The 144,179-nt window shown below is 34.2% G+C and overlaps 21 protein-coding genes across 21 annotated transcripts in view; 11 read left to right on the plus strand and 10 right to left on the minus strand.

Moving 5' to 3' along the window:
• Positions 1 to 3,696: 3,696 nt before the first annotated feature.
• TRIADDRAFT_57516 (uncharacterized protein) lies at positions 3,697 to 7,254 on the plus strand (the record flags this gene model as incomplete). Its single annotated transcript, XM_002113361.1, has 8 exons — positions 3,697 to 3,792; positions 4,058 to 4,116; positions 4,634 to 4,690; positions 4,944 to 5,106; positions 5,349 to 5,512; positions 5,866 to 6,140; positions 6,471 to 6,549; positions 6,684 to 7,254. The coding sequence occupies 8 exons, from the start codon at positions 3,697 to 3,699 to the stop codon at positions 7,252 to 7,254; spliced, it is 1,464 nt and encodes a 487-aa protein (XP_002113397.1).
• Positions 7,255 to 12,949: 5,695 nt separating this feature from the next.
• On the plus strand, positions 12,950 to 16,657 carry TRIADDRAFT_57517 (uncharacterized protein; the record flags this gene model as incomplete). Its single annotated transcript, XM_002113362.1, has 6 exons — positions 12,950 to 13,329; positions 13,442 to 13,634; positions 13,777 to 13,991; positions 14,357 to 14,600; positions 15,877 to 16,070; positions 16,354 to 16,657. The coding sequence occupies 6 exons, from the start codon at positions 12,950 to 12,952 to the stop codon at positions 16,655 to 16,657; spliced, it is 1,530 nt and encodes a 509-aa protein (XP_002113398.1).
• Positions 16,658 to 18,433: 1,776 nt separating this feature from the next.
• Positions 18,434 to 22,247, minus strand: TRIADDRAFT_57518 (uncharacterized protein; the record flags this gene model as incomplete). The annotated part of the gene is made up of 6 exons (XM_002113725.1): positions 18,434 to 18,749; positions 19,012 to 19,211; positions 19,771 to 20,005; positions 20,130 to 20,305; positions 20,391 to 20,580; positions 21,841 to 22,247. 6 exons carry the CDS (start codon positions 22,245 to 22,247, stop codon positions 18,434 to 18,436), a joined length of 1,524 nt encoding a protein of 507 aa, XP_002113761.1.
• A 6,001-nt stretch (positions 22,248 to 28,248) lies between these two features.
• Positions 28,249 to 32,793, plus strand: TRIADDRAFT_57519 (uncharacterized protein; the record flags this gene model as incomplete). The annotated part of the gene is made up of 2 exons (XM_002113363.1): positions 28,249 to 32,454; positions 32,677 to 32,793. The coding sequence occupies 2 exons, from the start codon at positions 28,249 to 28,251 to the stop codon at positions 32,791 to 32,793; spliced, it is 4,323 nt and encodes a 1,440-aa protein (XP_002113399.1).
• A 1,855-nt stretch (positions 32,794 to 34,648) lies between these two features.
• On the minus strand, positions 34,649 to 35,263 carry TRIADDRAFT_5608 (uncharacterized protein; the record flags this gene model as incomplete). Its single annotated transcript, XM_002113726.1, has 1 exon — positions 34,649 to 35,263. A coding segment is annotated over one exon (615 nt), but the record flags the coding sequence as incomplete, so codon positions are not given.
• A 12,978-nt stretch (positions 35,264 to 48,241) lies between these two features.
• TRIADDRAFT_57522 (uncharacterized protein) lies at positions 48,242 to 48,883 on the plus strand (the record flags this gene model as incomplete). Its single annotated transcript, XM_002113364.1, has 1 exon — positions 48,242 to 48,883. One exon carries the CDS (start codon positions 48,242 to 48,244, stop codon positions 48,881 to 48,883), a length of 642 nt encoding a protein of 213 aa, XP_002113400.1.
• A 938-nt stretch (positions 48,884 to 49,821) lies between these two features.
• On the minus strand, positions 49,822 to 53,841 carry TRIADDRAFT_57523 (uncharacterized protein; the record flags this gene model as incomplete). Its single annotated transcript, XM_002113727.1, has 3 exons — positions 49,822 to 51,612; positions 52,986 to 53,246; positions 53,812 to 53,841. 3 exons carry the CDS (start codon positions 53,839 to 53,841, stop codon positions 49,822 to 49,824), a joined length of 2,082 nt encoding a protein of 693 aa, XP_002113763.1.
• Positions 53,842 to 54,022: 181 nt separating this feature from the next.
• On the plus strand, positions 54,023 to 54,745 carry TRIADDRAFT_57524 (uncharacterized protein; the record flags this gene model as incomplete). The annotated part of the gene is made up of 2 exons (XM_002113365.1): positions 54,023 to 54,409; positions 54,605 to 54,745. The coding sequence occupies 2 exons, from the start codon at positions 54,023 to 54,025 to the stop codon at positions 54,743 to 54,745; spliced, it is 528 nt and encodes a 175-aa protein (XP_002113401.1).
• A 2,229-nt stretch (positions 54,746 to 56,974) lies between these two features.
• On the minus strand, positions 56,975 to 59,062 carry TRIADDRAFT_26585 (uncharacterized protein; the record flags this gene model as incomplete). The annotated part of the gene is made up of 11 exons (XM_002113728.1): positions 56,975 to 57,155; positions 57,254 to 57,351; positions 57,465 to 57,585; positions 57,664 to 57,755; positions 57,823 to 57,872; positions 57,941 to 58,030; positions 58,113 to 58,253; positions 58,386 to 58,473; positions 58,573 to 58,662; positions 58,779 to 58,884; positions 58,950 to 59,062. The coding sequence occupies 11 exons, from the start codon at positions 59,060 to 59,062 to the stop codon at positions 56,975 to 56,977; spliced, it is 1,170 nt and encodes a 389-aa protein (XP_002113764.1).
• A 50-nt stretch (positions 59,063 to 59,112) lies between these two features.
• TRIADDRAFT_57526 (uncharacterized protein) lies at positions 59,113 to 62,026 on the minus strand (the record flags this gene model as incomplete). The annotated part of the gene is made up of 9 exons (XM_002113729.1): positions 59,113 to 59,209; positions 59,287 to 59,342; positions 59,394 to 59,528; positions 59,607 to 59,691; positions 59,787 to 59,815; positions 59,921 to 59,943; positions 60,230 to 60,273; positions 60,389 to 60,431; positions 61,927 to 62,026. 9 exons carry the CDS (start codon positions 62,024 to 62,026, stop codon positions 59,113 to 59,115), a joined length of 612 nt encoding a protein of 203 aa, XP_002113765.1.
• Positions 62,027 to 62,669: 643 nt separating this feature from the next.
• TRIADDRAFT_57527 (uncharacterized protein) lies at positions 62,670 to 65,816 on the plus strand (the record flags this gene model as incomplete). The annotated part of the gene is made up of 6 exons (XM_002113366.1): positions 62,670 to 62,846; positions 63,632 to 63,706; positions 64,817 to 64,902; positions 65,046 to 65,163; positions 65,486 to 65,553; positions 65,666 to 65,816. 6 exons carry the CDS (start codon positions 62,670 to 62,672, stop codon positions 65,814 to 65,816), a joined length of 675 nt encoding a protein of 224 aa, XP_002113402.1.
• A 1,546-nt stretch (positions 65,817 to 67,362) lies between these two features.
• On the minus strand, positions 67,363 to 70,608 carry TRIADDRAFT_57528 (uncharacterized protein; the record flags this gene model as incomplete). The annotated part of the gene is made up of 3 exons (XM_002113730.1): positions 67,363 to 68,004; positions 70,101 to 70,257; positions 70,412 to 70,608. The coding sequence occupies 3 exons, from the start codon at positions 70,606 to 70,608 to the stop codon at positions 67,363 to 67,365; spliced, it is 996 nt and encodes a 331-aa protein (XP_002113766.1).
• Positions 70,609 to 75,298: 4,690 nt separating this feature from the next.
• Positions 75,299 to 78,799, plus strand: TRIADDRAFT_26877 (vamp; the record flags this gene model as incomplete). The annotated part of the gene is made up of 4 exons (XM_002113367.1): positions 75,314 to 75,349; positions 77,077 to 77,155; positions 78,418 to 78,497; positions 78,686 to 78,799. Coding segments are annotated over 4 exons (309 nt in total), but the record flags the coding sequence as incomplete, so codon positions are not given.
• Positions 78,800 to 82,350: 3,551 nt separating this feature from the next.
• TRIADDRAFT_26973 (uncharacterized protein) lies at positions 82,351 to 83,682 on the minus strand (the record flags this gene model as incomplete). The annotated part of the gene is made up of 1 exon (XM_002113731.1): positions 82,351 to 83,682. The coding sequence occupies one exon, from the start codon at positions 83,680 to 83,682 to the stop codon at positions 82,351 to 82,353; it is 1,332 nt and encodes a 443-aa protein (XP_002113767.1).
• Positions 83,683 to 85,484: 1,802 nt separating this feature from the next.
• Positions 85,485 to 87,502, plus strand: TRIADDRAFT_57530 (uncharacterized protein; the record flags this gene model as incomplete). Its single annotated transcript, XM_002113368.1, has 6 exons — positions 85,485 to 85,573; positions 86,227 to 86,311; positions 86,548 to 86,579; positions 86,662 to 86,755; positions 86,922 to 87,052; positions 87,406 to 87,502. The coding sequence occupies 6 exons, from the start codon at positions 85,485 to 85,487 to the stop codon at positions 87,500 to 87,502; spliced, it is 528 nt and encodes a 175-aa protein (XP_002113404.1).
• Positions 87,503 to 89,620: 2,118 nt separating this feature from the next.
• On the minus strand, positions 89,621 to 90,042 carry TRIADDRAFT_7752 (uncharacterized protein; the record flags this gene model as incomplete). Its single annotated transcript, XM_002113732.1, has 2 exons — positions 89,621 to 89,825; positions 89,948 to 90,042. Coding segments are annotated over 2 exons (300 nt in total), but the record flags the coding sequence as incomplete, so codon positions are not given.
• Positions 90,043 to 95,342: 5,300 nt separating this feature from the next.
• TRIADDRAFT_57532 (uncharacterized protein) lies at positions 95,343 to 97,846 on the plus strand (the record flags this gene model as incomplete). The annotated part of the gene is made up of 7 exons (XM_002113369.1): positions 95,343 to 95,498; positions 96,275 to 96,501; positions 96,743 to 96,792; positions 96,947 to 97,052; positions 97,245 to 97,341; positions 97,460 to 97,558; positions 97,709 to 97,846. 7 exons carry the CDS (start codon positions 95,343 to 95,345, stop codon positions 97,844 to 97,846), a joined length of 873 nt encoding a protein of 290 aa, XP_002113405.1.
• A 1,127-nt stretch (positions 97,847 to 98,973) lies between these two features.
• On the minus strand, positions 98,974 to 104,174 carry TRIADDRAFT_57533 (uncharacterized protein; the record flags this gene model as incomplete). Its single annotated transcript, XM_002113733.1, has 6 exons — positions 98,974 to 99,351; positions 99,640 to 100,074; positions 100,231 to 100,551; positions 100,670 to 101,935; positions 102,020 to 102,452; positions 103,198 to 104,174. 6 exons carry the CDS (start codon positions 104,172 to 104,174, stop codon positions 98,974 to 98,976), a joined length of 3,810 nt encoding a protein of 1,269 aa, XP_002113769.1.
• A 25,861-nt stretch (positions 104,175 to 130,035) lies between these two features.
• On the plus strand, positions 130,036 to 131,034 carry TRIADDRAFT_57535 (uncharacterized protein; the record flags this gene model as incomplete). Its single annotated transcript, XM_002113370.1, has 1 exon — positions 130,036 to 131,034. The coding sequence occupies one exon, from the start codon at positions 130,036 to 130,038 to the stop codon at positions 131,032 to 131,034; it is 999 nt and encodes a 332-aa protein (XP_002113406.1).
• Positions 131,035 to 134,112: 3,078 nt separating this feature from the next.
• On the minus strand, positions 134,113 to 138,324 carry TRIADDRAFT_66402 (syntaxin 1.4; the record flags this gene model as incomplete). Its single annotated transcript, XM_002113734.1, has 10 exons — positions 134,113 to 134,241; positions 134,353 to 134,511; positions 134,702 to 134,791; positions 134,973 to 135,046; positions 135,134 to 135,242; positions 135,539 to 135,600; positions 135,722 to 135,796; positions 135,966 to 136,065; positions 136,468 to 136,563; positions 138,295 to 138,324. The coding sequence occupies 10 exons, from the start codon at positions 138,322 to 138,324 to the stop codon at positions 134,113 to 134,115; spliced, it is 924 nt and encodes a 307-aa protein (XP_002113770.1).
• Positions 138,325 to 142,864: 4,540 nt separating this feature from the next.
• TRIADDRAFT_57537 (uncharacterized protein) overlaps positions 142,865 to 144,179 on the plus strand; it is a gene marked incomplete at both ends in the record, with an annotated part of 7,703 nt that continues 6,388 nt past the window's right edge. Inside the window, one exon of the mRNA XM_002113371.1 lies at positions 142,865 to 143,022. Coding sequence (XP_002113407.1) covers positions 142,865 to 143,022 — 158 coding nt within the window. The remainder of the gene's footprint in view (positions 143,023 to 144,179) is intronic.

A 144,179-nucleotide genomic window follows, 5' to 3' on the forward strand; every position in this document is an offset into this window, starting at 1 on the left:
ATCTAAACCCATCATCATTTTTTTTTATAATATCTATTTTACTAATTTTCTTATTACTAATTCAATGTCGATCATCGTTCGACGAAAATCAATCTCATCATCTTGAAAGTATCATCATGTTGCGATTAAATTGAGTCCGTTTGTAGCAGGATAATATACTATATTTATTCATGAATTGAATCTGGTGATTAGTAAGCTGTTGTTAGGCACGGATCCATTTTAAGTTTGTTTTCCTAATTTCCTATGTACTCTCCATATCCATAAGAAACGATTATCAAGAAAAAAGAAATTAGTTCTCAATGATTAATTGTTAGCCTCGCCTTACGGTCACCATTCTGTCAGTACTGTAAATTATTTCAATGTTATATTAGCAACACATGGCTATTCTATCCTTCATGCTAGCTGACAAACCAGAGTGCCATGTTGATTAACAAAAACAACTTACACTTTACGCTTATTCTTACTCTATCACTATTTCGCATTGATAATCCATTTCATTTTCGTCATCTCGATCGATACGGATCGAGTAATCATGGCATATCGATTTTAAGTACTATTTCATTTAATAAGGGCTGATTTACCCTGCAGATTTAATTTTGGGGAGATTTTACGGAGAATACAGCAATAGCAAAAATTTTTCGCCATTCATAAACAGGAATACTGTCGAGATCTCCTTTCATGGTAGGACTAGATGGAATTTACTCCTAATTATGGGCATATACTACCTAAATCCCTTTGATTTCAATAGCTATAACCTACTACGTCCATTTGAGGTATATTCTACCTTTACCCTCCTTTTTCGATTTAAATCGATAGACTATCTAAAACTCTATCTATAGATTGCTTTCATTACTTAACTTACTAGGTACAGAATAGTATCATGGTAAATGTCTTCTACTAGATTCAAATTAACTCAAACATGATTTAAGAGAATTAATCAATTATCTATAATTTTTTGCTTTCCTAAAAGAGAACTTTTCTTTGCTTTTAAATTATTCTAATTCGTTCCTTAAACTGTACGAAATTGAGCACCAGTAGTTAACTTAAGCACGTGTTTTGATAAAATGATAACGTAATGGGATGTTGCAATTTTAATTATTGCAATGGAATCGAGTTATAAATTCCAGGAATTTTCTTTGTAATTGTTTTGACATCTTGTTGTGTGCGTAGTACACCTTTCCAAATAGAACGATGAATCACTGAAAGGTCTATTTTAAACTTGAATGCTGGCGATTGCTGGTTAGCTAAGAATGTAACATAAGATAGAGTAAATTTCAAGTTGTAGTTAGCTTAAAATAAATGACGATAATTGAACATACCTTTAGAGATAGAATGGAAATGTATTATTCTAACCCTACTCGTAAGTTCAAATTACTGGTAACTTTTCGAATTCCTGTCACCCGATTGCAATGAAAAGAAAATGACGATGATATAAGCCCTTAAAGACCAACACTTTTTGATAACCAATCAATCAATACATCTGCCTAGAAATTAGGCAATTCATGTTAACTTAACTTTTACTTAATTAGTAGAAAATTTACTCTCTATGGGAATCTTATGATTTCTTGGTTGAATAGGTTACAATATATTAATCAAATTTTATCATTTTTTAAATTCGCTTTCTGTCAATTCCCTGAATTTATAATTCTTAGCTAAGTATGATCTGTTTATTAAATCCCGATCATCAATCTTTCAAATATCATAAGCTTAAGATCAGCTTTCAATAATAACTCCATCACAGAAGAACAATTTCGTTTTTGCAATTAATCAATACTTTATGTAGTAACGTCAAATTAAGCAATTTTTATTTCATTTTCTCATCACCATCAATCTGAAACTCTTAACTACCGTACCTATGTAATAAGGCATTTTTCTCATTCATCTATTCATCATAAAGTATTGCCATAGTAAAGATAGTCTCTTTTAACAATTTTAATTATTTACAAAAATAACATGCCAATAGAAGCACCAGTCGTTAACGTTTATCTATCTTTTATACTTCCCTATTCTTACTACCTGGCTGGTGAGAATAAGAATTTTTCTTTTATTTATGATATGAGATATTTCACACGAGAGACGAAACAAAAAGTAAACTAGATCCTTATTCATTTATCTACTCTGAATGGCAATATCAATGAAATATGGACGATGTATTTATCGCACATTCTTAACTGAAGTCTAATTTATTGCCCTTAGCCCTTCCTCTGCCTATTTCTTTTTATGCCAACTCAATAAATGAGTATTTACTTGTTTTTTGCTTTATGACATTTATTGCCGGATACCCGAAATACTCGTACAGCTTGTTTAGGAAATAATTTCATCTTTGTTTACCTGGTCCAATCTGTAAAACATTACGATAATTTATCTTTTATAATTTTGGATTGACTGCAATCCAGTAACAATGTGGAATTCTTCTACTTTTTGCAGTTATTTAAATTATCACAATCAATAATGGAATAAGAAAAGATTTTCTTTCTTATCTTAGTTCCCTTTCCTAAATGAATCCACAAATACAAAGATCATTTTACGTCTTACTTTCACTGCTTCATACTAGCCTATTCCAATCAAGTATTAGTATTTAATTCTTTCATAAATTTGTCATATTAACTATCCAAATAGTCGGAACAAAGATTGACAAGGAAAAGATGTTTTCTACGATTTCACTCACCCTTCAAATTAACTATACAACATTGCGACTATCGCTTTTTATTTTATTATTGAATTCCTGATTATTTCAAAAAGAAACCTTAGTTTCTTTAATATTTAATACTTGTCAGCCAAGTGTTAAATAGAAGCTACCTAGAAAAATAGTCTTGTCCTCTTTTTGTGGCATAGTTATCTTTCGTCTCTGTTCAGTGTCGTAATTTTATGCCGGCTTTTGATATTAAAAAAATTTCTGTCCTTTACTATAGTGTCTAACTAGGAATATCTCGATTTTTCTTATTTTACTATGAATATATAAAATTAGCTGGCATTTTCCATAAACTAGTTGACTAACTTGATAACTCTGTATGCTATGGGTATTTTCTATTAATCAAAAACCGAAAAAGTTGCAAGTTGCATATCACAACTTCTTGTCTTTATAATTATAAAGGATGAAGCAATTTAAATAATAAGATTATTTATCTTCTTTATTATCAACTAATCATTCAGAATATCCTAAACATTAATTTTTATACTCGTTACAACAAACTTTAAGACATTAAGGATTCAATTTCGGAAAAATTAACAATTCGTCTATACTCTAGCAATTATAACATAATTCCTACTTTACATGGTCAATATTTTCAAATTATGCAAATTGACCTAGATATTAACTAGTGGAATCTACCATTCTGTAATCATGATTCTAATAATCCATGCGCTATCGCAAATTTTAGAATAAATCGATCTCCTATTGCTCAATTTTTCACCTTTCTTAATTAAAAATGATACTCGAAATCATCTTATCTCACTCGGTACAAAATAATTTAAGTCAAAGTAGAAATAAATTCCTACTGCTTATAATGATTGAAGAATATGAATTCTAAATTTCTTTCTTTTATTTACCTGATAAATTTATTTTAAGCGACCTACTATAAAGCTAATATTTAAAATGTGATCGATCTGATCTAAAATGCTATACTAAATTATACTTATTTAGGTCTTGTATATCTATCTTGCGGCCAACAATATGAATTTACAGGAAATTCAGTCATGCGTTTAGCTATTTTAAATAGACCATGGATTTCAGCTTACGGAAACTTCTTTAGTGCAGCTAAAAAGAATTTAAGCAGAGATATTGGAGAGAGCGTAAGTTAAAATACAGTAGATTAATAATACCTATAACAAGGCAAGGATAGGGTGTCTAGAGACAATAAAAATCTCGGTTAATATCCACGCTAAGATATCATTAATTTCTCATAATTATTTTTTATCCGTTAAGATTACCAATACTGTACTGCTATTAGTAAAACAATCAGAGACATTCAGTACTTATTACTATATCGCTTACTGAAAATTAGCAAGGATTAATTTATGGCTCATATAAAACTTAAATGAATCAATTCGTTTTTAGTTGACAACATTATTTCTTGGAGTTCCTGGAAATCATAAGGTTTCTACATGGGCGATCCGGTAAGTTGAGTCAATTTACTGTATTCTTGCTATACAATTTATTCTCGAATGAAATGACCTCTATCTAGCTGATAATGCATTCAAAAAGAAAAATCTAAGCAATTTTAATCATTAAGTAATCGTCATTTACCGATCTTTAGAGATAGACAGAATATAAAATATCACGGCATTATTGCCTTGCATATACATATAGCGCTACACTTTGTTTCTAATGAAACCGTAATCCAATAGGATATTGCCTACTACCAGTAGTGGATTATTTTCTCTCTGGTTAATTTTTACTATCAGTGCCGCATGAATAAATATGATAGGATAGAGACAAAGAATCATTCAATCCAACCAACATATAATAAAATTTACCAATAGTATTTACGGCATAAACAAGAGAATATATACACAGATAAAGTGGTCATTACAAGTGATTACTACTAAACCTTGAAAGAAATAGAATTATAGATCAAATATCATAACGATAGTATCAGTTCGATCATTTTTTTATTGAATTATCCTATTATAGAACTATAGAATATTGCTATTTGGTTCAAACACCGACTGGAATGAATGAAACTTGCAGGTTAGAATCGAAATAAGCAAAAAAATATACAGATGTGTAACTTGAAATGTGTTGATTAGAATGTTACTATTAATTTAGAGGCACTCAATGATGTAGCTTATAATGAATTTTATCTTACTTCAAAACTAAAATTGATATTTTTAAATTACATTAGTTCAAAATTAAGCGCAAGAGATGTATGGATCGATAGTTCTATTAAAATAAAATGTTAATTAAATCTGTATGAGTGAAATAAATTCTATTCTATTGCTAGATTACTTCCACGGCAAATTGCTGTTTTATCCTATAAAGGCAATACCAGTGAAGGATTTTCTAAACAGAAATTAGTGAATACATGGAATCGAGCCATAGAATATGGTAAAATAGGGCCATTCGAAGTCTATCGTAATGGATCTGAATTTGAGCTTAAAGTGGACGTAAGTAGCAATTTTATGGAAAAAAATTCTTGAAATTTGTCATTCGATAGGTACCGTATTTGAAAGAGTATGGTAAACAATATAAAGTTTTATTTTTTCGTAGCGATGATACTCGTAAATTGAATAATTAAACCATTTGAAACTTGCGTTTATTCGAATAGTAGTAAACCATCTATCTCTAATGTCAATGTCAGGTCGATTAAATAATTATAGTCCATAAATTTCTTCGCAATATGCTTTAGAAACCGATTGGTTTTACCAGCCCATCACCAACTAACGCTTCCGGAAATATTACTCTTCCTACGGTCAGACCATTTCAAAGTGCCATGAGAATTACATCTCAAGTTCTTGGAGGAATATCATTGGCCGGTTGTATTCTAACATTTATAACCTATATTATTTTTAGGTAGGTCTCATTTTACCTTTATTGGATGCTAAAAAATTTTTTATCTGGAGGCATTTCGTCCTTTTGTTAGAGAAGCCCAGCCTAGTATGAAAATACAGTACTTTACCAATCACCCTAAACTAAACATGACAAGCCTGTTTAAAGTATCTAATATTTTTGCAATATTCTTAAAGCCTTTGAGAGTTAAATATATGTAATAGTCTATTAGCACTTACTGCACATAATCTTATTTACTACTAGCTACGTTTAATTTATGTTAAACTTTGACTTTTATGCTATATGTATTTTGCAAGTACAATATAGACTATCGAAGCTAACTGATAAACTTATCCGTTTTTCCAACCTTCAAATAGATCTATCCGTCAAAAAAGAGCAAACCAAATAATTTGTTTCATCTGCATCTCTATTGCTATTTATCAAGTATTTAACTTTTTTGTCCAAACTTCAAATTCGAACGAACCACTTTGCAAAGCTATCGGAATCCTACTCCATTTTACCTTATTATCAGCTATAATGTGGATGACAATATTAGCTTTCCACTTCTACTTTGACTTGATTCGCGTCTATTCTGAAGTAAATCAAATTTCTAACTTCAAATTTATGCTATTTAGTTGTTCAGCTGGATTTGGTAAGTGAATCAATGGAGCCTAATGAAATCCATACCTTTGTGTTTATAGAAGCATTTAATGATGATAATAGTTGACTATACTTAGTAACCTTGTTGCGATCGCAGCTTGTTAGTCTATACTGCGACTTTCATAGAGTCTCTTATCAATTATAATTATTGATTGAAAACTATAATAACTGTTGGTTGAGCATAGGAGATCGGCTAGTTATGAATAAAATAATAATGTAGCGTATATATAGATTTTACGAAAACGAATTTTCTTTTATAAAATTGCTTTTAAAAATTGACCACGGACTAAAAACTGTGATACTATCCTCTATTTTCCTATAGGCATTCCTGGAACTTTGACCATGGTTGGAATAACTCTTGATAGTAGTAACGCATCAGTAATTTATCACACTGGTAGCTTGTAAGTCTCCTTAAGCTTAAATTAACTCTACAATATTCTAATTAACTTATATCGATCATGGAATTGAATAAACTCCATCCGAAAATGTTTCGTCGATGATTTTTTAATATCTTGTTGCCATTTTCTTTGTACAGTTGTTGGCTTACAGATGGCACTTGGGAAACAACCTTATTTCTTATGCCTGTTCTTGTCCTGTCTGGTATTAATTTGATCATCTTTCTAATAATATTTCAATTAATTCGTCGATTATCACGAGAGCGCAATCAAGGCGTTACGTTTGCTCAAGTTATATCACTTATGGCGTTGGTTACAGCATTTGGTTTAGCATGGCTATTCTCGGCAGTTGAATTAGCTAGCGAAGGTGAAGCCAAAGATGTTTTCGGTGGAATATTTATCGTCCTATCACAATTACAAGGTACACTACTGTTTTTCCTGTATTGTGTTGCTAAGAAAGAAGTTCGAAACAAATACTTGGAATTATTCGGTTACGGAAAAATCTCTACCTCCGCATCTGAATTTTCTGGCAAGCACACGATTAAGACTAATATTGGATCTCAATCAGTTGCTCATACGTCGAAAATTACTGATCATAGTGTCGCCTATAATAGTTACTTTGAGTCAAGTAAAGAAATTGACAACCCGGTACCAGCTCAACAAATTACTGCTGTACAAGACCTCGAAAGTCAAAATGCAGTCCAATTTTAAAATGATAGCTATAATAAGTTATGGTGTGTGTATGTCCAAATACTGTCCTGAGTGACTGCAGTTTTCATGATTGATATAAATTCGTGACGATTAAAGTCAATTCCCGATGGCGCACAATGTAGTGGTAGATATAATAGCTCTCTGGTACTGTAACTACTCGAAAAATGGCGCTTTTAATATAATTCCTATCTTCTAATTCGATTCAATATTCTAAATAGATTCACCGCCTAACTGCGATAGTCTATCTATAGAATTATTTACAATTGAAAAATGATAACGATTCGCTATAACCTAAACTATTAAGTATATTAGCTCATCCAATATGATCCTCAAACTACTTATAATAAGTTGATTGAAATTTATGTCAGTAATAATAGAATTTTTGAAGCTTGTTTCTTCTAATATCATCGAGAACTTTCATGCTGGGCTGCTGATTTAAAAAAAAAATTTACATCATATCCGCGTAGTTCTTTATTAATAATCTTGTTATGTTATTGATGATGTAAAATATTTTTGCTCTGGATATTATATGATAGCGCGTATAAAGAAATCTTCGAAACGTATTTATCGATATTAAGAAACTATAAGAGCTTCCGTTTAAGCTAGCAATTCTTAATTTAGTTCAGAAGAATATCGCTCCTTTATAAATTCCGCATTAGATATATTGTAATAGAAGACTAACCTAAGTTTGCTACCAATCATACAGTAGATGATAGCTTTTGTCTTAAAGTAGTTTAAATAATATAGCGTTGATTATTGTGCTCAAACATACCTATAATATTCTACAATAATTACTTAAATATTTACGATTCAACTATCTTTGTCAATACAAAGACAATTTTTCACTCGATGTTGCCGTGAAATGTACAAGTTATGAAACTTTGCTGCTTGACAGTCTATTTTACGTAATAATTAATTCTAAGTGAGCTTCTTTTCGCCCTTATCCCGTTTTATTATTAATGGTATGATAATAGTTACTTTATGCCATATCTGGCACTTTAATTAATATACAGTACATAACATCTACCCTATACCGTACTTCATAAGAATTATTTTTATTCTTTAGCATACCTTTTATTCATCTTAGCCAACTATACAAGTAAATTATAGAGGGAAATAAGTACTAGCAAAGCAGCTACTACTCGAAATTGTGTCATATAAGATTTTTGTTATCTTATTGACATTCTATCATTAGCATAGTTATATTTATTCCTTTCAACTAAATACTGTCAATTGTAATCAACTTCTCTATCTTGCTAGGTGTAGTAAACTATGATATATGAGTAGCTAATTTACAACTTGCTTCCGTTTAACGATCTTGTTGGTCGAATGACTATAATAGTCACATTCCGTATTCGATCCAATGTAACTGTATATTTCCTTCTTTGATATAAGAGGTTCTATAATTTGTTTGATTTACTTTGACAAGCTTTTAACTTTGATCGCTACCTTCATTTTAATTATTATATGCTAACGTTAATATTATGCAATAAATCCTTGACTTGACTAGAAATGATCTAAAAGTTTTAGGAAATGCTGAACATTAAATATTTTCCCTACTTCATTGGTCTTATTCCTTTGAACGATATCGCTGTACATATCTTGTATGCAGTAGTACGCTTTCCTTCGTCAATTGGTTATCCACTTTATCATGCATTACTGCACTAACTATAAAAATATAATAGTATGCAGATATAATCTATGTGTATAGCAAATAACAATTTAGCAAATTAAGGTGTTAGTAAAGATGTCATCGGCATAGTTATTGATGTAAATTTTTTCATAAGATTAAATTCTATACTTGCTTATTTGCATGCCTTATGTCATCTCAATAACATCAGAAGTGCTATTATGCGAATCAGCGAATTTGAAACACATCTAATTTGAATAACGGAAAGACTGATATTAACTAACAATCTGGCTCATGGTTTGCTGTTATTAAGGCTGTGAATTAGTTTTATCCTTTATAAAAACATAGCCTGAAGAGTATTCAGAATGCAGAAGTACTTTTAATTAAATATTGATAAATCTCCTTTTATAACATTAACTTTAATAGATATCGAAGTATTAATTTCCCTTCAAGATAATATTGATGACTATAATAATTAGAGTTTAAAGGTTAGAGCATGCATATGGAATGATTGATACTAAAACTGCAATTTGCATGGCTAAAGTTTTATTTAATAATTGTTAATTACGAAATATTAATTGTTTCATAATGTGGATTCACTGGTACAGTATCGAGTACAAAGTATGTTTCTCGTCACAAGTTATTACTATTGAATGCAATATCCAGTGTGCTATGGAGATATTCAATTAAGGAGAAATGTGGCTTGACTTGGACTGATTTCTTTTCTTTCCAATGTTACACCATGCTCGCCAAGAATAAATTAGAGGGATGGTCTCTCATCCAATGATGACATGATAAATTTATGATAGCTTTGCATAATATCAATAGCCCGCCTAGTTAAATAAGTACTGCGTTATTCATAGAAGGAAGTCCATTTGTTAATCTATTCGTAATAATCAGTTCTGAGTTCTGTTTCTGGGAAAATAAGTAAATAATGAATCATGAATTTAAATTTTTGCATATTACGCTATGTATTAGTTAGTTGTATAGGTTATTAATGAATTTTTTATTAATGCCCGTAAATCAAATGATCAGACACTAATTATATGTTACTTTTATAAATTCTGTAACAGAGATAGCTTTATTTATTCGGTTACACAATGAATAGCTGGGACGTAGCTCACAATTTAGCAAAAGCAAGAGTGCTTTTGATAAGACAGGTACTAATATGATCGATTGAAAGCTATTATCTGCTTATGATTTTGTCTAGAATTAACTTGGTGCAACTTAACAGAGGTTAGAGATTATATGGATTAACGGAAAAGGATACTCGACGTAGTAAGAAATTCAAGAAATTTTACCGCTTATGCCATTTTAAAAATTTAATTATTCATGGGTTGAAATTTTAGGAAATTAATATCATAAATAATTAATTAATGAATAGCGATCAGTTGACAGGTTGAATAACACTTCGTTAGGCAAAATTGAATAAAATGCAATTTTTAGGAAATTTATTATAAATAATTAATGTTAGTGATAATTGGCACCCTGATTAGTGTTTCGTTAAGCCAAGTTCAAACATGGCACTCATACTGCCTCACAGGTCTCAGGATTTTAGTATGATTTTGCCCAATAATTATATATAATTGCATATGAGACATAAGATACAATTGATAGTGACCAAGACATTGTTAATTGTGTAGCAACTGATACATTTTATTCTACTAAGGTACAATAGCATATATTAAGGGAACGTTATGTATTTTTGAATGACGTTTTAGCTTTACAGATGCACTTTGCTGCACCAATATTTGTTTTTATTTGCATACGCTAATGCAACTTTGCTATTATCAAAATGTTTATTAGCTTACCCCTGTACCTGACCTTGTTAGTTAAATAATACGATTTAATTTATTTATTAAAATCAATGATTCTATATAATTTAATTTCTACTGTGATCGCGTCCATGAATTTTACGATTACTATAGGACGTTTGGATCATCAGATCTATAATTCAAGTAATTACACTATAGTTATTACTTTCCATTACTTTAGAATTACCAACACTTAATATTAATTTTACGTTATCCATGGAAAATATTTAAATAAATTCTCCTTCTTTAATCTAATTTTCTTGACCTTTGAAGTTATCCTATTTGTATTAGTTAATGTTATGCCACTGTAAATTATAAATTGATTCATTACGATAGATTCAACCAGTAAAATTTTTGAAGTAACTTCCAAAATGTGGCCATTGACATAGAAAGACTTTCATAAATCTTTTCTCGTATTGGTGTTGGCATCTATAACACTTACCAAATCGTACTGATAGAATTAGAAACATGAGCTGATCACATTTGATCATAGTGTTTTCTCCACGTTTTATTTGTTCATGGAAGAATGTTCTCATGATTCAAAATAACGTCAAAATTTCTCGATTATTACGATATATTTTGTTTCGTATAAAAGAAACTACCATCAGTTGGGCCTGTAAAGATATCTATCACTTTAAGTAAGGTCTAGGTTGATGCTTAATTTATTTAAGGCGTATAAAGTTAATCGTTCCCATCTGTAGCACTCAAAGCAAGATAGAATAAACGGCACGAGGTTAAAAAATGCAAAGTGGAAATTTCAGATCCTTACTTTAATTAATTTTATCGATTCAGTGAACGCCATAATTTATTTTTCAATAGAAAGAATTGGGTAAATTTGTATTCCGGTAAATCACTCGTTATAATTAGTTTTGTCATCATAACATGACTGTACTATTCTCTTCTAACGACGAATTCATTATCTCTAATGATGTTTTCCTAGATTCTGGACGCTGTGAAAATCAATAAGTCTTTCAGTAATTGGTACGGTATACATTCAATTCAATCTCTTTACTGCGGAATTTAACAATAACGCTAACAAACTAGCGTACATCTACCATGAACTAATCTCTGTTCTCTGATGAGATTCTTTCTGTCTGCTTATCTACATCAGTGACGAATAGCAAGATAATTAATACATTTCATCGATACTCTCTTCCATTAATTACCCTCGAAATAATGTTGACGCTAAAAGCAAATAGTATTTACTTTTTGCCTTTAATATTATTATTTTATATTATCTACTTCTATGAATATTTATATTTTGTTATTGATATAATTTCTACCATAGAACTTCCTGAGGCTACTCACCACTACGCATCATCGACGGCAACTACAATATATCTCTATGTCTAATTTCATCTTGATGACAGTGATTGCCTTCATCTACCCGAAATGATGAAAGCATACCGATACTATATCGAATAATACTATTTTTGTAAACCGACTGGATTAGATTAGGGTTATCCAAAGAGTTAGGTGGAATTAAGAATGTCCCAATAATAACGTATGCAAGAAAATAGAAATTTTTTCTGCAAGAATAACACTTTGAAAGGAATAAAAATAGCACGTTGATATTAACAATGATAATGCTGTATTATAAGGTTGAATAAGAATTGATCTGAACCCTTGATTTATTTATGATATTAAAATTTATGATTACGGTAAAAATTAGCCTACTAATTGTTATTCTAACTTGCTATACATGTGATTTATTTACTTTTCTTCAATGTAGCATATTTACTAAATACCACACGGTAACATGCTGCCGTTTAGCATCTAACGTTATTTAATATAAGTTTAATACAGTGACTTACAACGAAACAGCATCCTCTTATAATAGCACCAATCTTTTTCCGTACATAGATCATTTCTTGCAGTACGATGTAGAATTATTTTCGCTTAACCATTTGACAAAAGAAAAATTATTTTCTCCTTGGTTTAATCCATTTTTAGATTGTTAGTGAAATCTTGGCGAGATATTGATTAGCACCTGTTGTTACATCGCGAAACAACTTCAGAACTTTTGCATTAAAACTACATTATTTGGCAAAGAAACACTTTCAATACTGATAATTCGAAAGCATTAATGAATATCCATTAAAACTAACTTATATCTTGAAAAGTTGTTGAAATCGACTTTGGCTTTATCATAACTTATTTTTGGACGGAAAATAATATCTATCCAGGCTTTGATGATATCCATCTTATTAATTTATTAATTGTATCCAAAGGACTATCGTGTGATTAAAAAATGCCGTTAAGTGCGTGTGAAATAGACGCGATTGACAAGCACATAAATCATTTGACTATCAATTCATCATCACTCGATCTAGTACCATTACTCGTCGATAATCAAATTTTGACGTTACAAGATGTTGAACAAATTCAAAAAGAAAAAGATGACAAGGCGAAGGTAACTGTTGTGTTTGATAAACTAAAAGAAAAGGATGCAGAGAAATTTTATAAATTCTGTGACCTTCTGCAATCGTCAAATGATGAAACAGCTGCAAAATACGCTTCAATAATGTTACAAGATGCTTTGAAAGCGAACACTATTAGAGCTAGACGTTCAACTAAAAGAATTAGGAGTCGTGCCAAATCATCCAGTGGCGATGTGAAATCACTCTCTAGGTCTGTACATTTACTTTGTTCAATTCTTGTTTCATAACTATCCAATTAAAATAATCCACTACCACTATTTTAAAATGCTCTAAAATATCATAAACTCTTCTACTGAGACTAGAACTTATGCTAAGATATGCAAAAGCCAGGACTGTAGCGTCTTTGCATGGGGAAATAATCAATCCTATCAACTAGGATCATGCCAATTTGAAAAATTGCGTGTACCAGCAATCAATAAAATATTATCGGATTATAAGCCGATATCCATAGCTGGAGGAACGAGTAACTCCTACTTTGTTAGCTCATCTGGAAAAGTAAATCTTGTATTGGTTTAATGTGATCATTGGTTGATTGATGATAAAAATATTCTCTATTTTAAACACAAGTATGTGAGATTGAACATCAGAAACTAGAAATTAATTCCAATGTTCTTATTCAATTTTATGGGTCGAGTAGCTTTATGAATTGGGCAAATCGATGATTACAAAGCCAGTCTTGAACGACGATTATAGTCATCATCAAAAAATATTAACAACACCACAACCAGTCTTTGGATTTTCCAATGTATTTGTTACTCAAGTTATGGTCCATCATGATGGTGAATACGCCATGGCAATTACTTCCAATGGTCAGCTTTACACTTGGGGCTGTGGTCCATTAGGCAATAATACGTACGTACAACAGTATGTAAATGAATGGGTAAAATTGGCGTTCTATCGAGGATGATTGATTGCTATAGTCAGAATGGATCGATAGTTATTACTTTATTTCGTTAGCAATCCTTCATAGTCTACAGATAGGAGATATTTGAGTCTAAAGAATCACTTTGATTTTTTTATTAACTGTAATTGGGATTGAATTACTATCGATCCAATAATAATAGACGCGTAGTACTGGAAATAGTAGAATTGAGCAATAAAGGAAGGCAGTGCCAATCATAACAAAATATATTAATCGATCAAGCTATATTTTCGTTCGTGGATGATTGAATGCTACATTTGGGTTTGAGACATTGATTATTTTATTCCATTATCAGGACATGTTCAACAGCTCATCCAGTAAAAGCTTTATTAGGTAAAGAAATTATCCAAGCAAGCTGTAGTGTAACGCATTGTGCGGCAGTAACTTCTAAGGGTAAATTGTATACATGGGGAGAAGGCAAATATGGAGGACTTGGTCATCCTGACTGCAAATGCCATATCAAGCCGAAAAAGGTGAAAGCTTTCAAGGACAAAAAAGTGAAGATGGTAGCCTGTGGTGGCACTAATAACTACAATTTTGTAAGTCATTTTACTGTAACAACTTGCTTTTAAACTTTAGAATCGATGCAACAATCTTCTTCATGTCAACGTTACTTATAAAGTTGTCATCAACTCATTCGTCTAAAATATTCCCGAAATAGATACGTTAGCTGCAATATTCCTTGTAAAAGGTGGTTATACCTCCTTCCAGTATTGTATTTTAGCATCCTTTTAGAAATAGTATTCACTATTTCTAATTTTTATCCATGTAGTAGCATTACTTTTGAGTTTTCGATACCAAGAGAAACTTCTTTATAGCATGCTACGAGGTATCACTTGATTTCCCATTATTGAGAATATCATTGATTGTTATTATCGTCGTTATCACCGTTCTGATCAGACGTTATCGGAAATATTCACCACTAAGATGGCACATGGACTGTTCGATGTACCGTTATATCTAGTAGTTTGATGGATGGCAGTTCAGCTACGGTTGTTATACAGTGGAACAGTTCTTCCTATAAGGCGCCACTTGATTCAATCGTCAACGTTATAGTTATTAAATCATATCATCACTCATTATCAACAACATTCACCTCTAAGATTGATATCCAATGATACAAGGTATCGCTTGATTTCCCCTTGTTGAAGTTATCATCGATTGCTGTTATCATGGCTATCAGGAACATTTACTTCAGAGATTGTTCTTGAACATGGTTCAATTAGAGTTGTTATATAATTAATTAATACTTGAAAAGCTCCTTCTACGATAAATCACTTAGGCAATATCCTACTAATAATACATTAATGGCTAAAAAATCCAATTAGAATATTAAAGACAGTATCATATAGTTACGGTCTGTCAAAAGTTAAAGCAGTTCTAGTTTGTTATATTAATGAAAAATAACAATAAGGCAGAATATCACTCTACAGAAAATTTTCTGAAAATACGTCGTTTCTTGATTAAGATTAGGCACTTGCAATTTCCATATTTATGACTGTAGTGATTGATAGCGGATAGAAATATTTCCAATATCGATGGCTTTTCGGCATATTTCCATTGAAAGACTGACGTGTAAAGCAACAATTTGTAAAAGAAATTTTATAAGGAGATGCTTTACCTTCTAGACTGAAAAGTGTATATTTTCTACTTTAACTTCGCGATTATTGTGCTAGCGTAATTGATCAAATGCTTCCTTTACTGACAATTTCTAAGAATGTATTCAACTTTAAGGATTTCTAAGTATCTTATTTTGATTTAGCAATTTCTGATACTAAATATATTCGGCCGACGATCTTCTATTTTTTGTAATAGACGGTAGCAATTACTACAGATGGCCAAGTCTGGACTTGGGGAGACTGTAAATGTGGTAAACTGGGTCGCGATAATGGTCAGTCGACCCATCTTCCAGCCGCCCTCGATTCATTGAACGATAAAAATATCGTTAAAGTTTCATGTAGCTGTGAATGTACCCTTGCATTGAGCAACGATGGAGAATTATTTGCCTGGTAAATCGATATGCTTACTATATTCAAGTTAAAATACAGTAATAGCATGTAGTTATTTTTTTCGTAATATGTCCATCATTATTTTGTAATGATACAGTGTATGTAGCTTTTGATGCTATCGATATTTATCTTCATCATCATGACCAAAGATATCGCCGTCTAAACATAATATATAGTAACATTCTCGTGCATTAAGTAATATTAATTATTATATGTACAGAACTCGTCTGGTCTGTAGTTTACCATTTTAATATTCGTCGTATTTATTGCCATTTGATATTAGGGGCTACGGTGATTTCCTTCATCCAGGCTTCTTTAGAGACGATATCATTCCTTTCCCATATAAAGTGGAAATGTTTAATGATATTAAAGTAGCAGATTTCGCAGTTGGCAGTAGCAACGGCATCATTTGCACAAAGGATGGTAAAGTTTATACTTGGGGTTACAACGATTATGGACAATTAGGTAATGGATTTCGGCAAGATTCTTTATCTCAGTTATGTCCTGTTACCGCTTTGCAGTATTTTAAACTCGATCGTGTGGCATGTGGCTTTTCTCATGTATTTGCTTGGCAACTAAAAGCATAAATGATGGGATCGCATTTAATAACTGTCATTACGTATTTTTAATTAAAAAACCAACGTCTAACAATAAATTACTGATATTGAATAAAGCTGTACCAAGTCAATTTAAAACTTGGATTAATAATGAATATTATTTCTACCTTCTGAAAAATCAAGGCTTTATCTAATTTAAATCAGCTCGAATGTTATTGCATTTAATAAGGATAAATTGATAATTGCAATCAATAGCAGATACAAAACCAAGTCATTTGGGATCATGATAAGCAGCTGAATTTTACCTACATAAGGAAATAATACATAACTCATCAATTTACCCTGAATATTTAACTTAACTGTACCTGCTATACCATCCTTGTAAATAGAGTATGATTATGAATTACTTTTGCATGGCAGTTATAGACTCGTACACTCTATATAGTATGTTAAACCATTGCTTAGTAAAATTAGTATTATCTCAGAATTTACTAATGCTCTAATGTATTATATTTGCTGATGGCAGTTAAACGATAATAAAGCGACTATTATAGATAATAAATGGAACTATCGTCGAATGTAAGATTTCCGATTTCATTCATCAACTTCGGCTTGCAAGTATAACGAATATTGTGCTATAAGAAGATAGAATGGGAGCAAATATCGGTTAATCCTTAAGCATTAAAAAATGATTTTTATCTATCGGATTGATAGAAACCGTTTAACTAATTATAATTATATTTAACTTCTGGTGAAATGAAGGTATCAGCGGCATATTTACGTATACTGTTCAGTATCTTACAGAAATGAGATATCTATCAATGAAATTCACGGTAACTTTTTGTATTTGTATGCAATAACGTACTATTATTTTACTGAAGATGTCATAGATCCCGAGGTAAATATTTATAAGCCTTTTAACAACTTCTAATAATATCAGTAAATCATAAACTAACAAGCTGTACGTGGAATCGAACATTCCTACAACAACTCGGCTTCCCTAATCAAAATGAGAATGAAGCCTACCATCGATACGCAATTAAATTAACATATATTTACTTAAATACATCTAGGGCCATTAAATACTATGAGATAGCTATGTGCTACTGTATAGAAATAATGTTTAACTACAGATAATACTCAACATTAGTAGCCCATGTGCATTTCAGTAACCAGAATGACATCACTAGTTTTATGTAATAGTTTAATACCTGTATTGTAATTAATTTCCTGACACTATCCGTATTTCTCTATATATAACGTATAAGTAATATCGACAAAACATCGATGTAAATGGAGGAAAACTCATTCGGTAATGAATCGATAGTCATCTAATATTTATCATAACAATTAACTACTTATACAACGATATGAGAGAATAATCATCGAAAAAGGTCTTATTACATCAAGCCAATTGTACTTCTATAGGATAAAAAATTAAATTAGCTCAAATATCATGATACTGTTAAATCCTCATCCTGTTGAAATGAATGGCGAGATTGTATCTCATATTAATATAGTATTTTATTTAAAAAATATATAAAAATAGCACCTAATTTTATTAGGAAGGATAAATAAGTCTTCACTAAGTTATAATATTCAGACAGAACTGACATAATATTAACCATCGAAAATCTATAGCAAAGCAAGATTGACTCGAAAAACTATTAAGTACTCGTAGTCCAATGGAAATAACGGAAATGTTGACGATATTAGCTTATCATTTCGATTTGAAGATTAAAAATTATTGGTGAAAGAAGGAACAACAATTGGGATAGTGATTTGTAGCTTCTATTAATTGATCTTTCATTCTTTAATTTGCAATAGTGATGATTTCCAAGCAAAACAGTGACTGAAGCCACAGGATACTTGATTAATATCCTCATCCATTAAAGTATCGACTTGAATTACGTCTGTTGAAGACTTGAGGGTTTTAACTCCTAGTTGTCCGGCGTCATTATTTCCCCAGGCATAAATTTCACCATAAATAGTACATGCTAACCAGTGTAAACTACCAGCTGCAATCGCAATTACTCTTTTATCTTTAAGTACATCCACTATTTTAGGTCTTTCAACAGAGCCTACGATGCCGTGTTGCGAGTGATAATGACTACCATGGCCCCTAATCGATAAATTATAATTATTCAATTTATACTCACAATATAAGTCTTAAGTTACTTTATTTGTAAGCCTACGGTATTCTATATAAAACTGAATATCGCACTTTATGTATATTTGATAATTAAAGTTTTACTCTTCGTAAATCATTAGTTATTTCTAATCATTTATCCAAAATTGAGGGCAAATAAAATACAAAAAAGACGGTCACAATCATCAAGTATTGCATAAGTCCTTAGTAGATTATTCCACTTTCTCTAAATTACCATGAATACAAAGAACCACTCGTAGTCAAAGCCAATGTGAACGCACTACCGCAGATAACTCTATGGACACTTTTATTTAGCAGTCCATCTATGACCCCTGGCAACGTGCAAGGCTTGGTACTATTAATAATTCTCCCTAATTTACCACCAGCGGGATCACCCCATGACCAAACTTTATCATCACTTGTAACGGCAACAGTCTATAATATACGTAAATCAACGCAAATCTACAGTCACACATACGTATACATAAAAATAGCTTTTACTGCAGTACATTGCTAATTGTTGTGTTTACGCTATGTCTTTGATTTGTAATGTTTTCATTAGAGGTTTTAAAGTTTTTTAATTTTACTTACATCGATCAGAATATCTATCATCAAGTAAATTGTTTTAACTATTTTGATCGATCTTGAACAATAAAAACAGTTTAACCGTGCTCTTATATTGCATCTTTGTTATGTTAGAACTAGATTAGCTATTATATACTCTGACTTAAAATTGATTTAAAGTTACGACCCATTCCTGTAAGGTTCAACGGCAAAAATGTCACGCTATACATCAATTATAATTGTGTTATAATTTTGGAGTAATGTAATTGTCTCAACTACCATTCTGTAACAGAGCAATCATACAATTAAGTAAATTAATACGTATAAGCTTGTGTCACCGTAGTCCTTTTTAATATATAAGTTATTGTAAATTAATTATGTTTGATCTTAAATAAGACAGAAAAATTGAAGGTAAAATTATAAAACTCACGTGATTTTGATTTGCAGAACCACAAGCGACGTCAATAACCACTTTATCCGCTAGTGCTTCAACTAAAGTTGGTTCCAAGCAAGTTTTACTATTGCCATGACCTAAGCAACCCAATCCGCCATAACCCCATGTATACAATTTGCCCTGATTGGTTATAGCTGCTCGATGATCTCTACCACAACTAATATTAGTAAAAATTGCGTCTTTTACTGATGTAATCTGCTGTGCCGGTGTTCTATACGTAGAAAATTGTTTAAAAATTCGCAGTTATGATGCATTTTTAAAAAACAATTCGATAGAATAATAACTAATTAATATTAAGATCGATAAATTTATTTATTTTTCCATTATTAACTTACTCTCCCCATGAGTATAACTCTCCTTTTATTGTGATTCCTAATGCAAAATGACCATCAGGGTGAATATCAAGCTTAATTATTGTTAAATGTGATAACCCATTAATTAAGCGTGGCACGTGTAAGTTTTTACTATCATGTTCGTCTTCTTTAAGTTCCACTTGCCCAATTCCATAAACCTATAAATTAGTAGTTTATTATAAATAAATTTATAATGATGGGTAGTTGAAGTAAGGTTAGGTTGATTTCAGTATAATGCGCTACCTTGCCTTCTTGTGATAAGATATAAGTCTTATCATGGCCACCTTTAATCATAATTGGCCTAAGCTTGCTGATAGCCTTGCAGCGAGCTGGAGCTGGATATTCTATATTCTTTGACAATGGTATACCTAATTCTCCAGAATGATTGTTACCCCAAGCAAATACATCAACCATAACATGGGCAAAGTCTGATCTATATTTGTTCGGATATTATAACTAGTTATTGTAATTGTAATATTTAGACTATTTTACTTATCATATGAGTATATGCGAAGTATTAAGCGATAGCATCAATCGGGTTATTCTTTCATACATCAATACTAATTATCTCTTCCGTCGTGGTACGATTACTATATAATTAATATATTTAGGACTGATCTAATAGGCACATCTTTAATGGAGATAAATTGCATGATTGCGCGAGTAGCCATTTATTGTACTAATAAACATCTATGTTTATCAATAAAGTTGACCAATAAACCATTAGGAAACATTAAGAAGTGTGTAATCAGTTATAATTAGCGAAAGATTAAAGATAAAATTCTCGTTTATATTCATTTCTGATGATGTATAAGGGTATAATATGAACAAATAAGTTAATAATTAAAGATTATCGTCAAAAGTGAGGATAAATTCTTATTATATGCCTTTTTGCAACGTGCAAAAGGTATATTTTAAAAGTAAAATCACTTATTTTATCATTACAGTATACTGTTATCACTAGGAGATTAGACGAATTATTCTCATAGGTAAAGATAACGTGTCAATTATTGCGATGGAAAATGGTCATGATTATTCATCTTTTATAATTATAATTACTGCAATGTTGAAGAAGTGTTCTACATGGGTGAAAAATATTAGTGTTCGATATATATATATTTAACAGTACAGTACCAGTTTGAATTGATAGTAAACAACTAGAAGATATCTGATCAAATTTGATGACCCAAATTTATTGCCATCATTCATAAACCGTACAGTACTCATGATGAAAGCTGCAGAAAGTTTCCTCTTTGGTGTAAAAGGTAAGGGTAAACTATTATATTGATTAACTGGTTGGAATGGTAATGGATAGAAGAATTATATACAGTACAAATTACACAATACTCAGTCAGCCAGAAATAATGTTTGTAGTTAATTCGCAAAGATTCGTAGAACAATAAAGAAATCAACCTTAAAAGTAAGAAAGGACTATGATATGATATGGCTTTATGTTTAAAGTACTGATTTTAATTACCGATTCCTATACGATTTTCTCCTATACCCTACGATAAAGAGCATCTTTTATATTTTCGAAATAGATAAAACTGATTGATAGTTATAACTCGAGGAGTAATAATTTGTTTCGATAGGTTATGGTTGACATTGAGAGATTAACGAATAAAAGTAATTTCTATGGGCTGATAGATAATAATGCTGATAAGTTATTTTTAATAAATTGTATAATGCTTACTCTGTATCTTCTAAAATGATTCCATTATTTGGAGGACTAGCCGCAATAACTTGATTCTTTTCATTGATTTCAGTAACTTGATTCTCTTCATTAATTTCAATATCTTGGCACTTATTTTCAGCTTCTTTGCGTAATGTTTGACCCAATGAGACTAAAATTTCTGTATCGCTTAATTCTAAAACTTTGCAAAATCTATAAAACTCTTCATTGCTTTTCTGTTGTAAAATTTGTAAAAATCTGATATTTCTACGTTTCAGATTTCTTTCACGCCTAATCTGTCGCTGATCTATACCTTGCAAGACTTTCTCATTGAGCAGCTTATCTAATAAAGAGGTAATGGATAAATTTTTAATTAAACTTTCATAACTGTCTTCGATAGCTTCTCTTTCGTGATTGCCAATTGTCATGATTCATGTCTTGATGTGTCGGACGGAAAGTTTTGAAAAATATTTAGTTGAATGAAATAAATAAATGACTTTGGTTGCGATCGGAAGCCGAGAACGTTTGCATGTAACACTATGAGACCAAAAGCTCCATGCGGTGTGAAAGACTTTCAAAAAATTGCTAGTATTTCAAATATTGAATCTATTTTTCTGAGTAAGGTGATTCTTTATGTTCTCTAATCTAGGATTACTATAAAAATTAGTTTGAGTGGGTGTACCAAACGATCGTCGGAGAAAATGCTAATGATGCCGTTCCAATAGACTTTAATTAGACTTATCCAGAATAAAATAATAGCTAGTATGAATCAGTTAACATGATTAATTGGCATTAATGCAAACACTGAAAGTCCAGAATAGCAATCTTGATGGATATAGAATGACTGGTGCAGTCGCTGAATCCGAACTAATGCGCCATGTAGGCGTAACCTATGAAATATCTGGTAAATATTTCATTAGCTATCATCGTAATTCAATAGCACGATTAAACTAATATTAATTAGGGTATTGTTCAGGAAATAATTATTATTAAGTCCGACATTAAATTAACATGACATAGTTGATATGTGGAGACAGTTTTAGATATTTCAACATAACATCGGGACATATAGTATAATTAAGTTTCAGAAGATTGAAAGAAAATAGACGAGCTTTAAAATCAGATTATTCATTTTTTTAGACTATAGACCAAATGATGATTGATAACGGTGATATATTTGATAGTGTGTAAAATTTGGAAGAGTGTACTATAACGAGTCTGCTGCCGTGTATAGATTATAGACATCGAGACAAGTTATCTATCATAATGATCAGTATTCATAATATTAGGATAATAATATGAAGATGTGTCCATATTACATAAATTCGATTTATTTTAACTGTATATGGGTAAGTTCATAGGTACTTTTTATCTTCATCTTATTTTAATGTAGAAATCATATTCCTACAGTAAGGAAAGCCACTATGCTTCTATCATGAGTTGAATAGTAAACATCTGGAAAAAAAGGAATGAACGGGAAGTGACGATTAGAATAGTTCGAGCGTGAGAAGAGTAACAACAGACTACGTTATTTCCATTATTTACAATAAATAACAGTCAATAAGAGAACGGCTTAATGCATTGATTATAATTATTATTAGAGCTAAATCGAGTAGAAAAATGTTGGATGGCTATAAACGATATAGTAGGTTACTGCGCTCAATATCAGTCATTTTATTCGAATTATTGCACTTGGGTTCATAAGCCTTCATAGTTTTAAATAGAGAAGTACTGTACATTTTTCAACGTTATCATCATAATTGTTATTTGAATTGCTGATTATATTTACTTATAAACTCAAGTTATATCATTACGGCAAAATTTTCGCCCTATTAAATAATTGTCACGGTACGAACTACCGTAAAGAAATAGCTATCTGAATTAGGTGAATATAATATAGTGATAATATATTACAACTAGTTACTTACAATAGGAATTACTCTAATTATAAATGTGTTACAGTAAATTTAATGTTGTGCTGTAACGTGCACTGAAATGATCTGTGAATGGACATGTTGTAGTCCGACTGTGAAAAATTAGTTAGTAGATGTTCTCACCTAAGTATTTTTATAAGATGACTCATGAATGTTAGCTGCTGTAGATGGGTATATAAGCCCGTCAGATAGTTGAATAAAAGTAGTTCTCAATTGTCTAGTTGAGTTTAACGTAGAATCAAAGGCGTCTAAATTCTTGTGAGGTAGTTAAGGGATACAGAATCCCGGAGATTATAGTAATTGAGAGATTTATTTTACGTTATCCTTGTCACGAAGCTGGTTTGTGACAATAATCGTAATGGACAATCAATTTAATGGTATTATCCAGAAAGAACGAGGTTCCGACTGAATTTTATTGCTTTATTTGAATATTATATCATTCATGATAAGAATGAAGAATTTGATCCATACTTTCATGTTATCTAAATAGTCCTACTGCTTGCTGATGCAAATGTGCAGAGTCAATAAGTGAGGCTACTACTCTAGTCCTCTACCGTGTTGAAATCATAACAAGATTTCCATTCTTCAAAATTTATAACGGGAACATAGCACTAAATGAAATTCTTTGGAACCATTACACGAGCCCGTATATTAATTATAAGGTTATATTTGTTAGTAGGAATTTCGAATAAGCAAATATCTTTTATTTGTTTAGTTACCATTTGAAATCATGATGTATGAACTGTGATATATTATTTCAGTCAGCGAAATGACAGGACGTTAAGCTAGCTATTTATTCATTTCTTCGAATAATCTTTCCGACACAAGAATTTGTGCAATGAGGAGTGCAAGAAGGCTAACGAAGATGATATCATGTACTAATCCATCAGACTGTTGTTATTTTTTGCAAATGAAGCATTGGCGATTATGTCAACACGTTACTTTATTAACTCAATTTGACAGTAGTACTTGGTGTATGTATTATGGTTAAAACTTGAATTTGGCCAATGCTAGGGTTGACTCAATGACCATATTGAGGGTTCAATAGTCCCCATAACATTGGCCTTACTACGCTAAAGCACAGTACCGTATGAATATCATTAAATATAGTAGTAAAATAGGACGCAATCGCGAATTTTTCCAAACTGTATGGAAGCACCATCAAGTCTCCATTCTCTTTTGGTGATCAACAAGCAAAATATCAACATGCTCCAAATTTTACCCTGTCAGATCAAAATTTTTTGCTGACATGGCAAGATGATGAACCAGGTGTCAAAAGCGGAAGTTGGATAAAGCAATCTCCGAGTAGCTCGCTAAATAAAATGCGTATGAAAAGTAGTATTGTAGAAGCATAGTTGTGAATATACTGTACTGTAGTAGTGCCCGGCTATTACCGGGATATACTGTATACAGTATAATGTCTGTTAATTATTAACAAATGGGCACATTATCGTAAACCGTCAGCAAAGCGACGCGAGTTTGTACTAGTCTATACTAATTTGTCCAAAATGGTTTAGGGCTACTGTACATTCTATGATTCTACTATCAACAAGTCCTAAGTAGAGTGTACTTGATCTTGGAGAGGAAGGGTACAATATATAAATTAGTACTGGACTGCAGACCAACTGCAGGGTTTTAGCCAACGATTGCAAGTAAAAGTCAGCCATCACCTTTTGAAATACTGATCCAACGCCATTTTTAGAAATGACCCCAAAATGAAGTTGGATCAGTCATTTCAAAGAGGACTGGACTACTTTTAGTCACTAGAACTTTAATATCAAGAGACCGCCACAAATGGTCACTCAAGCTTGAATAGTAGTCTACAACCAATGCAAGTATGGATTGGATCGTCTACATATCGAATTCTAATGTAGTTGTCCATCGCTGGCTGTAATCCGTTCCATTTCGATTTTGGATCGGTGTCTTTTTGAGCAGTGACGATCTTGTAGGCAGACCATACAGTACACTACAGTATGCTGTGGAGAAAGAGTCTCTCTGTCCAGCTTGTCTGAGGTCATTGTAAAATGTACAGTACTGTACCGACTGTACTGTGGAGAAAGAGTCTGTCTCTCTGTCTAGCTTGTCTGAGGTCATTGTAAAATGTAGAGTACTGTACTGTACAGTACATAGTTCCGTTAAGAATACTGTAGAGTGTACTGTAGAGTGGAGACTCTCCGTGGTCCCAGTGTCGTGGTAGACCGTCCCGGACCAGACCGTCCCGGACTAGATCATGAGGATCGCTAGTGGTAAGGACAAGGGGAAAAAGAATAATAAAGGGAAAAAAGAAGAAGAATAATAGAGAAAATTAGAGTGCTATTCAACAGTTCATTGTAGTGGACGACCTTGCGTACGTAGGCATTTTGAACGCCCTTCTTTGGTGTTTACATTTTTGATCACCTTGCAAATTGGATAGCAATGATGGATTCTTGAAAGATTCAACACGCATGATTGCAAGCGATTATTGATGTACAGGGAAAGACTAAAGGAGAGCACGTATTATCCAAGTGGCAAGATTACTGACTGAATTGGTGTGGATAATTGATGATTTTCCTACTGGATGGCAAGCCATCGAACTTGATCTTGTTACCATTGTTGCAAAGCTTTCGGTTTATGGCAAGAGACTATACAGTAAGGTACAGTACGATCATCTTGCATGTTGGAAAAAGAAAATTTCTAAATGATCATGTCCAATGGATGTAACATAAGTCAGTCGTATGTCTACAACGTAGTATTGAATCGTCTAGTTCACCTTGTTGATGCCATTTCTACATTTCTTGTCTGGAAATGGGTGTACATGGTCTTGGATGTCTTACTTGCTGATTGATCGTTGATTATGGGTGAAGGGTAGTTTGAACAGGAGAGTTTTTTGGGACGAAAACCAACTGCAAATGACAATGTTGTTGTTTTGATCAGGCGCTGAGATCAAGATTGTAAATTCATACCGCCTTTTTCACGACTAATTTTATCATACAGTAAATGATAATACGGTAGATAGTTTCTTCATCCACTACTTCCTGGATTTTTCCACGCCTGGAAAAATTCATACTGATGTAGTCGATACGACTGAATAGAGTCGTTCACACGCAATCAATAGTGAACTCACAACATGAAATTTTACCACCCATTGGATACTAGCGTTGCGTACAATCATGTCAATTTATGATATCGGTAGCGGGATGGATAAATGTATTGCTTGTCTATCTAGCTATTAACCAGTCCACGAAGAATCCGAATAGACGTAGGCAATTGTTATGAGGTACACGCATTGATTGCGTTTACTATCTGTATACGACGAATACATATCCGCGCGGCACTGTAAAAAAGATCGTATGGCGATGGAAAATGAATTAATTAATGAACCGCATCATGGTGTATAATATAGACAGTACGGATATAATTGTACTCTACAGTGTACAATATACACTATTAATTCATTAATTATAGAATAAACTAGTAGAATATATATGCACTTTTCAAAATTGATATCACCCATCGCAGTTGAAGAGTAATGGAAGAGATCATGCCGTTGCAATTTCATTTTCTTGCCTACTACTGAAGAGAAGTGAAGCCTTTTCATACATTCTCCCTGCTATTTTCATGGACTCGTATAAGTTTTGAACTACACAAGTAGAGCATTCCTACGATATACCACGAGGCTGTTAGGAATTTCCTATGTTAAAGATTTACTACTAAGTTATTGGTAGTCCATACTGTGTTTGAACATTTGCCTACTTCTGCGCTCAGGCTGCTAATGAGAGACCATTGAATACTTGTTTTACTTCACATTCAAACTGCAGTAACATTTTTGCTGACATTGATAGATGTTCAATATTTTGACTTATCAACCAACTAGCCCTTACTAGTTACAACTTTATTTGTATCCTATGGATATGGTATCGGTATAGCATCGTCCAATAGTTCTACAACTTCTACCCGTATCACTACTGCAGATCTTGATTTTTCGAATATACAGTAAATTGAAATACAGTACATCCATATCCAAGAATTGCTATATATGCGTAGTATATGTGCGTATACTCCAAGCCTATCGAGTATATTTTCGCAAAGCCTTTTCTGATAATACTGTCACAACTTATTAACAGAGTAAAAGTATTTGATATACTATGCTACCTACGATCAACTACTGTACAACAACTTCACAGTATTGTCATACCGAGTATATATATACAGTATCTAACAGTAACGTGTTTATATCAACCTCCAGATATATTGATGTACGTTAAAATGTGCCATAGCATATTGATGATTGATTACCTGAGTGTATTATAAGAAATTGAAATGGACAAATTGCCTTACTTAAATTAATAAATTTATGTATTGTATTTTTATGACTACAGCTCTGTGGAAGCTTATGCTCCTGTAAATCAACTACGACGATATTTGAATCGCGATATTGGATCACGTTGAAAGGTTATTTCTACGTGATGTATATTTTTGTCCCTGCAATTCTACATACACGGTCAAGTTTGGGATAATGCAATCTCGTAGTCAATCTGATAGTGCTAACGGAACAAATGCCAAGTTAGCTCACAAGGCCAATGTAACTGCTGCTTATGAAATCCAAAAAAATTTGAAATATGATTTCAAAGATTCGTCGTTGCTTCTTACTGCGCTTGGTAAAGACAACAAATTGGATACATCTATAGGATTGCCAGGTCGTTATGGAAATCAACAAATACTAGAGATGATCGGTGATGCCTGGTTGCGCTTTGTGGTTTTATATAAGCTATACGAAATGAAAGAACATACCGATGGATCTGCTAAATCGTTTAATGACGCTACTAAATGGTTGGTCTCTAATGATACTGTCTTACCGGAAATAGGTAAAAGATTAGGTTTAGAAAAATGTATTCGAAATATTACCGATAAAAAAAAATATTTGGCTAATTACACGGAAGCAATCCTCGGCGCTGCTGTTATTGACGATCGTAATTTACATCGATCCTTTCAAGTTGTCGACCGACTCTGGTCCCCATACATCAACACTTATAAGAACAACGATAATAATTGCGATGCAAGACCGCTCTTTGTTAGCCAAGAAATAACGAATCAAAATCAAGCTAATGATGAAAAAACTCATGGTAATGATTTTCATTTACCTGAGCTCATTCCAAATGCCGACTACAATCAAACTGATCACGATTCACAATCAAGCAAGGAGAGCTTTGCAATAGGTAACGATGATAAAAAATGTCCATATACAGCCATGGTTAATCCCGACAACGTTACGGCTACAGTTAAACCGTCAACGGAAGCACATCATTCAAATGAAAGTAATCAATTTGATACGGCTGAGTCTAATACCGTTATAAAAGTCAAGAAAGTTGCAATTAATACGACAGTTGATAGCCACGTTGACGGCCTATCTGTAGCTCAAAGCAAGTTAATTGTGCAGAAGGCATTTAGTAGTTTTTGCAATAGTTTGAGTGTATTCCAAAAGATGGTTTCACAACTCCCAGATATTAATTGTCGACACGGGAGTGCTGGCGATACAATATTAATGAAAATTGTTACGGCAAGTAAATTAAATAATTCTAAAAAACTGGAGAGGATACAATTTTTACTCGATCATGGTGCATCGTGGAACGTGAAAAATAACGAGGGTTTAGACGCTCTCAGTATCTGTCAGAGCAAAAATCCTGATCTTATTCTGCAGTTAAAGCGAAAGGGATTGATTAGTAATGATGGACAAATAAATGATGCAGATAAGCTTAATGATAAAGAGCAAGATAACAAGATTATGCTCAATCGGCATATAGTTGATCCTGATGCTATTAAACATAGCAATCATGTCGCATCTAATGTAACAGTTAATAGCCACACTGAAGGAAAATCGACACCTCAAAGCGATTTAATGGAGCATAAAGCATTTAGCAGTTATTGTAGTAATTTTAATATGTTTAAAAATATTATCACGCAAGTCTCAAATGTTAATTATCGACATGGTAAAGCTGGCGAAACTATATTGATGAAAATTATTACTACAAAAAATCTAGATAATTCTGATAAACTGCAGAGGATACAGCTTTTACGCAATTGTGGTGCGTCGTGGAAATTGAAAAATTTTGAGGGATTAGACGCCCTCAGCATCTGTCAGAGAAAAAATCCTGATCTTATGTCGCTTTTAAAACTAAAAGGATTGATTGGTAATAACGTTCAAGAAGCTCCCACTGAAATCAATAAAAAAGAGGATGGTGTTGTCTCGCCAACCTTCAATCGAAATCAAAAAAATAAAATATGTGAATTATCGGTGGTCAAAAATGACGATCGGGCTATCGATAAAGAGCAGGAAAACATCAATAATCTGTTTTCTAATCATTGCAATAGCTTCTCAAATCTCAAGATGGCAGTTAATCAGGTTAAAGATATTAATTGTAAAAAGAATGACGATGGAGGAGATAACATTTTGATGACTATCCTGAAATGCACAAGGCTTGCTGATGAGAAAAAGATAGAAAGGATCAGATTTCTTCTATCTCGTGGTGCTTCCTGGAAAGCTACAAATAATTCTTCCGTGAATGCAGTGAATGTTGGTTTAAAATATTGTCCACAGTTAATGAATACGTTAATAGAGCAAGGACGAGTAGATCAACATGCGTTAAAGAAATGTAGCCGGCTATTACCTACAAGCTACTCAAATCAAAACACTGTTAAAGATACTAAATTGCCTAAAACTGCAATTGTAAATGATCATATTCAACTAGTCGATCATGCTATTAACGACAACAATAAAGCCCTATTTCCAGAACTTTATCAAGATATTGATCAATTTAAAACTGCAGTCTTAAAATTACCAGATTTGAATTCCACTTGGATTTCAGGTAATACTATATTAATGACAATATTACAAAGTCCCTTTTTAGATAGTCAAGAGAAAATAGAGAAGATAGAAATTCTTGTACAATTGGGAGCTTCTTGGTATGCCACTAATGAGCATGGCAAGAATGCTATCGATGTAGGTTTAAAAGCATGCCCAAAGATATTGGCTAAACTTATCAGAGCGGATTCTGTAAAACAAGATAATATCTTTCAATCGAAAGTTAAAGAAAGGGCAGAACTACTAACACGTACGGGAAAATTTCAAACAGAAAATGCTTTTGATATTAGTCAAAAGGACAATGTTGTAGAATTATCCTGTCGCAAAGATAATACAAACCGAAAACTGTTTACACATTATTGTAAAGGAATGGACCGGTTTAAGGAAATTATAAAGGAATCTAGTAACTTAAATTGTAGAAATGATGGTAAAGTAGGTAACACTGTTCTTATACTAATACTGCTAAATGAAACGATGGACGACGGTGTGAAAGTGGACAGGATAAAATTACTTGTTTCATCCGGCGCGTCATGGTATACTGCCAATAATTGTGGAATGAATGCAATTGATATTGGTTTGCAATCGTGTCCCAAGTTTCTGGCCGACTTAATCGAACAAGGTTTAGTCGGAGAATTATCTGAACATGATACAGATTCCTTAATTGATCAGAGCAGTAATGGAATTACAGTCTCTACTAATCAATCTTACAGTACATCTGACAGTGATGCAAGTGCTAGTACGCCATTAGTGCAGGGTCAAGAAAAAGATGATGCTATGTTGAAGTTAAGTTATTGCAATAGTATCGATAAATTCAGAGATTCTATCCAAAAATTATCTAATATCAATGTTAGAAACTCTGGTAAGTCGGGTGATACTATCCTAATGACCATTCTACAAATTAAAAGACTAGATGAACCATCTAAAATCGAAAGAATAAAGATTCTGCTATCGTCTAAAGCTTCATGGTATGCTACTAATAATCGTGGCCAGAATGCTATTGATCTATGCTTACAGAAATATCCAGATTTGTTAGCGAAGCTAATAAGAATGAAACTCATCAAGCAAGATGACATATTTAAATCTGTTGCTCAAGAAAAAGCTACTATGATTCAGTCTATAATTGGATCTGATCGTAATGGTAAGAGATCCGCGAATATGAAAACATGTCAAAATAGCATCGGCAGGAATGGTAATAGCAAATTTATAGAATTGATATCCAGTACAGAAACTTTGAACGATCCTATTATATTCACGTGTTATTGCGGTAACATGGATAAATTTAAAGATGTAGTGCAGGCAGCTAAGACCCTGGATTGTAGAAATTCAGGCAAGATAGGTAATACTTTACTAATGATGCTATTGCAAAGCAAGAGATTGGATAAAAATTCTAAAATAGAAAGAATAAAGTTAGTGGTATCTTTTGGAGCTTCGTGGTATGCAGTCAATAAACAAGGTCAAAACGCTATTGATATTGGCTTACAGTTATGTCCTGACTTATTAGCCAGTTTAGTCGAACAAGGTCTAGTAAAATACGATAAATCTTATTGTATTAAAGACCACCAAGGAGTAGCCATCGACAATTCTTCAGTTATGCCAGCTTCAGTACCGGACAGAAAGATACCGCCCTATTCGTCTGCTTCTAATGCGCCTTCTATACCAACCTATGGTAGTAATGCTGCTTACCCTTATATCTTTCCATCGTCTACAACACCTGCATTCAATAACAGTTTAGCACCGATAAATCATAATTATATACACTCTGGACTATATCCAAGTCAGGGACTTGTTACAAGTTCCTACATACCTGGTCAGTGGCTTGGAAATAGTCCCTATCCAGATTTAATGCCATTATTTGCTCCGCCAGTACGAAGCAAGACTCAACACCCATCTATACGTCTATAGAATTTGATAAATTGCTTCATAATTAATATTAAGTATCAGTAGATCCTATACATGAATATTATAGACAGTAATTTTTGTGTATAGTATACTGGATAGCAACGCCAATTTTGTGTATTGGGCTAGTAGTATCTTATTATCGATTGATCAGTGCTAACATTAAATATCTAAGAAACCAATTTCTAGGTATACAATGCTCGCACCAAATATAAAGTATTTATCCCGGTCTTTATGTTAGTTTCAACGTTAAATACTGTTATAACTCAAGGCAATATACGTCGTACGTATGCTTTGAAGATATAGCTTTTGAAGTTAGTATGCTGGTGGCGTAATACCGTAGTTTATAATGATATATCAGTGAAAATAAAATGATAGGTATTGTTACATTTGATGTTTAACAGTTTGGGTGGTGGTTCGGTAATTGCGTGATATATTGATTGTCTATAAGGTAACAATAACATAGTTGATTTAAAGGTGAGGGTATTTAAAACATTTCTTAAATTAAAGTAACTAGTGCAAACTCCCGTCGCTTTACTGACGGTTTACGATAATGTGCTCATTTAACATCTTTTACGAGGTTCAGTAACTTTATACCGTACCGTGTAGCAGTGATTATGTGTACTAAATTTGGCCATTGATTAACTTTTGTGTAAGATTGTCTACGATAATCATGTGTAAGAATAGCCATCCAATGTGGTCATCATGTACTTGCAATGGATACTGTTTACAAGTTAGTTATCCTATAGTAATATCGTATTTATGGCTATCATCAGTGTTCCTAGTGTTATTCATGGTTACGTCTTAATTTATGATTATGAAAAATAAAAGAATATAGCCTCAATCAATTGAAAATTTGATGTTATTTCTGGTGCTCCTTATTGAAATAAGTTGTCATTGCTTTGATATTTCCATCATTGGAGAGTGTTATAACGTTAAGCATTTCCTCAGTATCAAAATATGCTATGTACGCGTATGCACAATATTAAATTGCCTATTTCACTCCATACGATAGAAATTGAAAATTCTTTATTTGATATTTTGTATCGAATTGTATAGTCAAGATATTTATTATTGAAATGGACATCTATTTCGGCACCATACGCATATATATATAAAGTACTGATGATAACATGGCTTGATGAGTTAGAATACTATCGGTGGTGCGAGTGTTGATGTGGTTTACAAAAATCATAATTTGGAGTAATTGCAGACCAGTGATGGCGGTCAAAAAATGGTATAATATATTTGCGCAATTATGAACTACAACTGATTGGAACTGACGAAAGCATGACAACATTGCCTTTCTGCAAAGAATTGAACTTAAATTGACTAAGTGGATTGAACATAACAAGAATATCATCACGTCCATTATTGTGTAGTGAGGTAAATTTAATAATCAATCTACCTAGAATAATTTTACTGAAAAAAAGACACAAGAGAAAGTGGCTTTTAACAATATTTGTTATATACTCCCATACGATATATTACATAACATACAATACTGCAGAAGGATGAAAATCTACAATGTCACACAATGATATATAAATTAGTTTAAGTCAAAGGCAGTTTAATATAAAATTTTATTAGACCCTAATTACTCATGATAACTCTACGATAATACCAATAAGAAAGTTTGTATCGGTGTCTTTATTTTACTCCAATTTCTTTTTGAGCAGTTGGTACCATTAAATAGTGTCGAAACAAAAGTTGGCATAGATGTATCATGCATCAAGAATGAAGTCATAGCACAGAATTTGTTGAGAAATGTCAAATAACAATCATAATTATTAGCTAGCTAGTACGTATAGATGATCAATTAGTCATTTTGGACAATTTTGAACGTCCAATACTCGAGCATCAGAGGAATCTTTAAGGAGTCTAGGAAAAATAATTTTCTACAAACTCTTTCAATAAAATTGTCAAGAATTGTGGTAAGAAAAAAGTTATAGCATTACGTTAACCACGGAAATGATAACTTCATATCGTTGGTATTTTGAGGATAGTCAACACAAAACTTCTTTTCGTCGCCCCAAACTTTACTTAAATCTTGAATAATGTGTTTGGAAGCAGCTTGAACCCATTTCGGATCATGTAAATATTGGCAAAGATAACATAGTGATCCGTCACTATCCACTCTCACGACTTTATGCGAAGCCTTCCATTTAAAAAAACTATTATACAAGGTTTTATTCTTAGCCACTTTCTTAATATAAGCAACTAAATCTGGCATCGATTTAAAGTCGAGTGCATTGATGTATGAACCAGGAGGGCTGGTAGCTGGACTGCTATAATTAGCACCACCAATGACGATAGGAACTGTGCCCAGTTTTAAGCCGTTGTGGTAAAATTTTTCAGTGACATAGTCTTTACAGATAAAATTCTCGAAGCTTAAATAAAACTTATGTTCGTGTGAAATTTTATCCCAGCAATCCTTATTTCTACCACAGTTGAATTTACCGCATTTGCCATAGGAATCAATGTCAATCTGTTGAGCCAGTTTTTGAACAAATTGTGTGCGACCTGGATAGCACTGGCTTGAAGCCCAAGCAATTAACTTGGTCTTGCCCTCACTATAATCTTTCTTTGGATCATAATTTTGGGAAAAATTTCCTTGGACAATCTCTGCATAGGGTGCGTATGCCATGCCATCCTTGGCATAGCTGTTGACAACATTAAAGATGCCATTATGGATGGATTTTATAGGTGATCCGGATAATTTTCGCGTTAACACGGGATTTTCTAAATTATGATAAACCCATATTTGACGGGGGGGTTTCTTGCTTGACGGAATGAAGCCTTTGCTTTTCATACTGGGGGCAGAACCGTGAAATACTAAAGCAGCAGCTTGTGAATATTGGCTTTTATCTGAAGTAAAGATACAGGTGACATTGCCACATTTTACTCGGCCATAACGATCATCGGGCCATCTGCCACCGAACCAACCAGTCCAATAAAGAATGATTGGTATTTTCTTGGTTGGTTTTGTAGTAGGTCTTTTGGTGGTTGGTTTTTTCGTCGTAGGTTTATTTGTCGTTGGTTTTTGTGTCGTCGATTTTTTGGCCGGAGGTTTGGGAGTGGTGACCACTTTCTTAGCAGACGATCCCATCGTCGTTGTCGGCTTGATTGTCGTAGTAGCATTTATAGGGCTGGTAGTCTGCGATAGTTTCTCCTTTCTCCCTTTATTACTATGATTACTAAAGCTAGAAATCATTTTATATTCTACAATACCAATTCCTTGAATTTTTATAGCATATAACGTTGCTAAAATGACAATAGCCACTAGACCTAGTACAATCCATAAGCGTTTCCTTGTCGTTGATGTAGTATTATTCATCTTTCATTGAATTGATACAGCTTTGCCGCCGCCTTTACTTTTCAATCTTAATGTTGAAATTGGACACAAACTGCATTGACCAATATGAAAAAAAGGAAGAAATTTGCAATTAAATCGGCTGTCAATTGATGCCACAACACGCAGTACAGCCGTCCAATAACATGCACGCTAATCAACTCTCTCTCTACAGTCGATAATTTCAGCATATAAAAAAAAAAAAATGTTGAAGTTAATCCCTTCAGCGAGATGGATAGGAAGGATCGCTGTTGATGATGGCAATTTCTTTCCAATCCTTTGCAGTTGGGCACCAACTTTGAATGCGGATGAAAATTCTTGCCAATTGTGCTGATCAATTCTCACTAGCAACGTTTAATTACGTTGATTTCCTCTTAAAGACCACAATGGTAAAAAATACAACAAAATCTAGCAATTAATTTCCGCTTGAAGATGGATATACGCTTTTCGTCCAAAAGATAGCAACCCAATCAAGGAGTGATTTCCGCTTAAAGACATTTGTCCACCTGGGGCATCTTACTATACTATATTGTACATTACTGAGTCATTGAACGTGCCATGGATTGACAATCCTGGATCAGGGACATCAGTGAGACAGATGGAGTCCCTGACGCTGATTGGTGCCGTCCGTCCGATAACTTGTCGATTGATTAGGAGAATGAATTACTGATTTGCCACTACTTGGAATTATTATTAAGGAGCAAGGAATCATGTCTGATTTCCAACATGTTTTTCTTCTACGCTATATTGCATGGTTAAATTGGCAGCGTGTATGCTGGCTGACTAGTATCTATGGAATACGCTAAGATCAAATTAGAAAATGTTCCAATTCTCAAGTATCCAAATAGACAGTGTTGATCGAGTCGATGCGCCAATGCAATTAATCAAACCATCGACAGGTGTACCATCGATGGCGACTACACTATCAACATCGTCTGTCATCTGGGATGGACGATAAAGTTATGCAAGAATGTTTGATCATGGATGATGAATGCCTATTTTCTTTAGGATAGACCTTGGCCATACAATATACAGACTACAAAGAGATGTGTGTTTTCTCTCTATCTCCAGGATAGACGACGGCTGCATTTCTACTTTCACGAAGATTAGTACTATAAGAATTCGCATTTTACAAGTGAACACGTATATATTAGGTAGAGACGATGAACACTAAAAATGGAATACGAGTAGTTTCTGTGGCGGACACCCATAGGGAAGACTTGATTCTGGAAGAAAGCATAGCCTTGTTAATTACATGACGTGCTTTCATTTGGTGGAAAGGAATCATTTGATCGACAAAAGAAATCGATCGGTGTAATCCATTTCGTGAAAATGAATACGTAATCATTCATTTTTCAATGTATTTGATCAATATTATTGTTTACAAGCCAGAAGTACAAATAGCCAATGAAGATTATGCAGAACACTGTGCAATAGCTTTCTTGTCAAATGATCCATTTGTGACGACTATAATATAGGATACTAACTACAAATACACTCTTAACTATCGCAGTTATAAGTACAGTTTACTGCAGGATAATAAGCGTACAAAGACTCACTTAACTGCGTCGATAGTCATGAGTTTTCTTGTCCAATAATCCATTTGTGACAACCATCATATAGGATAATAACTACAAATACAGTCGAACTATGGCACTTATAAGTACAGTTTACTGCAGGATAATATCCGCACAAAGACTCATTTAACTACCTCGATAGTCATGAGTTTTCTTTCCAATAATCCAATTACGACGACTATAATATAGGATAATAACTACAAATACAGTCGAACTATGGCACTTATAAGTACAGTTTACTGCAGGATAATATCCGCACAAAGACTCACTTAACTACCTCGATAGTCGTGATGAGTTGTCTTGTCAAATAATCCATTTATGACGACTATAGTACAATAGTCATGGAAAGCACAGTGTCGTTTTCTCATCAACTAGTCGATTGGTGCGACTAGAGTACAAGATAATAACTATAACTACCGTTAAAAATTAATGGACTAGCATAGTCATTGATCTTGCTCAATTTGGGACTATTACAATATAGTACAATTTACTTCAGGAGAATAACTACAAATACTCACTTATTCATTTATCACCGCCAATAGTCATGGAAAGCACATTGTCGTTTTCTCATCAACTAGTCGATTGGTGCGACTAGAGTACAAGATAATAACTATAACTACCGTTAAAAATTAATGGACTAGCATAGTCATTGATCTTGCTCAATTTGGGACTATTACAATATAGTACAATTTACTTCAGGAGAATAACTACAAATGCTCACTTATTCATTTATCACCGCCAATAGTCATGGAAAGCACATTGTCGTTTTCTCATCAACTAGTCGATTGGTGCGACTAGAGTACAAGATAATAACTATAACTACCGTTAAAAATTCATGGACTAGCATAGTCATTTTTCTTGTTCAATTTGAGATTATAGTACAGTTTACTTCAGGAGAATAACTACAAATGCTCACTTATTCATTAATCACCGCCAATAGTCATGGAAAGCAAAATGTCGTTTTCTTGTCCAGTAGTCGATTGGTGCCGACTAGAGTGGAGTTGACTCTAGGGCTCCAAACAAGTGATATTGTACAGTCTGTACTATGATGATCGTGCAAAAGTAGCGTTTTGTATAGGTACTGTCCAACCATCGTCGACAGTACCTATAGTGTCATTATCGACAGGTGTAGCCTCCATGGTCAATTGGTCAATGGTCATGTGGTTCATGTCATGTGGTCTGGTAGACAGCAGCCTTTGAAAGGATTGACTAGCGGATCGTGTGGGTAAATTGCTAAATTAGCTGCAGACGAAGGCGGCAAAGGTGGAATCTTTCATCAAAAGGTACAGCAAATTATTTTATTCGACTAAAATTGTCTTTGAAAATCAGGACTACGACATGTGTTTTCAAGAAAATCACTAAGGTGTTTCAATGAAAATGGCCCCAACAGCATCTATTGGCACACTTTCAAGACGGGCAAGCCATTGTCACTGGTTCAATGTAGGGTAATAGGGGGTAGTCAAGCAAAAAAATTTCAACCAGTGGAAAACTATTCCAACAACGATTCATTCATATACCCTCTCTTGCATTCCATAACTAGCTTAGATTGATCGGAGAAAAGGAAATTCTAGCAAAGAAATAACTTTCTCTTACTCTCAACAGGATATCTGGACTAGCGTACAGCTGAACGACTACTTCCACAGTTCATTCAAGGATGTTGTTGAACCCTACTCCAAATACGCACTGTTGAGCTATGTTGACATGCAACGTTGCAATATGCAGTGTTGATCCACTTTTCTCTATCCTACTCATTAGACTATATAGACTGCAATTGCAGATTATCAGAAAGCAACTCTTTTACCCTCTTTGGATTCCCTGCTATTCTACTACAAATGATAGATCATGTCATCGCTGTCTGTTCAATAGCAATCACTTGGACAATCCATGATCGATGGACGAGTTTTGGCGCCAGTCTTGACTCCACTTTACTTGACTCTTCATCAGCCAAGACTAAATCACTTACAAAATCCCATTTTGAATTCAAAAGATTATTCACACTATCACAAGCTGATGGCCATACATTCGTTTAGTTTTCAAGTGAGAAAATTACTTTGTACTGCTGTTTTCAATAGTATTCAACACCATATAGTATACTGTGCTTGCAGGACAGTACTGTAGTGAAATTCTCACTAGCTTATCGAGTCAACATTCATAGCTTTCCTAATAATAATAAACTTCATGGCAGCGTGCGCTTGGATGTAGCTTTTAAATACGCGTAGATTAACAGTCAATCCTATCTGGAAAAATGCATCGAACAGCAGCAGTTATACATTAAAGTCCTCAATCAATCGAGCAACCAATGATAGCATCATTTCCTTACCAAGCCAATATACTGTACGCATATCGAAAACTGAAAAGCATTCTACGGCAGTCGGTCAAGGTGTTCATTGCCTCTGTAATCACTACAACAAATCAACATTCGTCTAGCTAGACAATGATAGTACACTGCATAGATGCGTAGAATTGCTTTTCCAATCGTGTTAACGTTACAATGACTCTTACTTTCTTCATCAGTCCACAGTATCAAAGACGTAAGGATGCTAGTAGTAAAGACCATTCCAAACCGTCTTGACAAAGTGATTTTTTTGTTTTTTTTCTACAGGCAAATACACCTCCCCGTTGATTAAAAATGTTCAAATTAATTCGTTCATGTGAGTATTCCTATATATCTCAATATTCGTTGTACTATACTGTAGATGCATTTATACTAGTTAGCCAACGCAATTAGTGACTATTTTGAATGCTATTAATAATCCATTGCTTTTGCGCCTAATATACTTGTACCATCATATTGTTCCTTTCTTCTCAGTAGAATAACTCTGTAAATAAACACTTTGAACAATATTTTCTTAACAAATTTGGCATTACGTCAAGCGTAGTAGACTTAATCATAATTTTTTTTTTTATTGAACATAACTCGCTTTATATCATATGAAGTACTCTAACTTTATGGTATATTGCTATGAGATGGTTACAACATTGAAATCTCAACCGATATAGTTTACATATAGTTTACTTAACGGAAACTTTTAAAATTGACGTCAAACATTTATTTTTTCAATCTTTTTTGAAGTAGATAGTATCGTTAAATAACTAAAACTGATTTGTTAACGGATTTCATGTAGACTTTAATCCTTTTTATCAGTTGATGATCTATTCAATCGACTCTTAGGATCAATACGTATACAATAGAATATCCATTCGAAAGTAATCTCATATCTTTGTAATCTTCTTACCTCTTGATATAGTCTAAATAAAACGATTAGTAATTCTTTATCTTTAAGTGTTTATTTTACAATCTCACAATAAACAAAGATAAGGCTAGTTATCATTTAAGTATATAATTAAAAGAATTGATGATCAACTATAGGATAAGAGAAATATCTTACACGTCTATTCATATAAAATTTGCTTATTCCTTACAGCTATTGGATGATATCGCCTTGAGTCAATTCTGATATTCTAATATCTGTGTGAACAATTATACTTTCGATTGGATCGTCACAAATTGTTGATCCATGGTTATTAATAATTATTAATTTACCATCAGTACGATCTTGACGTTAAATATAGAATACATCCCCTTTGCGTAATACTAGATTTTTGAACGTTTTGAATGTCCCAAAATTAAATTTTTGGGTCTGCATTTTTCTTAATTTGCTTTATTTATAGATTACGTTCAACAAGTATCATGTTTAAATATTTTAATCGTGATTGGCCATAGTAAATACATACTGGTTTAACTATTGATACTACTGTAGTCATTATAAAATGTAAAATTTTTTCTGAAAGGTATTTTATCCCTAAATAGACACTTTACTATAGATGTATTAAAATAGCATGAAGTAGTAAGAAGTTTTCATTTGCTAGCAAAGTAATGCATTAAATTATACTAAAGTGAAAATTTGATTTTTAATACAACCAGTTATACCATCGTCCTTGAAAACTTTTTTCGAAAGAAATGACCCGGTTAGTGACTAAGTTCAAATACGTATAATGATTCATACGTACATCAGCACCAGCATTAGCTATAGCCTATACGTGTAGATATACTGCAACTGCCATAGTAATGTCTCTGTGTAGATTTTATACTATATCGATTACAGATGATTAAGATTTAAAGATTAAGTTTACATTTCTAAACTGTATTTACGTACGAATAACAGAAAAGATTGGAAGAATGGAGAGATGCCGCTCGTCAAGGTGATATCAATACTGTTGAAAACTTAATTAAGCAGGGGATGATGAAAGATGTCAATGAAGATGTAAGGAAACCAAAAAGTATCGCGATACGACGTAATATCATACTATCTTATTCTCCTTATATTACTTAGAGTAGTGCACAAACCATTTTGCTGCAATCTGTAGTTAATAGTGCTATCACTTGCAAATATTAGCTACATCCATACGTATGGACACTAATCTAATGTTTCAATAAACCTATATTATATTTTAGCAAAATTAGGAATTGCTTATATTGTAACTACTGTGTTAAACGTATTTTAATAGTAATTTCTTGCACTCTAGTTACACTTGTTCAAATTCATAATATTAGAGACATCATTACTGATGTTGTATGACGTTACTATTTGTTGTAAGATATATTTATAGAAAACGTAATTATCTACCAACGATGACTTTATTTATTCTTCTCATTATAAATTTAATCATTAAAATTTACCCTCATAACTTCCCGTAAAATAAAACCTTCAATACGTACTAACAATTTAATAATTTCCCAATAGTATGTACTGCAGGGACTTTTTATTGCTTCACAAGAGGGCCATAAAGATATTGCTGGATTACTTATCAACAACAATTGTCCTGTAAATGGTGTTGGTGAGGTAATTTTAAAATCAAACTAGCCTATTCATTAGTAGTCAATGGAAATGTAGTATTGAATCAACCGAAATGTGTAACCCTTACCTAATTAAACTGTCCCGTTAATTCGTTTCTAGCATCAGAAAACTGCAATTTTTCTTGCTGTAGAAGGAAACAAGAAAGACATGGTAGAATTTTTAATTGATCATGGAGCTTCCCTGAATCATCAAGATCAAGTAAGTCCATTACTATGTACTTGCACGCATAATATAATGAATCAATGATGATTACAAAGTAAATCAAGTGAATTTATAGCACCTTAATTATTAACGCAGTAATACCAAGATCAAAATATCAAATCGTAGTATCTACTTCTTACTTATGTATTTTTGGATAGTAATTCATTGCTGCCTTTATTTGATAGAACTCGCATAACGTATTGATGCTTGCTGCTCGGCTCGGTTTTCAAGAAATGGTAGACCTTTTAATACAAAAAGGTTGCCCCGTGGATTACAGAGACGTTGTAGGTTTAACACTGTAATAAGTGCTTTACAATCATACTGTAGACATTTTTGTACATTCCCACAATGTCAGTAAGCTAGCACGTAGCTTAAACATGAACGATAGCGTATGCTCTAAGTGGCTACGGTGTTACAATATGTATAACTACTTATATACTCCTGTTTTATAAAATTTTTAATGCTAGGAGGGCAAAAGTGCGTTAATGCACGCTATTATTGTTGGTAACTGTGAAATTGCAATACTATTACTTAATCGAGGTTCCAAAGTAAACGCTACAGATTTGGTAAGGACATACAGATACTAAGATGGCTGTAACGAGTTATTCTGAATTAGGTCTATTCAATATACTGTAAATGGTATACTTATTATGCTCCCCTCTTTTTGATGATTATACCAGAAAGGAACTAGTTGTTTACATTACGCTGTTATGCATCGTCGCACCGATATTATTCCCATTCTATTTCAGTTTAAAGCTTATAAAGATGCCACTGATAAGGTAATATAACAAGATATACATTTTTATCTTGGTTGAACACGCTAAAAAATGATAAATTTCTCTTTTTTGACTGCTATACCAGCAAAATTCTAATGCATTAATGCACGCCATTAGTATGGGAGAAGTAGAGATAGTTAGAATGCTATTGGAATACAAATGTAGCGTGGAAGCTGTTAAAAGAGTTAGTTCGAAGTGAATTGAGTTATATCAGAGTACTCGATCTCTAATTGGTATCTACTGTGGTTGTTTTTAGCACAAACTTTGGATTGCTCTGCACCAAGCCGCATGGGAAGCTGATGAAGATATTACCAAACTGTTACTCGAATTTGGCTCTGACCCTAATAGTACCAATAGCGTATGTTAATATGCAGTGTTAATACCCCGAAGTTAGAAATTAATTTGTGCCAGCAATCGAATCATTTGCAGTTACAGCCTTGCGGTTACGGAATTAGTGCTTTATATTTAACAAATTTCCTAAATCAATGATTGAAGCGTATGTTTTGATGATTTTAGGAAGGTATAACAGCGATTATCAGCGCTATTCAAGGCGCGAAACATAAGTCTGTTCTGGATGCAGTTATCAGAGTTATTGGCGTTTTAGCTGGGTATGGCTGTAACGTTAATGCCGGCGATAAAGTAAGTTATTACTAAATAGCTAGCTATCGATAATCGCTCAGTATGTATACAGGATGACACATGAGATATTTAGTTGTATGCCCTTGAACTTTTATTAACTAATTGAGATTAATTACCGAAAAATTCTGTATACGCTAGTACAGTACAGTTGGGAAATTGTAGACTATTTCATAGGGCACCTACCAGCACTGTGTTATGACATTCCTACTGCAATGCATATTTACCATACACTTTACAAGTATTGTTTACGAGTTTGTCATTAATAATACACCATGAGTTGCTTGTCTTGTTATAAACATAGAATTTTTCCTTGCGTATAATCAACTAATTTACAGCATTAGAAAATGCGTAACCAAATGTCATTTCCTGATTTTAGCGCTTTGGTGACTCGGCTATTATGTACGCAGCTCGGTTTGGCTTTCATGAAGTAATCGAAGCATTAGTACATCTTGGTGCCGATCCTAACTACCTAAACAAGGTTAATTGCTTAAATAAGTTAAAAAAGTGACAAAATTAATCAGCTTAATGCTAGTTTTTGTACTATAAAATTTAAATAGATTGAAAATTTTAGTATAAACTATTGGATATCACATCATAACTTTAATATTGTAGCGGTATTCTGTAGACATTTTCTAGTAGTCCTTGTATCTTGCCATGGTGACTAATTTATGCTACATAGTTAATCTTTAGGAATACTCTTAAAATTCGTGTAGGAAAAATATCTTAAATTTGCCTCAAATTAGTAACTAAAATCTTAAATATTGATAATAAACTCTCTGTAATATCGAGGTTAATAATTTTTTCTACTTAGAATAATGAAACGCCTGTAATAACCTGTATCAAACATTATTATGGATCTAAAAAAGCCCTTTATCTTCAATCTATTGAGACTTTGGCCAAAAGTGGAGCAATCCTAGACTATTGTGCCGGAGTAAAAATTATTAATTTACTATCGACTAATGTTATACAGTACCTTTCTATAGATACTTGCTAATAAACTTGAAACAGTAAAGATGTTAGAGATTTTCGTAAATCTTATCTTAAAATGCCTGTACAGGTATCCATTTGTATAGCAATTCATGTCATTAACCTAGACTAAGGCATTCAAATTGTATAGGGACAAACGCCACTATTGTATGCGACGCGCCTAGCAAGAGATGAATGTGTGAACAAACTACTAAGTCTGGGTGCGAATCCTCATATAACAGATGAGGTGAGCGTTCGCTACTTTTAATAATACACAAGATGTTATCAACCGTTTATTATTCATGTTTTGCTTTATTATATTCTACTGTCGTACCTTTTCTGTTAATACGTATGATTGCTATAAAGTATTTTATCAATATATTTCTTAAATTGTATAGTTATAATATGAATTTCAATTTATTAGAATCAAGTGAATGCACTTATAGTAGCTACCCAGATTATTCCACGGAATCGTTTAGTTAGAGGCCATTACCAACGTATTTTGACTTACCTGCTTAAGACTGGCGTTAACGTTAATCATCAAGACGCGGTAATTAATTGAATAATTATAGTTAACATTATCGTACTGTAATACTGTATACAGTAATATCGTGAAGATGTAGTGTATAGTACTGTGTAGGTATCACTGTCATAACATTGATATAAATAGAAAGCAAGAAAAGTCTGTCTAACCAAAACAAGTTATCTCCTCTACTAGGCTGGAAATACCGCTATTATATTTGCGGTAAAAAACGAGCAAGATCGGTACATTAAAGTTCTTCTTAATAACGGTGCAAATCCTTATATTACTAACAAGGTATCTATCCAAAATGAAATGGACTTATAACCTATGGGGATAGTAGTGTTATTAAAGACTGTATTTGATTAATCTAGGAAGGGATATCCGCATTGCAAATATGTGAAGCAGTTAAAGATTCATATATTAAAGAGCAATTCCGGTACTTTCAAGAGATACGACGGGTAAAGTCACCAGAATTAGTAATGAAAATCTTTTTAGTTTTATCGTTAAATCATGTAGTATTAAAAAGTTTAAGACGAACAGTCGTATAGGTGTATAAGATCCAGTTCAATATTTATTGCAGCAGTTTTGTAATGCTATTCATATTGCATTACGCTAAGCTAATTGCTCTATCCGTGGGAATAGTTATAATCTACTTTTTTGATACTTATGTTGATAACCCTCATATATCCAGTGGTTAGCTTTATCCTTACGGATTCTTTATAACCTTCTCAAGGAGGTCTACGAAGGAGCCGCAGTTAGCGATACCGTTGATGGGAATCCCAGTAATCTGTACCAGAATAATTCCCCTATAGAAAGCACAGATGATAACACGTCAACTGATGCTGCTAAACCCATTAATCTACTCCCGAACAGTCCTTCTCTAGCAAGTACAGATGATAACAAGTCAACTGATGTTGCTAATTCCGTTAATCTACTCCCGAACAATCCTCCTGTAACAAGCACAGATAGTAACAAATCAACTGGTGAAACTGATGCGACAAAAGGTGCTAGCAATGATCGTATGATTGATCCTGCGATAACCCCAGCTGTATCAGATGACCAAAAGGAAACAAGTCTAGAAGTAGAGGCCCAAAAACGGTACGTCGTGATTGTAGCTGCTATAGTATGATGTGCAAGGTTTTCATTAACTGGCTATGACTCATTTTTCAATGTTAGCTAATGGAATAAACATTGTAGATGTGTTCAGTGTACTATATTTCCAGAAAGTCTTAAAATATTATTATCTAGCTAAGTATTCATAGACAATTATCTTTATTTCTTTCGTAGAGGGCAAGAAACTCACCAAAATGAGCAAAGGCGTTCGAAACGATTACGATTAAAGTGATTACATGTTCTGATGGTTAAACTATTTACCATTTTTCAGACAAGTTCAGTCATGAACAAATTCCTGATTTCTAGCTGCCACTATATTTCTAATTTGCCGAGAAACATTACTGTGCTTTTATATATTGTATAGTATACAAGAGAGAAAGTGTATAACCGAATTGTAAATGATGGTACTTGTATAAGTTATAATAATTATTATCTTCCTTTTACCAATACAGCCGTCACAAATGCGATGTATACGATAATACGCATTGGCAATGAAGGTACGTTAGTTAAGCCAATGACGTGAATTTTATATCATGAAGACAACACTACCATTTTATCCCCAATCTAGTCCATAAATTATAAAATTTAGCTTTATTGACTTATTAATTATATATTCTATTCACTGTATGTTAGCAATCTTGCTATCATACTTACACCTTGACTCGAAGATATCTTTCGTGTAACATACAGTTTTTAATAATATTTTATTGAACCCATCATTCGATCGACTGCAATTTTTAATAAAAATTTTTTTTAATTTAATAAAGTTGCACCTACTCTAAGGCTAGCAGATAATTTTATATTTGTATGTCACGTAAGCCGTAGTTGTAAGCTGTACTTATGAGTATACACTCAAAATGATCGACATACAGTAGTGATATTTGACATGTTAATATATGTTACACTATGACGGCATAGCTCTTTCAAAGCGAATAGATAAGCTGGATACACTATAGTCTATTTATCGCCATCTTTTACAAGAGCACGTAGAAACGGCGTATATATTTCACGGTATTCACCGTTGAGGCTTGGAACAAAGAGAGGACTACTAAGAAAGATAAGTACAAAGCTCGTTAGCAACTTATTAATGCATTTTTTGTAATATTTGAAGGCTTAATAACATTACTGATCAACTGGTAGGATATATGATGTTGATATATATAACGAAAGATATACTGTATGCAGACGATTGTATTATTCAAATCGGCATTATAACAAACAACTGATGAATCATGTGTAAAAATGGGTTGTAACCTTAACGATAATAAGTTACCAAATTATCCTTAAACTTGCTAAAAAGTAGAGTTTACATTGTCTGCTAGGAATCAACGCTAATTTAATCCCCTTGGGATATCCGCTATTTTATACATTGTCTTTCAAGTTGGAGATGCTCTCCAACCGAGCCTATAGTGGATAGCATCTTTTGATTGGTTTTAGGGTTATTACATGTTTTGTTCCTTTATTCTGTTATGACATCATCATTTTTATTCTTTAATCATCAAGACTCCATGCTAAGGCCAGACTGGGATTAAAAAAACTAGTTGATCAAGTATAAACTCTTATTAGAGTATAATCCTATTTTTTAATCTGACGCGCCTCTTTCCAACTGGATAGTTAACTCAATTTGGACTGCCTTGTTAAGGATGTATCGCTTATACTAGTTGTTGTAATCAATCCTTATTCAATAGCACTGTCTTGATTAGCTTTTCATCTCATCCATTGGATAGTAAAAGAGAAAAAAATTAGCCATGAATTTCTCTATGAATTTATCGATTTATCCATCAGTCATACCAAACGAAATTCGTGTCGATATTGAAAACATGCAGAAAAGACTTGGTTATCATATTAAAAATATCAATTTACTTCTTCAAGCTTTAACAAGGCAAAGTGCAATTCGCCAAGGTATACACTATGCTAGTAAAAGCAACAATCAACGATTGCAATGGGTAGGTAGTAATATGTTTCACAGTGGGATCGTTTATAAATTGTACGAAAAATACGCTAATAATAGTTACATTAGTACCGATTACTTAAACAAAGTAGCAATTAATATTACATCCAATATGGCGTTAGTTGCTGAAATTGGTAAACGAATTGGTTTAGCAAGTTGTGTCTTTCGTGGATCAGATGAGGAAATTATCACTTCAGAAATATTAGCTCATACATTTTTGGCCATCTTAGGCTCGATAACACTCGATGACGGCGGTCAAAAAGCAGTGCATGATGTTATTGAACGCCATTGGAAATGGTTTCTTGATAATCCTGAAGAGTCATTTAAAAGACGGCCCTCATCATTTCATACCCGTATGCCACCTCGTTCAGCGACTATGCCTTCACGACAAAGAATTCGTAGTTCTGATTTCCCAAATCATGGCACTGAAGTCTTATAGGTAAAAAAGAGACAAGGCTACTCAAAAGGGAAGCGATGATTTTATCCACTTGTAAATCTAACATCACCTATTTAATCACTTTATTGGTTTATTTTTTGACTCTTGATTCAAGAGCTGTTAAATTGATAGCTTAATCGATTGAAGCAATGATAGACTATTTCTTGGTTGATGCGCTTATCGAGAGCAATAATTATACTAGGCATAAAGTGATGTATGTCAATATAATCGGCCGACAGTTATCAAGGATATACTACCATTAATTTATAATTCTATAATTTGTTTTCTGTGTACTGACTTCATGATGTATAGCATAACAGCGAGTAACCTTTTAACTGTAACCATGACAATATTACTACATACATTAATCATTATTTGGTAGTATCGATCATCATACTAGAATGATTTGACTAACAAAATAGAAAGGTTAGAGCAAATTGAACTAAATCTATCTCAACAGTTACAACATTGGTTTAACGCTATTGCCAGTGAGAGTGCTGTAAAAGTTATCGTGTAGCAGTGGATTATAATTAGCAGTCTACCTTTCTATTTGTATCGAATTCTTTACGACACTATTATTTGTTACCTTGCATGAAGATATATTACAATAAAAGATAGAGTCAATAAAAGCAACGTTTATTGGATTAAAGTAATCCGAATTGTTATAAGCAACAGGTTACAGGATCTACTTGAAGTCAACAAGGTATACTAACCTATTTTAATAATAATCATAATGAATAATAAAACTTCAATTGAGTGCGGTACATGATCTATTGGCTAGCAGGTACGATATCGATTAAAGATAGGCCATTAAATTATGAATTAGCTGATATCATTGCTATGAAAGGTTAGAATCATATCCTTTTACAACGGCATCTCTATATCCATTTTCAACAATCTGGTGGTTATTGATGGTATTGATGGAGAAAGTTGAACTAGTGTTAGCTTTCTTCATCAGTACTGTCCGAGTCGCGGTCGCTAAGATCATTTAGATCGAATTCCTCGGCAAGCTTTGGACAGAATCGATGCACCAAATCGACACCTGTTTCGTCATTAAAATTCCTTCTCTTCCATGATGCTCCATACTTTAGCAATAATTGAATTCGTTCCACTTTGTCCGAAAAGGAAAGGCCTTTCGTTCTTATCAACAGATGTATTGGTAGATCGCCTTTACTCGATTGGGTATGGTAGTTAACGTTGTTAATACCAAGGACAATTCCTTCGATATCCTCCAGTGTACTAGTTTGACTACATAGACAACTGGGTAATTTGTTATGATCTGCCACAGGTAGTGGTTTCTTGCCTTTTCTCATAGGATTTACAAAATACGATTCACGGTAGAACGTTCTACTCGTTGATTCCATATTTGTTTGATTCTGATTGATGGCGTTTCGTTTTGGCCTTTGCTTGTTTACTCTAGGCCATTTGTTCTTTCCACGTACTTTTGTTGAAGCTGCATTAGCATTATTTACATCGGTAGCATGCCATTTTGGATTAGAGCTCTTTTCCGCTGAATTGTTCATAACATGATCATCATTCGTTGGCTCAACTTTAACCTTAATGGTGGTTAATTTGTTGACATTCGGTTTGGTTTCTTGGAAATGATTATTATGGTTATAAACAGTAGCAGAACTACCAGTAGTAGGTGTATCGACCTGAGTGTCAGTGGGTTCTAATTTTATAGTAGGCTTTGAACCAGCAAGCTTACCATACGATTGTTTTGACTGATTGATATTTTCATTTCGATCACGTAAATCATCCGTTAGATCCCTTTTGACGCTTTCTTTACAATCTTCAACTTGTTCAATAAAGTCGCTTGAAATATTTCCTGCTAAATCTCTACCACTCTCTCCACAATTATTCCTCTTATCCCAGTCAGCACCATATTTTAATAAAAATCGCAAACGGTGTATTTTTTCCCTTTGGGATAATGTACATGCTCTAATTAACGCCATGATTAAAGTATCGCCACGTCGATTAGGATAACGCCGATTGACATCAATACGACGCAATTTTAATGCTACTAGTCTGAGATTGCAATCGACGGTAATAATTTGTCGAAAAATCAATTTTAACGTTGTATCTTCATAGCCCAATTCTGTATGATTTTGTTCCATGTATCGTTTTTGATCTTTATGTGATTCTCTATCACGAAGTGCTGCTCTGAATGCTTGTCCATAACTTGATTCTTCAATCCATTGAACTAATTGTGGGCAGAATTGGTACAAGACATCGATAGCACTAATGTTGCCGCTATCTGTAGCATTCCAATCAGCATTGCAATCTAATAATAACTGAATTCGTTTCCATTTATCTTTATCACTTAAGCTACTAGCCACCAGTACCTTAATTAAAGGCGTATAACCATTTACAGTTGAGTCAGGCTCGTTGATGCAAGAACTTTCACGTTGGATAATCGACTGTAAAAGTTTAAAGTCGATATTGGGCTGATCGATTGCATGATATAGATCAGGAATAACGGACGTGTTATTTCCTTGAGCTGGACGTTTTTCCTTGACACTAGCGCTTGATGATGATGCTACCTTACAAGATATCGATTCTAGTACACTTTTAATTTCATTTTTGAATAATTTCTCAATCACATTACCGACATATAACAAGCTACCATCGCTATCTTTGTAGACTAGGCCAACCACAGCAAAGAGTAATCGATCGTAGGAGCTGCATTCACCATTATCCATTAATTCTGCCAAACCACTGCGTTTACCAACCTAGTGAATAAATTTCGAATCATTTAACCATGATATCAATCGCCGAGAAAGCTTAAGGTAATCAAAATACTCATTCTTATGGGCATCCTAGATGAAAAAAGATGATTTGACTTCTATTTGTAGTGGCAAGCAATCTATTGAACATTCATTGTAAAACATTGCTAATGTAGGCGACTTTGCGCATTTTCTCTATGGGGTGATGTCAACAAGACCAAGCATAACTCTAGGTTAAAAGAAGAAATATTTCTTCCTAGTGCTTTCTACTGCTTCCGATAAAGTGGTTTAAAGTTAGCCTACATTGGAGTATGTTTCCTGTCTGCATTCTTGTCAATGGGCCATTTGATCTCAGCAAAAGGAAATTCAAGATTGCTACTGTAGACGACGATTACTTTGCCTATTTTTGTCCATGGCCATTGGCCAAGCTCGACTCGACCCTAAAGGAATTGCATTTCTTATTTTTATTGCTTTTTACTGCTTATTCTATAATCATAATGTGAATTCAACGTAAACCTAGATTGTAGCCTATTTCCTGTCAGCATTCTTGTTTATTGGCTAATCATTCATATAATGATAATGAATGCATGAATCGAAGCAAAAGGAAATTGAAGATTGCTATTCTAGGCGCCCATTATTGTGTGCATTTCTAGAGGGGCTTTGAAAAGGGATTTTTGTTGAAAAGTCCATGGCCAAAGCATATAACTCGACACTAAAGGGACTTATTTATTAATTTTTACTGCTGCTAATTCGATCATCATAAGGCGAGTTACAATTTAACCTAGATGGTAGCATGTTTCCTATTGGCATTCTTGTGGCTAACAAATAATTCAATGGTAATGGATGAATTCATCAGAGCAAAATGAAATTCAAGATTGCTCTTCTAGGCGCCCGACTATTTTGTCTATTTTTATAGGGGCTTTGAAGACAGCGCTAAAGCAATTATTTCTTATTATCGTTTTCCATTGCTGCCAATCATGGAGACTAAAGGTGAATTGAAATTAAAGGCGTATTTGCATTCTTGTCGCCTACAAGTTTACTAGCAATAGATGCTTGCCTTCCATTTCATTAGCAATGGACATGGCAAAAAAGAGCATGGAAGAGTGGCAGTTTTTTTAACCCGACTCCAGACTTGATCCAGTCTATCGTCTATTGACATTTACTGTTGCAACATGTAGGAAGCAAGCCTAGAGAATTATGTTCAAGTCGGATGGATCATGACTGACGCCATGATGGTAATTTGGTGTTTGTGCTGCCTTTCGTTCATGCTCAAGGAATAAAGATGGAACAATTTGTTGCAGCCATGATAGCACTTGCTTGTCGTCTACCATGCAATCTACCTCCTACTAAAACATGACTCCTATGTAGAATTTTCATACCTCGTTGACAACATCGCTCTCTAAAAGCCATCGAACGAAGTGGTGGGCTGAATCTTGACTGATAAAGCCTTGATTATGAGGTATAATCCTTCCCTCGAAATAAAGCTTAAGAAATCGCTTGCCTCGACCAATAGGATCTTCATCATTGGCCGACCAGACAGGGTAATCCACACTCCACATTGCATCTCTTAATAAGTTTGGATTTTGAATTTTATAACCCGTTTTCTCATGGAATATTTGCGCTCGGCGATTTTGCGAATCCTCTAACAAGACAAGAAGAAAGATATTTCAAGTTATTTTTCTTCTCGTCAAGATAATTATTATCTGAGAAAAAAAATGTCTGTTAGACGACAATAAGAAAGGCCAGGCCTTGGCAAGCCATGCCATGAGCAATTAATAAGATTGAAAAAAATAAACTAAAATGCATTTTCCTCTAGTCTTGGAGACTACTCTTTTCTCAGCTCAACTCTCTAGCAACTTCTTGCTCCTATAGCGTAGTATAAATCCAAGATAGAAAAAGGAAAACGGCGAAAAATAACCAACTCAATCCATGCATCCAGCAGAAAGTATTTTCCTAATCTAGCCGATGCAATATTGCATCGTCCAACTGGCTTCCATGACGATTGCAATGCAAAATTGTCATGACTACATCATGAGAGGACTCTTTAAGCAATTATTTACCATCATAAGTGTCCATTATTGGCAGAAGATTGAGCTTTGACCACTAGTAAATCGATATAGCAAGACCAATGGGCCTGTTTCCTCTCCGTTGACAAGGTGGAAATGATGGCGGAAAAGGATCGAGCGCAGAGTATTTATTCTTTACCGCTGCTTTGATACCAATACCGAGAGGCATATGGTACTAGCGAGTAGTCAACACTATCTTATCCTATCATGGAATGCGTTCCTGTGTATGGCTGGCGGTTTCTACTGGGGAAATGCCATTTTTGTAGATTATCGATAGCCTTATTAGTAGCCAAGGCTTGGAGAACTAAGCCATCCATGATCATTACTTGCTTTATCCTGTAGTATTGATCATGTTTGCTCGAACGGGAGAAACAAGATGGCTAAAAGGGAGTCGGTGGCGAGCCGAATTTGGCTCATGGCGTCAAAAAGCAGCAAGTCAACAGGATACAGGGGGTGCAGTGATGGATGATGGAGATTCCTTATTCGTTAGCATATCCAATACTCAGTCTCGAATCATTATGCAATTAGGGCAATTAAGTTCAAGACTAAGGACGCCTAGAAGAAATCGCAGCGTGCAAGGATGGCGCAACGGCTACAGAAAATTGGCGACTGCACACGAGATGAAATCAACGTTGCTCAATCAATTCATCACGTGCACGATCGGTCTAAATGAAAGCAATCAAAATGAATATGGCGATTCAAATCAAGTGATAGCAAGTAATTTAATCATAATTCAAGTATGGTAGTAAATATTGAAAACGTTCCAGCAATAGAATCGGCGATATCAATCGAACGAGCTGAGACCGGCCATGTACCAATTCGGTGCGCAACGACTAACGGTGCAATTTTGAGATCGATGTTAGTTACTCGATATGGAAAACATGGCGTAGAAGACCGCTTTCTGTGCTATATTGCCCTTTCCTTTTTAATAGGGCTTGCAGCTTAGCCATCTTTCTGCATGTGTCAAGAATGATAGCGATGCAATTTTGGATCAATGTCCGCAACGCGATATGGAAAAACACGCAGTAGAGGCTCCGCTTTCTGTGCCATTTTTCCATTTGCTTACAGCTTAGGCATCTTGCTGCTTTCTACAAGTGTCAAGAATGATAGCGATGGGATCAAGTTTCAGTGCTGTCATTGGAATGATTGAGTAATGCACAATAATTGCAAATTTATGATTGTCAACATGTTTGTTGAGCAGATACGGTGTAGTACACAGAATCATGAGCAGGAAGCGACAAGGCTTTCTGCTCGTTACTATTCAAGAAGAAGTTCCCAAGTCAAACCGAGGTCTTTCTTAGTATGTTTGAACGACTTGGATTCACAAGATTGCACCATTTCTACCTGATTTCTACAGTATTGATTTTGTTTTATCTAGAATGGAGTACTCGGACTAAACTACAGTATAGTGCACTGCTGACAACCAAGCATCAAGTTAAAATGGCTTCCCAATGACAGGATAACATAAACATGTTTCATTGCTTTCCAAGGAATGGTGGGTAAACTCAAACGAGACTTCAAATTTCCAATAGCCACCTTGGATATATAGCAACTGTTTTTCTCTGTAGTACGATTGTGCAGCTACTTGCTAGTCTTGATATTTTGCAATCACTAACATTTTTGAAGGCAGATTTCACACTCTGTCAACGACTTTGTCTTGTCTACAGCTGAATGCTCTGAGGAAAGGTTACTCGAGGAGCAAGCTAAAATGGCTTCGCAATGACGGGATAACAGAACCAGATTTCATTGATTTCCAAGGAATGATGAACTCAAACGAGTATTGATATCTCCAATGGCCACCTTGGATATATATTAAACAAGTGTTTTTCTCTTTAGTAGGATTGTACAACTATTGCTGGTCTTGAAATTTTGCAATCACTAACATTTTAAGGTAGATTTCACACTTTGCTAACGACTTTGTCTTGTCCACAGCTGAATACTCTGAGGAAAGGTTGCTCAGCTATTACGCATTGCAAATAACGAAGCATCAAGTTAAAATAGCTTCCCAATGAGAGGATAACAGGGATCAACTTCGATGTTGTGCTACTGCCATTGAAAGCTTTCTTGCGACGTCTATATTGCTTTCATCATCGTTTGTTAAATGTTGCATCGTATCGTATAAGACTGTAAATGCAGCAATATCATCATTAGGGGAAGCATCCTAATATAGTTATGAAATACTCTACAGTTATACGACAGCAGACTCAGAACGACTGAGTTCATAAATTATACGACTAGAAACTCAGACAAGTATGTAATACACTTGGACATAAATGGAGCCTACCATCCTATGAATTGATGTGCCAAATCCGTTATTGCAACGGGTATTTACTGCTAGTTTCTATAAAATAGTACACTGCTAGTGCGATTTGTAGCATCTTGTACTACATTACTCGCTAGATGCAATTACTACCAAGAATATGACCTAGTGTCCATTGAAGCATCTTGGAGCTACATAACCCGCAAGATAGAAACTACTGTAAGATGGAGTTTCTATAAAGACAATATAAATTGATTTTAATCCAAGCATAGTACTGCACATACCAGTACATGGTAGGATAGCTAGCTGATAATCAAGACTATCGTAAATCGTGAATTTTATTGCATCATGAATAGAACAACTGTTGCAATAATAAAGGTTTGCTAATATGCAGCTAAGATAGACCAAGATTAATAACTCAGTTTCTATTTTTCAGTAAAAATGTTGCAATTCTGAATCATCAAAAACGTAGGTAAGAAGAAGCATCTTGTCCAAATAGTCTTGTCAATCTTGCTATCACAGAAAGAGTATTCACAATAAAAAAGTACTACAGTAATTATCGACGATGTTTCTGGTTTGGTTTCCTTTTTTTCTTCTTCGACTTATCATGGCTATCAAGCTTTCCTTTTGTAGGGATAGGTTTGTTTGGTTTCCTTTTTTTCGTTTTCGACTGATCATCGCTATCAAGCTCTCTTTTTGTAGGAGTAGGTTCAGTAACAGTCTCTTGTTCTAAAACTGCTTCATCTGTGGAATCTTCTGTATCCGTCAAATTATCTATAGTTGATATAGAGGATTAAATGCAGTCACAAAGAGAAAATCAATCCATAAACTAGCATCGAAATTAAGTTAGAATTCTAGCCTATATTGGTACACCTATGAATCTGCATGTCTGTTAAATGTCTATCATCTATTTATCACTCTGGCTGTACTGGAATAGGATCAATGCTGTAAAGACTATACATGGACACCCGTATAATCCATGTACAACCACGGCATATTAAATTCAATTGGATGGATGCTCAAGATCATTGTATGATAGAGACTAGTATAACGTGAAAGTAAAAATAATTGCCTTTGCTTTCCTACAGTACACACCTTCCTTAGCAGGTATAAGATTGGACAATTTCTTAAATTTAGCTACAAAAAAGCCATCCATATTATGTTCATGAGGGTAATATCGCCTTGTTAGTTTTAAAGTAGGATGAAAGCGACGCTCTTTAAACCTATCAACATTTTGATCACAAAAGTTAATGCAGTTAATTGTTGATACTACGTACATACAGCACCAATTCGAACAGACATAATAAAAAAGTATAATTACTTCGTAAATCCCTCTCTACCAAATTCCAATCCAGTGGATACTAATTTTACAGATCGGCGCTTCAAGGCGTAATCCACTACCCATTCATCTTCTTCTACCTGAAAAGTACATTATTGATTTAAATTAAATTACAAAAAAGGCCCACTTATTACTATCCAAAATATAATAAACTTAAATAATTCATTTATGAACAGCAATTTAATATCATTACCATTATAGAACAAGTACAATAAACGATATATCCTCCAGTAGATGATCTTGCATCAACCGAGTCAATGGCCGACAATAATAATTCCTTTTGAATGTGAGAGCATCGTAATATGTCTTTTTCACTCTGTAAGTAAATAAACCATACGCATAAGAAAATGATAGCATATTTTTTAAACTAATTCTAGTGATAGCATAGAAACACCTTATTCGATTTAACGGAAGCATCCTTAGAGATTACACCTGTACCACTACATGGAGCATCCAGTAGTACCCTATCGAATCCTCCAACAATCTAAAAAAGGATTTTTCTTATTAAATAGCATAACTTCATTTTTGGAATTTGACACTATTGCTAGTACCTTTGGAAATTGTCGTCCATTTTCACTACATACGATAGTGTTGACGACACCTGCCAAACAGAACACAATTTAGTATTACGAACTCCACTATTCAACTGATTATATTATTTTATTCCACCTAATCGATGAATATTTGCCGTTAAAGCCTTGCATCGTTCTTTATTAACATCATTCGCTACAATCATTCCAGTATTTTTCATCAAGGCAGCTAGAGGTATGAAATAGGCCACATATGAAGTTGAAATAATCATAATACAATCAATACGAATTGATCACACAGTTCAAAATACCAATATATGTAGTCTTGCCACCAGGAGCTGAACACATGTCAAGTACTTTTTCATTCGGTTGCGCTGCTAACGCCATTACCGGTAACATAGACGAAGCCCCTTGAAGCATGTAATGCCCAGCGAGATATTCCGGAGTTGCACCTACAATTATGCAAGAAATTGAATGTAACGTGTGAATAGCCCCTTCAAAGAATGCTCAGCAAGCCAGTACCTATGATCGCATTATTCAAGAAGTAGTATAGTATACTAGTTCAGAAATTATTCAATAATTACCGATCGGTACTGGAGAATCAAATACAATCAGTCCTACTTTAGACCATTCACCAATTGGATCTAAGTTGACACCACGGTTGATAAGAGCCTGTAGTAATAAATTTATTTTTAAATTTATACTCAGGTATATTATCTACAATGAAGATAGACGATAAATGCAACTCATGAATTTTGTATGACAGAATACCTGTGCAAGATCTCTACGTCTCGATTTTAACGTGTTAGTACGTATAGTTACAGGTCGCTCAACTTCATTCGCTTCTAGAAATTCGATCAACTACAAAAGATATTTCGTTACTGTTAGTGCTGTGCAAGTGTACATTAAGTCTCCCACAGAGTAGCATAAAAATGAATGGTAACACTCTAAATAATCAAGCTGCGTAAAAGCATTACTTCTTTAATATCGAATAAATCCGTAAACTTCTGCATGAGGTAATCATTGTAGTTATAGTAATTCGCCAAGTCGTGCCTAAGTAGATCAAGATAGTCTTTCCGCTTCCTAAATAAAGACTCGGAGTTATTAAACTATTGTGACTTCCCGAATGAACCATCACGATCGATTACCTTTCAGGGTCCCTTAATCTTTTAAAATTGCCTAAAACGGCGATGGTATCTTTGATCCGTTGATGGACCAACTGCAAATCAGGAGGTTCAAGGCGTGGACTTATGTTAAGCATAAACTATTTATTCATGTAGTTCACTACTCATAGCAAAAATAATAACAGCTTTAAAGGATATTTTCTTTTTCAATTTCCTGGCCACTAGGCAAGACAAAAACTTCTGACTGAGCAATGTTGGTTTTCAGTTCTTCTTCTGCTAATTTCCTGAATAATACAGTGAAGGAAGAAACGTAAGATTTGACTATCTTACAGCTCTTTATAAATCGCTGATAGTTTTCCACCTGTTTCTAGATAATTTTTTATCTAGTTTTTGGGAAGCTTTTTCAATGGGTAGAAGCTATTAATAAATAAATAAAAAGGTATTTAACATCCAGATTGATAATTGTACTTTCATAATATCATTTATGCTAACATCATCTTCAGAGTCATCATCACTATATTCGGAGTCGTTAATGTCACTTCCATTAAGGCTTGCTTCATCAGGTAATTCTTCCGTCTCAGGCAACTCATCGAATTCATCGGGCTATTTATAGAAATAAATGAACAATCAATTCCAGTAATTGAAGGCTGTCCTAAAATCGTTCGGAGTAAAATTTCTTACAATCGCTTCATCGGAATCTTTATCACTTTCAGCATCATTCTCTGCTGCTAACTTTAGCCATTCTGCATTTTCGTCACTAAAGGGACTTTAGAAATTATCTTTTTTGAGTATGTGATATTGACGTTCTCGAAGATACATTAAATTATAATTGTTCATGTTTATTTAAAGATATCTACTTACTTTGCCTTTAATGGCATCTTGGGGGACAGCTAATGGAATGCACATGTTTCAGAATCACATGTAGATATTTAAGAAATATTACTACCAACAGGCATAAAAATTTAAAGTGATATTGCTAGTACATCCTTACATACCTCTAATTCTTCCAAATTCTCATCTGTATGAACGAAATATAAGTAATTATAGTATCCATATTATTAAAGGATCAATAACGTAGATTGATAAATGAATAGAGATAGACAATAAGGTCATCGTTAAGACTGTATAACTTATGCATGGTATGATAAAGTTAGAATTAGAACGTAAAGTGGTATATTTAAGATTTGAGAATGATAGCAATGCTATTAAGAGTATAACATTAATAATTCAAAATTATTTACTTGAGCAGATTCATTATATTAATTTTGATACTACAGAGCCGGTATTATAACAGAATTACTAACCGCTATCTTGCGCCACAAGTTCTTGATTTTTTCGGTTAAGATTACTACGTGCATAAAGATATAATTATAAATGTCAACGTCAACATTTTTAATATCTATTTTAAAATCATTCAAGTATTGAACATAATAGATTCATAACAAATCTTTAAATTCTTGTACCTCGATGGTATGGCAGATTGCTTTTTCCGAGAGACCTTGGTATCTGGTAAGATAAAGTAGAAATTAGTTGTAAAGACATCTTTTGTTGATCATAACTTTTACACTCATTTCCACGTGCGATCTACAGTACTACCATTGAATGCAACGCCGAAGCAGCTGTACTGTACATTATTAATGTTAGAATTAGCTTAATCAGTGATTGTACGGTAGATGATTAGGATACGCGTAGTATCAAAGTATCGAAAATTTTTGGATGTGTGCTTAAGCCATACATTCATTTCAGATGATACATAAGCTTTAGGATTAACTTTTAATGCCTTTAGAAGCTCATGAGTTAATTAATTATACGTATGCAATGCTACTACTGTTGGTTTTCCTGGTATTTATACACGAGGCTGCATGTATTCACAAATAGCTCATTCTGATCTGAGAGAATACCAGTTTACTATGGTGTACCAGTGAGACCTTTTACATAATGTCCTGAATCTCCTGATCGTCATCGCTTTTTCTTTGAACAAAGAGGTGATACATTTATCTTCATAAATCTACTATTCATTAGCAAATCATTATAAAATTTTTAGCAATATACGAACACTGGGAATCAATGATGTTGGCCCTAGCGATATGCATTCATTCTAGATGATGCATAAGATGCAAAATTAATCTTTAATGCTTTAAGAAACTCATGAACCAATTCACTATACATATGCACTGCTACTAAAGTTGATTTTCCTGGTATTTATAGTGGACTGTATGCATTGATAAATAGCTCAATAAGATCGGAATGAGAAAATGTATACCAGTTTACTATGTTGAGACCTATTACATGCTCGTAATGTCCTGAATCTCCTAATGATCACCGCTTTTAACTCTATGGTTACTACTGTAGTCCATCTATGAAGGACACTAGATCGACAATTTATACTGCTAAATATAAGGTACTATAGAAGTGGTACATTCATCATCATCAATCTATTGTTCATTCTACAGTATATTAGCTCATATTGTAGCAAGCTCTTGTAAAATTTCCAGCAATATACGAACACCAGAGATTAGAAATTGAATGTCAATTACGCATATAGCCCGTTTCAACAGTGCTTTGATTGACCAAGAAGTCCTAGCAGTGAAATCTAAATCTTTGCTGTACATGTGGCAACTCGATGAAAAATTGAATGAACGCAACGTAGTGGATTCGCTTTTGATCTCTAGTTGTGGCTCGATTTCATTGATTAGACTTGGATTTAAAACACGCCACTACCATCTAAATCGGTTTGCCATTATACTGTACAAGAAACTTTGGCTGCAAAGTACAGCAATGTAGCAGCTAAGGACAGCGAACATGTTGCCCTCAACCGAGATAATGTGTACTATACGATACTGTAGGAAGACTATAGACGACAAGCAACTACACTTGCAGTTTATCTAAGATTTTGTGTCCTTATAGGTATAACTATCATTCATTGCACAAGCCTAGCCAAGTTTATTGCATGATCTTGTACACCTTTCACTGCGCTACCTTGTGCACATTCTCAACATACCTTGACGTTGATTTTTGTTCTTGGCCTTGAAAACTTTGCTATCTGCTGGATGCTTTTTGCTTTTCATTTTGCTGCCTTTAGCTAGTGTCTTATCCTTCATTCTTGACTAATGATCCAAGGCAGATAGGATATAATGAGATTGCAATATCACTTATTTCTACAGGTAGCAGCGATCACTTTGCATTCGATGAGCAAAATCAATCACCATCAGGTTGGTCAATGACTGAGTCAGACTGATGATTTTGAAGCTCCAGCGCAGGTTCTACTATGGCAACGGGTCCGAAACGTCAGGTGCTGGACCAGCAGCCAACGTTCCAGACCGGTGATGCCGGACAGTTGACTGGCAAGCCTAGGCGAACCAATAGCTTCAGTATGGATGTGGACGCCTGACCAAGTTGGTACCCTACTCTAGAGTACACGTGTTACCGGTGTACGGTAGAACTTGATCGCATGCCTTTGATACTGTATAGTATAGTCTAGAGTAGAGCATGAGACCTGTAGTAGCACTTCTTGTACAGTAGGGTACGTCATCGTATTTGTCATGTTGTAGTCCGGTGATACTATTGCAGTAGAGCTACGCAGGTAAGCGATACAGCGACAAGAAACAGTATGAATCACCGTTGATAAAGTGTAGTATCCACAATCAGAGCAATTAGGGGCCAGGCGTCGGTTCGGTTCGGTTCGGTTACAGTAGGTTAGGTGAGCGAGCTAAGACACATTAATTCATTAATTAATTATATATTATGGCTGCTACTGCGGTTACAATTACAGCTGGATCCTTCTCCAATCTATTCCCTACGCCAACTGTCCATGCTAGTGATGTTTTGCCTTCCAAAGATGAAAATTCCGATGAAAACACGTCATTTATGTCCGGAGAGTGGCTCAAAACAACTCAGCAAGATCCCATATTGCCATCTTTGGTAAACGATGCTGCACTTCTTCAAAACATTGCGCGTATTTTATCTTTCTAATGTTGTATGCTTGCATTCAATAACTTAACTTGAGAATTCATCGAAGTGAGCTTACAGTACTATAGATCGTGTTACAGAGATGAGAGAACCTACTGAATGGATAGTTTTTGACTCTTTGCCTGTAGATAATTCATTATTGATTATTTGATATACTGTATATATGTCTCTCTCTATATATATTCGTATAAATAATTAATTAATCAATATATGCTGACTATACTGTACGGTATATTGACCGTAATCGTATATACTCGTATTTTCTTTATTTCCAAAGTTGTACGTATCCACTTGTTACAGTATATTGAACTTGAGAATCAATTGTAATGAGCTGAAAGTACCATTGATCGTGTCATAGAGACGAGAGCCAGCTGAAAGGATAGTTTTCTACTCTTTAAACTGTAGACTGTCTATGTATACGTATTTATGCGGACTATACAGCACGATAAACTATAAAATGACTCTACCATTCTCAGGTGTGCAAAACTGGAAAGTTTCCACGTATTACAATCAGAATATCATAAGTTGAGCTTATAGTATGTAGCCAGGCGTAACCTACTTCGATGCAAATGATATACGATAAAAACTTACTGTACAATTTGATCCTATCATACTGTATATCAGCAGATACAGTAGTCAATGACTGTTCATCACGCCTGACAACTCCTAAACTACGTATTTTATCAATTCTTTACCGTTGATAATCTCTTACGTACACATGCCTGTTTCTGTACAAGTCTAATTTGCAACGACGAAAAGTAGAACTATTACAGAAAACTGAACACTACGAGCCTACGGTAGAGTACTGTCAGGTTTGTCCTCCCTGACATCTGCCTACAGTATAACTCTAAATACTGACAGTCTCTTAGAATTAGCGTTAAAAACCATTAAACAATCAACAATAGGATTGTATGGAGCACTGGAACACCACTAGTCTCTCTTTTTAGACAAAACTTAACCTAAACTTTATCGAAAAACAAATCAATTTTTACGTAAACGTTACTTATCAGTACTTGGATAGATAATATTGTAAGACTATGAACTTATCTATACAAGAATGTATTATATCATAGATAACGGTGTTTTTAACAAATTCCGAAGGATGTTATCTGACGAAAAGAAGATAACCATTCGTTGGTGAAAGTCACTTCGTGATAACTGCTAAATCTTATTCCATAGACATCGTTCACCTGCTATGAATACTCTAGCTACAGAATGATGTGCAATGACTATAAAACAGTAGATAATGCCTATTAGAAATTTATTAGGGTAAAATTTTGATCTGGAATAAAGGTTATATTCTCACTGCTGTTTATAAATAGACATATAGAACTCGGATAGTTGTAATTTGACCAGATTATGTGTCATTATACGAATAGAAGGTGTAGTACTATTATTATCAGCATACGCATATCTACTCTATTGCGGTATGCATTAGCGTCCTTAAGTAGTTTTGAGTGCATATATACCTAATGAAAATATTGAATTACAGTACCAATATCTGTACTTGTAATTTGCATTTAAGCTTACCAACAGAAACAATTTTACAAAAAACTCTTGCTATCTGTCTACTTGTAATGTGCTTCCTTATGAATAGCTATGATGATTGTAACAATTTATAATTTCTTTACTTAATTGATTTCATGGCCATTTAAAAATCATCTTCCGGGTGAATGCAGACCAAAACTCAGCGTTTGATGGGTTTTATCTTTTGCTTATCCGCTGGCTTAGTCTGTTTTCTCATGGTAAAAAGCTAACGATTTATTATTTACTATTACTATGATTTATATGCATTATTCAATCAACATACAGTAGGATCATTTTACTGTATCGTCATTTTTGATAAGTAATTCATTGTTGTTGCAGCTCCAGCTGTTCCTCACTAGCTATAAAGGTAATACATGCGAGCTATTTTCCTATAGGCTGCCTTCCTGATGCCATTTCTAGTTCTTCGAGCAAGAAAATTTGCTCTATTATTCACCTTAGGTAGTTTATTTACGATAGGAAGGTAGGTAAAAGAGCGCCGAATGTCAAATAGGGAATATAGAAAGTTAATTAAATAAGCTGTTTCTAATTTGTTTCTAATCCCAATAAGATTAACTACACTAATGTTATCATTAATACGTAACTCATATTTTGAATTATTCTTAGTTTCTCTATGCTATGGGGACCTGTAAACCATCTTAAGCATTTATTTTCCTCGGAACGATTGACGTTTACGCTTACCTACTTTCTATCACTTTTTGTTACGCTATACGCAGCATTAATCGTAAGTAAAGTCTGTAGTACATGATTAAGATTTCAAGAGATGAGACATGATTGCTTTTGAACTTAGGTCAGAAGCACAGTGATGACACTAACTTTTGGCATAATTCAAATTATAGCATTGACATGGTATGTAGGTATTTATGTGATCAAGGTCGCGGTATAGTTTTGTATTCGAGTATTTAATATCAATTACGGCTTGTACCCGTATTCATGTCAAGATGAGGGCACGTAGTTCATTATATACTGTATAAATTAAAATCCTGTATTATATGCATGTGCCATTTGTGATTGTCATTTGATCGTATTATTTATGTTTATTTTAGGTACGTAAGCAGCTATGTGCCTGGTGGCATTACGGCGTTAAAATTGATGTCCAAAATATGTTCATCGTGTATGACAAAATCGGTCAAGTCAACTATATCTGTATAAAGTGGCGGATATTGCTGAACCTGATGGGATTGATGTTTGTAGCAATTCTACAGTTTTTTATTGTCTTTATTTAGTGCTTCAAATAACGAATCACAACAAGCATATGAACTCAATGTACTGTATCATCAATTTTCTCATCAAAGTTTAGTATGTAACAGAAGCATCATGGAATGCCGTATTTATGATGTACTTACTGCGTGGCTTTATGCGGCCCAAGTTTGTTAATTAGCTTATGAAGTTACTATAAATGTGATATTTATTTGATGTTCTGAAAAATAGATAAATACGTACTCTCTATGTAATATACTAATATTATTGAAGGCTCATACGATTTCCCAAAAAAGTGATGACATGTAAATACACTATTCTTTTTAGTTTTGCGACGCGACTAACTGCTAGTGAAACGTTAATAATATATGAACTATTTACTATTTATGCAGTAGCTGGATTCATTGATTATTATAAACTGCACCTATACCTTTTATAGATGTGAACGTGCACTGAAGAAACTCGTCAATCTAAATTAATAAATTAAGCTGCTAACATTTTCTGGAATGCTTTGCACAAAAGATTGAAATGCACAGTACAATTTGGTTATGTATGTGATGGTGAATCCAACCAACGCTTGTTGCTTATTTAACTATATATAATCATTAGATTAAACACCGTCAATTTGTTTGCTACGAATTGATAGTCAACCATACAAGTCTAATATGCACTTTGATGTCATTAAGAACAATAATTACTCGATATACAGGTTTACGGCAACTTATAATAATTACATTTTTACGATGCAAGTTAGCTGTTTTCAAAACCTCTACAAGCTAAAGCTAGTTCCAAGCGTATTTCATTTTATTTTCCATTCAACTACAACAGTTCATCGAGTATCGATGATTACGCTTTGATCCCATTAAGAACAATAACTCGATATACAGGTTTACGGCAACTGATTTTTACGGTCCAAGTTAGCTGTTTTCAAAACCTCTACAACAAGCTAAAGTTAGTTTCAAGCGTATTTCATTTTATTTCCCATTCAACCACAACAGTTAATCGAGTATCAATGATTACATCGCTGAATCCCAAAAAACGAATCGCTATTTAAAATGACTTGTCGAATTAAAAAATTACTCATACAGTGCATCGCATTGATGATAGCTAAGACATTGTTAGTTACTAATATACAGTACTAAAGCATTGTTCAACAACAGCTTAAAAAACAGCGATACTAAAAACCAAATATAGTAGTGCCAATAGAATAGAATAGACTGATACATGAAGAAGTATGGCTCGGCAGCTAATAATTATTATCATAGCTCACAATGTATGTTTTTATCACTTCTGCATTTCGATATAGCTGCAGAGTTCGTCAAGATAATAATGATCAAGATGACAGTATTTCTACGAGTAGAATATACAGTAGTATAAAATGACAGTGCATTAACAAGGTTACTAAACTAGTTCATAGGCGGTACATTTTCGTAGTAAAGATAGCTCAAGTGAATGACATCATGAACCAATATGGGCATCATACAATGCACGACTATTTTACTATTCTTTGAAGTTAATCCATCTAATTCAAAGAATAATAACAAACTAAGATGAAATTAACATTTGAACATTGAAAGTCAAAAATATCAGATACAGGAAAAAGTTCCAGCCTTTCACAACAGACAACAACGTAAATATACATGAATGTAATACGATGCAAATACTACTATAGCACGAATTACGATAATTTATGGTGTCGATACTGTTTGTCAAAACAGGTTCGTTAGTCAACAATTTCCAAACTAATCTCTTCTCGTTTACCATCATTTGCCCAGGTGCTTGCTCTAACTTCTTCCGAATCATTGCAAACTATAATCAATCGATACATTTGCAGCAGCAGAATTAAAATATTTTTAGCGGTGAAAAAGAGAAGCATTGGGCTCATCACTCCGAGATAAAGCAAATAGAATCGAAGTGCTAAGAAAGGACAGTCTTGCATGATAAGAGCGGTCAATGGAGTTACAATTTCAGGATGGCAACATCCTATAGCACTAGCATCTTCCGATCGCGTTCGTCTGACAGAGTTATTACTACCCATTTCGTCAGGTCTTACATGAACACGACTGCCTTTGGTATTTGATTTAAAAGATACATAGACCACCGTATACTGCAGCAGGCTCCAACTCCAAGCCGCCATGATAACCATAACCAATAACCGATTGGATCTGACAATGGGTTCTTTAAATGTCTCAAATAACTCGATAATATCCGCAGCAGTACCAATATAGATTAAAAGTAACTGCGATCGCTGATTGCGAGACAACTTGCCAAGTGGAGCGAGCCATCTTCCGATAATAAGGATGAAAAGAGTTCCTTGTTCAACGGCCAGCAACCAATTTTCCTTCTGTTGTAGTGCGCTATACAACTACGTGTGTAATTATAGTAATTTAACGTTAGTATCAAGACTTTATATTGCAATTGGCTTTTCATTTATTTCAGCTAAAACAATCTATTCAGCAACTTATTTTCTTTTTGTTGTACAAGGCTTCCTTAGAATTGACTATTTATCTATTGAAGCTAAAGTAATGGACAATGAAGCAGGCCATTTTCTTTCTGTTGTAGCGCTGCATATCACTACGTGAACGAAGTGGATCTATACAGTAGAGTGAAAGTATGGCAATGTACCGTTATTAATATCAAGGCTTCCTTGGAATGGACTGTTTATTTATGCAATACGTAGTAAGCTAAAGCAATCGCCATTGCAAGCCGCCCATTTTCTTTGTGTTTTAGCGCTGCATATCACTACGTGAACGAAGTGGATCTATACAGTAGAGTGAAAGTATGGCAATGTACCGTTATTAATATCAAGGCTTCCTTGGAATGGACTGTTTATTTATGCAATACGTAGCAAGCTAAAGCAATCGCCATTGCAAGCCGCCCATTTTCTTTGTGTTTTAGCGCTGCATATCACTACGTGAACGAAGTGGATCTATACAGTAGAGTGAAAGTATGGCAATGTACCATTAGTATCAAGGCTTCCTTGGAATGGACTGTTTATTTATGCAATACGTAGCAAGCTAAAGCAATCGCCATTGCAAGCCACCCATTTTCTTTGTGTTGTAGCGCTGCATATCACTACGTGTACGATGTGTATACGCCTATATACAGTATAGTAAAAGTGTGGCAATATACCGTTATTCATGTCAAGGCTTCCTTGGAATGGACTGTTTATTTATGTAATGCGTAGTAAGCGTAAGCAATCGCCATTGCAAGCCGCCCCTTTTCTTTCTGTTGTAGCGCTTCATGTATCTACGTGTACAACGTGTATCTATGCAGTATAGTGAAAGTATGGCAATGTAGCGTTCGTTGGAATGGACTTTTTATGCACTAATACGTAGTAAGCTAAAGCAATCACAATTGCAAGCCAGCCATTTTCTTTTTGTTCTTGTGCAGCATACAACGGCACGTAGACAACTAGTGATAGTAATCTATCTTGAGTATCAGGCCTTCTTGGAAATTGACTGTTAACCTATTTAATAAGCTAAAGCAATCCATGTCAGCAAGCCATTTTCTTTCTATTCATTCTCGTATGTCATTCAAAATTACTTGTAATTAACTGTTGATTAATTTGTAAATCATTCCCACTTGCAGTTTAGCAACGCAAGTAAACTACTACAGTAATGTTGAGTAGGTTAGTCTATACAAGACTGAATTAATATTTATACAGAATAATACTCATTAATTTTTCCTTTATAATAATGATCATTTACTTGGAAGCGCACAGCGAGCCATTACTGTACCATACGACACACAAAGGTAAAATGAAAAAATAAGCATCACAATAGGGGTTGTTTTTTATTCTCTAGTATTATTCTGGTTATTACGTCCGATCAATGAGAAATTACGTCGCCATTTTACCATTTTCCCTGTTTACTGTGACAAATTAGGTCAATTATCATAATTAATAGGGGGAATACAGTAGTTGTAGAGTGAGAAGGTTGATGACTAGAGTGTTTTTACGGTTTTACTTTTTTAAATAAGTCCACTGCTGCTACTACTACTACTGTCTGTGGTTCATATCGAGAAGAGAGATTCTTTCTTAAGTATAGAATAGCGTTAATCTTTCTTAAGTAGAAAATAGCGTTCAACCGTATTGACGAGATGACCACCCAACAGGATTATTGATCAACTGTGTGATTACCGTCGATATCGAATGACGTACTGTAGACTTAGGATCATATGTAATATACCAGACATATTTTCATGTTGACGAATGAATTATTGGAATATTTTTGATAGGGAATGGAGTCATTGGTCACGGACAGTAAATGATGTCCGCGTACGCGTCCATAAAACAACATTGTACTACGGTAGCATACCAACGATATTTCTTTCTTATTCAATCAAAAGGAAGTTGAAAAGGGATCGCATGACTGTTATTGCAGTTACAATTGGGCACCCCAAAAAAATAAAAAATCAAGATTAATTAAACAAATTGGTTGGAAAGTTAGAATGACACACCTGTTGGAATCCAGACGATTGTGGTTGTGATTGAGCCGACTGTTGAGCAGCGAGACATTGTAACGTTAAATTTTGAGCACTATCTGCAGCAGAAAGTTCCAATATCCAGACAGAAGGAACAAGTCCACACAAGTAGATGAAAACACTGGGAGAAAACCTGATTGATTAAGAAATGATTGTTATTCAACGTGTTCCGATCAGTTTCAAATATCGTCTCTCTCATTTTTGACGACAGTATTGTGAATTCAGGATAAAAAGAAAAGGAAACAATTCAAGACAATGTCGTCTGGCATTAGTGCCAAGGTACTCACCATCCAAGATCTCGACCATCTCGAAAGTACAGTGTTATAACACCTTCAACGAGCAATAATGCAATTGAAGTAGTGAGAGCAAAATAATAAGCATTTCCTGTCTCGCGAAAAACCCGATAGATCGCTAGCGCAGCATGTCCAGCATATAAAGTACGCGCAACGACTCCTTTTAGTATTCTCCATGTCGTATTGCCCATTGCGAAGTCAGAATATAATCAAGCGTTGGTTTCTCAATCAGTCAATCCAATGGTCAATGGTGAAAGGCAATATCGCAAGCAGTGATCGTCAGCCGATGGATAAGAATGAATAGGAAAGGATTGAATAAATCAATGGCTGCAGCCAACACTGGTTAATTGTACAGTAAAGTGAAAAAGGAAGTAAAAAGGCAAAGCTATTGCAAGCGAAAAAGCGACAGGCCGCTCGCTAGTAAGGAGAAAATACAGCCTACGGTTTGTTTGCTATTTTAATACTTTGCCGCATCTACAGATGGACAGGCAGACTGCAGATGGTGCGCCAATGAACAGTGTACTGAGTATTTGACCATGCCTGTACAGTGTACAGTACACAGTGTACAGTACAGTACGGTAGTCATCCCAAAACAAGCAATCTCATTTCATTGGTCAAAGTGTCATGATGTCATCTCACTACTGTATATGTCACTATAGACTCATTGGCCAAAGGGTCATGACGTCATCACACTCCTGTCATGTACACTTGTACAGTGTACAGTACAGTAGTGTGCAGGATGAGAAAATACTGTACTGTACACTGTGGGATACGGATACAGTACCTAGTTTGGGCCAATGAGAATCAGAGTACTGTACAGTACACTAGAGACCCTGTACTGTACAGTACTGTACACTGTACAGTATGAGTCTACAGTATGGTGTACTGTACGGTGTACAGTGTACAGTACGCTAGTATACTCGGTGATAGCCATGAAGGTCTGTGAAAATGCAATGTCTTGGAATAAAATGTCTTTCTACTTCCAGTATACCGTAGACTGAGACGAGAGAGAGAGAGAGAAAGCTGTTTCAGAGAAGAGAACTTGATTACTCTGAAGTTCATCAGGTACAAGATAGAGAGAGAGACAGACAGTACTGCTACACAGAGAAAGGATTCTGAACCCAATACGCTAACACACATGATTGGTAGATAAGTGGGCAATAATATTCCATGTCTCACTGGGAAATGATGATACTGTACAGAGTACAACTATTTCTTCAAATGCACTATACTCCAGTGTTGTCAGTCCAGTGCAGTCCTTGTAACTTTCTTCTTTTTTGTCGACCGCAAGTGATACACTAATACAAATCATGTTATTACTCCTACTGTACAGTGTACACTACTAGTATGGCACAACGTCGTGTTTTGATTTATAGTCCGTCGGCAAGAATACCACAAGAAAGAGCTAGTTACATCGAAGAATACAGCGTATCGATGTCACCTATCGACAGTATCTCCTTTTTTTTAGATAATTCGACTGCAAACAGTGTATCTAGGAAGCATATCCATGTCACCTATCTACCTGTTTTTGGGGGAGATAATCCAACTGCAAATTTTCTTTTTCATGTACAGTATTGCTTTGTGCAGACTATGTTCCTGTTCAAATTGCCATATTACACTACACAACAGGCATAGTACAGTCAGTATACAGTACTATAGTCCTCAGCGTTGTGTATACAGAGTGTGTACTGTACTAGAGACTGCTAAAATGAAAGAGACGAGACAGGAAACGCTAGTTGGCTATACTAATCATGTTCAGACTGATTCCATTAACTGGCCATTTCAACTGTATTTTACGGTACACTGGCTGCGATTGACGTGGCAATGAGCTGCTATGAGCCTGCAACGTTGATTTTGTGCAGTATAGTATAACGTTTTATCGATAGTGTAGAGTAGAATGAGCATAAAAATGATAAGCCTGCACATTCTTTGTGCCCTGTGGTCGTCGTTTCCTGTCGCATCTCTTTCTTTTTGGATTAGTCCGTTGTCGAGGTCTGGCGAATTCTTCTTCTTCTTCTTATGACGTTAGCTGGAGATGAACAATCTGTACAGCGCAGGTCTGTCTGGTCTGTCTTTGTTGCAGCCTGGACAGTACGATAAGCTGCGTACTTTGTACTCTAACAAGGTACTCAGTACAGTGTCTACCGGCAAAATATGGGTAGAAACGTACTGTACTGTACACTGTACAGTACTGTACAGTACTGTACAGTAGGCAAAACAATGATCGTACAGTACGGTACTCAGTCGATTCACAGTACTGTACTGTACGACTGAAGCCTACAATACTGTACAGTCCATTAGTGAATGGGGCTCAAGTTGATTGAATCACAAAACAACGATCGTACAGCACCGTAGTCAGTCGACTTACAATGTGTACTGTCACTACTGTGCGACTGAAGCCACAATACAGTCCATTACAGTAGTGAATGAGGCTCAAGTTGATTGAAGACCTTCGACAGGTGTAATTGTAGTCAGTCGACTCACGCACCAAAACAACGATCATACTGTACTTTAGTCAGTCGACTCACTGTACAGTAGTGTGCGACTGATGCCTACAATACAGTTCATTAGTGCATGAGGCTCAAGTTGATTGAAGCGCAAAACAACGATCGGACCGTTATGTACAGTACACTGTACTCAGTCGACTCAGTGTACTGTGCATACTACAATACTGTACAGTCCGTTCGTGAATGAGACCCAAGTTGATTGAAGCGCAAAACAACGATCGTATCGTACTGTAGTCAGTCGACTCAGCGTGCGCCTGAAGGCTACAAGACAGCCCATTAGTGAATGAGACCCAAGTTGATTGAAGCGCAAAACAACGATCGTACTGTGCTGTACTGTATAGTACTGTAGTGAGTCGACTCAGTGTGCGCCTGAAGTCTACAAGACAGTCCATTAGTGGAGTGAATGGAAGCCCAAGTTGATTGAAGTGCAAAACAACGATCGTATCGTACTGTACAGTACTGTAGTCAGTCGACTCAGTGTACAGTACATTGCGACTGAAGCCTACAATACAGTCCCTTAGTGAATGAGGCTGAAGTTGATTGAAGCGCAAAACAACGATCGTATCGTACTGTAGTCAGTCAGTCGACTCAGTGTGCGCCTGAAGCCTACTGTACAGTCCATTAGTCAATGAGACCCAAGTTGATTGAAGCGCAAAACAACGATCGCATCGTAGTGTAGTGAGTCGACTCAGTGTGCGCCTGAAGGCTACAATAACAGTCCATTAGTGAATGAAGCCCAAGTTGATTGAAGCGCATTTTACCCACAATCCAAGCATACAAAATCTTGTTTGTAGTGGCGTCCAACATCATCTTGATTGATTTTTAGTTGCTATCTTAACGGGAGAAGACATCCATTTACAATCAATTTATCTGCAAGGATGGCGGACAAAGATATAAAGTAAGTTGGAAATGTTGTAGCGTAATGATGGATGGATTGATTGATGGCCACGCGTATTGTGCGTTGATGCTTTAACACGGCTACCATCGGTAGCGATGTTGACGATGAAGTTGGGTTGCAGTGGTGTCGACAACGTTTATCCCCACTGCTTCTTCCTCCGTTGGACGAGTCGATCTTATTTGACAAGGTTGATCATCATGATTGATTTTTCAACGTACGATGGATGCCATGGCATAGCCAGTTAGGCAGCCAATGCGTTGTTACAGATCATGAGTATGTCGACACTTTCGCCAATCGATGTATCTTGCTGGATACAGATCAATTGATATCAACGACAATCCACATCAATTTAGAGTATTGGACTTGACCCAAGGCTATGGAAATACTTTCCATAGCCTATCCTACATGTTAGACTCATCATTGCTGATCGCATGATGAGTCGCTTCTTTCAACAGGATAACTTCTTTCCCATGGATGTCCTGTACCATGGGTAGGAAAGACTTCAAATCAATCCATTCTCCCTAACCCAATCGTCAACCATTTGCAACCATCATCCTCAATCAGTTACAAATACATTGAAAGGTAGACGGGATCAAAAAATCCCTATTCATCCACAGTCTCCATCTTGCTACCGTCATCAACCTCCAACTAGAAATCATCAAGCGATCCCTTTAATTACAGACATCAAACCACCAGTATTAGTGATCGTACAACAGCTGCAACCCACAAGTCAAAGAATCACCTTTTCATCAAGTTGAAATGATTGATTTCACTTGTTTGTACGGCAAACAACAGTCCAACATGGAAAAAAAAAGGCAATCTACAACTCCAATGCAAGCCATGTCATACTCAATCGATAGCCTAATGCTCTACTTTTTCTTCATTTATAAACCCTACCATGACCATTATCCATAACTAGTTTTTCCCTTTTACCCAATAGCAACCTACTGTACTGGTCTACTGGATAGTCGGCGGTACTCTTTGCTTTTTCCATTCACTCACTCAGCGTACTGTAGACAGCGCAATGGATAGACTTGAAAATGATTTATATAAAAAAAAAAGCAATCACTATGTTAGGATCGCTGACAGCTGCAGTCGGTATATCAACGCACCCATTCTCCTCCTCGACTAAAACAGACACAGTACAAACGTTATGCTAGATGGTCTACTTTTCCCTCATGGAAAATTCCATTTTACCCATCAACTTTATTCCAATCATTTCCTGCCCGCTAACGCCATATTCCCTCCATATTCCAGTGAGGCAAAAGAATAGAACAACAGTGCACTTATTGTGTGATTGAACTATTCTTCTAGCATGAGGCTTGAATAAGGAGATTGATTCTACAGTATTGTACTTTTTTTTTTAAACTACCTATGGGTCAAATTTTCCATTTGCATCCTCCACTAAAATGACAACACAACCTCGTTTATCCAATATTGTGTAATAGTATTCACCTCTTTTTCCCCTTCTGTCATCCAATTAGGCAAAGTAAGCGACTACAGCAAACTCAAGCGCAAGTTGATGAGGTAAGATGCTGTTTTTGTTACTAAACTTGAAGAATACTGTCATACATAATGTATCTCTATCACCAACATGATCGTCAAAATATGTTCAATTCTTTTCCCATTTGGACTTGCTATTGTCGACAAAGTACGGACGTACGGAGAGGATTGCGTCCATCTTGTAGTCAATACAATCCATTTTTTTTTCCCCCCCCCCCCCCTACCATTCGGTAAGTATTTTTGAAACGAAATCAAGTATCTATTATCGTCTGGTACTTGTCGATACAAGAATGTACAAATGCTTGATAGCCTCTCGTTGTAAAAGCAATTTTCGTCTGTTGACTGTTTCGTATTTTAGGGGGGGGGGAATTTTTTTTATTTTTTTATTGACTTTATCCCTGTATGATGATGATGATGATATTGGAGATGATACTTTCAAACTGCAGGCCTATCGATACCCCTTGTAGTACTCCAATTTACAAAGGACAGCAATCTCTCTCTACGCAATTTTATCCAAATGATGATGATGCAGTGGACTTAAACAAGATAATCTTGAGTTTACAACTTGCAGTAAGGAAATGATTGCAGTTCCAATACCCAATAAGTACGTAATGATCAATTACTCAAGTAGTCATTGCACTTTTCAAGCACTTGGCCTTGGACACAACTTTTAGTCTATATTCAGCCAATACACTACTAAACTTGGACAACATCGACTGTGGCAGCAAACACTCCGCCATACATCACAGTCCAGCATAATGTAGTCAATCATACTCAATTAAGTCTATTATTCACAGTCAATCCGTCTGTTGATGATGTGCATAATGAACTCGATCTCTTCCTTCCAATTTCTTCCCTTCGCCATCCGATGAAAGCGGTCAAAAATGGCGCTCTCTATTTTGGCTGGAATAGTGCTACACTAGAGTGGAAATCAACTTACATCCAACATCGACTTTTGCGCGACAGCAACTATTGTCTTATCGTGGTAGTAACTCGATTACTAAAGACTTGGCACGGCATAGGATTTGCACCTTGACGAAGGCTATTATTGATCATCGTGTCCGTCCGAAATTCTCAAGGGACAAAACAGTATAGAGAAAAGAAACTACAGTACGCTACTTGAACTGCTACCAACGAAAAAATGGAAAACTACAAGGCCTTGCATTTTCTTTCATGATCACTTCCTTATTCGGTCATAATGAATCATCATCGATGATGTCAAATACATCAACGTCCCCAGTAGTTAAATTGGAAAGAATGAATGATTCCTCCTATGAATAAACCGTCCTATTTTGATAATGAGGATTTCGCCATTGGTGACTAAAATCGATGCTGGCGTGTGCCATAAAATGCAACATTCATACTACAACATGCATGAAAATCCATTTTAACACGCTATACTTTGTGTACAGTATGTTGAAACACCATGATGGATGTTCATGTCGTAGTCCTCTAACATTATTCTATCCATGGATGATGTACAAAGCATAAGAAAATTGCAATTACAATAATTATCTTTCAAATGGCGCTCTTGTAGTCAGTCATACGCTACCAACGATCCAATCGAACCACTACAGTACTGCAGAAAAAAAATTGTTGTTCTTACTATCGCTGCTGTCAGTACATCATTTCTTAAACTTGATCAATTCAACTCTATCATGAAGAGAGTTGAACGATTATACACTTATTAAAATGTTTATGATACCAGACCAAACTGATTGACTTATTCAATTTGTATCAAATTTATTAAGGTTGTCGACATCATGAGAGTAAATGTCGATAAAGTTTTGGAACGTGATCAGAAATTATCCGAATTGGACAACAGAGCTGGTAAGGATATGCTTCTTCTTATTCTATATATATCTATAACGTAGAAAGAGAGAAGCGTCGATACGAGTAAGAGCAGATATCCATGGCGAGTTGAAACAGTCTACCCCCGATTTTCCTGTCATGAAACACTTTTCTTCAAATCACCTATATATTCTTATATTTTTGAATGCGCTTTCAGGCATGCCATCACATTGTCCTACAATATTCTGGTCTTGATGATAGATATGGCGTTATGGAGAAATGATTAGCATCATTTTTCCCTATCTTGTAGTCAATTATCTCTTCTATAGCGTAATTATACTATATGGTGAGTATATACACTACCGTTGACGATCAACTCGCTAGTAAGAAATGAAGATTAGCTAAATTAGCTTTTTTAATTGTGAAGCTACTACAAGGAATAATGTATTTAGATACCAAACATAGAGCAGCAGTGATTGAACAGTACTCGACTTGAGATTCGCTTCTACCGTCTAATTTCTACATCACAATATACCTATACACTTTATTTCCGTTGTCTGTGAAAGTGTGCCTGTGGACGAGAGATGATAGAGCTCTACTATACCATTCTTTTTACTATTTCTAGCTTGTATTACTTTTTTAACCTGTATATTTCATAAATTAGGAAATCATACGGTGATGTACAATTAATTTTCTTGTTCTAATATACCGTACTGTATACACTACGTCAAAGTTTTCCCCTCTCATATTAGTATATCGATAACGCTATAAATTTTTTAATTTATAGCGGGTGCTTATGCAATCGTATGCAGAGCAATCAAACTTTAGAAATATGCACCTTATCATTGATCAAACCTTCTGTCATAATTGTTTACAATCGATGAAATCATAATATTAGTTCTTACCGTATAATCGTCAAAGTAAATGTTACGTGTTTGATGTTTTATGTTACAGTTGTAGATGTATAGAAATTAGCTTTTTTAACAATTCTGAATGAATGATCACACTGTAGTGATACCGATAGTGTGTTGCTAATAGTAGTCATAACACACTCTAGCTAGTGCAGAACATATTTAGCGCAAAGATTGAATTTTCCCCCTGATTGATCAAATAATATCATTCATACGTGTATCCACCCCATGCGTATATCCTCCCCCCTTCTGAGCGATTTTTCAAGGAATCCATGAATGTAAATCAATCGCGCTTCATTTTGTAATCAATACCAAATTCACATTAAAGCTCAATGATTGATATTTATTCACTAATAAAACCCACACTTTGCTACCTATCACAATATACAGATGCGCTACAAGCTGGAGCTTCACAATTTGAACATAGCGCTCATAAATTGAAACAGAAATATTGGTGGAAAAACATGAAGGTTAATTGAAGAAAAATTGATTATAATATTATTAGCCTATAGACTTAGTAATGGAAATGTAGCTATTGTACTATTTAGCAATGATTATTCTAATTTAAAATGATATTAAATACTCCGTCGTAAGATAACTCCACTTTCATCATCGATGCAATATCAATGCAATAATGTATTCTTCTTCTTTTTTCTAGATGATGATTTTGCTTGTAGCAGTCATCCTTATAATCCTCATTGCGATTGTCAGTACGTTCTGTAATATATTCATGCATCGTATTATTCTAATCTCTATCATAAGCGAATTGTAAGATAGCTACAAGAATGGAGATCGATTGAATACAAAATTATACAAGAGTGATTATTATTTAAATGATCATTAGGACCAATCCTTTGATACTAATTTCTCTTATTTACATTCCTTAATTTGCTTTAGTTTGGGTAGCTACAAAGAAATAGCCAAACAACAATGATCAACATTGATTACAATCAACTTTCGACTCCATTGATTGTATTTCATGCATTTCATGATATTTAGAATCAAATTTCTGAATTGTTATTATGCGTAGTCACTATTACATATCCATCAAAAAATTATAGACTCGTTATATTTAATGTTATAAATATAGCTTCCCGGTTTTTATGACCCATATCATTATCGCATGCATTAGCGTGTGCTAACTAGAATTTATCGTTGCTTTTAGATTCTTGTAATGTAGCATAAAAGAAACTCTCTATATATTTGTCTCTAAACTAGTTGTATCAATTTTAGGGATTAGCTTTAAGTTCAATTATTATTATTATTATTATTTAAGCCATATTTAAAAATTAATACCACGTGCTGCCATAAATCATCCATTATTATTACATGTATCCCAATTTTCAGTAACAGAAACTGAATATGCATATACTAGTACTACTTGAAAAAAAAGATATTGTGTATGTGTACTATCTAATATAGTCTAGCATTAATAGTAGGTGATTGATTTGAACATGATTAATCCTATACAGTATTTACCAATAGAGGTATCCCTATTTTAATAGGAGTTAATTAGTGTGCATTATTATAGCATAAGCCATCATTTCCGATTATTCTAGTGGAGTAATTGTTGACCCGATCGACGGATGCTCCAGTCTTACTTGATAGTTTTATCTATAGCATATTTAATCAAAGAATTCTATGAAATATATTATCTCTTCCTGAGCGCTATGACACTACGCCATTAATTCCTACGCAGAGGATTTACAAGGATCAATCCAATAAGGTAACCGAGATGGATTAAGTGCCTTTTTTGGATAGATCTTTATGGATAAAATGCTCACCTTTGATTAACACCCGAAAAATGATGTAGTGATGTCTTATCAATGAAATTAATGGATGTACGTATGTTATTTATATAGCAATCTATAGAATACTTATCGAGATAAAACCGAATATGCCGTAGCTGTGAACGGGGTTGTCTGTTCATGATACGTGAATACATGTAAAATTAAAAGCAATTGAACAATTTCTCTCTTGTCATGATCCTTCGAGTAGAATTGAACGGTATTAGTAATGACTATTTGCCAAATTGCAGGATACTGTAATAGTGTTGGAACTGAATTGATTCGATCAGTTGGCCATTGCCTACCATAATGGTAATACTATCGATATGATTGGATTTTCCAAGCAGTATTGCTACTAATAGTACATGGATAATAACTAGTTTCACTCAGCTACATAACTTAATTGATTAATATACTGATCGCCATACACACGCAAAATAGTGTCAATTCAACGCTCTTCTAGGAGTATCGATTTCAATAGTACTTGACTTAAATAATTGTAGAAATGCAGTTCAATGCTATTGCAAAGTACTTGACGATATACATCAAAATGGAGAAGGACATCAATCAATTTATACACATGTAGCAATTAATCTAGCAATTACTTTCAACAAGACATTCTAAAATTGTTGTTGTTGTAATGATGATCTTTACGGAAGTTAGAATGCTACATTATGCTATTTTCGTATACTGCTGCAGCGTTCTTTCTTCCACGTCACTTCCTTGAGCTTTTCTTTCATCCAAGACTATAAAAATCTCTTTCAATAACTGTCGATTCCACCTAGACTCCAATGGACGACTAAATTACATTATTCGCTCGGATAACATTCCATTTTTATGGTGTTTGTAAGTATGTAAGAGATCAAAGGAGCGGATTTTAAATTTGCCATTACGATGCCAAAAAAAAACAGCGTGCTATCGAAAGAAAGAAGGTAGAGAATGGCTCTGTGCCATTGAATATAAATACCAGTAAGTACAAAAACTGATGAATATATCAAACATTGGTCTGTACTTTCCTTAAATAAACTGACAAAAATGGGCGCAGCGAAAAACTAGTTCGAGTTCGATTAGCAAACTTTGAAAGTAAAATTTTCTTTCTTTCAATAAAATTGACAAAAATCGGCGTGGCTAAAACGAGCTCGAGTACGATTAGCAAACTTGGAAAGTTGAATGTTCTTTCTTTCAATCAATTGACAAAAATCGGCGTGACTAAAACGAGCTCGAGTACGATTAGCAAACTTGGAAAGTTGAATGTTCTTTCTTTCAATAAACTGACAAAAATCGGCGTTGCTAAAACGAGTTCGAGTACGATTTAACAAACTTTGAAAGTAAAAAATGTTTTCAACTGCATGACAATTCCCCCAATGGTAGATCCTGGACATCAGCATACTACTAATCATGATGATATCAACTGCAATACCAATTACTCCTTTCACCCTATTATCAATATAGTATTCAATACTCAACAAATTCGATCAATTAGGATGCTGACTACTGTTTTAATTGATCAAATGGTGATGACTTCGTTCTGCTGTATTGTAGTTATTTCAGTAGTAGTATAAAGCTTATCGTACAAAAATAGAGGTATCGAAAATGGAAACTTCTCGCAATAGTGAAGGCACCTCTGGATTGAAAGCAACTACTTGGCAGTTGAAATTGGAGCACGTCTAACTTGACTACAGACTAAAATACTGTACATAATTTTATTGTTAGTAAATTAGCAAGGCCAGACTTTACCCTATAGGTCAATCAATGAATACTACTGACTGTATTGAGAATTGAGCAATGCAAATACTTGCATCTTGAAGTCTTTCAATGGAGTCCTTTTATTTACAATACGCTTGCAAACATTTCGTCAAGAAAAGAATCATGCAATGTTAACAGGTCATGTTCAATATTATAGTTATATACAGAAAAAGGGAAAGTGTATTCCATCGAAAGGTTGCTCGAACACAATCATGTACATAATCGTCCTAATGTAGCAATAAATTGACGACTGTAACAAAAAAGGTCAATTGGTAAACACTGACGGTTATGCAAAACTCTCGATTGAATTATTTTGTACACCAATAGTTACTACGGTCGAATAATATCAAATATTCTACTTAACCAACTTCCTACTGCATAAATTTCAACACTAACCATTAGCCATGTTAATCCATATTTCTACACAAAGTACATCTAATATACATTTACGCGTACATGTTATAGCTATTGAACTGGCAACTATTCAACGAATTGCAATACAATTTTATAGACATTCATCCTGCAATACTTGTATGGGGTGATTTGATAAAAAAAAATAATAATTATGATAGAATAGAGGTAAATAGGGTTCATTTGTCAGCATGGCATACAATCAAGATTCCAACGTTAGCAAAAAGCCCATATAATACTCTACTCCAAAGGAAGATAGCTCTACGCGTTATTCTATGCATTGAGCAGAATCTTCAATTCTCTTTTTGATAGCATACGCGTAGATGATTGCATTGGCCATCAGGGTAGATAGGATGATGAAGACTACATCGATTCTGAACTATTTTCTTTTCTTACTTGGTGCCATTTGGTAACTATTGGCATTTTTATTGCCAGAATGTTGTGTACAACTAGGGCAGATCCAGTTACCAGATGGAATGCTATCCAGTCCGACGCAAAATGTATGATAGCCTCGATCACAACGATCGCAAAACATCATCTTATCCTCGTCATAAGGATCGCTGCATGCTGTGCACGTTTTGCAATCCATGCATTGCCAATGGTAGGTTTGAATGACCTTGACCATTTCAGGCGTTAATTCAAGGCACGTTGGATGTGTTAAGCTGCCACATTGTGAACATTTAATCAATTCTTCAATCTCGCCTAAATCATTGACATATTCGCTAGCAAAGCATACACCGCATGAATTGGTTGATACTGTTTTATTGGCAGCTAGCTTTCCTCTGGCGTTGCCGATGTGATCACTACTGGAGTTACGACTAAGACCATTTTGACTGGTTTTGAGAGGTGTGTGGATCAATTCTTGTGGCTGATTACGAGATCGATCACTATCCATCGTTTTATTGCTATAATTGGACGCAGCAGAGAAGGTCTGGTTGCTATCCTCTTCATGGTTGGATTCAGTTGAATTATGGTCAGGATGGGAGTTAGTATTGGGATCAAATGGTAGTTTTAAGACAGTTTTGACAGGCATAGCTTTGAGTTGTTCAGGTGTATATCGATAGAAAGAGTCAGAATATTGGCCAGAAAGAATAGCAACAGGATAGCCACCTTTTCGAGTGTAATCGGGATGTAGTCTTAACGTTGTGTTGGCGGGTACATGAACTCGCTGTGTTTGTATATCGAAATAGCAGCCACGTTCTTCTCGACGCTCCTTAGCTAATTGACTATTAAATTCAGCAGCATGATAGACTGCTTCATTAAAAATAACTTGCTGTTTGCTGAGATTACTTAAATTATTAGCCGATGACGTTTGACGTCGTGGTTTCTCTGCCGCCCGACTGGAAGACATGGGTGCAGCAATTTTGCTGGATTTTGCATATTCTCGATATCGATCAGGATATTCATTTTGCATCACTTCAATAAGCTTAAAATTACATTGGATAGCAACTATTTTAGCAAGAGGTTTATTGTCTAATAATCCAATCTCTCTGAGATGTTGGCGTTCTTTAAGGCCAATTCGACGTCGATTTAAGGATAAATAGCGCTGATGAAAAGTAGGTTCATCTAGAAATCGGCTTAACAACGATTGCAATGCATAGTAATTGCCACTGGATGGTGGCCATTGATACTCAAAGAAAGGTAATTTTACTTTACGATTGCTTTTTTTAGCTTCTTTCCTACTGGCTTTGCGATTAGCCTTTCCATGCATCGTCGTTGTATTTTGATTGCTGGTTGTCTTGTCGCTCGATCGCTGAGACGATGCTAGGTCGGCTTTCTTCTTGGCAAGGACTTTATTGCGGTTTTTCCGACTGGATTTTCGGTAGGAGAGTGTCATTATCAAGCTATGCACAGTATTGAGTCAATTCTTGACACAATAGAGAGATGAAAGAGTCAAGTGATGAATAAGGAAAGGAATACAACTGGTTTCTCCTCGACTTTTAGCCTTGCTTCTGCTTTAAATGGAGGATTTGCAGTCATCGAAAGCCTTCCAACTCCACTCAGGGCTAAGGCTAGTGTCTGCTCTTTTTGGGCGACTCGACTACTTGCACGCTATGATTGTCTACACGCTGGTCAAAAGCTACTGCTTGGCAGGGGTATACGGTACCCATTACTGGGGGACCTTCGTCGTGGACTCATGGTCCATCAGCAGAGTGCCGTCATTCCGTCAGTCGGTGCACTCGCGGAATGGACAGAGTTGCCTCCATTTCCATCATGTTAATATACAAACTAGTGGATGGTAAAAGAAGCGTGTTTTAGCCTTGTTATAGTCGGTGTACTGTACAGGCTAGCCATTGGACTCCGACAACAACAACAAGACTAAAGCAGCTCACTGTAAACTTTGCAACCGATCTATTTACTGTAGAAATGAACCCAGGTCATGGATTTGTCTCATGTGACTGTGTACTTGAGGTCGATCCCTTTGCAGTGAGAGTTCCCGCATTTTAAACGCCATGAGCAATAAGCACCTGATTGAATCCTATTCCTATTTCAATCTTACAATTTCGTGTTAGAACAAGCACTGCTAGATGAAGGAATTCTTGGTGTACCATGTTGTAAACACCTGTATATTTTGCACATTTCCGGCTGGCCGGTGGTCGTCCAAAAGCAAAAGCATACAGGGACAGTCCGACCATTTAGTACTACTCTGGACCTGCAGTACAGCACAAGCCTGTCAATGCACGGTACATTGCACAAGTGCTCCATGCAGTACTTTACTAGTAGAATGCGAACTCCAATTTGCATGATCAATGGATCATTCATTCGATAGTGGTGAAAAATGGAAAGAAACTTGGTCTAAACAAATTGATTTTCCTGCACTTTGGATAGGGTTGAAAAGGGAGGCTTGCAAGATCAATCAATCTATCTATCTGTCCGTCCTGCAGCACAGCGTGCATGCGCAGTATGCAGTATGCGCTGCCTACGGGTACGGTACGCAGAGGTACCGCAACGGTACTGGTATTACACTCATGTCGAAGTGCAGTACTCAGTCACTATAGTAGCCAATGGTTGCAAGAGTCTGTGGTTTAGTACACTAGTCGTCAACCTATGCATTCGTATAGGGAGATCAGCGTGGATGCAGTGTTGACTCCAAGCTTGCGCTAGAAATCCTATTGACAACCATTACAAGATCGATCAGTCTGTCCGTCTATCCCACACTACAGCGTGCATGCGCAATATGAAGCAGACGCTGCCTACAGGTACGGTACGCGGAGGTACCGCAACGGTACTGGTATTACACTCATGTCGAAGTACAGTTTTCAGTCACTATGGTAGGTAATGGTTGCAGGAGTCTGTAGTTTAGTACACTAGTCGTCAACCTATGCATTCGTATAGGGAGATCAGCGTGGATGCAGTATTGACCCCAAACTTGCGCTATAAAATCCTATTAACAACAATCGACGGCAGCCATTGCCAATCCACCAAATCAATCTTGGAATTAAACCATCGCTGGAGAACCAGTTGGAATTATTACAACATCGTTATATGGAAACTGAAACCTTGACTGTAGTCATGCCTAATCGTCAAGACTTTGAAAAATTAGATATTAGCAAGAGTCGCTTTCCATATTGTATCGTTTGGACACCTATCCCCTTGTTGACGTAAGTCTTGCCAATGGAGGAGACGATGGATATCAATATCCATCAACACTGATGACAATCCCCTTGTTGAGTAAGAGGGAAATAATGCGTTCTACAAGTGAACCAATAGACAATCCATTCGGTTATTTGAATTAGGAGAAGATGATATAGCGTCAATGGTAGTTTAAGTCTAGGCAGAAATTGCATCAAGTCCATTAGTCTAATCCAATTGATCTCACAAATCGATTACGGTATCAAGTTAGGCCCAAAAGATGCGATAGGCTCCATCTTTGCGCGAGTCGAGAGTGATCCAATAGTAAAATTGAATAAGGATAAAGCACCATGGGCCAAGATGGACACCATGATGAATAAATCATTCTTTTTTGTTGTTGTTATTATTCATTAAAGATCGAATGCAAACATCATCAAATGATTCGTCATACTATACGAGTTATACGAGTACGGAGTAACCTATTTGTAGGCCTAATGTTGCTATTGATGATGTTGTTTATACGCCGACTGCACGCGTAGTACTATTTTCATAGCGTCAATAAAATAACCCCAGTTGTAATCTTTATCCTTGCTCTTTCTCATCAATAATAAGTAAAGTCGATGACGCTACACGTATGACTACCAGCCTAATGTTTTAACTTCTTTCGCCATGCAATTTGTAGATGGCTCTTTCCCTTCATTGGTCATATGGGAATTGCTGTATCATCTGGAGTGATTCGAGATTTTGCTGGACCATACTACGTTTCTGTAAGTTGAATCCACTCCATCGTCCACCATTGATAATAGTTTACATGAATTGCTTTAAACAAGATTCATCCATAAAATACTAGGACTAGAAAGTAAACCATTGCACGAACTAAAAAATGCGCATATCCATTTTTTATAAAGATTTGCATAATCATCCAATTGATCGACTAACGATAATGCACACCTAAATACCAACCTATCTCTAATATAGTCTATTATAATTATTGAAATGATAGGAAGATAACATGGCCTTTGGTAAACCGACTAAGTAAGTTGCGATACTCTGTAAAGGTAAAATGCTGCCTCACGCACCATAAGCATTCAACGATGGTAAATCTATTTTCATTTAGATATTGGCGATTGAAGCCGACTGGTGTTGCCCACGCCCATAACAACTGGGATAAAGCAATAGCGATTGCATCTGAGGAATATGGCCGTAGAATGGTAAGGAATGACCATCTGTAACTCTACATTTTTAAAAATTATACACAGTATGATTTTAAATTCAAAAAGAAAATGAAATCGATTTGATCGTATACATAAACAATAGTACAACTTATTGATTTATTTCTATCTTAATTCTGTAATTCTGATTATAACTATCATATAGCACAATCTATGTTGTGATAACTGTCATTCCCATGTTGCAATGGCCTTAAATCTAATGGAATATAATGGATCACAGAACTGGAACATGGTTAAATTAGCTTTTTTTATGCTTGTTTATGGCAAGTATGTTAGGTAAGCTATTGTCGAATTAAAATATTAATCGGATACAGCCTGTGTACAGACTAGCTAATAAGAGTAGAATGAATTTCACATTGCGTGCTTACATTGCCTTTCGTAAAATTCAGTTCTTGCACGCTATCGACGATCTTATCTGCTAATAAACGTCTGCATTACATATACTCAGTGTATACTCAAGTCTACGTTATATTATAATACCATCACCAAATAGTCTTAGTTTATGCGATACTAGCAATGAACTAATTATATATATTATATACGAGTATATATGAGAAGAAAAGTAAACTTTAAGCAAATTAACCATGTATTGTGTTTATGACGTATGCGCCTGTTTATAACCATCTCAGCGTTGGAGGATTCTTGAAAACATGGCTACCGTTCCTAATCTTTGCTTCAATCATTACGACGATTGTCCTTTGTGTCAAGTTTCTAGCTCCACAATAATGTCGCATCGACAGCATGTAATAGAATAAAAGATCTGTAATGACAGTTTGGCTAATAATATCTTAAAGTTACGATCGAAGGTACTCTATTATCATGGCTTGATGTGACTAATGTTATGATATTTAAAACATGAACACTGTACAGCTTGTTAAAATGATTTTACTCGTCACTGTAAAGGCTCGATTGTATTTGTTCAACAAACTACGATCTCAAGTATAGCAGTTCGAAATTTTATGATTGTTAATTGTATGTTTCGATCAAAGTTAATTATACCTTCTATAGCTTTATCTCAAATTGTAATGTATTCCTCTATAACTCATAGCATAATACATGTACATGTCGTCATGCACAATTTCGCGATTCATCAAATACCGCATAGTAGTCTATATCAAAACCTAACGACTATAAAAGATTAACAAGTACAATTTACAATTAGTTCTCAGTCAATTTGATAATCAATTTAAAACGCTCGCATTTTATTGTTCAAGTCAAATTTTCTATTTCACATTTTAATCCATAAAATCATAGTGTATTACATCGAAATGCAAATGGGAATAAAATGTTTTTGGGCTTAATACCAAAATATATGTATGACTACTTATTCTATGTAGCATTAACATAAGCATTTATCTAGATTTGGAATATTTGTCTACCTGAAAATATGTATTACTATTGACAGTAACGGCGCAATACTAAGAGCAATTGCATTTATTGCCAGTTTACTTACCCATTCATAGGTAGACAGTTAGCTATACTTAAACAACTAAATAATTTTCACATAAAATACGTATTTGCAAAATGATCATTTCAATTTTGTTAGAGCAACAGTTATGCCATAGACTGAAATAATATCGTAACATCGATTCTAAAAATTGAACGTACGGCCATACCGTACGTTCCTTGCACAACTACTGTAGAACTACTGTTCGCTTAATCTGCCTATACTATAGCTAGTAAAATCCGATAAATGTATGATCTGAAATAAATAACTGGGATATATCGCAGCGCATTTCTTGAACTGATGTGCAATTAATAATGAATACATGTACTAAGTTGCGAACAGATTGGTGTAATGTATAAAGCCAATTCTTTTTAAACTTTGACTTCGCCTGATTTATCATCCACAACATCAGCCTGTAATTCATCATCGGATTCATCGGAATGATCACTATTATTTTTCATACTAAACTTTGCAACAGCTTCTCTGACATCCTCTGGAATATCTGATTTCTCTTTCTTGCTAGAATCATCATTTCCCGTTAAATTACACTTTTCCTGTGAAATGTCTACTTTTTCTGATTCTGAATGGCAAAGATAGTTATTTTTTACTAAGCTCTCTTTGACAACTTCAGGAAAATTTAGCTCTGATATCATTTCCAGTTTGGAAGGTCCTAAAGACCGACGGATATTAATTTTGCACATCTGACTAAGCGGCATTGGGGAGCCTATTAACAGAATTAACTCAATTAAGGTCAATGCCTTAAAGCAGTACTGATCTCATAGCATTGTCATTATTGATGTTAAAACTACTATTATCTATCCAAATTAAATTTAAAATGAACTTACCATTAACTGATTGTACGATATTTTTCAAGAATGCAAATCTTTTTAAGTGTTCTCTAGTAGCGAATGGTCGATTATATTGTTGATCGACTAAATCTATCACCGTACTACCAGCATTATCGGGTACATTCACAGGTGCACCATATGAAAGCAACATTTGTACTAAGTCTTCACATTCTTGGCCGCTAGCAATAACTACGCAGAAAAATGAATAAGCACATGTTATACGGGGATGTTAAGATAATTACTGTAGATGTAATATCTTTGTAAAGGCTTTAAAATTGTTGGCAAAAGTAAATGTTATGATATACATTAATATGACGATAGATGATGAGTCAACTAGGTCAGCATAAAATCAAAATTTTAAAAAAATACAAATTAACAGATCATTAGAAAAAGAATTGATGGAGCCATCCAAAAATTAAAATACGTACTTTCATGCAATGGTGTCCGTCCAGTACTATTCTTAATAGCAACGTCAGCACCAGCATCCAATAACATTTGTACGCATTCCAAATTTAGACATTTACAACATGCATGCAACGGAGATTCTGCTTGAACTTTACTAACAATGTTACCAGCAGCCCCATGATCAATTAGTAATCGAAGTAAATCAGCACTGCCTTTCTGTGCTGCTAGAAGCAATGGTGTCTGTCCCCAAGATTCAACTGCATTAATATCAGCACCAAACTTTAATAGCAACCTTGCGCAATCGGATTTCTCAAAATAGGCAGCATTATGTAGCGGAGTACAACCAAACCTGCAATAAAGGTAAATACGCGTATAATGATTACGACTACTGCTATTAGTAGGCAGCCGAAAAAACAGCATTGACTTAGATGTTCTGATCTGTAGACCTTGTTATTTGTTGTTCTACAGTACCTTGTTCGTGCATCTACTTTACATCCATTATTTAAAAGTACTTCAACACATGATGCTCGTCCGTGATAAACAGCTAAATGCAAGGGGGATAATCCATTTACTTCCTTAGCGTTAGGGTTAGCACCTATGCAAGATAATATGAAAGGAATAGAAATAAATACATTCCAATTATATGGTTGATCAAATGAAATTAGTCGAAGAAACTATTTCTTGATAGCAGTTGACACAATACTTAGCGCAAATAATTTACCTGCTTGAAGCAATATCTTCACACAATCAGCGCCGCCAGAACTTGCAGCTAAATGTAACGGAGTTCGCTTAGTTTCTGGTTCATGGATATTAGCAGAAATTTTTTTATCAAACAGTAGCCACTTTAGATCGTCTTCACGTCCTTCGCGTGCTGCGTATATTAAAGATTGTTTGCAACCCATTGATTTATCTGATGAGGATCAATATTTTTAAGAGTATCAGTAATACTGTAATATCAAATTACGTAGTCAAATCAAGTTCTACTATATTCACTCTACACGAGTACATAGAGGGATGAATTTATGTTATTACAATCCATAAGAAAATTGATACGTTATTCTTAAACGTTCTCTAAGGCTAGTGAAGTATATATATATCACTGTACGTATATTGCATTATTTTTTTCTCTATTTCGAACATATGTTGGATTTAATTGATAATCAATTTATCATCATATGACTGAGAATCCTTCATTTTACTATTTCTCCTTTTTTTATACTGCAATTTGTAAGGAAATATCTTAAAAATGTCAATTCACCACCGCTACGAACAAGGTTAAGATATCGCATTAAAATTAAATAAATTAATTAAAGAGCTACGTCATATTTAAACGGTCTTGCATGTAATTGTATGACTTTATTGTACTGTACTATATGAAAAATAAATTGGCATATTACCCAATATTGCCTTATCTAAATACTTAAAAAACACTAGAATTGTGTAGGTATACTACGATACTCTCATTGACGTAAACAGTGTGCTGTGCCAATGTCTACCATTCCACTATTGTCAACACTATTTTTGCCTGTTAACATTGAAGAACACAGGAACACAAATATACTGTAGAACTATAAACTGACGTAATCACGTCTAATATTAGTTAATATGTCCACCATGTTTTAGTTTAAAAGGTAATGCAAGCTTCTTTCGCCAATAGAAATAGATCGGTTACTGGTAATGAGATGATAACATCATTTCAAATGAGGGCAAAATATCTAAAATATCTATCTTTGACATTTCATTGGGATATTAGTAATATGGAATCAACAGCCAACCGTATTCCAACGCCGTATGTCATGAATACTGTATACGTCATGATGAAGGTATACGAGACCATGGTATAAAAAAACCCTCTGCAAAATAATCATATCGGAAATTGTAGTCCTATCAATACGTAACTTGTTTTCTATTGTCAGCTCTATAGTGTGAATTATGGCTCATTTTCGATCATCTCTACGGTACAAGACATTGTAATGGAAAATAATAAATTGATTTAATACCAGTCCATTAACAAATTGCTAGCGCTGATTGCAAACTCTACAGGTTGATGATGCAAATAAACATATCCAAAACAATTGTATTTTTTCCTTCATCATTAGTATATTTAGTCGTTCCAATGATATTGACGGATGACATTGCCACAACTTTGTAGCATAATATCATTGATATGGATGTCATTTACGCAAGTTTCTTTTAACCTTGAAATCACGACAAGAATTGCCTATGAAATGATGAAAATATGATTGGGCAGTATGCCGTGTCCAAGTGGTTACAAGCCTTCATTTTTCGGCACACCTGTATTCTCGATCTTGATGCAAAAATATTCTTTATTTTCTACGGCAATCTTCATCACTATATTAACGATCGTAGAATGGACTTGATCCCACGATCGTGTTGGCATACAATATTCAGCATGTTATGTCGTTCTATCTTTATAGTATTACTGTAGTCTATTACACTCGCTGTTGATGTCCTTTCTAATCTTGCTCCACTTACCCTTTCAATCGAAGTAGACTCTAGGGTAATTGGCCGATCGATCGTCGCTCGGTATCAATTCTATTCGTAAGGAGGAGATAGGCTAAGGTGTAAACCAATACCGAAGTAATTAAAACGATGGACTATTCTGTAGATTAAAACTATCGATTAATTAGCCAGCGATGGCCCAATGAATAATGTATAGAATAGGTACCAATCATCGACTGGATTGGCAAGACTTTAGAATCCAGTCTGTTAACAATGGTCGCTTGTTGCTGAAAGCTGGAATATTGTCCGAGGAGAACGAGAATCGACTACAATAGCTACTCATGAAATTGTAATCATCCAAGAATCAATACACTATCAAGATCTACTCTTAACGCTTATGTTAGACTACTTAAGTCGATGATTTAATCCAACCAGCAAAACGAATTGGATTATCCTAATGGAAAGTGCAATCAACTAACCGGTTGTGTCCACGATGAAAAATGGCGATAACCAACTCATCCAAGCCCGAAGCTTGTTTACCCGTTTGACTACTGTCCCAACACTAGGATGTGACGTCACAACAGTGTACTGTACAGTACTGTACCTTGAGTGCATGTGACAACTCGGTACCATTTGGTCACTAACCGTGCTGTACCGTACCATGGTGGGAGTCGTGTATGACATTTTCACCCTTAAAGTCATTACAGCCTTACCCAGGTCTTGTGACTTCCAAGTGACACCAAAGTGCGTCAACTTGCCATTGGTTGGTGGTACAGTACAGCGGTAAGGGGATTGACATCATCTTGCCCTGTGCAAAATAGACGACCTTGTTGAGTATAGTGATCGACAGGTTATATAGTGACACACCATTCTGCACATGGATTGATGAAAAAAACCAAAGACACCCATAATTTTACTAGTCATTTCCAGTTTATTGCATGTCTGCAACGGTATGTCTATGTCATGGGTCGTGACATCCATCCTGTCCGTGATGAACGTTCAAATGTCGCCAAGAACTATGATAGAGTGATAGACACTTTGGCCTGTACCATAGAGTAAAATGATCGAAAAAATGAGAAACCTCTTCTATTATGTTGTACTAAATAGCTCCTTCTTGTCCCCTCGCTTATTACTAGTATGGCAATACAAATAGAAATACCACATGGAGTTTTTTTAATTTGTAATCATAGAGTGATTGGTTGATTCTACGTTGTCAGAGTTTATGGCAATAATTCATGGAAGGATTATGAAAGCTACGATTCAAGCCGTGTCGACTTGTTATTACAGTTTGCAATACTGTGAACTGGATTACTATACTGTACACTGTAGTGTATTCTGTATACAGTACAGTAAGTGATTTTCTCATCGATTCATTCTATAAACTAAGTAGAAACTTTCAGATCACTCAAAGTAGACTCTTTATTCATCGTTTGGGGGGGGGGGGGGAAACAGTCGGGAAAAAGGACATGGTAAAGCGCGGCCGGCCATTTTACTGGTCTAGTACAGTACTGTCGAATTGTTGGTGTGCTCAATGTAGGACCATAGCTGTTTCCAGACAACCTACAAATTCATCTTGCAGTAGCACAGAATCTTTAATATACGTGTACAGTATGGATACTCAACTTTGAGTGTTTCTAGTAGAAGAAAGAAAACCTTGTACTCATACTACCCTAATAATCTACTGTATGCCATACTGCAGCTGTAGAACATCCAGCAGTCCGTGGCTATGCCTTCTATTTTTGCGTCTTTCCTTCTCTCCAGCGGTCATCGAGCCATTTTAAAGTAGTGGAATTTCAAAACGAGTTTGCTGTAGTATGCACATCCAGTAGTCCATGGCTATGCATTCTATTTTTGCGTCTTTCCTTCTTCCCAGCGGTCATCGAGCCATTTTAGAGTGGAATTTCAAATCCAGTTTGCTGTAATACATCCAGTAGTCCACGGCTATGCCTTTTATTTGGCGTCTTTCCTTCTTTCCAGCGGTCATCGAGCCATTTTAGAGTGGAATTTCAAATCCAGTTTGCTGTAGTACATCCAGTAGTCCATGGCTATGCCTTCTATTTTTGCGTCTTTCCTTCTTCCCAGCGGTCATGTATATCCAGTAGTCCATGGCTATTCCTTCTATTTTTGCGTCTTTCCTTCTTCCCAGCGGTCATCGAGCCATTTTAGAGTGGAATTTCAAATCCAGTTGCTGTAGTACATCCAGTAGTCCATACTATGCCTTCTATTTGGCGTCTTTCCTTCTTTCCAGCGGTCATCGAGCCATTTTAGAGTGGAATTTCAAATCCAGTTTGCTGTAGTACATCCAGTAGTCCATGGCTATGCCTTCTATTTTTGCGTCTTTCCTTCTTCCCAGCGGTCATGTACATCCAGTAGTCCATGGCTATTCCTTCTATTTTTGCGTCTTTCCTTCTTCCCAGCGGTCATCGAGCCATTTTAGAGTGGAATTTCAAATCCAGTTTGCTGTAGTACATCCAGTAGTCCATACTATGCCTTCTATTTGGCGTCTTTCCTTCTTTCCAGCGGTCATCGAGCCATTTTAGAGTGGAATTTCAAATCCAGTTTGCTGTAGTACATCCAGTAGTCCATGGCTATGCCTTCTATTTTTGCGTCTTTCCTTCTTCCCAGCGGTCATGAACATCCAGTAGTCCATGGCTATCCCTTCTATTTTTGCGTCTTTCCTTCTTCCCAGCGGTCATCGAGCCATTTTAGAGTGGAATTTCAAATCCAGTTTGATCGTTGATGATTGGATGACAAGTAAAGCAATACCAAGCAACACTACCGTTAGAAGGGAGTTGCAACTGCGCACGAGCAAGTAATTCAAGCCGAGTAAAAATCAAAACAGACGCCAAGCAACTTCATTGATCGATTCCCACTCGTAAATGGATCTTCAGCCCGCTTTGCTAATGGCTAAACTGGACTAAGCTAGACTAAACTATCCTATGTGCAGAATTGATTAACATTGCATTCCACTTACTGACCTCAAAATTGTGGTTAAACAGTCAGTAAAAACATCAACAAGACTCGGATCAAGTCGATTATACACCATCATTGCCTACGCAGTTTGCCAATCATGGTAAGAATATTGCTTTCAATGATGTCCACAGTGATGCAAATGTCAACTAACTGTTACATCTTGCGACTTCTAAAAGAGGACAAGCTCTATTTAAGAGTCTCTACTACATGTCTATACCATGGTTATGTATTTCAACTTCAATGTTGTACTCTTTTCCTAGTTTTTACGCTATTGCACTTTGTTGTGAGAGTATAGTCAAGACTGCTTTAAACCACATCTACAGAATGCAAACGTCAGCTCATGCTATATGCTAAGATCATTATTAATTTTAACTGACTTTGAATGTTGCACTGTCTTTTCTTACTTTCTTCCCAGCATCCTAGTGGCACCATGCAAGCTAGCACACCCAAACGGTACTCTAAACAATTACATCAAGATGGTAATCAAAGACCTAATTTAAACTTAGCTGCACAAGACTTGGGCGATCCAAGTAAACCTAAATCCATTTTATTAGCAACTAATCAGACTCCAAAGAAGGAAAACTTGGTATGAAAATTGGGAATAGTCATCATACCAGTATAATGCAATCGATAAGAAAGCCAATATGGATCATGTTGATGAATGATAGCAACTGAAAGGATGCTGTCATTTCTTTCATACTGGCTTCTATTTAGAAATGAATACAGTATAGCTTTTATTCCATTGACACCTACAGCAGTGTAGTATAGATTGTACAACTACCGTATATTAGAACTCTGCAAGCATCAAATTCCCCATATCAATACATTTCAACCTACGACAGAAATGCTCTTTGCTTTGAGTTCACTTCTAGATACTTTACAGGTCACAGTTCATCAACAGTAAATTAGGGTGATAAGTTAATCGATATCATCAAATGACTTGTTTACGATCAGTACTACTGACCAATGTTAGATTATGAAATGGAAGGTAGCAACTTGATAAGTAGGAAGAAGACTGTATAAATGCTCCGTGATTATAATTATAGAATAGTACAAACATACAGTATAGTACATAATGATAGGATGTATGTGTACAATAGCTCACAAAAGCTAGATACGAAAATGAAACCTTAATATAGAATATTCCATACCTCTCCTATGAAATACCTTAATTAATGACTACGTGCATTAGTATAAACTTTCAGTGAATGAATGCAATACACCTACTTAAGCCTAAACTATGGTAGTAAAAAGTTACGCACTAATACACACAATGTTATAACATTGATATCTATAGTGTAGAGCCATTATTCTCTCACTTGAAATTCTTAACCATGCATACTTTCGCTATCAATCTATTAGTCTGTTCGATTCGAAGATTCATTTCAACGGCAAGTAAGAAAATCGCCTAGTCACACCAGTCGTGCAACGCAGCATGAATGGATTTCCTCATTGATGGATAATTCCCGTAACATAAACGAAGAGGACCCTTGTGAATCAAACTTTAAAGACATTTTAGAATTCCGTAGAGTTAATAGGGAGGAATGTGAATGCGACATTGAAAGAATGCGCGAGCTAGAATTAGGACTGTAAGTCCATAAGCACGCACTATGCAAATCCTACTTCTATCTACCAAAGACTGATTTACTACTATATTATCATAAATTTATAATGAATACTCTACTATAGATTGTACGATCCACATAATAATAATTCATCATTTTCTTCTCAGACTTTGGCTTAATAAATAAATATCTGAAACTCTATCATAGTCGTAAATAACGTAACCTTACTAACGAAAGCCATTATTAACAATTATGCCATACGTAGATCTCAATCAGCCCATTTGCTTCCGCAAGATGACTCATTGCCTAAACGAAGTAAGTATACCAAATTGTTTCAAATCATTATCATAACGAATCACAATTACTCAAGTGAAAAATAATGCAATCCACCACTGAGTAAGACCACATGCATTTGATATCTCGAAAATTTTAATAACACTATTTCACTTGTAATCATTGATCGCAATAGAAATTCATCACTATTACGTCAATGATAGACTTTTTCTAGAGCCAGTCTATATTGATAATGAAGGTTATCACGAAACAGGAACACCCTCATATCTAGATAATATACGGTAAGAACACGTATCAAGCTATATTTTGACTTGCTATTGGACTGTTCATATCTAAGCCAATAAAGCTGTAATACTTGAGTCCTACAGTAGTATTGTATTATGAAATCGAAGGCGATAATCCTACAACTAGTTTATATAATTTAATTGTTTCACAATTAAGTTATTTTTCGTAATTAATTAACTTTCGTGTAGGGTTACATTACGACATTCCATCCTTGAACCACAAGACAAAGTTAAACCACATAGGAGAAACAGCTTCGATCCAAGGGATTCAATGAGTTTATCCCAAGTGAGTAAAAATACTAGCAATAATCCTAAAGAGTAAATGGTAATTTGAATCAACTACTTAAGAGTGGGAATTAACTAACAGATTGACTGACAGCTAGCTCTTCGCTTACAACACACAGCATTGCTTAGCAGGTTGGAAAAGCTCCAAGCTAAATATCACACAATCGTCATCACCGATGGATCTACGCTCTGCTGCAAATCAACCTTTCATAAGAACGGTAATAATCTATCTAATAAAGAGAATGACAACGTATATAAACTAAAATGCATACTACTATAGTATTACTACAAGTGAATCCTTATTGATACCAGCAACCCTTGACACTAAATTGACTTACCAACGTTCTTTATTTTTTCTACCATTACAGCGCATGCAACCAGTACAAAATGAGAAAGCAAGCAAAGTCCCATCGAATAGTACGAAAGATTTAATAGATCGCATGCACGCGATAAACTATACCATGCAGTTATTAGAAAAAGAGCAGCAGTCACTCGGAGATGTATAAATTTGGGTAAATGAACACGGTAAACTATTCACAAAATTATTGCCGCCTCTATAATCGCTCCTCAATAAAAAGTGAAGTGGCAAAGCTATACACGCCTAATTAACTATCGAGAGCTCAATAAGGTTGATAGTAAGTATTACTAATACAGGGAAAATGGCAGCTACTATTAATCCTTAAGTATAACGCAACATACGTATGAAATAGATCCAGGAGTTGTATACTTGGTACAGTATTTATAAAAAGAAATGTGGCAATAACCAAACTAAACCTCTAGTCACTTTCAATCTGTACAGATCTCTTACCATCATGGATGTTATTGTTACATCAATTTTAAACAATTTTGTAATATTGACATTGTATTTATTTTTGGTTCTTCATTATTATCTGATGTGATGATATATTCGATTTCTCAGCTGAACCGGTAACATTGATTATACTATATAAATTAGAGTTACGGAAGTACCGTAAAGAAAAATGCGTTATCGCCATATAAAAGTACTATAAAGCACAATAAATTTTAAATCTTATTACGATAAATCATGTAATCGTAAAAGAACTGAAAACGTTACATTTACCATAAACGTAGTTCGCCTTAAGGCATCATATGAGAGATTTACAAACTTAAAAACAATCACACATGTGAACATATACACCAATTTTTGCAGACCTACTAATGAACTACTACTATACTGTACAATAAGATAGTTGGGCTTAATTAAATCCTTAGAACGATATTCCTGTGTAGGCAACAATGCCTTGCATTATTACCCAACGCCCAAAGAGCCAACCATCTCAGCAATGTTCATCAAATATTACAGTTAGTTTACAGAGAAAAAATTTGTTATTAAATCATCGATATTAACCAACTGCGACTCTACTGCAAATTCGGCACAAAAGCCGTTCGTTGTACATGATATCAATTTATATCCTCACATTTCTTAATACATGTCAAAATGCTTTATAAGCATCTCATTTAAAATCTACATCTACAGTTCTATACTTTAGCAAGTACAAGGTAAAAAGAATGCATACGAACCGCGAATCGCTAAAATTTAACCTATCACTAAAGATTTACGCATATATTGGTGTGTCCTAAAATGTATATGTTCTATACACATAGCCAGTACCTAATATCCAGGAAATAGTGGTCTGCCAGATGGACCCACAATAGTGACATTTGCAGCTATATGAATAATATACAGAACAAGAAAGCTTACACCGACGATAACTAAAATAATTAACAACGCGATTGAACTAGCTTTGAAAGAAATGATAAATCTAGGGGGCCCAGTGAAAGACAATAAAGCAGCACATATTGTCAATGTATAAATAATAGAAAAGAGAGTGTTAATGACGACGATCTGCCCAAATTTCGCCAACAACTGTATCTGAGTAAAGCACAGAGGTATAGTAGCTAAGATAGTTGTCAACGCCGAACTTAATATCGAGGTACCGATATGCGACATGGATGAAGATGTCCGCCACACTCGCAATTCTTTAAGACTCTATTAGGGAGAAAGAAATTAAAATTTTCCTATTAAAACAATAAATCTAACCAAATGACACACAAAATTGTCCTACACTACACTCGGAATACGCATAAAATGGAACACATTTTAAAATGTATTTGCTTTGCGTTAAAGTACACGTAGATCATATTTATCACTGAAGTATTGATGTGAAGACAGTGAATACAATTACTTTCTACCGCAGTTACACTGCCTACTTACTGACGATATAAAAAGTAATACGAAGTATCTACGGGTATAGATATATTAACGTTTAATATTCACCATTTTTTGCGGCAACTTTCTTCCTGCAATAAGATAGCCTTCAACTAAGTGTGCGCAATAGTCAACAGACGTGCCAACTATTATAGATAACGAAACCGCTTCAACCATTCCCAACTGCCATCCAGCAATATAAAATGTGAATGTCACAGAAAAAGCCACGCACGTGATAGTAATCAGGCTTATTAAGGTTAAATAGAAATTACCAGTAAAAAAGGCAACGGAACCAATACATAATGTTAAAGAAAGAACTACACCATAAATAGCTCCACCAACTGCAGTAACCTCAATAAAAACTCTCTGCCAATAAGAACTTGTTTGAAACACTGATTTAACACTATTAGGCATCTTAGGATCCTCTTTAATGCCTTTTATCAAGTTTTCCCATTCCTGATAGTCTGCATTCGAGATAAAAGAGGATTGGCCCATATAAATTTTCTAAATAGATTTAACAATAATCATATTTTAGGTAAACGTTGGACATTAATTATTCGTAACAGCACCTGAAAATAGCTAACGCAAATTTTAACATTTTATTAAATGGGGGATATGCTTACTAATTAAGCATTACCTCATAAAATACAGATAACTTACTGAAATAAAGACCATTGAAAGCCATTTTATTGCAGTTCTATCCTTAGATATCCCAACTATTGCAGCATCTGGCGTATTTGAATCGAAAGAATTAGGCCTAGGTAGCCCACTACAATCCCCTTTTACGTAACCTTCCAACAGTAATAATATGGTGTTAGGGAAACATTTCGCTCCTCCTTGTTTTACCAATTTCTCAGTATTGGCGATCTTTTTGCATATACGACATAGAGCAAATAAAGTTGCTTTCGTTTTTGGTTTAAGATTGCGATAGTCAGTAATACTATCAACAATAGTAAATTTAGGATCATAGATTACGGTTCCCTATAATACAAGCAGTGGTGTAAATAAATTTGCAGGCATATAAACAAGATTACGAACGTAATAACAGCTTATTGCTATCAGCGATACACATCAGTGAATATCAAGCTAGCGGCAATACCTCAGTTTTCTCAGGTCCATTATTCGATGAGACATTAGTGTTGTCGATACCTTTTATTCCAAAAACAATATTAATAATAGCGGTATTATCCATTGCTGGAGGTTGTACAATTGGATTGCAATCTTCTTTACATGGATTTATACTCGGATCATCTGTAGCCACAGTTTTAGCAGTTGATGCGGCAGTTGTCAATGGTGGTGTAGTAATAAACTGATGTGTAGCCTCGGAGCTTGACGATAAAGTTGACACCGGCTTCTTAGTTGTGGTAGTCGTTGGTGTTTTAGTGCTTACGCGAAAGGTTGTAGTCTCCGATAGAGGTGCAGTAACATTAGGCTTTAAAGGTGACGGTGATGAAGAGGACGTCGAGGCTTCTGAAGCAAAAGTTGAAGGCGTTGTACTTTCATGCGTATTATCAATTGTAGAATTACTACTCTGTTGCGAAACAGTAGGAGTTGTAGTTAGTGGCTGTGTAGTGGATGCAAATGTGGTTGGTGTTGGCGTTGTAGTAGGAGAAACAGTAGTAGATACAGTAGTTGGTGGTGGATTAGTAACCACTGGCATTGGTGGTATAAAGATACCAGAACAAGTAAAGCAATCGAGATTCGAATCACTTGTAATGTTGTAACGAATGTTTATCAATGTTTGCAGATTAGTACTTTCGCCAAAGAAAGCAGGTAATCTTGTTGCAGTTCTTAACTGTGTACATACTACAGCTGCTGCAGCAACAAGAATAACTGTAAATATGATAATGCAAGTTTTCTTCGCTTGTATTACTCTTTTGGCAATATAATAATATATAAATCGTTGAATTAATTCAGGTAGGCTATCCAAGCTAGAGACTCCTTCACCTTCATCATTCTCAACGTCACCGTTTTCCGATATCTTTTCCATGATCTTTCTGTAATCTTCCCTTGTGTATGGCCCAATCTCCTTCATTTCACTACCATCAGAAATATCCGGAATTTCAACAATATTTGTTAAACCACTTGAAAGTTCAGTATTGCATTCATTCCTAGTAGGAACATCTCTATAACTAGTATCAGAAAGATGGGCCTCAAGATCCCTTGGAAGGCGGGGTAACCAAGAAGATGCTGACGCTTTACAGCAACGAATTCGACGCATCAGCCAATTAGAAAAACGACTCTCTTTTTCTTCCAAGTATAGTGACCATATACATAATGCAGATGGCATCAGTAAAATATCAATTACCCAACAGGCTATAACCAACAGAGCAGTAAATAAACCGAAGTCGCGCACCGCTGGTATCTATTTATGAAAGTAAAATGAAAATTTGAGGTTATAAAAAAATTATGAAAGTTCCCATAAATCTATAATCACATCATATCTTACCTCAGAAAGTGTATTAGCTGCGAAAGCTACAGCAGTTGTAAAAGAAGTAAACAAGGTAGCTTTGCCTGCCGTGATAACAGTAAAAGATAGCCTTCTACTTAACTCCTTCATGTGAATTGTCTGCCGAAATGTATTTATAAAGACAAAAACATCATCCACTCCAATACCAATGAGAACAAACAAAGAGGTTCCATTTAAAATGCCAATGGTCGGTATACCAGCCAGAACACGATGAATAAAGTAAGCAATTGGAAAACTTAATACAATACTAAGTAACCCGATAACGGTTAAGTAGACAGAAAATGACGTTAAAATGAAGAAGACTATAAAAATCAATCCCAAACTAATTCCAGCCAACTTGATGTCATTAAAAAAAGCACTATTCACTTCGTAATCAAAAATTTGTGGACCACCATAAAGAACGCGGACATTTCTAGTCAAAAAGAGGATGCAAAATGAAATATGAGAATATGTCTATTACAAAACGTAGATTAGCAGTATTACTAATTAAATGAAACTGCACTAAATCGGTTATTATCAAAGACTGTGATGATAAGCTGATTTACCATCATTTAGATCGATTAAAAATTTATATCTGATCGAATTAGAAATACAACAATCTACATTTAAAATTATCTTTATATTCCATAATATCCTTGTGTGCAAGACTGCATAAAACCAGCATCACTGTGACATCATTTACATAACAGATATCTTTGTTAAAAAAAAATTTTTTTTTTGCGCTAACGATAACTGAAATCACATTTTTAGTGACAGCAAGATTCATGCAGTAATAACCGAAAGCGATTATAAGATTAGCTCTATTTCATAAGCAACTACTGTTTATCAAGATTTGCCGCGTAGCCACACCAATATACCATCATTCATCTAATGCTATGACGAAAATCACGAAATACGAGACTATCATAACATCAAAGCCTGAATACCAGAACATTTTGACATCTAATACCGTACTTTACATGCTTCTGCTGCTTGACCTACTGTGCATTAGGTCTAGCCAGTATTACATAGTTGTCGATTAGCTATTGACAATCTTCTGAGATAATGCTTTTCAAAAACGGTATCATATGATTTAATATCGTTAAAGTATTGCTTCCCAGAACTAATTGGCAGCAATAGATAAGTATACCCACACATAAACACTCTTATCAACTTACTCAGTTGACGCCTTGCTTAACATATCGACGTATGTGACAACAAACTTGGTAAATTTTTCACGCTGCTTGTAAAATTGATCATAAGGCCCATTGTAGCCATGTAAAGGTATACCAAAAATAGCCTGAGCACGTAATAATCGGCTGCCATTTTCTTCATTAATATTACTATCGAAATACCAATAAGATTCACGCTTGGATAAGATATAACGTAATGTCCCTGGTATATTCGCCAGTTTATCACCCTGTCCGTCAAATTTTAATCCATGTGGAGTTTGTGATGGAAAAAAATAAGTTGTTAGACTATTTAATGGCATACAATAGTTGATATCCTTCAATCTTTCATTGTTAAAAGACTGATATGAACGCCAACAGAAATTGGTAAAACCAGGGTGATTAATAATCTTTCTTTCAATTCCGCGTATATCGAGTAAACGCTGCGCAGTAAATATATTTTGACCATGATCATCGCCTCCTTGGGCAACATAGACTAAGTCCATAACCCAAATAGCAAAAGACTGAGAGAATTGATCAGAAGGAGCCCTTTCCTTCCTTTTATTATGATGGTATAACTGATTATAATCAAAGGTTCGCTCCAAATCAATCCTTCGACGCTGACGATTCCATGAATTAAAATCGTAGAAGTTCTGCCAATGTTGAGTACTGTTAAGACTCTCTTCAGTGATTGACAAACTTCTCTTCTTCGTATTTGTATTCTCCTTATAAAAATTGGTTGTTGCTACTCTCAAAGCTTCTCTCCGAATGTAGGTAGGATGATTAGTTATTTCAAATGCTTGCAATGAAATTTCAACACGAACAGGATAATATCCCAAGGTAATTGCTAATAAACCGCACGGAATAATGATAGTACACATCATAATGATAGCAGCAACCCATGGTTTAGCATAATTTCGTGTTACTGGATATAAATATTGATAGATGTCCTTTCTCGGTTGAGGTTGGATAGAGTAGGAAGGCATGTTGTCGAGACAGTTTGCTTTTTAAGATAAGAGGTAGTGTCCACTAGTTTTTTGCAGATCGATAACTATAATTTTATCTGTTAATAACGATAATTACGTTAGTTCCTGAACAAAAATCTAAACTTTACGTTAACAAGTATTGCAACCTATATAAGCATTGATTAATTATATATGGAATATTCATTTTTACTGAATAAAATTTAAAATCTATGATCGATAAATAACGATCTTCTACGAAGAATTAAATACTAGAGAAATATTCGATGTTCTACATCTACTACCATTATAAAATCGACGGATACATTTAATTTGTCACGTTTTATTTTACTGGAGCAATCGAAATTTTATATTTTCAATTTGACTATGTATACGCTTATTAAAACCAAAATCGTAATGAAATGCTGTCCATTTGACATCAAAAATAGATTGCGATAGCAGCCACCACAATACTGTACAGTACTTCAATTTATGTCTGGTATGATCAAGCTGCTTAAAACTGTTTCAAACTACTATGTTCATGGTAGCCTTATCCGAAATTAACTTCTTTTGTATGCTTATGCGATAAAAATGGGTATCTCGCATTTTTGCTATCGATACCTTAGTAGTCAATGATAATTTTCCTCCTATAGCAATTAATTAACAGCATACGTAATAATTAAATTCGTTATTTTATCAAATTGTCCACTATAATCTGTACTGACTAATTTCGGATTTTGACCATAATACATCAATCTACATTTTATCTTTCATCATTTTCTAGCTAGCTATTAATTCCTACAATCATTATGAAACTACGGGCGCGGAGGAAAAAATTTAGAACAAAGTTCATTCTTGAATGGCAATTAAGATATCAAAAGTGTACTTTCTTTCCACGCTGTAGCAATAATCATAGCAGAAGCACTGAAATTAGCAAGTTAAAAGGATGATCATATATAGTCCAGTGAGTGCTCATCACTGATCGCGGTTATGGTTATAATTATCAACACAAAAAGGTGTAAAAATGCCGAGGATATCACCATTAACCGACACTACAGTAATAAGTGTGTAGTACTGTATACGCGTATCATAACCGGTGAAGCAAGCACAGCACTGTATTGTAGATTGCTTGAATCTGTTAAGATGAGCAAAATGTACACGTACTTCAAGATTGCAACGATAAGATATTGCGCCGGTAGATTTGTTTATTACTTCGATTTGATCTAAAGTAATTGATGGATATGATAATTATTTGTATAATGATTCTGTGTAATGATAGGTTACTAATTTTATTTCTTGTCATGAGCTCAGCTACACGCACATTGATATACCGTAAACAAATGTTCTGCTCATATCAATAGACCGTTTTATCATCTTTCAGATAAATATTGATTATATAATTATTGGTATCCATATCAAATTTCTACTGCAAATCATTTTTCGAACGTCTCCTTTTACTCCATTACTAGTAATTATAAAATATCATTGTTATTATTTTTAAATGGACTGTAAGCTTGAAAAGTTGATAAACCATTGCATTGTACTTCAAATTCTATTGGACACTATGTCAGTAATCCGCCGAATTCGTATTAATGGCTACGAAAAATTGTGATTTACAGTACGCTGATGACTTTAGCGTTAGAGCATTCAAATCCTTTTTCCTCTTGTTTTGCTATTTTGAACATAATTTTAGAGTATATTAGAAGTAATAGAATATTCATGACCTATAGTCATGTTTATGATTTGCTTATAAAAACAGTGTAGAGAGTGGAGATACAATGAGTTGATGAACTGTGAAATAACTAGGTGAAAATTAAAAATTCCCTTGGTGGTCTTAAGATTCGATTGATCCATCCTGATACGAATTACCGCTGTTCAATCACCCGGTATATTCAAAACACCACGTAAAAGGAAATTAATGATATACAATCATTCAACTGTATTTGATAGCATAGGTAAGTCAATGACAAAATAAAATGAAGCTTCAAGTCATACAGTACGTATTGCCTTCTTAGTCAATGCTGCAAGATGCGAACTAAGTAGATTTTGACCGATTATAAAAATTATTAGCTTTCTATTTACTGTCAATAACACTCATCTCACCGTACCGATTCTACTGTATTTGCTCCACTGGTGAAATCCAATCGATGCAAGAATTGATAGGCCGACGTCAAGAAGTTTCTCTTAACTTCGATTTCATCAGTTTAAGAAGACAACTGAAAGGAATGTAGACTTACTCCACGTTTACCAATTATTTAAAGAAGAATGTCGACAGTAGCATAAAATTGCATGGAAAGCATAGCCCGTGTCGCAAAAGCTGGAATTTGAGCTTGAAAGATTTTTCTATCGAATCAATCAACCTGATCGCTGGTAATGAAAAAATCAATCTGCAATGAATCTCTATTCGATCTTGACTTCAAACTGCAGCTTATCCTACAGTCAAACACAGATCAGTGATTTCAGTGAACGCTTACTGTACGGTATTACCAATAGGTATAGTAGACGCGTAGGCTAAACAAATTAGACGTCTTCAATCAACAAGACAATATCTGTCCATTTTAATACGTATGTCGAGTAAAAGAATAACCAAAATGAAGACTAAGCGCTACCGTCTCCACTGTATAGTCTTATGATTTGAAAACTGGGATAGAATGAATAATAACAACTAGACTAAAATTGGACGGAAAATATCTTTTTATTTCGTCACTTTGGCTTTGGTCATGACAGGTTTCAGTCCATTGAATTTTTGATAAGTTTCAGTGAAAGTGGATGATCTCAGACTCTGCGCTACCGTCTCCACTGTACAGTCTTATGATTTGAAGACTGGGATAAAATGAAAATAACAATTAGACTAAAATTGGATGGAAAATATCTTTTATTTCGTCAATTTGGCTTTGGCCATGACAGATTTCAGTCCATTAAATTTTAGGATAATTTTCAGTGAAAGTTGATGATCTCAGACTCTGCGTGACGCAAATGGGAAAGCAATAATCGCCAAAGAACAAGGAAGCCCTTTTAAGTATGAGTTGACGTACAGTACAGTAGTGAACGCTGTACGTCGACAGTCATTAGTGAGTCACTTCTGACGAGTGACTGCTTTTTGTTTTCCTCAATGACAGAACAATAGACTACTGAGACACGAATGAATAATAATGCACAATGCACGGTATTGTACTGTACATTGTGCAATTGTAGGTACAATGTCGAGTTGAAGAGTGAACGGTGAAGCTGAACAAGTCAACATGTAGTGGTGTGTGACATCTCCACTGTCACGTCCAACTCCAGTCATTCTCCTCAAGCCAAGCGAGGGAAGACACAGGCTGTCAAAATTCTTCGTCCCTCCATCATTCCTTGATGCCTGTCGTGGAGACAACAACGACTGTCCTCAATCAGTATGGCAGTGTATTCTAGAGTTTATTGCAGTCATGACAAGCAGTAACATGGCAATCTATTAGTACACTAAGTTAACAAGCAGATAGTCGTAGTCTTGTAGTGTAGATATTAAAAAGAAAGGATGAATGAATAAATCAATAATTCCATGATAAAAAATTGCCTATGCCCACATTAATAGCATAATGAGAAGGATGACCAAGATTGAGCAAACAAATAAATGATTAATATTCACCGTGTTAAGCCTACGTATCAAATTAAAAATACGAGTATCATACGACAAGCAGAATGAATGATTCAATCCATGGTAATATTTCAACTAGGTTTTGATTAACTGATAACAGTAGTGTAGATGAGCTAGAGTAGATCCGGTTGGAAAACAACGGATGCCGGGTCTGTACATTTACTAATAGTAAGTTGTCAAAAATCACTTATGATAAACCAAGCCCTACGCACTTGATCTTTTACACGTTTTCTGCACTGTAAAATCGAGAAAACGCCATGATTGTAACCTACTACTACTACTATTCCTGTTCAAGACGCAATGACTGAATTCATCATTACCTATTTCATATTTAGAATATGAAGATTTCAGGTAAAATCAGTTTGAATAATTTCCTTATTAAAAGCCCCAAACTCAAAGTTAAAATTCTGTATATTCAGTAGTAATTACTGCAGACAATATACAGTAATGGCATTATTCGCCCTAAGCGTTAATTGCTGTCAAACACCTAGTGCGATTCCTACATGATTTCAACACGTATTCTCAATACTTTCCCTTCATGGAGTCACAGCGGCGTTTTAAACTGTAAATAAAAAATATTATTTCAATTTTAAAAGTCCATGGTACAATGTAAGCGCCATCTTCTAACCTATCCTACTTTTAGCTCCACTGTACAGTACTGTATGCTATTGTAGTAGCAGCCAACAATATCCTGCGACCCCATCCCAAGTAATGTATACTATCTACTTGCACAGCAGTTGTCTAAATGTCTCAACAGAAAACAAAGCATGGCCTTCAAAAAAAATCTCGTACAATGCCGTGCCGGTATCATATGCAAATTAACTTCACAGGATATACTGTCGAACCAAAATACCAAGCAAACGGTTATCCTCGTGTCAACAATCCATGCATGATTTTTACCTTAAGCTAGCCTTTACTTGTTAATGAATTACAGTATGTCAATGAGGTCAACCCTTACCGAAGAATTGCGCCATAATAAATCTTTGTACTATCCATTAGCAATCGACTTGAATTCAACCACAAATAATGCTAACTTATCTACGGCATTATTGATACTGACTTTCCCTAGAATCAGCAGGAGTAGTCTAAAGTACAACATGAGCCATTAATCGCTATAAGTAAGCTAGTAAGTAAATCAATCAACACAAGAAAGTTTAATATCTGCATACTTCATTTCCATAAACTCAACCCTACTGTGATGCTATCAGAGCTGTGCTGAACCAGTTTTAGAAACGATTACCACTACCTAGCAGTACTATTATCATCATATCAGAGGACCCTAGAGTACTTGAATTATCATTAACAGCTGTATCTAAATTTTAGACAGTCATGCAAGTTGTATGCTAATCCTTCTAAATAAAAAGAACAGACTACTGTACAGTATAGTAATGTGTTTAGCATATATATTCCTATAATAATTCTTTATGTAATCTTGCTTTGCACTAGTTTGGCATTCGAATAATATCCATGAAAGAATTTTATAATTACTTTCAAGATAAATCAAATGGTTAACCACTTACGTAGGTGTGTTTCATTGATACAAAGTGATCGTAAATTACCTATCGTATGTAGTGATAATTACCTTCAACTTTAATCAGAATCATAATATATTTAGCCTATACTGTAGTTCAGTCTAAAACAATTGAATCGTAATATCTCTATCAATAGTCAATGCAATGCAATAAAGGTTAGCGAGGCAATTCTGTACATTCCATTTGGAGAACGTTACTAATGCTGAAATTGAAGTTTGCCCTGTCGTAGACCACATTCCAACTAGAATACTACAGTATAATAATACGTACCCACATTCAATATTTAACGAATACGTTATGGAATCAGAAAATTCTCAATAGATGAGCACTATAAGAAGCTGAACTCGAAAAGTTACTGTTACTCGACGAGCCCAATTTCTACACAAATAACTGTCTATTTCAGTATTTGTTGTTAGAAGTAGTAAATAGTACTCTGTTTGCATAGTCTATTAATTATGAATGTTTTGTCGTGGCTTTAGCAAAAATAGGCAGTTATTTACTGTTAATAAAAGTAAAAAAGTTAAGATGATTACTGTACTCGTATATCGATACATACGTGTATGTATACAGTATATATATATGAATATGTAGTAGTGAATGAACATACTTTGATAAAAGATAATTATAATTTACTGTAAGGCCAGTTGCGATATTAATTATACTCGTAGTCTATAATCCAATTGAAATAATTAGAATTAATAGGACTAATAGGATATAAATACTGTATATTATCCAGTGTATAAACTATAGTCAAATCTCTAGCCTCTGGTGAAGTACTGACACTTATCTACACACATATAACGTAGGGTATTACTTTCCGTACGAAGAAAGGCAGTGATTTTAGGCAATGAAGAAAGGATTAAATATGTACTGCACATAGAATATGGATACGATTTTCTAATCATACGCGTGCTAAGTAATGGTGTACTCAATAAAATCATAATAACTGGTATATGAATTATACAGCTCCATAAACTTTACCAAAATGGTCACATAAATCCAGTATCTGGCATAAGATATGCAATGACTTCGAGACAGTACAGCATCTAGTTTTGGATAATTGGATAATAATTTAATTTCTATACCCGTATATAATTTAATATAACGTAAAGATTAGAGATAGTCATTATTATAGCATCAGATATAGGGAAAAAATAATTACATTCCGGTACCAATTTATGGGTAAAAATACCAGCGCGTAAGTCTGCAAGAAGATAATGACCCTGGAATAAAGTGTAGCGAAATAGAGCTTATGAAATATATTTCAATGGTATATCGCCAAGACACATTTTCCAAAGTTTAGCACGGATAGGGAGTTGTACAGTGCAGTTAATGACAAATAATACTATAGTGCCTACTATAAACACTGTTACTATGAGAATATAGCCATGGAACCGGCATTAATACTGCATGAAATATTATTGCACATAGTAATTTTAGGGTCATATGTTCTAACTAAGCTATACTTTGGGCAATAAACTGGTAATATCCTGCTAAATATATCTACTGAACTATAATTTTAGTGGCTAGGTATCAATCATGGTATGCTAAACTACCGGTATATCAGATAGGGTATAACCTAATCTACTAAATACATTAAATTTAATTTAAGCATTGTATGAAATTTCGAGAGCGCTAGAAATCAAGAGAAAATTCCAAGGAATTAACCCTACAATAAAATAAAGTCGATAAGGATGCCAATACGCAAGATCTAATTCTCACTATAATTCAACATAAGAATAAAATTAAATAATGAAGATTGTCATAAGCTATACTAGAATATTGGTGATTCGCTATACCTAAAAAATCAAATATAGTGCAAATTTTCTATCTTCTACTTAACCATAATGCTCTATAATATATTTAAATCAACATTAATGTATATTTTAAGTGTCCGCCTGTAAACTAGGACCCGCTCGTATAAGTGAACGGATGCAATATCAAGTCACAAATAAAAGCAGATTGTATTGCATACATTGCGATAAAATAATTTTAAAATTCATATTGCTTCCTACCAATATTGGTATCAATGTAGCTAGCAAACCCCAAATGCGCCACAGTAGTAATTCATCTCTAATTGAGCCTTCGTCAAAATCACTGTTGCTATGGTTACTATATCATTACCGCCTCCTAAAAACTGGCCGCCATTTAACGGTAAACTGGATCATACAATACCGATTACTATGGATATCATTTGAGTGTTATAATTGTGATAGTAGAATCTGCTATATACAGATGCATTTGGACTGTTATAAACATTAGCCATCCCAGCTGCTGAATCTGGCAAGAACATTCAAAATTTGAACCACTATCAAATAGAGAGAATCTTGGTACTAGTGATTTGGCTTAACAAATAACTTCTAAATATTGGCTGTTATAAACATTAGCCATTCCAGCTGCGAATCTGCCAAGAACATTCAAAAATTGAACCATTATCAAACAGGGAGAATCTTGACACTAGCTGATTTTGCTTATAAAACCACTACTAAATATACCCGTATATTGGAAATACATCCTACGACATGGGTAGACAACATCAATTAGGATGGAGTCCTCTTAACTTATATTAAGAGCCACTACAGCAGTAAATTCAGCCTAAATCTTAGTATTAGTTTATACACAAACAGCACTCAATAATTGATTTGGTGTATGATGTAATTATGTAGAGACTTTGAATCTCAACGATTAGTGCTTAGTAATATAACTGCCAAATTAGATTTGATACCACGACTGCGGTCAAACCTGGATCTAGGAGTCATTCGAAATAAGCCTGAGATTTATACACAATCCAAAAGTAAAAGCAGTACATTTCATTCTTGATAGATAGAATCGTTCGATTGATTCCATCACAAATAAATTTTTTGCAAAACTATATAATAATAGTAGAAAAATTCCTTGTTGTAACTAACCAATCCTTGAGTAATGGATGATAAAAATGATAACAAAGCATGGAAGAGGTATGATCCGCTACATCCGCTTCCCGATAACATCCAGAAAATGGAGAAAGACGAAACGGTATGTCAATATTGTGGCGTAAGTTATCTTATTCATCATGAAATGAAGAAATTACAGGAAGAAGTAGAAAGTCTTAGAAATCAATTAGAATTCTATCAAGGATCGGATGAGCGCGAAAGACAATTAAAATCAGAAATTGAGGATCATAAAAATAGATATAAACAGATTGAAAATCACCTAGAAGAGATTAATCGAAAGTAGGCAAACTTTTGTAGCTTATAAGCATCAATATGCAAATTTTAGATAGCATAACACAGATTGAAACAGACGCAATTTGACTTATTCATAGATAGAATGCTATTATATCAACTGTGAAGTTCTAACTTATATAATTCATATTCTTGCAAAATATAAGCTATGAAACAACACAATCTGAATTAACTTCAAGACAACAACTAGAAACAAAGCTAAAACACTCCAATCGAATATTGCAAAAGAAATTAGATGATTTACTAAAGGAGCATATTGAATTAAAGTAAGATTTGCAAACTGATAATCTCATATTAAATTTTTACAACCTTTCGAAGGTTTTATAATATACAATTTATTAACTCTCATAAAAATTGTTATTCCAATCTCTGATCATATATTATCGAAGAAAAAAGCAACAATCATTGAATTACCATCTAACATTATCGAAAGATAGTATTGCTAAGCAGAAAGAGCAATTGAAACTTCTTAAAGACACAAATAGCCAATGCAATTCAGAAATGAAAACCATGCTACAGTCTGTCAAGCAAGAAATTACCAACTCCGTTTCAGTACTCACTGCAAAATACAGTTGGCAAGAGGAAGAGTTAAAATCAGTGAAGCAGGCTAAGGACGAAATTGATGTAGAAGGCTTAAACAATCAAATCAAGCAACTTCAAATAAAAGTACAACAACTGCGTAAGGTTGAAGGTGATAGCCAGGATCTGAAATTAAAATACAATCGAGCAGAATTAGAAATGCAAGGTACATTATTACAATAAAAGTATTGAATTATCTGAAATTTAAAATTACATTAAGACTTTTATAGTGCGCCATGAGTGAAAATTATAATTAATCAAGTAATTTCTCTAATATTTTACAGCAATGAAAGCAAAATTATCGGACTTTAAAGACCAAATCAATTTAAAAACTAGCCAAGAAGCCCAACTCCAAGAACAGTTAAGGTACAACAATTTCATAGAAAAGTTTGAAAATTAATTTTACATTGAATTTCAAGATATATTTAGCTAGAAAGATTGCTTGCTAAATTGAAATATGATCTTGACGTCTACTTGAATATCAATTCTTTGTAGACTAGAATGTAACTATTTAAGCGCATTATAGAAAATACTCATAACACCGTATAGATCACAGTATTTGCTTTATACGTACTCGCATATGGATTAACTAAGCGATTACTTTTGATAGGCACATAAATCATCTAAATGATGAAATTAAAAGTCAACTGCAAAAGGAAAAGGACAACCTGAAAGATATACGCCAAAAGTAAGATTAAAAGGAAATATACTTATTGTATATCTTTAAGTGGATATTGTTCATGTTACGAATAGATAAGATGAAAATAGTTATGCTGCACTTTTTATATCCATTACCATGTAATCCAAAAATGAATAATCATTATAGACATCTAGAGGAAACCGAGGATATCAGGAGAAAACTTAGTGAAGCTTCGGAAACTATTCAGACTCTGAAGGAACAGAGAGGAGAACACGAAAAGGTCCAATATGAATTTAAATTGAAAGCGTCTCAATCTGAAAAGGAGCATCAGGTTAGTACCATGTAATTTCAAGTATTTACTTTTTGGTTTCGGTTTAAATATAGGCCATAATAATTATGATTTCATTTATAATAATAGTTTTGAATCTTATTTTATATCTATTTTAAATCTCTCTTTCGCAGACTGTACTCGATTTATTAAAGAAAGGAGAAAATGAAGTACAATATCTGACACTTGAAAGGTATTTAAATACCGGTATATGACAAGTCTTTGAAGATTATTGTTTAAGAAAAAGAAGTCATCAAATCTCTATAAAGTTTTAAAATCTAAATAGAAATAGTTTAATTATACTAAGCATTCTTGCAGTAAGCTGAAGCATATAATTACTTAGAGTATATCTCCCAAGGTAGTATTTTATTTCGTCTAGAGAGAAAATGATTCAATCTCATCAAAACCAAATACAGCAATTACGTGAAACCTACTCAGAAAAGTTAAAATTGTCCGAATCATCGATAACTAAGGTAATGAAATATTGATATACTGTAAGAGTGATAGAAGCTGTCATTTATATATAAAAATATTAACATATGATCAAATCAATTTTCCTTAGATGACAGAAAGTCTACAGCAAGAGAAAAATAATTTCCATCAAAAACAAATCGAGTTAGAAAATCGCTTGCAATCTAAATTTCAAGGAGAACTTGAAACCATTGAAAAGTGTCACCAAGAAGCTATTGATAGCTATAAAGATGAAATAAAAACGTTAAAATTAAAGGTATACCTAGACTTATGATAATAATTATGAAACCCAAAGAAATCTATTATACACAATGAAATCTGTTTTAGACAGCGTTATAAATCTATCGGAATTAAAATAGAGTTAACTATTTACGTAATTCATCAAATGATCTCTGATTTTATTTACAAATATATAGCTCGATAGCAAACCTACCTTGGACCCAAAGAAGTATAATGAAGAAGTATCTTTATTAGAGAATTTACTCCAAAAGGAAAAATCAAAAATAGCTTCTGAAAAAGATGCCAATAATGAAGTCATTAAAGATATGGCAGCTGTAGCTGCAAAGCTTAAACGTGAGCTTGACCATGTTAAAGCAGTGGCACAAATTGAATCTGAAAAGCAACAAACAACTATCCAATCACTAACTGATGAGCTCGATGCGATTCAAATTCGATGTCGTAGCCAACAAGAAGATCTTAAGAAAGCAGAGAGCGAGGTACCCAATTTAGTTACAATCATTTCAAGAAAGATTCTTTTTTCACGCATAACTATATCATAGCCCACTCATGAGACTATTACCTCTCAGTAAATGCATTTGACTATTGCAGATTAAATTTTTGCAAGATACTGTTCAACACGAATGTGAAGAGAGATTTGATCTAGCTGAAGCGTTAAGTTCAGCTAGAGTAGAATTGGCAACATTAAAACGAGGATCAAAGATTGGAGCTGCTCGCGATGCTGTTGATCCTTTAACCGATCACGCTTCTTATATTCCAACAAGATCGTCGAAAACTGACTACAACACTGCTGTCAATAATATCACTAAAGCCACTGGTATTGCAGTAGATGATAGTGTAATATATGCCAGGCCACCATCATCATCAAGATCCAATAAAACACCGAGAAGAAATAATCAAAGTAATGTCGATGACGAAAGAAGGCGAATAGCAGATGCAGTTAGACGTCATTCAGCGGAAAACAAGAACGCTAGTGGAAGGCGATTATAAATTGTTTTATAATCATAAATAGAATCTATTTCAACTTATGAATTCATTTGCTTGTGGTTATCTAGCACATTTTCCATAGCTCTATTTACAGTCCGTTTTGAAATTCCTGTAATCGAACTTTTTCGAGCTTAAATTGCAAACTGAATTTATCAAAGATGCCCTCTCTTGTTACATCAAAAAATTCATCGGTAGTACAATTAATAGAAAATAGAAAATGGGCATAAACAGATTCATAAACTAAACAAGATTGAGAAAACTATGCTCTACCAATTGCTATTACTTTGCTTCAACTATGCATATATATCTACTGTATTTACTTGTTAGAAATCTGTATTTTCAACCTTAAATTTATCATGAACTTACATGTACAGGATTATATTTTATTTTGGTTTTATACTTATGATACTTTGTATTATAGAAATTTGAAAATAATCCCCAATTCTACGTACACAGTAATTATTTTATCCTATTCGTAGTATAATAAATAAAAGGAAAGTTACTATCAAGGCTGTATGAACATCCAAAAGTGCTAAAACTTTCATATATTGCAAATGGAGTACACCTTTTTTATCTAAGCTTAATAATAATGATACTGATATCAAACTATTTTATGGCTTATGTAGAAGCAGAAAGTATTTTCATCAATGCTATCATATCAGATATCTACGGCATCTACTAAAATGGAACCCTACCAAGTCACTATAATCTTGATCTCAAGAGAATTGCGATCAATATCCTACCAGATATCAATTCTACCACAATATAGAGTATTATTCAATGATGGCTATTGGTCTTTATAATGTGGTAACCGCCAAGTTATTCTATACACTTTCTGGCAACGATAATTAAGCATAAAGTTTATACACCTGTTCCATCGCGATATTACTCATAATCCTTATATTTGGAATACGTGCATTGAAGACAGTCTATTTACCCGCAATTAGTATATATTATCATAAAGCTACTTATATTAATATACTGTATAATTTACTGATTATACGTGGATTGTGTCTAGCTTCGTTATAGGTTTAACGCTTAATCGTGCAAAATACTCCTTTTACGTTAGCTTGAGCAACAATTTAGTCGAAGGAAGTACGTTGTGCACCGAAAATGAACAACAGATATAAATTGCTCATTTTGTTGCATCATTTCTTACGTTGATTTAATAGCTAGCCATTCTTTCCTGTACTAGTCAATTTTCTTATCATTGAAAATTAATCCATTACTATCCAAACTAATCCATTAGAAAGGACACTTTATTTTACATGAAGACAGTTTACTGATAGGCCAGCGATCGATTGTCGTCTAATTTCTAATGGTAATTGCACTGCCGATCGATAGAAAAGAATTCTTCTTTATCCAGGATACTTTAATAGAAGGTACACTGAAGTTTTATCCCGCTAGAATAGATACTTTACTTTACCCAAAATATTAGCAAGAATTGTTTACTCGATTCTATTTACGATAATAGGAATTTAATTTACTGTTACGGTACATGAGTAAACTTTTTCAGCATAAACTGTAAACACATTTTACTTTTTCTCTCTATTCTAAGCAAATATTGATTTAAAATTCTATATGTCCTAATACCTATGATCGACATTTATCGTGCCAATCGAACATTGCTTACCAGCAAGTCACTGTAGCTGGTAGCAATCGATTTCATGTTGATAATATAGGATGCAATGATGCTTTGGAGATTCTATATCTAGTCAATGCATTGCTAATGATATTTACTTATTCCATCTCTTTGATCCTATTTCTTCCGAGTAATAAATTTCGGCAATTCTCGATTGGCTAGATCGAATACTCATTGTAAAGAGAGCAACTTTTTCTTTCCCTGACCCCTAATGCGTGGATCGATCAAGAAAAAATTGGGAGATATTTTATATGTATTAAAGTAATCACCGATGAGAATAACTTGTTCCTCATCTTAGTGGAGAAATTCTGTATTGATCAAAATGGAACTTTAAACACTATTCTTTACAATTCTTCTGCTTAACAAGCATGAAGAAATACAAGATATCGATTATGAGTAAAAGTGCATTGATAAAACTACGGACTAGTTATAACTTGACAATAACTGTAGTATAATAAAGACTCGACAATTTTCACTGCATTACTTTAAAAATGCCGCCGATAGGATTTTAATTTTTTATAAAAGAGAAGATGCAATTTATTGATTTAATTGGTAGTGACCGCAATGATGCTCTGGTTTTCAATACCACTCTCCATCTTTAACAAGGCCATCGATCTAAAATATTAGTCGAACATCCTGCTCATGATGCTTTGCAACTGCGCTATTATTGCAGTATTTTGCTACTACTGCATTCGAAATCAAGTACCAACATTAAATTATTTGAAGGGAGCCTTCATGTTGATGCCATTAAAAATAATGAAATTCTAACTGAAGAAATGTAAATAAATAAAATCAACTAAAATAGTACAGACATCGGAAGATATTAAAAGCTGCTTCCGCAATATCATGTCCTCTAGGAATTATAAAATGATTCTATTTAATTAATATAAGAGAGGTATCGGAAGATAATGCATTTTCAAAAAGTGATTCTACAGCATCACACCATTAATGAGTTATAATATCGTATTATTATTTACCGTATAAGGCAAGATTAAATATTATAAGGAAAAAGTTTAGTAATACTGTACAGTAGTTCCGAAAAGTATTTTTCTAGCGGTTACATAAATGTGATCTGAGACCCACATTAAATATTTATATAAGCTGCTTTACAATTGCAATCAGCTTTTCATCTTAAATAATATTGTCTTTTAGTCATGATCTCAATCTTAGAAATAACATCGTAACTTCCGTATGGATATTTATTAAATAATGATGGCTTAAGATAGGTGAGAAAATCCACCCTTGAAAAATAAATCATAAGATTTTGTCGGCGGACTAATAAATAGCTTTCTCCGGCGCATATTAATTATTAGAGATACTAGTAAATATCCCGATCAAATATTTGAACGGGCGCATATTCCACATCAAGCAACATATTAAAAAAAAATTTATAGCTAGATTATCTTACTGTATATGCTTTCTATATTTAATATAAAATCAAAAACTATACATTTTAATTTTGCAACGATCCTTTTTTCCTTGCTTTATATACAGATTAATCGGCGTAGTACGTAGTAAGATAATTTCTTTTCGAAGGAATTACTTCCAAATTATAGGAAATATCTTTAATAAAACTCAAAATGAGTTATAAGACTAAAGCACTCCTCTAAGGATATATCCTGGTATTTATATCGGCATTTGCAGCTAATTAGTTATATCGGCTAATTGATCGCTAATAGTGGTCATAATATTTATATGCAAAACATCATCAATATCATAGACTCTCAGAAATCTTAGCGCCTTAAATCTAAATTTTCACGGAAAATCTAGAGCAATACACTCTAAACCTTCAGAAAGGATTATAGTCTACTGTATATTATAATTGCAACTGTGACTACATCCCCAAATTTATTGACAATTTAGACTGCAAATAATAATAATTTACTGATCATAAATGAGCGCCCACCTTACTCTAATGGAAATCTTAATTAATCTGTACTATTTCCATTATTGATTAATCTCTTCTCACGCCTGGTTGAGAAGACTGAATTAATAATCGAAATACATTATTAACTGGTGTTTTAGTAATTATAAAAATTATATCGATGAAGGCTAGTAGACTATAATTGATTTAAATTAATCAACCATGTGGTGCCGATGCATGATTCCAATAAGTTAAACCAGACAATGTCTAAATATAATTGCATTTACAAGCGTCTATGTTTTCTTGACCACAATTTTAATTTAAAAGTTAAAAAAATGTAGAAAATTTTAATTTTTGGTTCAGTCTCAATCCTTGGTTCCTAGGATATTATTTGATTCCATCTTCGTATCTATCTCAGTTTTTAAGGTCATTTTGTCTTCTCAGTCTTATTCAATATAACCTTTATTCTTAAGGCTAAATTTCAATTCCTCCTTCGTATTTAAAAATAAAATATGAATTAATAATTAAAATTGATCAAGAATGAAGATCATGTCTATCTCAGTTTTTACACCATTGTTACTCAATTAGCAACCAAACTAATAATAATACTTTCTTCTGAGGACTCAATTTTGATTCCTTCTTCATATTTGGAAAATAGGGTAACCATTAATAATTAACATTAATCAGAAAATAGATCATCGCAGCTTTTCCGCGCTATTTTTACTCTTCTACTTATTTATGCTGCTGAGATAAAGATAATTGAATAACGTAAAGAAAGGGACAATTTATCGACGTACGAGTATTATCTAAAACAGTTATCCCGTCAAGGAATAGCAACAATTTGGCTCACCCAACTATTATTATAATCCATCGATTTATAGTCACATATTGACATTAATTTGATTTTACTTGTATCTGCTATGTTAAATGAATTATAAGAACTTTATTATTTCCTAAATTGAAAATTGAATACATATACAATCATAGTAGCGTAGTAGTAGAGTATATGCAAATTGCATAGATAATAGAAATAATCGACGTATTCCACTTAATTAATTCTATCTTCAAGTTCGGGTTAAATTCATAATTAGGCAGTTGGCCCAGTGGGCCAATAATGTTTGTATAAATTGAAATAATAAAGTATTATCAAAGATATTGTAGCCATCCTATAATTTTCATTAATTTACTATCGCATGTTTCGAGATATTATATGGATAACAATGATTAACAGCAGTCATGATAATGTCCAGGGCTATATTGACATTTGTCCGATGGAAATGAACTGAACACCATCTTAACCATTCTTGATAGAATGTTATTGGCGTTAAGGAAGAGGAACACTTTACCCCTCTATATGTATTGCCCTAAGTCCTATTCCTGGAAAGACATTTTAACACCAGGTGCTGCAGCTGTTTTTTTCGACAATCTATTCATGGTTGATTTAAGTAGATTGTCAATATTTTTTTAACTCAATACAACTTTATTGATTATTTTATCTCTCTGTTAATATCATAAGAAACAATATTAAAAAGAATCAATTTGATTAGTAGTGTCCGCACCATAGCAGCAATATATTTAAAAATAAAAAAATAGCAAGTATAATGCTAATCGAGAACTCGGTATCGAATTAGTCATGTTATCCTTTGGTAGCTAATTTTAATTTAAAATTACAAAAGGAAACCAATGTAAAACTCTGTATGTAGCTTTTATCAAGTTTTATATTATAATAAAAAATGTATTTAAATATGCTCGTCTGCATAAGCTTTAAGTTTCTCAACCTTTTTATTAGTGCATATATTGTAAAGTAGGTCTTTAAATAAAGATATAATAATAATCATGATAAAATAGTGGAAGTTGAATTTGGTATCATATCGTTAATTAATTTTTTCTTTTGCAACTACCTCCAAGGTCATTTTAGAATTGGCTTGCTAAAGCAAACGAATGGCGAGTCTATGTTTGCAAGTTTTAGTTGAAATTTAATTTTATAAAATACCGATGTAGTGGTAAGCAAAAGTGTGAGATTCGAATATCTCAAGCTATGCCAACAAATATTTTATATATTAAACAAATACTTTATATACTACAATTCTGTTAGTTCTTTAATTGGGATACAATAATGGCTATGATAGGACAATATGAAGCAGAATAGATACAAGATATTTTTATTACTTGGAGATGTAAAAGAGCTGAGATAGCGGGAATATTAGGTCTTCAAAGGGATACAATGATAATTATAAAGCAGAACAATTCAGTATCGTATCAGTAATTTTTCCTTTTATAAGTACGTGCAATATCATTTTAAAATAAGTAAAGCAAATAAATAGCAATGGAAATAGATATTATGTTTATTAGGTCTTTAACGGGATATAATGATAATGATGAAGCAGAATTCCGTATCATATCAATATTTTTTCCTTTTACAGTTACGCCCAATGTCATTTTAAAATTAGTAAAGCAAATAAATAGAAATTTATGTCTGCAATGTTATTCTCGAGATTTAATATTATAAAATATCGCTACAGCTATACGTATAAGTATACAAAATTTTCTTAATTTCCATCTACATCTACATATACCTAAACTACTTGAAATTAAACTTAAATAATATGTCTAGTAGCTTTCATTTATCGAAAACGATATAACTCTATTGATGTGGTAGCAATGAATTCTAATTTCCGGTATTAACCTTTTAATAGAGTAGCACGAGGTATAAACAAAATAGAACATAGTCATGTAGCTCATAGATAGAAAGGGAAAAATCGACGCCTTGGAAAGTCTCTTTCTATTTGTATAACACTTATAACGGTATCCATTAGACAAGTACAGGCATGAAATAAAATTTTTCTAGTATTTTCCTAGAACACTTGAATAGCTCTTAACGAATAGAATTATTGCATCGGAATGGATAGAATCTTGCTATTCATTGGTATAAAAGCAGCTATACCTAAATTTAGAGCATCATGACGCAAGTATATAACGACGTTAATTGGACAAGCGTGACGTAAGCTAAAAAATTTTTCAACCATTTCTGAACACTATGAATATCTAACGATTTGCTGATGATTGATTTGTAGAAACAGTAATCTTGACACTGGAAAAGACTGCCATTTCAGTAAGTAGAATTTATTGGTATATTCATAATGTACGCTGAACAAATTTTAGAGTATAACTAGATCGACGAATCATCCATTGGCTAACGGTAGGGTTCATTTCTAATACCTCAAAATAACTGAAATTTATTCACAATACTCATAATCTAAACTACTCCTCCCTGCTATTAATTAATCATCTTCTAGTGAATGTAAGCCGGTAAAGTTGATTTTGTTATTATCAAAAGTGTAGAAAAGATTCCTTTTTTTTACTTTTTTCCCTTCTCACAAGCAACCTTTACTTTTCTAACACCTTCCTACTCAAAATTAACGTTCCGATCAATTCCAGTTTATTCTCATATGTGATTGGTATCTTTTGGCAATAGCAATGTTGACGCATTTGTATATCTATCATAATGGATATGATATATAGTTAAATCCAAGGCTAACGGACGCTTTATTGTGCTAATGGTTGATGAAAACCATCTGTTATGTCCTATTATATAATATTATGAACAATCTACGTGTAGCCTAGTGACGATGAGTCTGTTTCCAAGTTGGACAGCTTTATCTCCATGCTTAGAAAAAATTGCTTTAGCTTAATGATGATCAGATGATGCAGAATTTCATTTTGGAGCTTCTTATATGCTTACAAAATTCTATAGGATAATTTGGTTACAATAGATCCATTTAGATATTAGCACGATAATCACAATACGATTCAAAGTTTTATCTTGTAGCTAATTATATACTTAGAAAAATTCTGCGGGATTACTTAGTTACGATAGGTCGATTTAGATATTGGCTTGATTATAATCATCATAATATGATTCAAAGTTTCATATTGTAGCTTGTTATATGATAGTAAAAAATTCTACTGTATGACTTAATAATATCAGATCGATTTAGGTATTAACTTGATCATCATATGACTCAAGTTTCACTTTGTAGCTAATTATTTGGTTATAAGAAATTTCGATTGTATAACTTGATTAAGATAGGTCGATATAGACTTTAGCTTGATTATCATTATATAATTTAAAATTTCGTTATATAGCTTATTATATGCTTATAAGAAGTTCTACGGGATAACTTAGTTCGATAAGTCGATTTGGATATCAGATTGATCATCTTAATACGATTCAAAGCTTTATTTTGTAGCTTGTTATATGCTTATAAAGAATTCTGCCGGAGGGACAGTAATTAGGAGGGGAACAGAAATTGATTAACTGTCTGTAAATACTACGATACTGTAAGACAATTATGAAGAGAAAATAGATTTCGATATTTTTCCTTTTCATCCTATTTAGCTGATTGATATTTCTGGTTAACTTGACGGACAGCGTTAAATCAATTTTTGTTGAAGGGATAGTAGTTATGAGGGAAAGAAAATTAAACTAATGTCTGTAGGTAGTATGATTTTGAGGCAAAAATATATTTCGCTGTATCTCTTTTTTGGTCATATTGAATTTGTTATTCCTTTTCCAACTTGATGATAGTATTCCCAAGCTATTCCAACAGATCTGCATACTTGTAGAGATCGTCCCTTCATGGTAGAATCAGATATGACTCCTTGAATTATTTATAACTATCCTATAAGCGATTCCAATCGATCTGTGTCGTAGTAATCCCTCAATATACTCTATTATAATAGTATCAACATGACTCATGAAATCTTCTGTAACTATCCCATAAGCGATTCCAATCGATCTGTGTCATAGTTATCCCTCAAGGTAGAAACAACATGACTCATGAAATTTTTTACCAATATTTAACAAACAATTCCAATAGATTGGTATCGGCGTAGTCTTATAATAGTAGAATTTAGGCATTATTCATGGAATCCCAAATCTTTCGTAAACTATTCCTACGGATTAAATTACCTATACAAGTTTGTGTGTTATAATTCTTTTTATTTCATAACTAAAGATGACTAATTTAATTAGTCATTATTATTAAACCATTTTTCTTAATCAGTCGAAAATATAACAGCCTACTTCCTATAAATGATTCAAAATTTTTTATTTCATTTTCCATTAATAATAAAAAAGGGGGTAAATAATATCAGTTACTCTTTGACCAAGACCAATATTAATAAATATTATGCAAACGATGTAGACTGTAATAATATCTTAATTAAACGATGACATGGTGTACCTAACGGCCTAGCTAGCATCAATCATGCTCAAGAAGGGATACTATTAGAAACGAAGTGAATTTTAAATTAAAATAGTATCACTAAAGTGTAGCAAAAAAATGGCTAAAAGAAAATAAAGAGGTGAATAAAATGGGCTCTGTCTTGTTACTAACCTATCAATTCCGGTAGTAGTAGTAGTTGATGCAATCTTGGCTATCTGATTTCATCTACAACTCCCTCTGGAGGCGTACTAATTGATTTTTTCCTTTCCATGTCGGCACATTATTTTATAATGATACATATTACCTTTGAACTCTCTATATTAAGTTACAGCAATTCACCAATATCCTTCACCAGAACGAAAATCTTATCCGCTGTTGGCTTAATAGGATTAATATTTGATTTTATTTCTCAACTCTTTGAATTCTAGGTTCGTTAGCAATTGCTAAAGAGATTTTATTCTCTTACCAGCCATAACTTGAATAGGACAATAAAGATATTTTAATCTTCGTTTGCTATAGCCTATCTATTTCTATGTTAGCACCTAGTCGATATTCAAGTTACAATATGCATCATTCTATGGACTTTCTCCAATCCAATGATAAATTCATTTCCAATAGCATAATTTCCATTTCATTCTATTCTCCTGTCCTTTACTATATTCTGTTGAGTTGATAGAATAGGAATACAGTTCTATTCCATTTTTCCGACATAAATTATGAAAGGCGTAGAAATTAACTGATTAAAATTGTACTACTGACTCTACTCCTTAACTTTTTCATATTTCTAATTGGATAGAACATAATTCTATTTGAAGCTTTTAATGAAAATTTAAATATCTCAAAAAATTTTTAAAGTAGATCCAATATCATCATATGTCCTATTCTAATCTGTATGATATTGGCGAATAAAACTCTTAAATGAAAACTAACTCAATACAAGATAGACTGCTGCTTCTATTCTAATTCATGAAGGAATAATATACTGAAATAAAAATAGTTCATGACTTAGCTAAGCAAATAGATGGAAAAAAATACGATCTCGATCTGTGTGACATGACTACTAGAGCTATTAAAATAAAATAATGGCTTTGCACAATACAAAATGGATAGCCACTTTATTGATTTAGAAATTATAGATTGAAATGGCAAAGGGTAAAACCTAGTCAATCATCGATATAAAAAAGGAAGATGGTATTCTAGTCTATTCTCTTATGAGCTCCAAGGATAAAACGAATCCATTCGTAATACCTAGATTAATCTAACAAGAGATTGCATTTTACTCGCATTCCCTACGAGTGAAAGAAGAAATAAAAGCAATATTAACTAGCAGGCATTTCTAATGAAGTACAATGAAGGAAAAACAGGATTCTTGGTGACCAAGATTTGATTGATGGGTATAAAAGTTCATCACCTTTTCCTTCCAATCGATGAGAACAGTAGGTATTCTGAATGATTGAATACGCTAGAAATAGATGGACTGAGAAAACTGACAGACTCCCTTGGTAAAATTCATGTATAATTCATTAATTTTTTGAAGTAACTAGCCAATTTCCCTTCATTACTTGATAATGAAAATAGCTGTACTATTGATTTGTTAGGTTATAGAATAATTGCTACATATTCAAGGGTAAATCGGTGATAATAGTCGAGACGAAGATAAAAATAACCAACATTGTATTATTATTCAAGGATATCAATATTGTCTGATTCTATCAAATAGGCGTCAATAAAAATTTAAGAATAAAATGGAAGTATACGGACATCTTTACTGATCTAATTCTTTCAAAGGATGACAATGATTTTTACTTTAGGATTCATTGATAATGAAATTGTATTCAACAAGATAAAATAGAAATGGCAACATCAATCGATTTGAATGAAAATCCCATAAATAGAGATGGCGCAGCCCATACTCTTATGATCTATAGATGAAATAAAGAAAAGTGGTGCAAGTTATTGTTACATTGGATCTATTTACTTGATCCAATAAGGAGTTGTTGAAAAAGGTATTCATAGCATTCCTTGAGTAATTAAAAAGTGGGCAGATGATTGCAATCTTGTCATACAACTTGATTAATCATGACGGTAACATCCCTTGCTCTTCTCTAACCCAGTTGAACAAACATCGAACATCGAAAAGTGGAAAAGAAGAAGAAAAAGGTAATTTTCTAGAGAATACTCAATTCGCCAAGGCATTTAGCCACCGTTAAGCTTCCATTTTTGCATGCTTTTGCAAGGATATTCGTCTTGATCAGTTCTTTCCTCCAGGACAACTTGGGGTCCCTTTTCTTTTAATTTATGCTTAAACTACAAATTTTTTATGCTATTTTGGTTCGAAGAGGAGTTCTATAGCATAGAAGAGAGTGAATTTACAATTAGTAAATATCTTCTTTCATCCTGCTATCATTAACTAACCACGGTATGCTCGATCCACCATGACATTTAGCTATTGTCAAGCTCCATTTTGCTTGCTTTTGTAAGGATATTCGTCTTTATCAGCCCTTTTCTACAGGATAACTTAGAGTTGCTTTTATTTCAATTCGTGCTTTAAATCAAAAATTTTTCCTACTTCGGTTTGAAAGGAGTTCCATGGCATGAAAGAGAGCGAATTTGCAAGTCGTGAACATCTTGTTTTATTATTTTAAATGGGCATGGAATATAGACAGTTTCAAAATGACATAACCAAAGCGGATAAATAACTTCGCCAATGAATGTAGTAATCTTATACAAAAATTAATAATAGCTTAAAATTTTTTTCCATTACTGTTTATTCTAATCTTCAATAGCATCGAAGAATTATTCTTTACTTGTAATAATAATTGCTAATATCGATCGTGGTGCTTAGTAATCCATTTACTTACTGATCGGGTTTGTACGGCTGAAAATGAACCCCATATAATTTTAAAACAGCTTATTGCTCCTTGAATTTTACCACAAATCAGATCCAACATCAACGCGTTATTCACTGATATTAAAAAAAAGTTGTCTAATATTGTAAATAACGTTTCCTTAGCGGTAATTTCTATTTGTATATCGAAATTCTTACTGCTTCTACATCCCTAGCCCAGATCAAATCGGGGAAAAAAATGTCCAGCTCTACAGGTTAATCGATAGCAAATCTACTACTTCTACTTCTACATCCCTAGCCCAAATCGGAAAAAATATCTAGCTCTACAGGTTAATCGATAGCAATCGCTTCATTTAATCCACTTTCCGTGTTTTCAATTTTTCATTTGAACAGCAATCAATTTGTTTTTCCTCTTATTTGTTGATTACATCCAATCGGTGCTATTTAGATACCATAATGGCAATTATTTAAACTTAATTAGCAATATTAATCAGCAGGCGATGGAAACGATCAACGATGGTTACTATTTTCTCCATCTACCCTAGGCAAATTAATCATTCTAGTTTTATGAGGATAGACATACAGTTAATCTTGATTTTCTTTTCTCCATCTTTGAACTGATTAAGAATGCAATTTTAATTTTCACTAATTAGGTCATTAGCTCAGCATAATTAGCCTGGAAACTTTCAATTTTCAACCATAATTTAGCGTACAATTCAATTCTTTCTGCGCAAACTGAATGTTTCTTTCTATTTTTATTATGATGACATTAGCAACGTTGCATCTGTCATCGTTGCGCCATCCTATTCGATCATTAAGGCATATGGGAAAGTGCAGAGGAAACACCTATTAAAATTAACGACATATCAAGCAACGATTGTTGCGACATTAGTCCTGTCTAGTGCATAAAAGTGAAAAAAAGCGTGTCGCTATATCTTGGGATATCGTTAAGGAAGCTGCTGACGGCCATCGTAGTACAAAAGTAATTATTTCCAATTCGAGTCTGACGTTGCTAGTCCTTTCTAGATCATTAGAATCGCCGTCTCGATTGGAATTTAGTCTTACCGTCCTTGACTATCGTTGGCTTTAATTGAACGGGTTTCATCGTTGATTGAAAGATTGAATAGGCTCAAGGTGCCATTTCTGATCCTCAAAGTAAAGATTTGTTTGGAGAAGAAACCTTTAGGTTATTGTATTGATATCCGTAGATTGCATAAAAATCATCCGCAAAAAAAAATCATTATAAGCTCTTCTTTCCTTCAGGTATTACCTAAGGGTAGTTTAATTAGTCTTAAGATTTATATCGATCTTGAGACAGAGTATTAAATCATCGGTAACAAGAATCATCGTAAGCTCTTCTTTCCTTCAAGTATTACCCAAGGGTAGCTTAATTTATCCCAAGATTTTTTATTCATCTTATATGAGTAGCAAATCATCCGCAAAAAAGTGGCCATAAGCTCTCCGTTCCAAGACTTTTCATTATCTTAGACAGAGTAGCTATCATCAGCAGAAATAAAACCGCTATAAGCTCTCCATTTCTTCCAGTATTATCCAAGGATAGTCTACTTTATCCTTAGACATTTCATCCACCTTAGACCGAGTAGCTTCGACTACGGCGAGCGTCCAGGCGATTGAAATGGAATCCTGTTTAAAGAACGGTGAAATATTGTCATAAAAGTTTCATCTTCCACGGTTCCCCATAAATCATCGGATTAAATCCAATACAAGCAAGAATTAATATTCAAAATCGAGGGTACGTTGAACAGTAGGCAGCATCGCTAAAGGTGATAATTCTATCCCTACGTTCAACGTATGACAATATAAAATGTGCTAATTTATTTGGCAGATGGCGTGTTTATTATTAAAAAGGAGCAGTGAAGCAAAATCGATTTCCTACAATACCACTAGCTTAGCCATTATTCTTATCTAGTTTTGTCTAGAATAGTAAAGAAAATCCATTTTCTACTTTCCTATTATAAACTGCTAGCATAGCCATTATTCCTATCCAGCGCTGATTCATAAGCTCAGTTTTATAACAGCGGAGCAAAATCCATTTTGTGCTTTTCTATAATTTTGCTCGCTTAGCCATTATTCTATCCAGTTATGTGTTAAAACAGCAAAGCAAAATTCCTCTTTTGCTTACCCATAATATTACTCTCTTAGTCACTATTCCTATCTTATTCTGCTATACTGAGGTATAATTAGTATTCAGCATTCCATCAACCATTATTCTTGTCCAGTTCTGTTTTATAACAGCAAAGCCATATTCATTATTTGCCTTTTTAGAATATAAATAGCATAGCCAGTATTCCTATCTAGCTCTGTTTGATAACAGTGAAGAAAAATCCACTGTTTAATTTCTTCAGAATACGACGAGTATAACTATTATTCCTATTTAGCCTTATTTGATCAATTCTGCTTTATAACGGTAAAGAAAGATCCATTTCCTAATTTCTTAGAATACGATGTGCATAGCTATTATTTCTCATCCAGTTCTGTTTTACAACAGTAAAGTAAAATTGATTTTTTTACCTTTCTAGAATACTACAAGCATAGCCATTCTTCTAACCCCGTTCTGATCATCGGTTGCTAATAACTACCATTGCATGATTCTACTTCTTTTCATCACTGATTGCGATCTTGGAGCTACCATTAATTCTTCACTGACGCCATGGCAAGTATATTGACTAATGAATCTTCGACATTCATGCCTACTATCGCCAATAATCGAACCAGGCCAGCGCCAGCCTACGTTCTTGATCCTTATTTAATTATTATGACTAGTGTTGGAATTTCTATTATTATTGTCAATACAGCATTTCTGATGATTATCCTTCTCTATCGCCAACTACGTACTACTCCTAACGTTATTATGTGTAGCATGTCGGTGTCCAGCATTTTGTTCGCTCTCATTTACTTAATTCCTCGCTACTTTCCGGCCAGTGTCGACTTAATATGCAAGTTATTACCTTTTATCGGCCTATCATTAGCTTTAATCATTAATCTACATCAATGTGTTATTAGCTGCCATCGTTATATGGCTGTCGCCAATCCACTTACTCATCGTCGCCATATGACCAAACGTCATATTGCTATTATATTAGTTTTAGTTTGGTTATTGCCATTTATCTCTAGCTCTATACCAGCCATATTTTATCAACCTCTTAATGAGGGTTTTTGCAGAGTGTTCGGTTATGATGCAACGCCTAAACTTATCTTTTATAGCTCCATGTACACCATCTTTTTCTACTTGCCCTTATCTATCATTTTGTTCGGCTATATTTATATCCATATTACAGCTTTGATACTACCCAAAGATAGAAAGTTATTGAAACGAGGCTGTTGGAAATATCGTATTCATCGCCATCGTCGTGTCTTAATCCATACAGCAATTATTATTGAATTGCATGCACTATGTTGGGTACCATTTATTACCGTTACTATTGCTTGGTATGGTGGCTTTACTATACCTAATTTTCGTGTCTTAGCCGAGGTTTTGCGCAATATTGCATTAAGCTATCCAGTGATCAACCCTTTGGTCTATGCTTATTGTACATCTGGTATTCGTCGACGTATTTTAAATTTAATAGGTTACGAGAGCGCAAAGAGACCGTCTACCTTACGATCAACGGGTTTAGAATCCTCGTTAGCCTCTGGAGTAATGGGCTAAAGTCTTATTTAAATATACTTTGATTTCATCAAGCACGAAATTGGATCTCATTATACACGATATTTTCTACTACTACTGGACTGAATATCGCTCATGAAAAGGAATCATAGCTCATACAAAGTTATGGATTGAACTCGTTGGGATAATTATACACTTTGTAGCCGATTCCTAAAAATAAATAAAATAAGAAATGAATAAAAATCAGTATTTTGCACTTATAGCTATCAAGTTAATCATATCAAAATGTTAACAACTATATTCGTTCTTTCTTAAAAGTGATCTATTCCATTACTGTTAAACGTTACAAACTATTTATTTACCCTTTAGTGGATTGCCTTCTGTCTAGAGTTCCAATGGATGAAAATCTTAACGAAAATGTTCAATTGTGTATTCTATTGCTAATGGAGAAAGTGAATCTTTTAACGAATATTCGAGATTGGCGTCCTATCATCACTTTAACAAATTGATGGATTAATTTCAATTGCTTAATTATTTGATTGTTACGACTACTGCAGTACCTACTACACTATTAATTCAAGATAATCTTTAATCTATCGTACGATATAATTGATACTAAATGAAACTAAGAACAGTTTCAGTCCGATTTTACTATCAAAATAGTTAATAAAATGCTTTATTGATAGATATATCTTGCTGGAAGATAGAGCTGATGATAGTACTGCATTAAACGACATTGACAATCTTCTATTAATACTATAATCTGATTGAGGTATCCGTTAATTATTATTACTTTAAATTAAAATGGTGATGATTCAATAGAAGCAATTTACAGTTCTATACTTTATTATTCAGCATAATTTCAACGTTTTGTATGCTATTAGTAAAGAATCGTTAGATCACGAAATACCCCTTCAAATTAGAATAAATTGTAGGCTGCGATTGAGCGTTTAAAAATTAAAACTGAAATTATTATGTTTCGTTAGTATAACTACTCAGAAAATTTGATCATAATTTATTACCAGCTATCGTATGGCGATCTATGTCGCCGTAAAAATCTTTCTATAAGATTGAAGGTTATCATAATTACTTTTCATTGCATCTAGACCGTATATAATTGAATAATAATTGCTTGGTTTGTCAAGATAAAAATTTCCACTGCAATAAATCGATGAATAATTATAATTTATTTATTAATGTCCTTATGGATTATGCTCAAGTATTCATACAGGATAGTTTACCTTCACGCTTTATAACTCGTATATTAAAGTAATAAAGATTCTATTCGTCAAATCTTGAATGGCTGTTTGCGCAATGGGCTAGCTCGGTTTATAATATTGGGTAGTAAAATCGAAAAGTAGAAAATTTTATTCTAAATAAACAGATTTACAGATGATATACTACTTCTTGGCTAAGGTCTCAGGTATTGGTTATGAGATTAGATTACTACAAACGTATTTGGCTTTAGGTCCCAAATAAAATAAAGTTATTGCCAATTATCTTTAATTTTTGAAACAGCTAAATGGAATAGTAACTGTTACGAGATAATCTGTCAATAAACTCCATGAATCTGATAACATAGCTGAAGAGCGAGTGGAGAAAGACGGTCAGCAAGCGCAATAGAGACTAATAAAACACATACCTATTAGTAATTAATTAATTTATACATCTGAGGCTTACTCAGGAATTATAGGTTTTATGCAACACCATAGAGTCACGAATTTAGTCGATTAGCTTCTTACTGAGTACTATCATTTAATGACTTGTTCATGGCAACTTTGTATCATAGTCATATATGTATATGTTACATTAAACATATGTAATTGATTTAGATATACAGTATATATGTCGTTTACTACATATGGTATATCTAACATATGTAATTAATTCACAAATGTACTGTGCATTTTTCTTGGTAAATGGACTAATATTCTACTCCTTGAATAATCCCATTGGGTATGCCCGTAACAATGTCTTATAATTGACCATCTTCGTCTAGGATAAATTACCACGTTATCTCTTACGTGTACAGTAGTTTCTTTAATATAGTATTCCGTTTTGCAGCAACATACGAGTAGGATAGAAAATTACAATTTAACAAGCACTGTTTTCACTAACTTTATAAAAACACATAAATAATTATACGTAGGTGGGGCTTAGGATAAATTTATACGGATGTTGGAATAGATACTCCAAACATTTATTATATCTTCTTGCTAAAGAGGAAGGTGGAAAAACATCGTAGCATTCTAACCATGTCGACAGGAAACAAAAAAGTCTCAATCAAAACAGTTTTGGAATATTCGAAGCAGTTATTCGGCAATGTAACTGTACAAAAAATTTGATTAATTTTATAAAAAATACAAATTTATAATGACGAACTGAGCCAAGAATTGAGAATAGATGCTGTGATTATATTACTAAAATTAGAAAGATTCTTACGATTCACATACGACTATGAAAATTCATTACCCACTTAATTTGGATTAATATATCAACAGCATTTAGGCGTTTTGGAAATAAGGTAACGATTCCAGTAGATCTGTACGCTAAGATTTATGAAAGAATCTATGAATGAAGTACTGTCACATTTGTTGTGTTAATAGCAAATATTACTATAAGAAATTATTTCTCACAGTAGTATTATATACAGTAAAATAATTTCTAGTTGCCTTGGTGTTGTTGCTACATTAATATACACCGATTGTATTTTACCTATTATTGTAGATTGCAGTGTGGTAAATACTCGTATACGATAACATTATTGTAAGCATAAACATTTAATTTTGATATAGTCGCTATAATTAAGTCTTAGGCTGATAAGCATATCAAAAAATTAACTATAGACATTCACTTAAAGAGAACCAAAAATTTAAGAACGATTACAATAGCTTTATAGATGCTTATTTTCATCGATTTTGTAAATTTTGCCGCCATAGAATTCTCTCAAGATGATAGAATATCACATCTAAATCCATCAGTCTTCGCTCAGGAAAAATATTCAGTTTCGGACAATGAATTGATTGATAAAGTATGGCCTTCGTAATATTTCCATCTTACATCAGTTAAATTGTCTATTACCAAAACTTTTAAAGGCAATAGCCAAATTTCGATCGGACTTTAGGGACTTTGTGTGCTGGGATTTGAATTACCGCTATTATTACTAGAATTGTTTACGGTAGGTACAACAATAGCGACGGTGATAATTATCAGAAGGATAATGACAAGGACAATGATACAAATCAGTTTCTGTAAGAAAATCAGACAAAAAGTTGGACTTTAATAGAGATTGGCAAAAAATGAAAAGATATTATATCGTTATTAATGAGTACTGTATATCGATAAATTAAATAGACAAACTTTCCGAGCTGCCGTTTGATAGGTATGAGCTTTACTCAAATCGGTTGTTGCTCTTTGTACGTAATCGACAGTACTAAGAGTATTGTGCTCAATATTGTCTAACATTTCGCCTTGGCTTTCAACTAGCATGGCCATATCAAGAAACATGTCATGCAATTCCTGTAACAAAAGATTAGCGACAATTTACTATGCTGTGTGACAGGAATTACTGTGATATAAACCAGGGAATCTAAGATACTATTTGTATTCTAGATGTGAAACTGATGTGCATATCAGCACAATGCTTGTATATTATATTTTAGTACTCTTGTGACGTTCTACGTAAGCTATCATCGATAAAAATACTAACTTTAATACTTTTTTCGAGTTTCATAATATCGTCATATCGTTGTTCGATTGCTTCTAAAGCTTTTTTGGCTTCCTTACTGTCGATCATCATCTATACCATATTACGATATAAATTCATAAATATAGATTGTATAATTGTCATGGAAAGGGGATTTGTATAACTAAATAGTATAAATTTAAGAGACTTGTATCAAGAATAGCTATTTACTATGATATATATAGGTAAAGATAGTAGGTAAAATGACGTCTAGTATAAGATAGAATTAACTTACACCATCAGTGAAAACATTAAGATCGCCTTGCTCTAACATTTCTTCAACTTCGTCATCAGTGGTCGTCTTTCCAGCTGGTTATTAAGATTATTGTTAGTAACATTTACTTCTAGAAATATTATCATTTCCAAGTACATTACAATCGCGGTGAATTTCCATACTTATTTCTAGCTGTCTGACAATACGTGCTTTGCATTTCTCTCGATGTTCCACTTGCATAGTATTGTAGTCGGACATAAGACTAACTAGACGATTACTAAGTGCTGTAACCTTAACAATTCAAAAAGTATAAATGGCAACATTAATCATAGATGATTAAAAGCGAGATGTATGCGACGAGAAGAAATTTATGGGCGATCATTGATAAATGATTGTATCTAGGGTAGATTTATGTCATCTCTACAATTACGTTTATGGTATCGCGGTCACAGATCAGCAATTTATCTCAGAAGCCAATAGAATCAATATACGTTACGTCATTGTTATCATAGTATATTTGTTCACTAATTTTGTTAGATTTTCAGCAGCACTTTCATGCAAGCAGTGTTGACTCGTATTTCTCCTACCTGTGTTTGCTTTATCCGAAATTCAGCGGAATGATCATCTTGCCCAATAGTAGCTTCTAAGCCTGTTACATTAATAGATAGACGTATTGGCTTGTTAGTACGTAGTTGTTATGATAGGTTGGATAGGGAAAAGCTGTTGATATTATAGATAAATATTACTAAAAGTAAAGCGTATATTTAAACCTTTTAATTGTGAACGGATTCTTTTGGCCTTAATTTTAATATTTTCCATATTCTTCTCTAAACTTTCGCGTTTATCTGTGAAAAGGTTCAGATAGTTTATTCAAGTGATGAGACTTTTTACATGATTGATATTTACTGAAATTAGTGTTGCAAATACGAGAGTGGTATTATAGCAACTGCAGACTGACCAATATCAATGGATTGTCAGGATTAGATAATTATATCGCCTACATGTAGGTTTTACCTTCCGTTACTTTCGGCATTGTTATGAAATCGCTGTAGGCTTTAGCAACTTGGGCGAGGTTGTCTTCGATAGTATCTAATTCCCCTTCGATATGTTCGACCTGTAATATGACAGTATAGAAACTTTAATTTCATTTATGGTATTTGGTCGTTCTCTCTTGGCAGATAGTGACTAATATCTGAGAAGGTGTAGACTTGTATTTTCGTTTTTAGCCAAGTAATTACGGTATATTTTGTGAGAACTGCATAAGGTAACTGGAATGAAAGCTATCCAATTACAGTATTCCGTTCTATAGAACGGAATACCGTACATCATTGCGAGAATTAAAAGAGTGATAACCATTGATTTTACCATTAAATTAACTTGGTGATGATTTCAATTCTTTTCAATTTACTTACAAATACATTTAGAAACTCTTTTACTAACTTTTAAAGTTTTATTACTGCACATTCATGTGAATTACATCCTATTCCAAGGTAAAATTCATGACACTGATAACTACCTGGTTAAAGAAGTCTTCCATGAATGGCACTGGCTCTTCAATGGAGATTTCAATCCCTTTATCGTCGAGTTCTTCATCATCTTGGTTAGCCTGTACCTGTTCATCATTTATTGGTGTTTTAGTTAGGTTAATCAGGTGTTATTAATTAAATATTGAATTAGGATTATTAAATTAATCGAGATTAGCTCGAGCTGCAGTCCTGGTAGCGTTAGTAATTTGCTTATTCTGGCTCTATTTGTATTTCTTGTGATCTATCACAATATTAAGTTGAGGGAGGACGCGTAAAAGTGTTAGCTAATTTAATTTTTTAACCCTGAAGATGGGAGAGAATGCTTGACAACGATCTATAATTTATAATAGGCTTATTATGCTTGGTAAAGTAAGTCGACCGCGCAGGGATAAACAAATAAATCGAAATGAAGAAAACGATTGAATTTATGTAGACTGAATGATATTTTTGCTAGTTCTTAAATTGAAAATAATGATGGATTTCGAAAATCATTTTACCCTAAGATTACAGTTATACGAATGAGTAATGCCGTCATAAGAGCTGTGACTGATGGGTAATTAATAAGTTATTAACGGATAATTGTTTGTTTGGTTAAGTTTGAAAATAGGCCCTTTTTCTTATAAAGCTAGGGATACTTGAGTTGTCGGTGATATTAAGTTCAAACTGCAGAGTGAATCATCGTGGACGAAATTCAATTGAACTCGGCTTGTGGTGGAGTTACCCAAGTGGTTACTAGCAATGACTGAAGGTTTGAAGAATTTATCGCGGCATTGTCCCTCTTTTGTAAATAGTTGGATTTTATGTCACCGTAACTGATATTTCATATTGATAGATTAAAAGCATGGAAGTGAATCATTCATTTCTTGCTATATTGCTATTCAATGGTAGTTTTAACCTTTTTTATCTTTTATTTTTTTGCACGTTGATAGTGAATGCTAAGTCTAATCGTTTACGATAATTGCCCAAAAGATGAAGAGTTGATCATTTTTGATGCGTTTGTTTACAATTTTGTAAGTGTGAAATTTCGTTGACTACCATCATCCATTTAGCGTAGATTATGATGAATAGATAAAGAGAGCTAAGCTAGAGGAAAAGTAACATTGAAAAGTAGAGCCTGGCTTTGACCAAGAAAATGGCTACTCCTATCTACTTCTAACTGTATTTACAGCATAGGCAACAATGGATGCCATTATCCTGAGTTGATTGGATCAGAGGCTGTTAGGAAAAAAAGTACTATGGCGGTGACTTACTGCTTGATGATAATACTTGTTATTAGCAAAGTCAATTAGGTGGCCGTAACTAGTTAGGATCTGGATATCCATGGAGTTGATCTTGACAACAAGAAATGGCTACCCTTGGACATATCCGATAATATGGTACAGTAGTCTGCACTAGGTCATCCATTTATGTATTGTAATGCATAGACTGTACACTCCATTCTTGCATGATGTGGGAAAATGAAGTGGATAAAGCAGAATGAACTTGCGCCTAGGCAACGAGTGACTAGAAGGGTGCGTGGTGACTATTTGACTAAAGCTGGCGACTAGACTTCATTAAATTGTCGCCTGTTCATTAGACGTATTTAATCATCCTATTGGATGATAGCCCAGAACGTCATGTAGTGTAGAACCTAATAATACAAACATCAGCAAGACTATAACGAATAGCATTGATCATTTAACGACGGCTACTTGTATCATCCATTTCTTTGAGCCAGATCGATTTTGGTCTCCATCTCTGTCTGTGTGTGTGACATGCCTAGTCACATCTAGAAAAAAAATGATTGGTTCGCTAGCCTACGCTAGGTTAATTCATACCGCTTGAATTTCTATCATTCGGTCCTTCATGGTGTTGCTTAGGTCTTGCTATTCAAGAATGGAAAATAACTTGTTGAACAACTATCCACACAGATTCTTGCAATGATTTACAAGGTGGGCAAATGGCTGCAATTTGGTCTTTGAAAATTGGCCAGTGAAATTGTGCTGCTATCTTCAAAGCAGGTGATGAAGCTTTTGTGACGATTGTGATGGGTCGTCCGTCACCTGCTATGACTGACCGAGCCAACAGCGGATACAATACTGCCTAGATACAGCCATCGACTACTCGAAAATTGCACACTTTCTTCTAGTCAAATGACACAACACGCACTCATGCCTGAGTGATTTGTGTCTGCGTCCTTTGTTGGCCGTGATCGACGAGCAGTAGTACGACGTACACTGTCAGGCGTCAACTTGACTGGCTTCACCACCACCGCTGCTCTCAGCCGTGGCTCAGTGCACTAGGTATGCTGTTCGGTATACAGACTGCAATCCACCAACTGGCATCCTGTACGGGAGGTTTTTCTTCCTTCTACTGCATGAGTCCATATACAGTACTTCTGCACTACCAACTCGGCAATCCTATTCCAAGGTGTGGTAGGGTGGAGACGCAAATTATCCTACCCTTACATAATCAATAATGTCTTGACATTGGACAGGGAATAAAAATCGCCTTATTAGCTAGAATGGCGTCTACGAACCGCATGACTTGGACGAGTCTTGCATTAAAATCGTCATGATCTTAGGGAAAGAAACCCTCCAACTGTTCCAATGAAGAAGATTGCAATCCTATTCTAAGGTGTGGTAGGGTGGAGACGCAAATTATCCTACCCTTACGTAATCAATAATGTCTTGACATTGGACAGGGAATAAAAATCGCCATTAGCTAGAATGGCGTCAACGAACTGCTTGACATTGGACAGGGAATAAAAATCGCCTTATTAGCCAGAATGGCGTCTACGAACCGCATGACTTGGACGAGTCTTGCATTAAAATCGTCATGATCCTAGGGAAAGGAACCCTCCAACTGTTCCAATGAAGAAGATTGCACAATTTCATCCCTTCACCTACATGTGCGTACAGTAGCCCTAACCATTTTGTACCAATGACTTTCTCCACGTCGTTCAAGCTGTCCTACTGATACATTATGAGACATACTCGTATTGACATGTCTAAAAAAAAATGAAGTGAGATTGGACGATTTCTTCATTTTTTTTAAAACATGTCAATACATGTCTACATTATCAGTAAGACAGCTCCAACAAAGTGTACATTGTACAATGTAATTGATGCAAAATGGTTAGCGATAATTCTCGTATACGAGTACGCGTATAAAATAATCAAGAATAAAAATTGCAAATTTGAATTGTCGCTATGGACTATGGCAGTGTATACATATGCTCGTATACGCGTATATAATACAGTAATTAAAAAAGATAATCAAAAATTGCAAATTTGAATGGTAGCTATGGACTATGGCAGTGTACCATAGTCTCTGAGACATCATTCTCTTCTGGTAAGTGAGTAAGGATGGCCTGTTGTAGTGATCAGGCCAGCGTGATATTTTGTACAGCGTAGTTAAGATCGATTCAGAATTAGCTAAACAAACATCCAGGATAGTAATTAATGTGGAATAACAATTCATTTTATTCCATTACTATATATTCTAATTAGAAATGATTGGTGGTACAGGTAAATATTCGTTGAATCGTTCCATAGCAACCCTACCACTAGGTCTATCCAAGGTTTACAAAAATAGCAATATCATTCAACACGATCATGAATCATGATCTGCTCAATACATCAACATCTAGAATACAATTGTACAGCAGAATTCACATGCTATAAATTGTAATTAACTATCGAGTAGGAATAATAACCCTAAAAGAAAAGTCGATAATATGTTGTCAATATCGTCCACTAAAATAGACTATTGCAAATAGACTGCCATACCGCATGAAATGAATGCAGTCAAGAATAGAGCCAACTACGCCCAGTTCGTGTCCACAGTAGCTTCCACACCCAAAAGCTCAACGACGTTATATCATGTACATAGAAAAAGATCTATCTTTCCTTGCTTTAAGAATAGAAATGATTCAAGATCAGTTAGTATACCGTAAAATAGAATTAGAAAAAAATCCATCTGAAAATGGATTCAACCAGGCATACCACTACACAACAAGCTGCTACTCCAATTAATTATTAAAAAAAAGAATACTTTCCTAATGAGTAATTTTTCATTTTTATTCTTTGATAATCAGTTCTATATACGTAAGGGATAATACTACTGTAAATACTAAAAAGTGAGCACTCAGAAGTCCTATCCTTATTTGTGGCGCTTTAGTCCATAGTCCAACACGGTACATGGCCATGACATTCTGTTGGATGCATCTTTCTTTGGTATAATATAGAATAATTTAATATAATATAAAGAGTTCAAAGTCGGTTAGTATACCGTAAAATTACCGATCTCAAAATGGATTAAACAAGGCACAAATGCATGAGAAGCCCCTACTCGAATTAACTATTATTAAAAAAAATAGTAATTTCTAATGAGTAATTTTTTGGTTCATTTTATGTAGTCGGTTCTATATGCGCAAGGGATAATACTACTGCAAACACTAAAAAGTGAGCACTCGTAACTCCTGGATATCCCTGTGAGTAGTGCAATAGTCCATGGTACAATATTGTACTGTACAGTGTATATGGCCATAACTTTTCTGTTGGATGCATCTTTCTTTGGTAGAATAAATAATAATAATTCTAATTTTAATAGAAAGTGTTCAAAGTCAGTTAATATACCGTAACATAAAATTGAATTTGAAAAGTCGATCTCAAAATGGATTAAACAAGGCATCAATACGCGACAAGTCCCTACTCAAATTAATTTAAAAAAAAAAACAGTGATTTCCTAATGAATTATTTTACAAGGCATAAATACGCGAGAAGCTCCTACTCAAATTAGTTATTGAAAAAAATAGTAATTTCCTAACGAATCCCTTTTCATTTTTTTATTCATTTATAGTCAGTTCTATAAAATTAAACCATCGACAGGTGTATATGTAGTGCATTAGTCTGTGGTACAATATTGTATATGGCCGTAACATTCTTTTGGATGCATCTTTCTTTGATATAATAAATAACAATTTTAATATAAAGGGTTCAAAGTCAACTAGTATACCATAAAATAGGATTAAAAAAGTCTACCTGAAAATGGATTCAATTAGGAATCCTACACTACAAGTTACTACTCGAATTCATTATTAAGAAAAAAACCATCATTTCCTAATGAATAATTTTTCATTCTTTATTCATTTATAGTCCGTTCTATATGCTTAAGGAATAATACTGTCAAGACTAAAAAGTGAGAGTAATCGCAAGTCGTATCCCTGTGTGTAGTGGATTAGTCCATGGCCATAACATTCTGTTCAATGCATCTTTCTTTGATATGCTCGTAATAAATAATAATTTAATATAAGCACACAAAAGTGAGCACTTCTAAGTCCTATCCATGGCTACACTGTGTCTAGTGCATTAATACAGTCATGGACCACTAGAAGAAGACTGGTTAGTAGGGCAGAGTCCTATTCTGTTCGACGCATCTTTCTTGGGTATAACAAATAATTTCATAGAATGGCTTCATAGTTAGTTAATTAATATACCGTAAAATAAAATTGAAAAAGTTGACCTAAATGGATTCAAGGGACAATTACTCAATGGGAGCCTATCTGTGATGCATCTCTTGGGTATAACAAATAATTTCATAGAATGGCTGCACAGTTAGTTAGTTGATATACCGTCAAATAAAATTGAAAGAAGTCGATCTGAAAATGGATTAAACAAGGGCACAAATAGCCGAGAAGCTCCTACTCTAATGAGATATTAAAAAATAGTTTCCAATTGAATCCTTTTCATTTTTGTATGCGTAGCCATCGTACAGCACTACAATTCCATAATATTTTATTACTTTTGATGCATCTTTCCTTGCAATTTCAAAGTCAACTTGCATACTGCAAAATAAATTGAATTCAAAATATCTGCCTGAAAATTGAATTTAGACAAGGCATGAATAATAATATAATAATATGGTCACAAGCCATAGAAATTTGACACAACAAGCTCTTATTCCAATTCATTAATGATACTTATTATATTCCCCCCCCCCCCCCCAAAAAAAAAATAAATTTATATCCAAATTCCTAATGAAGAATTTTCATTTTAAATGGTCGCCGGCGAGCACTTGTCATTGGCGGCAATACTACGTCTAGTGCAGTACTGCAGTGCCATAATGTTCTGTTGGATACCTTAAATTTGTCTAGTGTAGTCGAGTAGAAGTTCCTATAGTGTATTCATACGAGCAAAATGATTGTCCCCCTTCGATTTCACACTGCAATTTCTGATACATGATAGTGGTATAGACTGCACAGTCGTTATAGTATAGTACAGTAGGTTAACAGTTAAGCCACAAGACACTGTATCATACGGACATCATTAACAGTATTGCCCAGTGGCCACTGTGCCCTAGCAATTGCCAGCGTTTCCACCATCAATGTAGCTCCTAAAAATCAAAATGAAAGGAAAGCAAACGCGTAGCAGTAACAAGTATAAAATTGATTGGGAATGGGCTAAAGAATCCACTGTACAGCAAATTAATCAAGAGCAAGTAGAAAAAGTTTATGGAGTTCATTTTAATTCCTGCAGCTTAACCAACGATAAGACTCATAGCAAGTAAGATATCCTTGTCATGCATTTTCAATGAATGAGAGTGATTGGGAAATGCCAACTCTTTCAGAATCAATCAATTTGATTCGTGCGATAAATTGCTTACTTATAATGCTATCGACTACATTTATGAATTTGCTTTAGAGATATGAGATTATAAATAATGAAACTTAGTATTGAATACAGCTACTTTTCAATTCATAGTGTGCAGTAATTCCAGTTGAATTTTACAACTACTTTTCTATCAAGTACAGATTGCAGTGGGGTATGGTGCTTTGCACGATACAATCACTAGCAAAATAGGACTTGTCTGCTTCAATTAGGTCTATCTGCTAAATTATAGTCAGGATTACTACTACAAATGGCATTCTACTGATAGTATATTTTTTTCAAAATGTATTTATAGCCTGTAGAATGAATTCTAAACAAGAGATCAGACGTAATGCACATTAGGAAAGCTACTAACCTCTATAGTAACAAAATTGACCACTTTTCACAATCTTACGTCAGCCATTGCTTCCAAAGCAGCGACATAACGGATACTTTAGCATACATAAGGCAATTGCTACATCATCTGCATATTCACTGTTTTATATTGCACCATACGAGAGGAATCTTGATACAATACTTATACTTTAGCCATTTTTGGACTTGCTTAGACCGTAATTGTATTGGGTAATCAATCTCCAGTTTGATTGCCATTTCTTGTTAGCGGTAGACATCCTGGAAAATATTCAAATTTCAGATATGGATCAACAATGATAGGATTGTCGGATGATGGTTTAACATGCTCTAAAATCTGCAATCTATACAGTAATTAATTAAATAGCATAGATAACACTGTAAATGGGTATATAACTTTATTATGATTCATGTTTTGAAACGCGTTAACCTATTACAAACAATTTAAGATCAAGTCTAAATAGGCATTCAAAATGAATTGAAAAATGCAAGCAGTCATCAATCAATATGGAGGCACTTTAGATAGATGGCGTTTAATTAGCTAGGATGAGTTATTCTTTGTCATGTATTACTGCAATGGGATAAATTAAATGATAGGAAGCCAATGAATAAATTCGTCAATGAATCTAGTTTAGCTAGGAATAATGTAATATTATCAAACGCCTATTCTTACTAATGACAACTTACTACCAAAAATTATA

This window comes from Trichoplax adhaerens, genomic scaffold (assembly GCF_000150275.1).
Source record: "Trichoplax adhaerens TRIADscaffold_6 genomic scaffold, whole genome shotgun sequence".
Lineage (NCBI taxonomy): Eukaryota > Metazoa > Placozoa > Uniplacotomia > Trichoplacea > Trichoplacidae > Trichoplax > Trichoplax adhaerens.